The sequence below is a fragment of the Perca fluviatilis genome, chromosome 9, assembly GCF_010015445.1.
Source record: "Perca fluviatilis chromosome 9, GENO_Pfluv_1.0, whole genome shotgun sequence".
NCBI lineage: Eukaryota > Metazoa > Chordata > Actinopteri > Perciformes > Percidae > Perca > Perca fluviatilis.
This window is the reverse complement of record NC_053120.1, coordinates 21,977,961-22,099,856: the sequence shown is the minus strand read 5'-3', so window position 1 is coordinate 22,099,856 and position 121,896 is coordinate 21,977,961. Positions and strand designations below refer to the sequence as shown.

General features: G+C 39.9%; 9 protein-coding genes and 2 long non-coding RNA genes across 22 annotated transcripts in view; 5 read left to right on the top strand and 6 right to left on the bottom strand.

Annotated features, from left to right (window-relative positions):
• Positions 1 to 9,006: 9,006 nt before the first annotated feature.
• Positions 9,007 to 20,665, bottom strand: matk (megakaryocyte-associated tyrosine kinase). Of its 3 annotated transcripts, none has more exons than XM_039810176.1 (13): positions 20,452 to 20,665; positions 20,134 to 20,200; positions 18,531 to 18,644; positions 18,316 to 18,431; positions 17,753 to 17,972; positions 15,370 to 15,463; positions 15,198 to 15,263; positions 14,930 to 15,029; positions 14,618 to 14,702; positions 13,620 to 13,693; positions 13,164 to 13,359; positions 12,657 to 12,743; positions 9,007 to 9,289 (listed from the first exon to the last, which is right to left on the bottom strand). In XM_039810176.1, exons 2-13 carry the CDS (start codon positions 20,140 to 20,142, stop codon positions 9,062 to 9,064), a joined length of 1,389 nt encoding a protein of 462 aa, XP_039666110.1. In that variant the 5' UTR covers positions 20,143 to 20,200; positions 20,452 to 20,665; the 3' UTR covers positions 9,007 to 9,061. The 3 variants fall into 3 exon arrangements, with proteins under 3 accessions (XP_039666110.1, XP_039666109.1, XP_039666111.1); XM_039810175.1 differs by having other exon boundaries at positions 20,134 to 20,181; XM_039810177.1 differs by having other exon boundaries at positions 18,316 to 18,428; positions 20,134 to 20,181.
• Positions 20,666 to 20,837: 172 nt separating this feature from the next.
• zfr2 (zinc finger RNA binding protein 2) lies at positions 20,838 to 46,500 on the bottom strand. 5 transcript variants are annotated; one of them, XM_039810681.1, is made up of 19 exons: positions 46,367 to 46,500; positions 41,666 to 41,921; positions 41,390 to 41,507; positions 40,441 to 40,662; positions 39,279 to 39,607; positions 37,278 to 37,466; positions 36,782 to 37,022; positions 36,186 to 36,367; positions 35,500 to 35,619; positions 34,500 to 34,663; positions 32,446 to 32,572; positions 32,134 to 32,339; positions 31,752 to 31,920; positions 30,319 to 30,493; positions 27,468 to 27,556; positions 27,041 to 27,136; positions 24,176 to 24,287; positions 23,812 to 23,909; positions 20,838 to 22,485 (listed from the first exon to the last, which is right to left on the bottom strand). In XM_039810681.1, exons 1-19 carry the CDS (start codon positions 46,417 to 46,419, stop codon positions 22,312 to 22,314), a joined length of 3,120 nt encoding a protein of 1,039 aa, XP_039666615.1. In that variant the 5' UTR covers positions 46,420 to 46,500; the 3' UTR covers positions 20,838 to 22,311. The 5 variants fall into 5 exon arrangements, with proteins under 5 accessions (XP_039666615.1, XP_039666618.1, XP_039666616.1 ...); XM_039810684.1 differs by having other exon boundaries at positions 34,518 to 34,663; XM_039810682.1 differs by having other exon boundaries at positions 41,390 to 41,504.
• A 1,067-nt stretch (positions 46,501 to 47,567) lies between these two features.
• On the top strand, positions 47,568 to 61,727 carry atcaya (ATCAY kinesin light chain interacting caytaxin a). 5 transcript variants are annotated; one of them, XM_039810687.1, is made up of 14 exons: positions 47,570 to 47,734; positions 47,886 to 48,242; positions 49,978 to 50,073; positions 52,590 to 52,648; positions 52,763 to 53,026; positions 53,882 to 54,055; positions 54,194 to 54,296; positions 54,543 to 54,674; positions 55,029 to 55,115; positions 55,512 to 55,610; positions 55,823 to 55,858; positions 57,321 to 57,389; positions 57,536 to 57,591; positions 59,383 to 61,727. In XM_039810687.1, coding segments are annotated over exons 2-13 (1,155 nt in total). In that variant the 5' UTR covers positions 47,570 to 47,734; positions 47,886 to 48,240; the 3' UTR covers positions 57,570 to 57,591; positions 59,383 to 61,727. The 5 variants fall into 5 exon arrangements, with proteins under 5 accessions (XP_039666623.1, XP_039666621.1, XP_039666620.1 ...); XM_039810686.1 differs by having other exon boundaries at positions 47,570 to 48,242; XM_039810688.1 differs by lacking the exons at positions 47,570 to 47,734; positions 47,886 to 48,242 and adding an exon at positions 49,836 to 49,893.
• Positions 61,728 to 64,225: 2,498 nt separating this feature from the next.
• On the top strand, positions 64,226 to 69,043 carry LOC120565817 (muscle-specific beta 1 integrin binding protein). The gene is given in 9 exon segments (XM_039811857.1): positions 64,226 to 64,413; positions 65,147 to 65,237; positions 65,672 to 65,720; positions 65,890 to 66,064; positions 66,974 to 67,045; positions 67,208 to 67,236; positions 67,239 to 67,310; positions 68,487 to 68,572; positions 68,695 to 69,043. Coding segments are annotated over 8 exon segments (600 nt in total). The 5' UTR covers positions 64,226 to 64,387; the 3' UTR covers positions 68,695 to 69,043.
• A 10,717-nt stretch (positions 69,044 to 79,760) lies between these two features.
• LOC120565816 lies at positions 79,761 to 80,332 on the top strand. Its single transcript, XR_005640291.1, has 3 exons — positions 79,761 to 79,970; positions 80,058 to 80,129; positions 80,275 to 80,332. It is a non-coding gene; the product is annotated as an uncharacterized LOC120565816 (long non-coding RNA).
• A 12,171-nt stretch (positions 80,333 to 92,503) lies between these two features.
• On the bottom strand, positions 92,504 to 94,082 carry LOC120565815. Its single transcript, XR_005640290.1, has 3 exons — positions 93,583 to 94,082; positions 92,899 to 92,992; positions 92,504 to 92,818 (listed from the first exon to the last, which is right to left on the bottom strand). It is a non-coding gene; the product is annotated as an uncharacterized LOC120565815 (long non-coding RNA).
• A 3,115-nt stretch (positions 94,083 to 97,197) lies between these two features.
• Positions 97,198 to 99,660, bottom strand: LOC120565766. Of its 2 annotated transcripts, XM_039811780.1 has the most exons (4): positions 99,304 to 99,660; positions 99,124 to 99,159; positions 98,983 to 99,027; positions 97,198 to 98,945 (listed from the first exon to the last, which is right to left on the bottom strand). In XM_039811780.1, exons 1-4 carry the CDS (start codon positions 99,443 to 99,445, stop codon positions 98,545 to 98,547), a joined length of 624 nt encoding a protein of 207 aa, XP_039667714.1. In that variant the 5' UTR covers positions 99,446 to 99,660; the 3' UTR covers positions 97,198 to 98,544. The 2 variants fall into 2 exon arrangements, with proteins under 2 accessions (XP_039667714.1, XP_039667713.1); XM_039811779.1 differs by lacking the exon at positions 98,983 to 99,027.
• A 99-nt stretch (positions 99,661 to 99,759) lies between these two features.
• Positions 99,760 to 101,938, bottom strand: LOC120565765. The gene is made up of 4 exons (XM_039811778.1): positions 101,875 to 101,938; positions 100,241 to 100,967; positions 100,085 to 100,156; positions 99,760 to 100,006 (listed from the first exon to the last, which is right to left on the bottom strand). The coding sequence occupies exons 2-4, from the start codon at positions 100,959 to 100,961 to the stop codon at positions 99,939 to 99,941; spliced, it is 861 nt and encodes a 286-aa protein (XP_039667712.1). The 5' UTR covers positions 100,962 to 100,967; positions 101,875 to 101,938; the 3' UTR covers positions 99,760 to 99,938.
• A 2,473-nt stretch (positions 101,939 to 104,411) lies between these two features.
• loxl5a (lysyl oxidase-like 5a) lies at positions 104,412 to 109,781 on the top strand. The gene is made up of 7 exons (XM_039810302.1): positions 104,412 to 105,483; positions 106,192 to 106,300; positions 106,980 to 107,117; positions 108,461 to 108,617; positions 108,773 to 108,868; positions 108,999 to 109,114; positions 109,199 to 109,781. Exons 1-7 carry the CDS (start codon positions 104,481 to 104,483, stop codon positions 109,203 to 109,205), a joined length of 1,626 nt encoding a protein of 541 aa, XP_039666236.1. The 5' UTR covers positions 104,412 to 104,480; the 3' UTR covers positions 109,206 to 109,781.
• A 7,244-nt stretch (positions 109,782 to 117,025) lies between these two features.
• mydgf (myeloid-derived growth factor) overlaps positions 117,026 to 121,896 on the top strand; it is a 7,039-nt gene continuing 2,168 nt past the window's right edge. Inside the window, exons 1-5 of the mRNA XM_039811632.1 lie at positions 117,026 to 117,279; positions 118,635 to 118,685; positions 118,781 to 118,842; positions 119,102 to 119,183; positions 120,831 to 120,903. Coding sequence (XP_039667566.1) covers positions 117,127 to 117,279; positions 118,635 to 118,685; positions 118,781 to 118,842; positions 119,102 to 119,183; positions 120,831 to 120,903 — 421 coding nt within the window. The 5' untranslated portion in view covers positions 117,026 to 117,126. The remainder of the gene's footprint in view (positions 117,280 to 118,634; positions 118,686 to 118,780; positions 118,843 to 119,101; positions 119,184 to 120,830; positions 120,904 to 121,896) is intronic.
• LOC120565695 overlaps positions 120,299 to 121,896 on the bottom strand; it is a 12,367-nt gene continuing 10,769 nt past the window's right edge. The window contains exon 4 of the mRNA XM_039811631.1: positions 120,299 to 120,549. The gene's annotated coding sequence lies outside the window, so the exon portion shown is untranslated. The remainder of the gene's footprint in view (positions 120,550 to 121,896) is intronic.

Below are 121,896 nucleotides of genomic sequence, written 5' to 3'. Positions count from 1 at the left end.
ATGCTTTTGTGTATTTTCTGTCACATCTACAATGTTATAATTGTGGATGTTCATGTTCAAATAATGAGGTAAACGTATCTTAGAGAAATCCCCGTGAGCTAAAACATTCAGATTTTTTTTTTTTCTACTCTTATCTAGGTGTCACGTAACACTTAGCTGGCCTTTTATGTGACATGGGATTGGTCATCTGCTCCAGGCAGGAACTACTGGAGTGTTTTTTTTTGTTAAGCTACTGACTGCTGTGTTAACATTGTCGCATGTTGCTACATGCTAACAGCAGTAAAAGATGTCATCTTGGCTGCCAATGTTGTTAAATTCTCCCCAATTCCAGGTCAGATTACTCCTGAAACATTTCCGGTTATGTGGTATTTGGTTTAAAAGTAGGCCTATTTATCTCAAATTTTTTTGACGTAAGCCTACTGCTAAATATTAAGAAGGTGCATGCCAATGCCAAATAGCTGTAATCTTGGCGGCCGTTGTTGGTAATTTCTCCCCAATTTCGGGTCATATTACTGCTAGGCAGGGCTGGACTGGCCATCGGGCATACCGGGCATTTTCCGGGTGGGCCGCCGCACATTTGGGCCGAATCGCCAATATAAATAGGCCTTTTTTTTTGCCGGGCGGGGCCGGCCCATAAAGAACTCGCAGCGGCCCATTGGTTAATTTTCTTTATTGGCACTATGGCCACGCCTCCCGCCCCTGAGACACGAAGCTATAATAGTTATGCTGGAAGTTTAGCATTCACGTTAAAATGGACAAACGACCACCAAAGTGCAAGGGAAGTCCAGAGAAATTACAGGAGAAAAAGATTAAGAATCTACAGGCGGATTCCTCAAAATGTGCCAACATTTCTGACATGTTTGGGGCTGTAGTAGCTGCTTCAACATCAGCATTACCTGAAGCCGAGGAGGAGGAGAGGTGGCTGAAGCAGAAACAACATCATGACAGGGAAGAAGCCGAGTGACCATGACAGGGCCATGGGAGCGAGTGAGGAAAAGATGGAAGGAGAGAGTAGTTGACCTGAATAGTATATTTTTTTTTTTTTTTTTTTTTTTTTTTTTTTTTTTTTTTTTTTTTTTTTTTTAATTAATTATATTGTTAGGGGGGGGTGGGGGGGGGGGTTTTTTTTTTTTTTTTTTTTTTTTTTTTTTTTTTTTTTTTTTTTTTTATTTTCGGTAACCTATCTGTTTAAGCTTACATTGAAAATGCTAGCGGTTAGCCTGTTGGGTAGCTGAAAAGTCTGTGTGATCTATAAAATCAGTGATGATACAAGCGTCAGTGTTCCTTTAATTGCTTAATTAGCTTCTCTTGTATTGGTGCTCTTTTCCAGGGCATATACTACTCTCAGCTTTATTGTAGCTTTTGGGAAGGGTTATAGTTATGGTTATAGTATTTAGCAGACACTTGTGTCCAAAGCGACAAAATATGAATCTTACAATAGTTAAAATTAACAGTAAACAGTTTTTAAAGTTGCTAAGCCAATATTAAGCATACTAGTAATAATAACAATAATAGCAATACAATATCAAATATCAATAATAAAAAATAATAAATATACCATAAATATACAAATCATAACTCTAAGAATGAATGAATTATTTAAGTGTAAGAGCAACAGATAAGTCTTGAGAACCCTCTTGAAGGATCCAAAAAGATCACATGAACGCTGAACACTAGGCAACTCATATCATAGAATTCACGCATATTTTAAGAGGACTGTCTGCAGGGAATGTGTCTGACCAATCACGGTGGGTTTGGGCCGCCTGGGCCAAAATTGCCAGGGACAATTTTTTGTCCCAGTCCAGCCCTGCTGCTAGGACATGTCCATTTGTGTAGTCTTTTGGTTGCGGTAGCTCCAGCTGCAACTAGTAAAACAACAGCTGAGCAAAGTGGAGATTCTAGGAAACAGGCTGGCCAATCAGAGCAGACTGGGCTTTTTGTCCTGTCAAATAAAGGCCTAAAATGCCAAAAAATATGATCTTAAAAAGCATGTAAACATGTCCCAGAACAAACACAAAATACAAGTAAGAACCTGAAAATGCTATATAATAGTTCCCCTTTAAGACTTATTCCATTGAGAGCATTTTTAGGAAGTGACATAAACAAAAACTTTCACTCGTCTTTTTTTTGTTTCACACTGTTAGGCAACAGAAAGTTATGAAGATAGTTGGCCCAAAAAATATATATATATATTTGATATAATTATAAAAGTTATTTTTATGTGTAAGTTAGCTAAATCTGGATCACTTACAGAGCTAAGGCTAACTTAGCTCAAAATGTTGAAAACCAGTCCATCCATAAGGATTATTATTTGAGTGCCTGAGATTTGTCAATATGTTTTACTGACAGTTAAATATGTCACTATTCTTATATGATGCAAAAAAACATTAAAAAATCCATTCTTTTTTTCTCTCCAAAAGTTGAAACTAAAAAGTTGTTGTGATCGTGTGATAAAACCAAACAATCAAATGAGCATCAAAAGAGATAAAGAGACAGCAAACATTAAGAACAGGTATGCCAAGAACAGTAGAATATAAAATCAGAACAACACAAGGGAAATCATTGGAGCAACAAAACATGCAGATCATGATAATAAAGCAACAAGTGACAATTAGTGAAAAGCAGTGCTGAATGAATATGTTTTCAATTGTTGTTTAAAATTTCCACGAAGCTTGCATATAGAGTAAAAATCCAGTACCATCAAAATGTGTGAAAATAAAAATATTGTTCCTGTTCTTAAATTTGTGTGCATTATTTTTGTCCCATTTTGATAAATCGGTCAGACATTCACCTTGTCACACAAGCACCTCTAATGTCAGACTTTGACCCTGAAACATATGGCTGCTCTTAAGCTTATTACGTAATTGACTTACAGCTGCCCCCTACCAGAGTGACAACATGTTTAGATGTAGGCTACATGACCCTGATGAGTTAACTGAGACAATGACTGTCAGCAGTCATGGTATTTGATATCATTGGTTCATGGTATATGATGAAAGATCACTTCATATGTGGATTATTCGTGCCCTAGCACAGTTTGATCTTCAAAGTTTTGACATAAGATTGCATTAAACAAGCCAACGGAGGGGATGTTATTCCACACAGGGGGCTGACCTACCTACTGTAAAGTACGGTACAGGCCAAAATTTTGGACACACCTTCTCATTCAATGCGTTTCCTTTATTTTCATGACTATTTACATTGTAGATTCTCACTGAAGGCATCAAAACTATGAATGAACAATCAAGAGAGACCTCATTTTGAGTAGGGCTGGGATGATTCGTCGACATAGTCGACGTCATTGATTACGTAAATGCGTCGACACAAATAATTTGCTTCGACGCGTCACTAAATAAAATAAATAAATAAAACTTGCGTGCAAATTAATTTATGTAATGCGGAATAATAAATAATAGAGCAATGGGAAAATAAACACTAATTGAAAGTTAAAATAATCGCTAAATGAAAAATGAATCGTTAGGTTAATCGAAAAATTAATCGTTAGATTAGTCGACTAATCGAAAACATAATCGCTAGATTAATCGTTTGGGACAACCCTAATTTTGAGTGAACAATTTTTCATTGACGTGTGCACACTAAAATGAAAAATTATAGTCTTTGGTGATTAGAACCTAACGTGTCATCATCGACTTATCATTGTGACGTCATCATATTTAAAGGGAGTCGAGAAGCTGTGAGTATGGATGGAGTCTAGGCACTGGTGGTGATGGCAATGACTGAAGAGGATGCTGAGATCTGGATGAATGAGAAGAGGACCTGGGAGCTGGAAATGATGAAAGAGATTGTGGCTTAACCTGGTTGGTTTAACTAAGGAAACGCCCCCTAATAGACGAATTTACAGCGATCTAAGCTTCATTAATCTGGCCTGGAGTCTACAGGTCCGTTTTCTACTGATCTGTGTGAAGTAGATTTATCCCAGAACATACAGTACAGGCCAAAAGTTTGGACACACCTTCTCATTCAATGCGTTTCCTTTATTTTCATGACTATTCACATTGTAGATTCTCACTGAAGGCATCAAAACTATGAATGAACACATATGGAATTATGTACTTAACAAAAAAGTGTGAAATAACTGAAAACATGTCTTATATTTTAGATTCCTCAAAGTAGCCACCCTTTGCTCTGATTACTGCTTTGCACACTCTTGGCATTCTCTTGATGAGCTTCAAGAGGTAGTCACCTGAAATGGTTTTCCAACAGTCATGAAGGAGTTCCCTGAGATGCTTAGCACTTGTTGGCCCTATTGCCTTCACTCTGCGGTCTAGCTCACCCCAAACCATCTCGATTGGGTTCAGGTCCGGTGACGGTGGAGGCCAGGTCATCTGGCTCAGCACTCCATCACTCTCCTTCTTGGTCAACTAGCCCTTACATAGCCTGGAGGTGTGTTTGGGGTCATTGTCCTGGTGAAAAATGATGGTTCAACTAAACGCAAACCGGATGGGATGGCATGTCGCTGCAGGATGCTGTGGTAGCCATGCTGGTTCAGTATGCCTTCAATTTTGAATAAATCCCCAACAGTGTCACCAGCAAAGCACCCCCACACCATCACACCTCCTCCTCCATGCTTCACGGTGGGAACCAGGCATGTAGAATCCAACCGTTCACCTTTTCTGCGTCGTACAAAGAAACAGCGGTTGGAACCAAAGATCCCAAATTTGGACTCATCAGACCAAAGCACAGATTTCCACTGGTCTAATGTCCATTCCTTGTGTTTCTTGGCCCCAACAAATGTCTTCTGCTTGTTGCCTCTCCTTAGCAGTGGTTTCCTAGCAGCTACTTGACCATGAAGGCCTGATTCGCGCAGTCTCCTCTTAACAGTTGTTCTAGAGATGTTGTTCTAGATGGTCTCTAATCTGAGCTGCTGTTAACTTGCAATTTCTGAGGCTGGTGACTCGGATGAACTTATCCTCAGCAGCAGAGGTGACTCTTGGTCTTCCTTTCCTGGGGCGGTCCTCATGTGAGCCAGTTTCATTGTAGCGCTTGATGGTTTTTGCGACTGCACTTGGGGACACATTCAAAGTTCTCGCAATTTTCCGGACTGACTGACCTTCATTTGTTAAAGTAATGATGGCCACTCGTTTCTCTTTTCTTAGCTGATTGGTTCTAATATGAATTCTAACAGTTGTCCAATAGGGCTGTCGGCTGTGTATCAACCTGACTTCTGCACAACACAACTGATGGTCCCAACCCCATTAATAAGGGAAAACATTCCACTAATTAACCCTGACAAGGCACACCTGTGAAGTGAAAACCATTTCAGGTGACTACCTCATGAAGCTCATTGAGAGAACACCAAGGGTTTGCAGCGCTATCAAAAAAGCAAAGGGTGGCTACTTTGAAGAAACTAGAATATAAGACATGTTTTCAGTTATTTCACACTTTTTTGTTAAGTACATAATTCCATATGTGTTCATTCATAGTTTTGATGCCTTCAGTGAGAATCTACAATGTGAATAGTCATGAAAATAAAGGAAACGCATTGAATGAGAAGGTGTGTCCAAACTTTTGGCCTGTACTGTATGTTCTGGGATAAATCTACTTCACACAGATCAGTAGAAAACGGACCTGTAGACTCCAGGCCAGATTAATGAAGCTTAGATCGCTGTAAATTCGCCTATTAGGGGGCGTTTCCTTAGTTAAACCAACCAGGTTAAGCCACAATCTCTTTCATCATTTCCAGCTCCCAGGTCCTCTTCTCATTCATCCAGATCTCAGCATCCTCTTCAGTCATTGCCATCACCACCAGTGCCTAGACTCCATCCATACTCACAGCTTCTCGACTCCCTTTAAATATGATGACGTCACAATGATAAGTCGATGATGACACGTTGGGGTCTAATCACCAAAGACTATCATTTTTCATTTTAGTGTGCACACGTCAATGAAAAATTGTTCACTCAAAATTAGGGTTGTCCCAAACGATTAATCTAGCGATTATGTTTTCGATTAGTCGACTAATCTAACGATTAATTTTTCGATTAACCTAACGATTAATTTTTCATTTAGCGATTATTTTCAATTTCAATTAGTGTTTATTTTCCCATTGCTCAATTATTTATTATTCCGCATTACATAAATTAATTTGCACGCAAGTTTTATTTATTTATTTTATTTAGTGACGCGTCGAAGCAAATTATTTGTGTCGACGCATTTACGTAATCAATGACGTTGACTATGTCGACGAATCGTCCCAGCCCTACTCAAAATGAGGTCTCTCTTGATTGAATTGTTCCAAATTACATTATGTTTACAATGATCAACTACTGAACTCAGTTAAACTGTAGAAAACTGTGTGTGCTGACTTACTGCGCTTCTTATGTGTGTTAAAATGTGGTCTATTCGAGAGGTGTATTCTGTGCCATGAAGGTAAGAAAACAAAATTTATTGTAATCTCATTTATTTTTTTCCAATCAAAACAGTCAATGTGAATAACTTTGGGAAAAAATACGAGACATGCATTATGGGTAATCTGAAGCCTTTACAAATAAAAGTCCTGCAGTCGTGCTATGTTGTCTCTTAGTGGCGGGGAATGAGACAGACAGACCGTGGTGCGCTATATTGCTAACTTATCATTAGATTAATTGAATGAAAAAAATGCTGTGTAACTGTTATGGAGTATAATTTCCTGACATTGTATGATTTACAATTATGTTGTTTTTGCTCTGTATTCCACAAAATAAAATAGAAAGAAAACACCATGAGGACTTTAAGGGGATCTTAATATGTCAAATTACAGTTGGTCAACAAAAAATTTGGGGACTAAAGTCCATATAAAAAGTGTTACACTACATGTTAACACCCTAAAATTAAATCTGAAAGTCAGCATGTTGACATCATAGAAAGCTAAGACCTTCTGAAAAAACATCTTGAGAACTCACTCATCAACATATGTTGGACCAGGATAATAGCTTTGTCCTGATATCCCTGCATTAGTGCTGTACAAATACACACTGACAAACCACTGGTATTCAGGAAAAAAATAAATAATCCTTCACTCAATGATATATAACTCGTCCGCCATCAAATCTTTTGTTATCTATTTTTTTTTTTTTTTACATTGGGTTAGTCCAGAAAATTGCTGCTCATCATATTAGAGAGCTTCAGGAAAACACAGAGCAGATTGAGCAAATCGTGGAGGACCCTTGCTTGCACTGCACGATAAAGAGAGACGGAGGATCAAGCCTCAATTTGGGGTCTGTCTCCTGGGACAGAGACAAATACCAGGCTTGTGTAGACTTAAGTCAAATGACATTTTAATTTGCTCTTGTGACGTGACAACAATCCAAAAAGGAGACTTCATTTTGTGCTGAGTTTTGAAAGATGAACACTTCATTGCATTTCTATTAAAAAGCCGCTGACAATTACATAGAGTGTGATGGATTAATACATAGAATACGTAACTGTATCTGTAAAATAATCAGGTGCAGCCCAAAGATTAGGAAAGCTGAAAATATTCTGCACATGCAAAAATCCCAAGAGAACGGTGTCGATGGATAACACAAAATCACTCTTATAATCTCAAAAGCCTCGTAAACAGGGAGAAGAAAGTAGAAATAGATGCCGTATTTCCCATAGATTTAGATTTTCCAAAACAAATTATATTCGAATGAACTGATTCAAAGTCTGCTCCGAGGATGCTGACTGGTGAGTGCACAGCCAGAGTGTCAAAATAGTAGTTTGGTTTCTAAAACACAAATCTGAAAATGTAAAATGTCAAAGTTCATCTTTGAAGTCATAAGGCTACTGAATTATAACCAAAGACTCATAAAGTATCTGCTGCAAATGAACCTCCCCTTCTTTTTAAGTATAAATTAAATGAATTAAATAAAAGTATTCTTATGCTATAAACCAGCAATAATATTTTTATATAAGTCCTTAAACATTTTTTCCTTTCTCCATCTCTCACCTTCCCATACATATGTTTAATCTTTTCCCCTAAGAATCAGAATCAGAATATGGATTTATTATATAAGTAAGTATCACTTACAAGAAATTTGCCTTGGTGGTTGGTGCATACATAAACATATTAAACATTAATATGAAATAAACAATAAATACAGAAATATATACTACTGGTCAAAAGTTTGGGGTCACCTAGAAATGTCCATTCCACTCCATTATAGACAGAATAACAGCTGAGATCAGTTGCATTGTTTTTTTTAACCAGGGCAGCAGTTTTCAGATTACATTATGTACTTACATAATTGTAAAAGGGTTCTCCAATGTTTTCTCAGTTAGCCTTTTAAAATTATATCAGATTAGTAAACAGAATGTGCCTTTGGAACATTGGATGAACTGTGTCTGATAATGGGCAATGTAGATATTGCATTAAAGATCAGCCACTTCTTTCTACAACAGTCGAGAACCCTTTTGCAATTATGTAAGCACATAATGTAATCTGAAAACTGCTGCTCTGATTAAAAAAACAATGCAACTGATCTCAGCTGGTATTCTGTCTGTAATGGAGTGGAATGGAAATCTCTAAGTGACCACAAACTTTTGAGCAGTAGTGTGTGTGTGTGTGAGTATATATATATGTATATATATATATATATATATATATATATATATATATATATATATATATATATATATATAACATATATATATATATATATATATATATATATATATATATATATATATACATATATATATATATATACATATATATACATATATATATATATATATATATAATATATATATATATACATATATATATATATATATATATATTCTAAGTGTATGAACATTGTGATTAACAGTGGAATTGGCTGCAATGCAAGGGGTAACAGCTGATATCTTGCCCAAGGCACCAAATTGGTTAGGGCTGGCTGTCAGCATTACATGATCACCAGAGTTAAATAATGATTGTCTTGTCCTATCTGCTAGGTGAAAGGAATCTAATTGGGACTCCAGCTGGCCATCTTGTGTGATGCACACCAATACAGGAGTGGGTAACAATGTGTGTATTATCTGTCCATCAGCCGCCACTCTATTCCCACAGTTGTGAGTTCAAGATTCACAACCAAGATCAGCATCTAGATCCAGACCTGCTGCCATCCCGACACTCCGACCCAGGGCCTGGGCTGCGTTTACCCATCTCTCGCTCAAGTTTCTCTCTTAGTTTGTGAAAAGTAGGTCTTCTGCGTGGCTCCTGCTCCCAGCAAATCCTCATCAGTGAGTAAACACTGGGGGGACAGTCCTCTGGAGCCTCCATGCGATAGCCCTCCTCCACCATCTCCTTCACCTCCTTCAGCGACTACATGAACAGGAGGAGGAGGAGTGTGGATGAAGTACAAACTGATATATTGTGTATAGTGATAAGTGAATTAAACATTTCAAACAAATTTCACCAGGAGAAAAATATTACAAATTATTAACACAACATTGCAAAAGCAATCCTGATTACAACCTCAAACAAAGATTTCAGGCACTAATCAGTAGCCTACTGTGTGGGTGAAATGAAGCATGTGTATAATTGCCTATAGATGTTAAAATCACACACTTTTTCTCCTATAATATTTATAATAATATTAACTTAACTAATTAGGAGTGTTTCTTGAACCTTTTCCAAACGATTCTTGCAGCAGGACAAGCAGCATTATCTTGTTAAAGATATCCATCCAGTATCGCCTTGGATACAGACCACCAACACTTTATTAGTTTGTTTTTCAGTGTTAGTGTAAGAGCCTTGCATGCGTTTTTGCCATTACATATTTTCTTTATTCTATAAAAAAAGAATAAGGGATATGATTATAGCAGCATAACGTGAATGGTGTAGGTGGAGTGGGCTAGCAGAGCCAGTTAGCTCAAAGAGTCGACAGACAACTGAACGAAGATTCTACACTGATACTTTATTCTACAACATCGACCATACAATGCCAGATGTCCACAGCGCTATATTTACTTATCATACATGAGCAGTAGTACATACTATAGCATAACCTGCACCAACTCGTTAGTGAAGTATTTTTTGATGTCCTCTCTGCATGTTGACAGAGCAGGGACACACACATGCAGAGGTGCGGACGATGTGAAACTACGCCGCCTCTGCAATTTATTTAAGTCACAGTGAGTCATGGCAATGCCGGTAAAGGGACGGAAGAGGGAGGTGTTGTATTTTGTGTGGTTTTTAAAATGTTCTAAATAAATAACAACATGTTCCAAGTAAATAGGATAGGAATTATTTTTACAACTGAAAATAATTTTTGTTATTACTGCGGAAAAGTACCGAAAAAGGTAGCGTTGGGTACTGGAACTGAATTTTGGATACCGAAAAAAAAAAGTAAACAGTACCCAACCCTAGTAGTGAGTGTTCGAGAGAAATCCTATCAATTGTCCATACAAACAAAAGCCCAGTGCAAAGCTAAATGTGGTTGCTTTCATGTTTGTCCTTTCAGCTCTCTTTGTCCTGATCAGTTACCCTATTTGAATATTCCATCATTCTCTGTCACATTTAGTTAGGTTTAGTCTGAAAACTCTCAGCCGGCAAAGCTAACATACCCTTTGACAGTAGTAAATTTCAGAATGGTTACATTTGGACTGGCTAGGTGTGTCTTTGTGGAACATGCAAAGTCCACACAGAAATGCCCTGCCCGGACCGGGGATCAGCAGTGCCTATTTACTGTGAGGGAACATTGCTTATGCATCCCGTTTAGGAATGACCCATCTCCCAGAGAACAAATAATCTTGGGCAGAATGGAACCTGGGTCCCTGCAATTTGACATGGGTTATCATAAATCCGGGTACAAAATTCCTGGACCTTATCACAGGACCATAGGACATTTGGTGTGTCTTTTAAACCAAATCTAAACAATCTGGAGGGTGTCCAACAAAAGCAATGCATAATCTTGAACTTAAAGAGGCGCACCCTCACATGGCGTGACATAGTTTTAATATTCCTACAGATTCTGTCACACTTCTCATCATAAAACTGTAGATCTCTGATCACACAGGTACCATTTTTACATATATAAATAATCAGAGACTAAATATCAGTTGCTCTTACATGACTGACTGTACTGACATTCAAACATCAACACATGTCATTCAGGAGATTTGAAGTCAACGTTTCCAACATTATGACACTGTAGTGCCACTCACTATAGGCTCTGGCTACACAAACAACTACGGTAGGTTGGAATAATGCATTGTTGGTTTTTGTCATTTCATGGTATCTTGCATGGCAGCAGTGCTAAACACTGAGCCAGCGTTGGTGGTTGCACAGTCTTGATCTCTCCGCAACAGATAACAAATTACCAGGCGCAGAGTTTTATTGAAGAGAACACAAACTTGACACACATAAATCAACCTGCATATGTAGTAGTTACAAACAGGCTGCAATTAGGACCTAATCAACTGAATTTAGGACACCACCTGTTGTAAGGTGCAAAAGAGACATGCTAACTTTCCCTTCGATTAAAGGTGCCTGATCCTGCTGTCCTTAGCCAGCCAGGCAGTCAGGGAGCATGGATTACCAGAGGATAACTAGAGTGACTAACAGAGCTGTGTTTAAGTAGCTTCGTTTCTTCCTTTCCAGAGTCTCTAATTTACAGCCTTAACATAATCTGGTCCTCATGTGACGTCAACATCTGTTTTGACCTATTTCTACCTGCTTTGACGTCTATGTGTACGACACAGGTCAAGAGGAGCTTTCTCCTTCTCCGAACCCTAACAGTTCATAAAGTAGATTAGTTTAGCTTAGAACAATACGATTATTTCTACATGTTGTAGCATCACAATGTACAGTAAACCTCTACCCTTCTGTCACACTGCCATGATCTGAATGACCTAAAATGGGGTTCCTGCTAAGCACAGTAAGTTGATCCAGAACATGTCTAGTCACCGTCTGCTTTTTTGGCGACTACATGTCAGAGACACAAATCCTGACATGGCAACAGAGTACCGTAACAAGCTTGATTCTCTTTCCTGTCGGTTGCGGGAAAGTCAGGAAAGAGGAAAGATTCATCTGAAGTCTTATTTTTGCAGATTCTTTATAGGGTGTCCTTTCTCAAAATCAGCTTTTTTATTCATGGAGAGAGTGTACAGAGAGAGATACAGATATGATAGAGGTCTGCAAATTCTTAGACAAATAGTGGTTGTGTTCAGTTTGATATTGCCAAAGTGTCAAACAATGATAAAAAAAAAGTCATATTAAGACACACTAATCAAATCTGAAGTACAATATATTGTAAGAACTGTATTAGGCACAAATCTTCTACAGATGTCAGACAGAAGATTGATTTTGTTTGATTGACTTAAAGGAATAGTTCAACTTTTTTTTCTTCGCTTTCTTGATGAGAGTTAGATGAGAAGATGAAGTCAACTGGTCCTGGCCAAGAAATACGGACTATATCCCCTCATACAACCATAACTTGTCATTGTAACACTAGGCAGATTTTGTTGCTTTTGGATGGAACCAAGCCAGCTGTTTCCCCTTTCCAGTATTAAGGCTAATTTACTACCCGTTGCCTGGCTGTAGCTTCATATTTAACATAGAGTTTTTCCCAAAATGTCAAACTATTGGTGGGCTGGAACTGACATGTCTGTAACACACCCATGTGCCTAGTGATTCACCCATACAGTAACATAACAGTATAATAGTGACATGTTCAGGTGCTACATACCATCTTAGGGTAAGGTTGACGACCGTAAGAGAAGATCTCCCACAGAAGAACACCGTAGCTCCAAACATCTGACTTTGTGGAGAATTTCTGCATAATAAATAGAAGCAAATATATAAATAAAAATGTAGAACCCCTTTTCTAATAGGGAATACTTATAATAATATTTTATAAGTTGTTATAAACCCAGTAAGTACTCACATCCGGGTGGATTAAATAACTAAATATAAATTATGCTGGAGAAAGATATGCATCATGTCCTTACACCATCCTGCTCCTTATTGATGGATTATTACTGATTATAAGGTATTAATAAATTTGGTAACCATTAAAAGAGATATATTTTAAACCTATGAATGCTTTATACAATTTATATTATTGTAAGTACCAAAAAGAGGTCTTGGAGAGACAGAGATAACACTTAAGTATTACAGAGGGGCAGAAACCGATATAGAAACAAAAACAAACCCCAGGTAGAAGAAAAGTGACACAATAGCTCTCAAAACCGACCTCTTTCTTCAGAGCTTCGGGGGCGGTCCATTTGACCGGCAGTTTGGCATTATCTGACACCTTTGAGTCCACCTTGGTCAGGCCGAAGTCGCTGACCTTGGCCATGCTGTCGTCAGAGACCAGCACGTTACGAGCCGCCAAATCTCTGTGAACAAACTTCTTGGACTCCAGGTACTCCATCCCCTCACACACATCACTGACCACAGACATGTAAACACACACAATTGTCATTTTGTACAGTTACCCGTTGAACACACACACACACACACACACACACACACACACACACACACACACACACACACACACACACACACACACACACACACACACACACACACACACACACACACACACACACACACACACACACACACACAGATCCCAGCCCCACCCTTCTCTGTGTAATTTATTTCTGCTGTACAGAACAATACATTCAAACAAGTTTGAACTCACAGAGCAAAGCAGAGAAGCTGAACTGAGTTCACAACTGAACGTCCTCTTGTCCTCAGAAAGTTAACAAGGTTTCCCTGCAACACAAACACGTGTACACAATACTTGAATAAGGTTCTATTAGAAGATTTCTTAGTTTTATATTTATGAGATATACTACACATAGACAGAAATACCTTTTTGGTTTGCTAATGCATTAAGCCAGAGCTAAACAAGTTATTTAGTACCACAAGCAACCACAATGAGATTCTGGATTTTGGCCTAATGTCATTAACCAGGAGAGGAACTCTGACTCCTACTCCTTAAAGCTATATTGCCATCATTGGCATACCATTGCATCAGTAGTGGCTCCAAATGGCAGCAGGGCAGTCTGTAATTGTTTTTGGAACACATGCAAACAATGGCCTGAGATATAACAAGCAAATAGTCACAAAGACATTTACTCTGGTAAAAACTACAAAGATTTGAGGGCATACATCTCAAAGCAGTCATACCTTAATACATAAATTACAAGCAAACGCACAATCAGTGAAAACTTGTAGTTATCTGAGTGCCTCCCTTCCCCTCTGTCTATCCTCCAGGAGTTGTCCAGATAACTTGATTACCCAGAAAGTAAAACAACCCTCGTAAACTAATAAACCCAGAATAACTATTTTTTCTCACTGGCTGCTGGTGGGGAATTTGCAGAAAAAAACTGACGATGTATTCATAGCTGGTGAGTCCAGCTTTCTGTTTAGAGGGCTCCCTCGCTGCTGTTTAGGAGATGCTTCCCACCAATGACTCATCTTGACTGAAATTTTTTTGGGTAAATAGTACAAACCAATGTGGTTTCACTTACTATATGTGATTTTATTTTCTGCTTCATTGCGTGATGTAACAAGGTGTCTTCCATTTATTCACTATGTTACCTTTTTTCTTCTTCTTTTTATTAGTTTTTAGTATAATCACGTTTTGTTTACCAAATGAGAACCACTGTTGAATTATGTGTTCACTCACTGTACCTTAGCCATGAGCTCTGTGACAATATGAAGGCCTTTGTGAAGAATGACTCCCAACAATCGCACCAGGTTTTTATGCTGGAGCTTCCTGGAAGGAGTGAATCCACATTAAAAACACTGACAGCTAAAATAAAAAAAACTAACAAGTTACATTTGATTCAAAATGATATGCTCAGTCGCAAAATAAGCCAAAATTAGTTCATTTTCATTGAGAAAACTCATTAAGGGCTGGTTTTATTAGTAATTAATTCGCAGTTCATCAGGTGTTTTGACAAAATGTGAAAACATTCAAATTTAGGGAATCTTCAGACTCACGTCATGACTGTGGTCTCCTGCAGGAAGGCCTGAGCTGTGACGTCACATTTAATGGTCTTTACTGCCACCCTCTGGCCCATATAGTCTCCTTCATAAACAGCTGGAGGTGAGAATCACACATAGTAATTGCCCATCAGAATACATCTGTACTAAGTAACTAAGACAGAATTATTATTTTCTGAAAAGGTTTGATGACACTTTTTCATTATAAATGTTGTGAGGGTACAAAGATAATAAGGAGAGAAGATCAAATCAAATAAAAGCTCACCACCAAACTCCCCCTCTCCAATATTATCTCCCAGTTTGAGCTTCGTAATGTCCAGCAGCCATCCAGCTTGAGAGGAGAGGGATATGAACTGTAAACCTGACACGTAACACTAAATGCTTGCATCATCATTATTATTATATTTGATCTATTGTTAAAGTTTTCTTGACATTACATTTAGACAGCTCCAACTCAGCTGACTTGGTTCCTTGTTTTTGTTTGGGCTTCAGAAGAGTTGTAGCAATGGAGCCTTTGTTCTTTGAGTAGAACTGCAAAGATGGAATCACACAACAGCTAGGGCTGGGCAATATATCCATATAATATCAATATCGTGATATGAGACTAGATATTGTCTTAGATTTTGGATATTGCAATATCGTAATATGACATAAGTGTTGTCTTTTTCTGGTTTTAAAGGATGCATTACAGTAAAGTGATGTAGTATTCTGGACTTACCAGTTCTAGCTGTTATTTGCCTTTACCATCTTAGTTATTACGTCCACATTACTGATAATTATTCATCACAAATCTCATTGTGTAAATATTTTGTGAAAGCACCAATTGTCAACCCTACAATATCGATATTAAGGTATTTGGTCAAAAATATTGTGATGTTTGATTTTCTTCATATTGCCCAGCAACAACAGCAGATATTTACTTACTTATAGTAGATGTTTTTTTTATATCTGTAATATCTGTAATTTCATTTGGTATGTCCATTCTCTACACTCTTTGTGTAAAGGTTGCCACATAGACAAGGATAATGAATTATTATTCTCTCTAGCTCTAAAGAGAATAATAAGTTCATTGAAATTATGACACAGAGAAAATGAACACCTCTGCAGTACTCAGGAAGCCTTTTTAACACGGGTGAGGACTGTGGTTTGACATAAACAACAATGAGTATAACGCTGCCCCTTGATGCTTTCTGTTTTGTCGACAAGAAACAGAGACATTAAACTGACACTGAAGAGTATCTATACATACATTATGTGGTGCAGTTTTTCTCATGAAATAGCTAAATATAGGTTATATTGGCAGATGAATTAAATTACACAAGTAAAATATGATACAGTGACACATCAGAGCCTGGTTTTATATTGCCAGCAGTCTGCCAGCACTGAGACAAAAGAGCATCTATAACATGATCTCTCCCAAATATACATTTGGATGTCCTCCCTCTGTTTCCTCACAGGAGTATAATGGCCGGTCTGACTCAGGCCTGAAGCCATCTGTGGCTCGCTGATAAGACGGTGCTGAAGGGGAGCTGGCCATCACTGTGGAGCCTATCTTTAAACCTCACTGCAGCAAAGCATAACGCACTCTCACAGGCCAAATAAAGATAAACCATAAAAAGCGCTGTGCTTCATGTGTTTTCCTGTCTTTCCTTAACTTTGACACATGAATTATGTATTTTTACACTGTTGTCAGTTATGCTGATAGTTACCAGGCTGACAAACATTTTGGCTATAAATACAGCAGGTGTTAGAGTACCTTGGTTGCCAACCCCCTTAAGATGAGGAATTTTCTATTTGTGACACCTCGTCACAAGTTAAGGCATAAGTGTGAACATTAGGGTGACTTTTAGCCATGCTAGTCTTTGGTCAATTGGTCCACCAATTACCTTTAAAGTTTGTACAGACATTCATGATCCCCAGATGATGGGTCCTACTAACTTTGGTGATCCCCTGACTTTTTCTGACCAGCGCCACCATGAGGGTGACATTTGTGATTTTTAGTGAAATGTCTTGAAAACTAATGGATGGTACTCCATGTAAGGATACCTTTCTTTCAATCTAGTGCCATCATAAAGTCAAAATTTTCTTTTTATGGCCAAATTCTTGCAAAACTAATGACATGTCCATCAGCCTCAGCTGTAGCAAATGCTAACATAACAAACTAAGATGGTGAACATGGTTGGAAAAAAAGTACCTGCTAAACATCAGCATACTGATATAAGCATTTGGCTCAACGTATCCAAGTACAGCCTCACAGAGACACTAGCATGGCTGTAGAGACTTTTGTTCTTTCTCAGAAAATTTAATTTGAAGAATTGTGTTAAAATATTTGGTTTCATATAGAAAATAGTCAGAAAAAGAATTATTTTGTGAAACAGAAATGCTTTTTTTCATCTTGTGACCCTTCAGATTGATCATTTCCCAGTCCCCTCGTTAGGAGTTTGAATGGAAGAAATAGCTGAACTAAACTGATGATTATTTACACTGCAACATCTGGCTGAATTATGAGTGATGAGGTCAAAACTCCAACAAAATATGTAGTATAAAGAACAACTTTATTAAAGGCCTGGAGAATAAGGAGAAAATCAGATTACACAATATTATTGACCAAATACCTTAAAAGGACAATTCTGGCGCAAAATGAACCTAGGGGTTAATAACATATGTACATTTAGTCTTGGAGCAATATGTGTAGGTTTCCTTTCACCTTCACATGAAAGATCTTCAGGGATTTTGTGCATGTTGTAGCTATATTTTTTCCTGGCTTCATAGAATTATGCAACTTGGATTGAATCTAACCAAGACCCAAGAGCCTCTTACCTCTATCATGTCAATGAGGTTGTAGAAATACTGTGTGTTGTCAATGGTCAGCTTGTTGTCCTGATAAATGACCCGGTAATGGACGACATCTCCGGAGACACTGACACAGAGGACGTAGTCGCCGGGATGGCGAATGGACTCTCGAACCAGGAACAGGCCGTCCTCGGCTGGCTGCAGCTTACCCACCGCGTCAGGACCCGAGATCTTCCCATGAAACCAACTAGGGAAAGACGGTACAGGGTGAGACACATAAAAAACATCCATCCGAAATATCTTACAGATACTAATTTTCTAACAGACATGAGGTGAAAACATGTCAGGAGTGTACACACCAAAAAAGGAAGTTGGAGTGATTAATACTGACAATGTTTGTTTGCACGTCGAATCCACACCGTGTAGTCACAAGATGCGTTTTTTAAGATTGACCAAGGCAGCAGCTAAAGTCAGAAACTAGTGTGCTCCCATGTGACAATCACACTGCTTGTGTTTACTGTATGCAAACATAGTTGCATTCTACTGATGCAAAAAAAAGAGTGCAAAACTGAGAAGAAGAAGAGACCTACGGCATGAGGCTGAGGCTGGGGTCAACACGCAGAGCCTCTCTTTCACGCACATTGGAGGCGTTTATGAGTCCTTCCTCTCCGGTGGTGTTGTGTCTGGCCTTGTAATATCCCTTCTTCTAGTAAAGAGCAAAGTCTTGGCTCAAATGGTAAAAAAAACAAACACACAAGGACTTTTAACAAACACTATCTATAGCCGCTTTTAAACATGACAGTACCGTGGTTGTGTCTACAATAGTGAGGATGTCTCCTTTGTAGAAAGTCAGTTCTCCAGGTTTTGGTTTCCTGTGGTCCCCCTTGGCTACACACTGTGTACTGGCAGCCCAGCTCATCTGCAGGAGCAGAATATAATAATATTAATAATATTAATAATAATAATAATAATAATAATAATAATAAGAGAGGCACCGGCCCTAAAACACCTCAGTGTCTGTCTGAAATAATGGAGCCAGACTATTAACTTAAAATACTGGCTTGTTGCATATAAGCAACATATTAAACATGACGAATATTGTTTATTTTAAGAAACTGTTATTACCTATTAGGTCAAGGCTTTGTTGAATTCTCAATTCTGATTGGTCAATTACAGCTATGGATGCAGTTAGCTATAACGTTACCCAACTGTATCCTTTAATCAGTAATGGTGTTTATACAGCACTAACATGTAGCACTCAAAAGACTATGCTCCATGGTTGACCAGTGAGAACTGTAAATGGAATAATTTGCAAAACACCTTAAACTGTTTAAAAACCCTCTCACAGCTGGTTACATTTTATTCTAACAATATTCAGCTGTCTTAATCATATGGGTCATTTCTGTTATGCAGCAACATTTCGGTCTCATAACTTTTGTACGTATATATACACTACCGGTCAAACGTTGGGGTCACCTAGAAATTTCCATTCCACTCCATTATAGACAGAATAACAGCTGAGATCAGTTGCATTGTTTTTTTTAACCAGGGCAGCAGTTTTCAGATTACATTATGTACTTACATAATTGTAAAAGGGTTCTCCAATGTTTTCTCAGTTAGCCTTTTAAAATGATATCAGATTAGTAAACAGAATGTGCCTTTGGAACATTGGATGAACTGTGTCTGATAATGGGCAATGAAGATATTGCATTAAAGATCAGCCACTTCTTTCTACAACAGTCGAGAACCCTTTTGCAATTATGTAAGAACATAATGTAATCTGAAAACTGCTGCTCTGATTAAAAAAACAATGCAACTGATCTCAGCTGGCAGTCTGTAATGCAGTGGAATGGAAATTTCTAAGTTACCACAAACTTTTGACCAGTAGAGAGTGTGTGTGTGTGTGTATATATACATACATACATACATACATACATACATACATACATACATACATACATACATACATACATACATACATACATACATACATACATACATACATACATACATACACACACACACACACATATATATGTTAGAAACATTGTTTTCAACCACATGGCCTATTAAATAATTAAAGAATGTTTTGAGTATTTTATGGCTTAGTAAAGTAAAAAAAACTTTTTAATGTGCATTATTTTGTTTTTATGTGACAAAAGAACTGAATCTATGATTTAAAACATTTGTTATAAATATCTGACACATCTCAAAGAAAATATAAATAATTTATGAGAACAACGTTGCTGCATTGACCCTTTTTTCTATCCTTGAATATCAATTCTCAACAGTCCCATGTTTTATCAAAAACAACACACCAGAGATTAAAGTGAATTTACTTAAGCTCCTTATATTGTTATAATATAAAGCAAACTACTTAATGTGGTGCTCTGAATCATAGTATATACCTTTGCCATTAGCAGGGCTGGAGGGTTGGAGAATTCTGTGTTGAACACCTGTCCAGGAGAGAAATGTCTCAGAACAATAACATACAATTAAATAAAAACACATTAAAATTCTGTTAATAAATGCCTAAATAGAGACATAAATAGTAGCTGTTGTCGAGGCAACATGGATCCAAAAATACAATAAAGCAAAATAAATTGTTAGCAGTTAGCAGGTTGTGACAGCTTTGTTCCTGGCTGTTCCTGTCGCATACATTAAAAGTAAATCGCCCTGGACAGCTTGTTCAGTTTGGTTTCTTGTCGACATGAATTTTTCAGTACCTGCAGCTCTCTGGACAGATGTTAACAGTTTCCTCTTCAGGACAGCTGGGTTCGTTAACTGGAGGAAGAAGACTTCGAAATCATCTTTGTCTCATACAGTCGGTGACATTTTCTCTCCAATTTCTTCCTTAAAACCACTAAGCAGGAACAGATACTGTCGATATTCACTTCCCAGACATTTACTGCAGCTGTGGAGTGAGCGCTGTCATTGTCAGCCCACTTCCTCAATATTTTGGAAAATGCGGTTCATATTTCATGAAGCGACGCAAGAAGTGACGCTGTAGGTGACATGTGTTCGGTTAAAAATAGTGCTTCTTAAAATTGTAGAAAGCGTTTAATTGTTGAGAATTTGCAGTGATGGAGAAACAACAACCCAGGACACAAAATGGCTTAAACGTGTTTTAATATATTTCCCCTAATTTTAGGCAACACTACAAAGACATTCACATATAAGGACAGCAACGTTCACACTTTCCATTTAAAGAATACAAAATAGATTGCAACATCCTTCAGAAATAAAATAAGCAATATATGATGCTCTTGATAAATGAAAATCAAACTAAAAACGGCACAATAATGCTCTCATCACATCAACTTTTAAGCCAAAGAGTTGTGCAACTGTCCCTTCCCTGTCCTACATCTTTGTGAAACAATTTCATTACAATATTAACCTGAAAAAAAACAATGTAACCCTTACTCTGTAATACACAACATGATGCAGGCACAAGGAAGAAAGTCAAAGGACTACATGATCATAACAATAGAGATTCAGTCGGACTAAAGCTTCTCTCTTCTGCTAACCATACTCTGGAAGAAAAAAAAGGTTACCAGGGATATTATTCAAATGATAAAATTATGGCTGCATACAGTAACATTGTCATTTCTTAAGTGCTTCATTCCCTCAGCATGCTTCAGACTGTGCAACATAAGACTTCTCTCTCCTCTATAGACAGATTTACTTTCCAGTGACCTCCACAGAAAAACCTCACAAAACAGAGAATCTCTCTTTGTACATTTCTCACAAAACCTTACTGACGTGTTTTCAAGGGGAATTCATTTTAAGTATTTAAGGTGTGATGCAGGACCTTTGAATTTCACAACTCAAATGTATAACAATTTCAAAATGCATGAGGAGGAAATGTTGAAACAGGAGACTTTAGAGGGAGTGTTTAGTTCAGGAAGGACCTTCACACTAGTTTAGGTCTAATGTTCCTCACCTTAGGCACAATGAACATCACAGTGCATTATGTTTGTAGATCTTAAACCGTAATCTGTCATCTTTTTCAGTTTCAAAGCTTCTAAACCAGAACCCATATCTTTTTGTTTGTTGAACACAGACTGAAAAACATTTTAGCGTACAAATGTCATGCACCAACGTTAGTTCAGCGAGTCCTGACTCAAGCAGTCCTACTTGGAAAAAAAAAAAAACTTTCTTAGGTGCTGATGATTTAACTGGAGGCTTTTCAACATCTTATAAAACAATACTGTAGTTGATGGTGGTTTAACTATTGGGAATAAACAAGAAGAGGGGAGTGGTCAGTAGTAGTGTGCAATTATACTGAAATGGAATGATGCAATCATTCATTTTCATGATGAAGCCAATTTTCTCTGCAAACTTTAAAAGACACTTAATCAGCGGGAAATTACTATACGAGAAGGATTTGCAGTACAGATTCTTATGCTTCTGTTTTCTCCCCCGAACACATTACTCCTCTTAATTCAAGGGTAGACATGTAACATGTACAGTCAGTTATATTCATATGTGTATAGCTGCGTGTTAAGATTGTTTTCAAGATAAGAAAAGTTGTGACATTCTACCAGTCTACCAACAAGCAAAGGCCTACACTCTGGAGGCAGAGGTCAAGCACTCTCTACTTCTTCCTTCTTGTCTTTTTTGCCCTCCCCCTCCCCTTCGCCCGTTTCGCTGCCGTCCCGTCGACGCTTGCGGTTGCGAGCGCTGGCCTTGGATGCTGGCAGAGACTCCATGCCCAGAACCTTGTGGATCTGGCGAAAAGCAAGCAGCCGCAGAGCATGCTGGAACCAGAGAAAACAGGAATGAGAAATGTTGCTTTGTAGCGTTATACAGGGACACAGGAAACGAGGTGAGAGAAGGAAGTATGACATGCAACAAAAGTAGGGCTGGGCGATCTGGAGAAAATCAGATATCACGATATTCTTGACCAAATAGTCCAGTATAGAATTCAATTTAAAATCCTGGTCATTACTTTCAGAGCCTTGCACGGTCAGGTTCCTTCATACATCTCTGATTTGATACAGCTACATACCCCCACCCGTAGTCTGAGATCATTAGGTCAGATGCTATTAATGGTTCCCCGCACTAATTTTAAAACTAGAGGTGATCGGTCATTCCAAGCAGTGGCTCCTAGGCTGTGGAATGACTTGCCTCTCTCGCTACGTTGTGTGGATTCTGTCGAATCTTTTAAGGGGCAGCTGAAGACTCTGCTGTTCAAGCAGGCTTTTGCTTAGTCGATGGGTTTTCTATGGTTGTTTGTTATATTTTCTGTTTGTATTTCAATGTGCTCGTATTGTGACTTCTTGTGTTGAATTGCATTTCGTTGTGAAGCACTTTGTGATTTTTATCTGTGAAATGTGCTATACAAATAAATTTTACTTACTTACTTACTTACAAATACCGCGATATTGCGGCGATATTCTAGGGTTGACAATTGGGGCTTTAACAAAATATCTTCACACTTAGATTTTAGATAAATAATCATCAGTAATGTGGACATAATGTCTAAGTGGGAAAAAGGCAAATAATAGAACAGCTAGAACAATCTGGTAAGTTCAGAAAAGTACATCACTTTACTGTAATGCAGCTTTTAAAACCAGGAAAAGACAACGCTTATGTCATCTCATGATATTACGTATCCAAAATCTAAGACGATATCTAGTCTCATATTACTATATCGATATAATATTGATATATTGCCCAGCCCTAAACAAAAGGCTGTGGTCCTCTCCTTTTCCCCACAGCTGTCCCTCAGAAGCAGACTACCAGCTTCACTGTGGATAGCGTTATTTTAAAAGTCCTCTCTTTCCTCCTCTGACCGTTAGTGGATTCACCAAAAATCAAACACGCTTGAAATTAAATTTGAATGGTTCTGGTGGTGTTTTCACAAATAACCCTCACCAAGCTCATTAGCTAAACCTCACACTGTTGCTGTCTTTACCCACAGTTTAGTACTGGGTCATTAACTCATAGCTGAAAAGCAAACACCTAAAACAAACAAGTGTGTCCCGTTATGCTGTCCAGTTACTAAAAGTGAATCCACACTTTCCACCCCATCAGAATCTAGACTTTTCAGTGGCCATGGCATACATGCTGTGTCTGGGTACCTGTGCACTGGCAGTAATGTCCTCTCTGGCTTGAAGCATCATGCTTCCCAAAGCATCTGTTGTCTCTTTCTCACAGGGGTCCATCAACCCTGGTCCATCTGAGTAAGGGGAGGGGAAACAAGTTAACATGTAAGTGTGATAATGTATGTATTGTAATAAATATAATGAGTAATAATACAGGCAGTAAAGAGTGAATCCTCTCAAAAGGTTCAAGTTTGACACAAGCTGATTTTGTAGCACCACAGGGAGGCACGGTAGATAAGAAAATGACATGAAACAAGTATTTTTTTCTCGAAAGTCCTAAAAATTCTGTATCCTGTGAAATAATCTATGTATTTAAATCTCATTAACATGTTTGCCTGACCTGGAAGCAGGATGCCTGTGGAGATGCACTCTAGGACTCTGCGCATGGCCTCTCCTGGGCTGAGCGGGCCTGGAGCACTGCTGATCACTTTCTCCACCAGCAGCTCCATCGCCTGGAGGGAGAAGACACTTCAGACAGTGGATTGAAGGACCCTTATAGGTAGTCCTCTATCAGTCCTGACTCTTCATAAGAAAAAAAACCATGTCAAGATATTTGGTGTGTATAAAAGTCGCCTCACACAAGATACAGATACAGCATTGACTCAGCACTGATAGAGCTATGAATGTATGTGAATATCCTGTTTATGTTATTGTTCTCAAATAGACGGCACCTGAGGCCTGTACTACGAAGCAGAATTTGGCGTTAACGAGCTAACTTAAGCTTCAACCCAGGATTTTCTGTACCACGACGGTGGATTAGTTGTTACTGGGTTCAATCGCCGTGGTAACTTATGCTGAACGCCTAACCTGGTCGGGAGCAGGTTAAGTTGGAGATCAGAGATCAACCGGTGTAAAAGCACCGCCTTCTGACCAATCAATACTCGATTGATAACGGCGTCACCATTCTTAGAAGATCAGGTGGAGCTCTGTGCGCGGAGGGAGGGAGAGGGGGAGAGAGAGAGAGAGAGAGAGAGAGAGAGAGAGAGGAAGGGAGAAAAGAGAGAGAGAGAGAGAGAGAGAGAAAGAAAAAGAGAGAGAGAGAGAGAGAGAGAGAGAGAGAGAGAGAGATGTGCTCATAAAAGTTAAAACATTTAGAGACCGACAACCCCGTTAACATTCCCTGATGGGTATTTTTATGAAATATATATATTTTAATGGGAGGGAATTGCATATCGGCTTTTTGTCGGCTTCTTGAGCCGTGTGTCGCCAATGCGCACAGCGGTTTGAATTATATTTTTATTTGCTCTCACGATCGCTTCCACTGCCAGGGTTGCAACTGAAATAATAGGCTAAAGCAACGACAGATAATGGAAAGCACAAGTGTAATTATGGTCAGATCTTGGTCCTGACTGATGAGGAAGTGATATTGATAAGAGTTGTGATTTACGCAGCTACAGCGTCAGCTATTTCTTGCCAGCTTTCCTTCCGGATTTAGGAAGCAGCGACTGTATTGCGGCTCTGGTAGAGGTTTGCGATTGGTCGTGCTGTGCAAACACCGCCTCTTTTATGTGAACGCGCGCGCTTGGGTTGATTGAACTAGTTGTTAACCACAGTCGTGACACAGCTTATGCGGGACCGCGGTTGTTAGGTTTGGTAAAGCCGGGTAACTGAAATAAATCCAGGCCATGCTGATCTTGCTTCGTAGTACAGGCCTCTGGGGTCCGTTACAGAAAGCAGGTTTAGTGAAAACTCTGAGTTTGTTCACCCTGAGATTAAGGAAACTCTGGGTTTTCCGTTTCAGAAAGAGCGGTAACTTAACCTCAGTCAGTTACTATGGTAACTGAGCCTGTGAACCTAACCCGGTTGGAAGCAGGTTTTCTAGAAGAAACCTCAGTGTTTCTCTCAGTCTCCTCCCTCTGACACAGCGCGCTTTCATTTCCTCATTCATTCAGTCTGTATCAGGCGCATTTTAGTGCAGTTTATTGGCATGAATAATAAAAAAAAAAAAAAAGTGTTTGTTTTTTAACCATGTTAGGCTAGACTATAAAACTTTTTTTCTCAAAACATAGCATTTCCTTTTGTCGACGATCCCGTTGATGAAGACGCTGTATTACTTCGCAGGGAGTTAAACATACGTCGGGAGATGATATTGATGCCCCAACGCATTTTAATTTCCAGGTAACTTCCTATTTGAGCGGAATCGTTTTTCTTCCCAGTCAATCAGTTATGGAGCCTACATAACCTTATCCGTCCTCCTATCACTAACGTCACCCATCGTGGACATGCTCTCACATCCCTGCAGATTATTTGTGTCACACTACGTTTTTTGCAAATGGCAGTTTTCTTTACAACATTGGTGATGCGGAGCATATTAGTAAAGCCGCTGTATAGCAAAGCGTCGTCAGTGTGACTCGCTCTGAAACGTGTTTTAAATGTTTTTGTAGTGTTCCCTGGACACAAACCACTAAGAGCCATTAAAAAGGAGTTCCACAGTATTGCAGGTGAATGATGTAAACCCTTTGAAATAAGATTATGAATTATAATTCTGTTAATGATGGTGCTGCAGCCTCAGAATGAGATTAGCAGGCCTAGGACTTTTTCGCCCGCAGGATTGCACCTAAATTAAATAGATTATAGATTCAATACCATTTCACCACTAATATTAGGCTATACTTAGGATTACATATGATATACACTATATTGGAATATACGCATTTACTCTAGCATCAATTTTCTCTCTCTTTTGCGGCAGCCGCTGTGTTGCTTTTTTAACAAAATACATGGTCAAAATCGCTGTATGTGCGCATGAGTATTATATAGTGCGCATATAGTATATACCAACCAGTTTGTTTGTGGTTGTTGCCATGGTGAATTGTATCATGGCTCCATTCATGCTGCCTTTTTATTGTGGTGGTGCATGCGCGTGAACCTACTCTGAGTTGACTGAACCAACTCAAATCAGCTGTTCTGAAACCAAAAACTCAGAGTTCCCCATCTCAGGGTAAATCAACTCCGACATCAGGGTTAGACTCAGAGTTTGTTAAACCTCCTTCCTGAAACGGGCCTCAGGAGAGACAGACATACAAAAAGAGGACAGAAATTTAGGGAAACAGTTCAAATCAAAAGTACAACAATGTACTTGTGCTTGGAGAGATGACAAAATATTAAATAAAACCTTACTAGGAGAGGGTCGAATGCCCCCGCCCCTTCCAAAAAAAAAGAAAAGAAAATGAAAAAGTCAAAACAGAGAGTTGAAGCCTCTTACCCAGCCGGGCATCTTCCCCCAGGTGGGAACGCGCTGACATAAATCTCTCAGCAACCGAATGATGATCACACAAGACTGCAGCCCGTTGGCACGAGCCTTCAGAAAGGAAGAGAAAAAAATATTTGTATTATTATTTTTTAATTAATTTAGATAGACTGGACTTCTGACAATGTCACTATACAATTTAACTGGTGAGTTTAAATGTGTGCATTTGAAAAAAGGCAAAGTAAAAACATTTGTGATTCTACTCAAAACTATAAACCTGTTTTGTGAGTAGAACTCTTAATGACTGAAGAGATGATGACCGCACAGGCTTGCTGAATTTAGAAATCTTTACCAAAGAACTTGAACCAGTCCTACCAGGATTTTTGTGGTCATTATTTTACATTGTTTTTATGACATTTTCACATGCATGTGGTGCTTTTACCTGAAACCATTTGGCGTGACGGAGAGCAGCCAGGTATTCCAGACATTTTCTCTTATTCAGAAGATCAGTGGGGTCCTTCTCAGCCACACCTGGAGGAGATAGCATGCACAAGCTCGTGACCCATAGTCAAACTAATGCAAAACCCAAATGATGACTGCAACACATAGTAAGTGTTGTTACTGTTGATGTAACCAGACATTTCCTTGAGACTCTTTGGCTTGTTTCAGTTTGTTTTGTGAGAAAAATAATGAGGGGAAGATATGAGAGAAAAGGAAAACATTTGACCATTGAATATGGAAGTTTACGTGTTTTACCGATGTATTCTTTGAGTGGGAGGTCACAAAAACTCATGCAAAAAAAAATAAAAAAATAAAAAGGAAATCCAAGGCATTCAGAGAGAAGAGTGGTGGAATTTATATTTAATTATTAGTTTACGATGACTAAACCACATAAGACCTATTGATTTTATAGTGTCTTTAAATGTGGACACCATTATCATCTGCCTGAGTGCATCTTTCTCATAAGAGACATTTTGACTTGTTAAACTTAAGTTTGACTAATAACATGAATAATGTCCATTTGTGTCAGTGCGCTGCTACTAAGCATGCTGGTTCACTTGTGTGGACACTTAAAATGAAACCGAGCAATCGTTCATAGTTTTTCTGCTATAACAAGTCAAAATGTGTGCTCTGAGAAAGGCGCAGTAAAGACCGTTTTATGTATTAAGTCAAACCCTCGTTTCCTTCTTCCTATAATGCTGTCTTATCTCTCTTGACATCTCTAAAGCATTTTGTAACATTTCTCCAGTTCAGGAACTGATCACTGAGCCCCATCTTTTGACATTTCTTCCCCACAATTAACACAAAAAAAATCTAAACCATGTCAGATTTGTCTTCCTTCACCCCACTAAACCATTTTATGCAGGGAATTTGTAATTATTCAATAATTAAACATTTTAAGCTGCTTACATTAAGATTTGTAGCATTTTCTATAATAAACTCAGTGTTTCGTTTTTGCATCTGACTTTGCATAAGAGCCTGACTGAAACAGTTTGAGCAGCTGAGCTTCAGATCCAAAAATTTATTTTCTACAACTTTTGATCATGAAACATGGACTTTATTCCTTTTGTTGCTCTCATTCTACATCATTTGATTGACCCTACTTTGCATAGATAGCGATGGTTCCCGTTCTCCTCTGCAATAATGTTTGAAAGGAAACGTCTTAAGCAGATAAAGGCACAAGAGCAAGGATACTTCTTTACCGTCATGCCTTCATATTTAGAGACAATATCAACATCAAAAAGCAAACCAATGAAAGTCAGATCTACTTGACAAAGCCCAAAATTAACCTAATTAGTAGTACTAAAAATGATGAATTACAAAGTTATGTTTGTTTAAAGAATAATGCTTGTGTCTGTGTTGGATTTAGATGTCAATTAAGTGGTTTGTGGGCTGTTTCAGGACAAATTCAAGAGACCTTCACAAGACTGTAAAGTCACCTACAAATTACAAATGACCGGTTTGTCCAAAACATTCAATGTGGTTACTGATGACTATGATGTTGAATATTTCTCAAGATCAGCCTTGGGACTTTCCACACTTCGTTGTTCACTAGAACTGTAGCGACAGCAGAGGACATTAGCTTTCTTACAGGGGAAATGCATAACAAAAACAAAGCCACTTTTTTGAAGTCTACACTACCATACCACTTAGAATCAAAGACCCATATTTATCATGCCTCAGAGAGAGGGTTATGGATTTAGCAGCAGCTGAACCCCTGAAAATGAACAAGAGGGGGTTTCCTCCTCTAAAAAGCTTAATAAACATGGGCAACCTGGTTCCTTTAAGGTTTCTATTCTTAGTGGTATGTAAATAAGTGTGGTCTTCAGATCAGCCATTGGCTTGCCTAGGTCTGCTGATACAGAAGTAGGGGAACTGATCAACAAACCCAAACAAAAGTTACAAAATAAAAGACAACGGCCACAGAAAACATTTCTACCATGTTTTCTAAATGGGAAAAACACATTAAAATACTGACAGTTATTAGAGCAGGTGGAGGAGTGTTTGCAACACAATGACCTTGAAAATTACCTATATTGTTAAATGGGGGAGGGGGGGAGGAATGATAATGGATTTACTATTGTCATCTTATTATTTCAAATACTGATCATTGCGAGGCAATAAAATGACACTCCAACACCTCTTCATTGATAATGCCACAGTATGATGCAGGGATGAGAGACGAGGGAATGGAAGTCTCTGGACCTCAAAATCCCCCTCATACTGTAGGTATCGTGACCATAATGTAACAAGAAGCTAAACTCTTGTCAAGTCTAGAAATAAGGATTTAAAAAAAAATTACAAAAAATAGTCTCACCATTTGAAGCATTTTCATCCCTGGGCATTATCTAAACACCAATCATCACCTTCAGTCTATTAGTATAGTATCCCAAAGGTTTTATCTGAGCATGTGTTCACAAGATAAACACACACCCTAGTGGCACAGAAAGGTCGGAGAGCCCGGCTTTTGATTCCCATGTTGTGGAAAAGAAATGAAGAAATCGGGGACTACTGTAACTGCAAAAAATGGGGGAAATGAATAAAGTGGGACAAATGAAATGTGAGAAAAATCTTATTTTAGGGGTTAAAGAAAAAAAACCTACTATGAATGTGGTCTTGGTTACAAGTCCCACTTCTCATTTTGTGTAATTTTAAGAGCTTTTCAGCCTAAAAATGTAGGCTTTTTGTGGTTGGAAGGATGGAGTATATATATATATATATTTTTTTTTAAGTGTATTACACACATCGCTTACATTTGGTCATCTGGTACTGAAAGCTTTGGCTTCTCTAACCTTTCTCAGCCGCTTTTCCTCCTGCCTGCTTCTCCTTCTCAGTAGCAGGGTCCTCCCTCATCAGCGGCGAAGTGAGAGAAATGGTCACCTGCATTTTGGGCTCCTTGCTTGAAAATATCACGATGTTCGCCTCCTCAGGGTGAGCCTGCACCTCATACTGATCTTCAGAAAATGTCTGCCGGTTAAAAGGACACTTGGGATTACTCACTACAGAGGAGGAGGGGTGTAGGGGCAAATAACAGCCTTGTTTGGCGAGGTTACAGGGCAATACTGTTATGTGTTTAACTCTGGGTTGTGCAATTTCTTTTTATCTCAAAGTAGTTTATGTTCAGTCACAGGATCTGTGACATTACCAAAATATATTTCCCAATAATTCATTAAATCTTTGTAATTGTAATATTTAGGAAAGCAATGGGGCAGTATAAGATAAAAGCCCCATCTCACTCTGTAGGATTCAGGTGTCATAACCAGGCAGTGAATCTAAAGATCAGTCAAAAGCAGCTAATTACAGCTAAAGCAGGAGGGAGGAAGAGTGAGCAATTGAAACATCACAACCTTGCACCTGGTGGCAATCATCTGTCTTGAGGAGAAAATGCCAGCAAATTAATAAAAAAAAAAAAAAAAAAAAGAAGAAGAAAATTCACATTTCACATGAGTTTCTCTCTTTAGGCTAGGGGCAGTTCAGTCATTTGTGAACAACTAGAAACCACACAGTATTTCTAAGATGTAGCAGAAAACAGTCCTCTGATAAACAGACTTAATTGATTTACACAATTAACTTTACAGAGTGGCAGTTCTGAAACACCGGAACAGTGGTAGTGTATATATCCACAGCAAGCTAAAATGACAAAGTCAACTCTACTGATTTTACTTCCACTGTTAATAATTCTAATCATTAATACATACAAATACAAACTGCTGTGTTGTTTCTGACTGTGAAAGACAGCTGTGCATGTTCACTCATGATAAATGAGATGCTCTAGCATAAGAGAGAAACCCATCTAGGATGAAGTGATTTGACAGAAGAATATTTTTCTGGGTTGCTATTTTACACAAGAGTGCAATTACTACATCACAAGGTTTCATTCCCGTTATATTTAACCTTTCAGTCCCTCGGTATCCAGCTCTTATGACACAAGTCATAAGGCAGTGGATGACAATTTCCTCTTTTTTTTTTTTTTTTTTTTTTTTTTTTTTTTTAAATCTACTCATCTGACATTCTGACTACATATTAAAACTAATAGTGATAAAACTGGCTTTCTGCCATTTTTGTCAGAATTTACAATGTATCCATTTGTGATACCGCACCCAGGTATGTCATGAAATCCTAAAATATTTAAAAACTTAAAACGTTGTAAATTCCAAGTTTACCACAATTCTTCCCTCACTCAACTTCAACCAATGTCCTAAATTAACTGCCGACGTTTCCTTACCTCCAGTTCTTTGGGCAAATGCTTGGCGATGTTCTTCAGTAAAGAGATGGTGGGTTTCTTAGCAGTCAGCAGGATGAGCTCAACATTTCTGTCCCCATGAAGCAGCAGGCCTTTGGCCAGGATGCCCACCCTCATCACACCTTTTAACAGCCGTCCTGAGTTCTCCGTACTGTCAAGAGAAACAAACCGTTCAGCTGAACTGGGGTTGCTAGCTAGCTATCTAGCTATCTATCTATCTATCTATCTATCTATCTAGCTATCTAGCTATCTATCTATCTATCTATCTATCTATGTTACCCTTGGCTTTAACTACCTTAATCCTTGTTATTACCAACCTGCCCAAAGAAAAAAAGTGTATTATCTGCCAGAAGTCACTCTTTACCCTTTTTCATCTCCTCCTTCAGTAGCAGCCGTATCAACAGCTGGTGTCTCCTTCTCCAGCAGGGAGTCGGACACCAGTTTTAGGGCTCTCTCAGAGTGGGAGACAATCCTCTGAACAGCCTGCAGCTCTTCCTCTACTGGGTAAATGGTTGAGTGTTTAGCCATGATGTGACGGTCGTCAGGAGAGTCTGGCCGACGCACACACGTCTTTAGGGGGGAGGAGGGAATAAAGTTATTGATCACACTTGGAATTCAAGTTTTCTTCCCCCATACAACACAAAACACAGAAAAGAACTGCAGTTGTGGCACTCACCAGTAGAGGGGGTACTGGCATACCAGGGCGGCTCATCAACGGTGGAGGAGCCATCCTGCGTCTCTGATCCCCCCAATACATCTGCTCCTCCTCCATCCTCCTCCAGTACAAGTCCTCCTCATATCGCCTGCAGGAGAAGTTTTTAATGGCATTCATTAAAAGTCATTTACTCCCACAGGGGAACGTTATGGCTGCCATTAACGAGACACAGTAGACCATAAAAACAAGCACTTTACCGAAACATTTACTCCAATCTACCGTTGACGATATAAGGTAATTATTATAAGGAGGTTTGGTGTCAAAAGCATTGTTAGTGGTTAGTTGATCCATGGTTATAAAAATGGCATTTCCCCTTGTAAAACAACAATTAAAGGTCCAATATGTAATATTTGTACTGTAATAAATCCAAAAATGACACCAATGCCTCATCAGATATTAAGGAAACATGTTAAACTGAAATACTATCTTTTCTGATAACAATGCTAATTTCAGTATTTTTTGTTTTTGAAATTTACATTCCGTGACGGAATTTATGTTTATGTTTTGATCTGTGTGTTGTTATCAACGGCCCAGTTTGACAGCCAGGCCGGGTTGCCAGATATACCTGTAAAAACATAAACCCAGCGCGCTACAGCTGTAACGTTAGTACAGCCATGAAAGCAGCAAACAAACAAACAGGATCAACAGAGATAGATTCTACCCGACCTAAAAAAAAGAAAACAGCATGTTTCTAACAGTTGCGTGACCAGAGACATAACAACCCCCTGGTAAATAATGGAGATGTATTTGAAAGATGGAGACAGCTTAGAGCCCAAAAGGACGCAGAGTTGGCTTATTTTCTCCTGAACAGGTAAGCATTAGCTTCAGGCTAATTTATCACAGCTACTAGGGACGGGCATTTTTTGTCATTTCAACATTTGTGTTCTCACATTGAATTATATAGCTAGAGTACCCGAGTTGGTTACTCGCAAAAACAATTGAGACACAGCCAGTAAAGTGATCCCGACTGGTCCTGGCTAACGCCGCCATGCTAACCCTGCTACCTGTTAACGTTACCGGAGAACCAGGCAAGCAGCCCACGGCTGTTTACAGCGTGTAGCCTCGTCAGCGGCTGGAGCCGACAACGGTGAGTTATTTTAAGCCACGGAGGGGGCTGTAAATCAGAAAGAGAGAACTGTGAGTTTGCAGTGTGTTTAGCGATTTTGCCATAATTCTAAGCCAATAAAGTGTGTTCCGTCCGGGTAAGTTAGTGGTATTTTTAGCGGTTCGTATTGTAATTCCCGAGGAAGTGTGCCTGACTGGCGTGTGGAGAGGACGGTGAGGTTGTTGTGTTTTTAGCGGTTCATACTGTAATTTTAAGCCGAAAAAGTGTGTCTGTCAGTTGGTTACAGAGCTCCGCGTGAGCACGGGCTTTTATGACTGTCAATATAGCCAGCATCTACCGTTAGCTACTCCGCTGTGCTGTGGAGTAATGTCTGGCTATGTGAGAAAAGTGTCTAGCAACGTTGTTGTGAATGCTGCGGTCTCAGCCTGGCAACCCCCGTGAACTTCGAGTCTGGGCAGGAGGGGGCGGGGGAAACGACTCTCCAGTATTTTGAATTGGTAGTGCAGTAACTATTTTAACCGCTAGCTGCCAGTATTACACACAATATTACATATTGCACCTTTAAAGCACAGGACTGGTATGTCAAACATTTCATTGTGCATTAGGGAAATTCACTGATTTAGACCTTAATCTGGTTGTACAGTTTTCATGATAAAATCCTCACAACTAACTTATTTATATAACTTCCTCTGACTGTTGAAACTGTATTTATACTATAAATGCAAGAAAGCTAATGTGAATGACAAGAAAACAGGAAAAAGAGTCTATTAAATGAGGCAAGAAATTCCCTTTTTTTTTTTCATGTGTACATGCGTCAGACTAACACTCAGCTGCTCAGCTTTAGGACTTCCCCTTTACTGATATTACCTTCTTTTTTTTTTAAGTCTATTCTGTGCCAACCAAGTAAAAATGTTTAATGTCAAAGTGGGAAGATGTTTAAGTTACTAACTTTGGCCATGAGTCTGACCTCATCTCCATGTGCCAGCACTGCTCATCGTCTCTCTGTCTCTTCAGCACCGCCTTCTGTTTCTGCTTCTTCAGCTTGCTCTCCTGCAGCTTCCTAGCCCGGTTACTGGGCTTGATCTCCACAGGAAGCTCTGGGTTCACTTTCTTCTACAGAGAGGAGGACCGAATAAATGTAAAGGGAATGTAAGAAGAATGTAATGTCAGTCCACACAGGATCCTGCACATTCTCAGGCCATTCTCACACTAGTCCAGATACAATTTAAAATGATCATTTTTTTCTTTTTAGTCTTCCATCCACTCCAAGCTGGAATTGTTAGCCCTAATAACGGAGCCTTTTCTTAAAAAGCAACCTTCAGAGATAAGATCAAGTCTTCCTCTAGTCAAACCTCTCCTTAAAGCCAAATTTCACTGGAATTGTACCTCGTACAATTTCATGCGACAAAATTAGTTGATTGAAAGGTGCCCCACTGAGTTTCTTGTAGACAAGTTATTTTCACAGTCAGGGTTACTCACTAAAATGCATCTTGTGTATTCTAGAGGTCTAACAACATGTTTATTGCATTTCCTTCGTCATGAAACATTTGCAAAACATATAAAGTATTTTAAATCGAGCATTGTTTACATCCATCTATACATGTTTACTAGTTTGCAGTCTTCTCTGCGTATCTTGGCATGTTACTGCCACCTGTTGATCAGTGCAATCACGTGACACCATTGGTAGGATTGTGTATTACATCCAACACGTGTATGCAACAAAATGGGGACCCACTCATAGAAAAACTCCACACGACACCTTTAAGAAGCCAACTTTTTGACGTAGTTAACCTCACTCCTTGTCAGTTAATGGCTGAAATACCCCATTGTGTAGCTTTTCAATGAAGCGAAGAAAGGAAGAAAGAGTATGCATCTCAACGCTGTTCATTATGTCTCTCTGGATAACCAGTCAGACAGGACTCAGCTCAGTGATGCTCCGACTAACTTACCTTGTATTGGAGTCTGTGCCTTCTTCCTTTCAGGTGCATGTCTTTAGCGTTGGGGTCGTTGAAGCTGCACTCACACAGTTTACAGTGGAATCTAATTACTTTGCCGTCAACGTTTCGGACCTGAAACAAACAGAAAGTTTAGGTAAATACACACCATGAATGACCACGAACGCAATATAAATGAGCTTTCTGGCTCGGATGTGAATATTTTTTTACTTTATAAAAGGAACTAGAACAGTTTTTTTTATTTGCATATTAACCAACATATATCAGTCCTACAATATACAGATTGGCTGTAGGGCTGGGCGGTATGGAGAAAATCAAATAGCACAATATCTTTGACCAAATACCTTGATATCGATACCGCAACGATATTGTAATGTTGACTATAGGTGCTTTCACAAAATATGAGATTTTTTATAAATAATTATCAGTAATGTGGATATAATGTCCAAGTGGGTCAAGGCAAATAATAGAACATTTACAACAGTCTGGTAAGTTCAGAAAATGACATCACTTTACTGTAATGCAGCCTTTAAAACCAGGAAAAGACAACACTTATGCCATACTATGATATCCAAAATCTAAGAAGTTATCTAGTCTTATATCACGATATCGATATAATATCGATATGTTGCCCAGCTCTAATTGGCTGTCGGCCATTGTCCTTCTCATTTTCTGCTTACCTCCTCTACGTAGTCGTGTCCCACTGGCTGGATGTCTCCCTGGCCTCCGGCTCTGTCACCGTCCTCATCGTCACTCTGAGGGTCCCTCCTCTGAACTGACTGTTGCATGGGCTCCTCCACCTTGGCAGCCACCACCACTGCGGCTGTCACTGCAGCTGCTGGAGCGCTGACAAGCTTATTGGCTATGCGGCAGGCAAGATATTACAAATAGAGAGTTTATTGAAGGCCTCTTTTTAAAAAACAAAAATATCCTCTTCTAGTCTCTAATTTGTATCTCTAGTTCAAAGGTTGGTAATTAACCATTGGTAAACTAGTAAACAACGGTTATTTGATTTGTTAAAATGTTGTCACATTTTTTCATTTTGTTAAATTGTATCTTGCATTGACACTTATAGGACAGATACTATAACCGAAGTGCAAAGGTGAAGCTTAACCATTCAAAATAAACATGTATTTAATGAAACAGCAAGGAAAGGCACACAGAAGAAAACCATTGTAGTTAAAAAACTTGTTTAGCTATAAAAGAAAAAGTTATAAAACTCCAAACTTTCCATTTGTTGGGAGCATAAATCATCGTAACAACTCAACAAACTTACAAATGTTATATATTTTGGGAGGAGCTGGTTTCTTGACTGGTGCCGTTATTTTGACCGGGGTGTTTACAGCCCCATGTTTGGATGTCACAGTGGGAGTTGAAGTGGTTGAGACAGAGGCAGGAGTGGATGTGGTGACTGGAGGTTTCCCAGCGGTCGAGGTTGTGATAACTGGAGCTGAATTCACCAACACTGGCTCAGTGGAAGGTATAGGTTTGCCGAGCTTGGTGTGAAGTTTCACCACCTTTCCAAGGTTGACAAAGAAGAGACAGAGGGGGATACAACCATTTAAGGCTGCTGAAACTTAATCCCATCCCAAATCCCTGAGGCGGGTTTTGTTCCAAGACTTGGCCGCTCAGATGGAACATAACACGAGTACACCACAGTCATGTCCAACAATGTTACGCCAATTTCTCCTACAGCTGCCTATATTTTCTTAAATAACAACAAATATTGAAACACTTGAAGATAAAGACAAAAGCGTCACAGCTGTGCTAACCTTCTGATGTTTGGCCCCACGGATATGGGCGGCATAGGCGTCCACTCCGGTGCAGGTGACATCACATAGCTCACAGCGTAACTGAGTCTGGACACCTCTGGGCCCATTGCTGGCCCCCGTTTGCCCCCCAGATTTAAGGGCTGCCTCCTTTTTCTTATGCTTCTGGCCCTCAAGGTGCTCCCGGTACGTCTGATGCAGTAAATCAAACCAGTAAGCAAGTTGAAGTTTCCAAAAAAAGTGTGAAATAACTGAAAACACGTCTTATATTTTAGATTCCTCAAAGTAGCCACCCTTTGCTTTTTTGATAACGCTGCAGACCTTTGTGTTCTCTCAATGAGCTTCATGAGGTAGTCACCTGAAATGGTTTTCACTTCACAGGTGTGCCTTGTCAGGGTTAATTAGTGGAATTTTTTCCCTTATTAATGGGGTTGGGACCATCAGTTGTGTTGTGCAGAAGTCAGGTTGATACACAGCCGACAACCCTATTGGACAACAGTTAGAATTCATATTATGGCAAGAACCAATCAGCTAAGTAAAGAGAAACGAGTGGCCATCATTACTTTAACAAATGAAGGTCAGTCAGTCCTGAAAATTGCGAAAACTTTGAATGTGTCCCCAAGTGCAGTCGCAAAAACCATCAAGTGCTACAACGAAACTGGCTCACATGAGGACCGCCCCAGGAAAGGAAGACCAAGAGTCACTTCTGCTGCTGAGGATAAGTTTATCTGAGTCACCAGCCTCAGAAACAGCAGCTCAGATTAGAGACCAGATGAATGCCACACAGAGTTCTAGCAGCAGACACATCTCTAGAACAACTGTTAAGAGGAGACTGCGCAAATCAGGCCTTCATGGTCAAATAGCTGCTAGGGAACCACTGCTAAGGAGAGGCAACAAGCAGAAGAGATTTGTTTGGGCCCAGAAACACAAGGAATGGACATTAGACCAGTGGAAATCTGTGCTTTGGTCTGATGAGTCCAAATTTGAGATCTTTGGTTCCAACCGCCGTGTTTTTGTGCGACAAAGAACGGATGGATTCTACATGCCTGGTTCCCACCGTGAAGCATGGAGGAGGAGGTGTGATGGTGTGTGGGTGCTTTGCTGGTGACACTGTTGGGGATTTATTCAAAATTGAAGGCATACTGAACCATAGCATCCTGCAGCGACATGCCATCCCATCCGGTTTGCGTTTAGTTGGACCATCATTTATTTTTCAACAGGACAATGACCCCAAACACACCTCCAGGCTGTGTAAAGCTGCTTACGCACATAGCCGACGGCCGACCGTTGACAGAAAAGCCAGTCGAAATGATCAGTCTCCCCGTGTTGGTCCAAAAAGTGCCACAGAACACACCAACAAGACAAGACGAGACATAATACATTTCTATAACAGCAGGCGGCGTTAATCTGTATTGTTGCCCAGGAAATGAAAAGCGGCAGCTGATTGGACGAACGCGTCACATGGGTTTGTTTTCTCCGGAAATTCAAAGCCATACTGTCATGGCGGCCGTTCAGAATACAATCTCATATTGTACTAAAATAGTTCACTGAAACATGTTTCTGAGAACTTTTTAAGCGAGAAATAGGCCATGCAGTTGCTGAATCTGTCTTCAGGGGTCAACAAGTGCTAAGCATCTCTGGGAACTCCTTCATGACTGTTGGAAAACCATTTCAGGTGACTACCTCTTGAAGCTCATCAAGAGAATGCCAAGAGTGTGCAAAGCAGTAATCCGAGCAAAGGGTGGCTACTTTCAGGAATCTAAAATATAAGACATGTTTTCAGTTATTTCACACTTTTTTGTTTAGTACATAATTCCATGTGTTCATGTGTTCATGTGTGCACTGGTGTTCGGTCTTAAATATATTATATGCATTTGTTCTGCTGTGTTGTTTTTTGTATTAGTTTGTGTAATTCAAAGCTCTGTAATGCAAAATACAATAAAGCTTTTAAGTTAAAAGCTTTCATATAATACAATCTTGTCCCTTGTCATTATTAACTCCTACCTGAGGGCCTGCACAGCTGATCTTGCAAATGTCACAGTAATGGAGCTGGGGCTGCTTGGGAGGCCCTTTGGGCTTCTGCAGCTTGCTCTGGTGAAACGTGGGCTTTTTGTAGGTGTTTACAGTCGGAGCTGTCACCATGTTGCTGCCTGAGTTGCTCCAGGAAGAGCTTGTCAGCTGCTTAGGTGGTGGCTGGATGGGGGGCTGGGGCTGTTGCTGGGGCTGCTGAGGTGGAGGCTGTGGCTGGGTGAGAGTCTGCTGGGCCGGCTGGTAATAGGAGGGGGTGGATGTAGAGGTGTAGCCAGTTGAGTCATAATTGGAGTAGCTAATGCCTGAGGGTAAGAGAGCAGGAGGAATAGGGTGAGGACAGAGTTATTAGAGAGAAGAAAAGCATACAATATATGGGTCACTAATGAACGCTTAGCAGGCATGCAAGCAATAAGTTGCACTGCAATTTCACCAGCATCCAGAGCAAGAAGGACAAAGTCAATCCCAAAATTGTCTTTGACAAGTGTCGAATTAGCAAAGTAAGTTTAACGTTTTTATACACCTGTCCCTGCCACTCAATATCCGTTCAAACCTTTGTTCTCCACCACAGACACTCTTGGACTCTCTTGGGTTTCCTTTTAAACATTTATCATCCAACTAAACATCTGTGACACAAGCCGAACACCTGAATCTTAAGAATCAACCATAACTTATTACTTAAGCCCAATATACAGTCATTTAATAAGGGCAGAGTTAACGGTTAGCTCACCAGCTAAAGTAGTTCACCAACTAGCACTGTGTGTAGTCACTACGTCACAAAGTGTCTAGAAATTAATATTTTACAAAGACGCACTGATGAATTTCACTGTGACACTTTCTGTAATGACCAGACTAGAGCAGAATAATACAAATAATATATCAGCTATTGTGTGCAAGTAAATATGTTGTAATAAATGAACTTCTCACATACACAAGTCGGTTTTATACCGTACTCATCTCCCTTCATTTGTTTTCTTCTTTTATTTGGTTTTGCTCTGCGTGCGTGCGTGCGTGCGTGCGTGTGTGTGTATGTATATATATATACTGTATATCTATTTTAATATGCACATTGAGCATGTTGGGCACAAATGTTTCCTTTGGGATAATTTTTCTCATCTTATTTCTTATCTTATGTTACCTGAGTAGGTGGTGGCTGAAACAGTGGATCCGAAGGAGGAGCCAAGGGTGTAGGATGAAATGGGTGTGGGGGGCTGCTGGACACTGGTGGACACTGGGTAAATGTTGTAGCTGGTTGACACAGTGGGGGCCAGAGGCTTCAGGGCTGTTACCTGCCTCTGGGGAGGAGGAGGCTGGCTGTACACAGTGGAGGGGGCTGGACTGTAAGCACTCTTTACACCTACTGATATAGGAAAGGTTAGGGGGCAAAGAGGAGAGGGGGGAGTAGAGGTGGAGAGGAAGGGCATTAGAGTGAGGAGAGCGGACAGCAGAAGAGAGCGGACAGCAGAAGAGAGCGGACAGCAGAAGAGATCTGACGCATCCTCTTGGTCTGGTCCGAGAGATTTTGGCAGAAAGGAGCCTCATTTCATGAGCAAATGAGCAGCCGGCACATTCCGCATATATCACGCCATCTTAATAAGTGAATGAGAGTAAATAATACCAGGACTGATGACCCACAAATCCTGGCGCGTACATTACCCACAATACAACTAGACCATTGACTGTTTGATCAGAGATTTGGGCGTGTTATGCTAATAGCAGCTAATGTAGCCTTGAGCCGCTTGCCTTAAACTGAGATGAGGAGCGAGCTACAGAGGTCCGGTAAGCTCACTTCTTTCTAACTCTACACCTCTAGATTGTTTTCATTTTCAAACTTTACGTCTTTAGCCCCAACCAATCCTCACACAAGTGACATCACTGGAGACAATTTAGCAGATTTCCTGCAGTTCCCTCTGGAGTTACAAAGGGGTTTATACAATTTTTTTTCACATTTGCAGTAGTACTCCTCAACAGCTATAAACGGACGGAAATGTCTAAAATTGGTTTCCCTTTAATATTGAATAATCACTCAGCCATTACAATGATTGAAACTTTGGACGCAACATGATAGTAAAAATAAACTGACTTACCCGTCTGGTAGTAATTCTCTGTGGGTGTCCTCTGAGCTGAAGCTATACTCGTCTGGTAGTACTGTTTGTTGTCATAGGTCGTGACAGCTGCAGGGCGCCCGTAGCTGTAGTTGTCCTGCTTGGGTTTACAAGAGAGCATTTAATCCCATGTCTTGTGGGCTAAAAGTCAGATTATATGACTCAAAACAAAAGCTTTTACATAACATCCAATATGACCACATCATGCTACAAGAAACTGAGAAGCAGGTATCATAAAGGAAGCAGAAAGTGACTGACCGTGTCCGAGTATACCTGGTACGTCTGTGGGGTGGTGGTTGGCTGTGGGGGTGCCGGGGGGTCTGGCTGCCTGTAGGCGTAGTCAGGGGGAGCCTGGTGACTCTGATAGGCAGGGTAAGGGGCAGTGACCACTGGCCGGGCTGCCTGGACTGGAGCTGGAGAGTAGGATGCAGTCACTGCATGAGCCACAGCTGGAGCCTGCTGGACACTGTAAGTGGCTGTGGAGGGATGGGAGTAGGCCGGGGGAGGCTGGGTACTGAAGGAGAGGAGAAGGGCATTAAGTAAAGCAAGCAGGTCAACTTCAAAACTGCTTTCAGAGGGCATCTTTATAAACAACTAGAGCCAGACCGATATATCGGCAGGGCTGATATTATCAGCAGATATTAGGCATTTTCCAAACTATCAGTATCGGCAGACGAAACACCCTTCAATCATGTTATGAGTGTTAACATGGTTGTTTTTTGTTTTTTTTCCAGTCTTAGTTAAGTTATATTTCTGAAGCTTACCAAGTATATTAATACTGGTTATTGTGTTTTTGTTCAAAGGACTTTAAGTTTCATTTCTTAAGTTTGTATTTTTATACATTTTATTTATCAGAAGTTTAATATAGTTTGATGTTCCTCTGTTCTGTTGTGACAATAAAACAAACAAGTTTATTTTTAAACTGCATCATCTTATTATTTTAGTGAAGACTCAAATAACTACAAATAACTAATGTTAGGGAAATCGGTTTATGTTTTGTTACGCGTTTCTGGATTTATTTTTTTAAATATATATTGGCCGATATATCGGATTTTTAAATCACCAAATATTTGTATCGATATCGGCCTTAAAAATCCTTTATCGGTCGGGCTCTATAAACATTATATTTTAACACAATTAAGAGTCTTCTACTTAGGAATAGTGGTTCTTTGAGCTAAATGCTAATGTGGGATCACCAAAGTGATGATTGCCATTCATTCTCAGGGGGGCATGAATGTCAGTGCTCCGTACTAAATTTCATGTCAATCCATCCAATAGTTGAGATATTTCACTCTTAAATCCACAAATGTGAACCTTATGATGAAGCTAGAGGAAAAGTCAGGGAATCACCAAAGTTAGCAGGATTCATCGTCTGGGCACCATGTACACAATTTCATGTAAATCCATCCGATAGTGGTCGAGACATTTCAGTCTGGACTAAAGTGGTGGACCGACCAACTGACGACTAACGAACCAGCAGACCACCATGAGTCATGCCACTAGCATTGCTAACGACAGGCAAAAAAATACATGAATGCAACATGTCAACACCTAATCAAGATGAATTTATCATGGAGGACAATATTGTAATCACTAATATTAAATGATTGACTGAGCAGCCCTGCATTGACCTCTGATTAATTTGTATAAGCATACAGAGACAACTCCACAGCGCTTGTTAGCATGGTTTGGGATGGGGACAGCAATAACTGACAACATCAATAACTGATGATGTTAGAGATGGTCCGGTATCGGCTCCGATACTGCCTAAAACGCTGGTATCGGGAAGTACTGGAGTTTATGCACCAATCCGATACCACATAATAAAGCCCTAAAGACAATCTACGTTAAAGTAGTTTATTTATGTTCTTTTTCCGTTATAACTGACTGTCAAACTGCATAATAAAAGAAAGTTCTATGGCATTCATTGTTTGTGTTTGTTCATGTTTCACAAAGAGTTTAACCTGAGCCAGACAGACAACAAAGATAGAAATAATATCACATCCATACAGGGATAGTAGCCTAGTATACAGTTGTTAAAACATAATAAAATAAATGACACACTGGTATTGGATCGGTACACGGTATCGGCTGATACGCAAGTTCAGGTATTGGAATCGGTATCGGGAAGCAAAAAAACGTATCGGGCCATCCCTGGATGATATCAGCATCTTTATTAAGCTTTCAGTGTCTGGATGAACAAGAACATGAGGGTTAAAATTAAGACGCTGTAACGTCAAAAAAGAACATAGACTCACAATGCTTTCACAACAACATATTATCTCTTACAAAAATATACAGGATCCAGTGTAAATAAAAAGCAGTTGCACATTAAAATGTATACAGGAAAATGTGTTTGACTAATACAAACGAGTACCAAGATGGGGTTTGAAAACTGGTTGACTATTCTGTGCATTGTCCATTGAGTATTCTAATATTTCCTCTATAATAATTGCCTGTAATTTCATTACTCAAACTATAGGCAAGAATTTCCACAATCTAATAATTAGATTATAAGTGCAACATGCCATGTGGAGACAGAAACTTCACCAAAAAATAAACAGAACAAAAAGCAATAAGTTTGGTGGGCTGTTGACCTACTTGTCTGCTTTTACACTTCCCTGCTACCAAAACTATGAAATGTTGTTAAATATTTGAAGTTTTGGACAAAAGATGTCAGTTTTTGATATTGTGGTAAAAAATTACTAAAATGTGTGCAAAATTGATAATAGTGCTGTTAAAACATCTGTTGAATAACTCAAAAGCGGCATTGCAACCTTTGACACGAGAGAAGGTTCAAATCTTAATTCCTTGAGACACGCTTGATAGAAAGAAAAGATAGCTAATAGGAGCCATAAACGCCCCCCTTTATGATCTATTTCCCGTTGTAGATTTGCTACAACTAGGCTGGTGGGGACAAACTAATCTTTAATCGACGATGTTGCATTTATGGGATTGTCTGCCGAATGTCCCTCATTTTCGGTCAGATGTCGCTCACCTTCCGCTTTCTTTGTGATGGCATTCTAAACTCCGGTCGATTCGGGAACCATCCTTCGAGCTAGAACCGACAGTCAAATTACATAATTCTCATCTCAAACTCACCAGCAATTTTAATTCCAGAGCTCGCCTCCCTACATGCACATGTTCCACCCACCAAAACAAGTTCCTTCCCGAGGCTATTTTGCAGCGGCACTGTACCTACGTGCATCCGGCGACTAGCACCGCCCAAGAGGATTGCGATTAGGGATGCAAGATATATCGACTCAATATCGTTATCGCTATATCACGTTACGCAATATTATATCTAGGGGTGCAAGATATATCGACTCAATATCGTTATCACAATATCACGCAATATTATATCGAAAGTGTCGTAATAAGTATGCAATATTTTGTGGAATAGCGTTTTCACTGTCACATGATAAACTCACAGGTGCTGCTAATGCTGCTAATGGGTATCGTAGCTTCCCGGCCCCAGCAAGTTTGAAGAAGGAAACATGGAGGACCACACGTATTCAAAATCCAAATTTAAGGAACAGGAGTCTTCTTCTTCGCCCAGAAAAAGAAAAAGGATGTTGAAAAGAGCAAGAGACCGGCTTTTTGAAGCGTGAAGGCTACCGTAGCTGTAATACATACTTTGAACGGCGTGGTGCAAGGGAGTTGATTGCGATATATGATCTCAACACTAGATGGGAGAAATTCCTACACATTAGACCTTTTGGGAAAAGTTCAAAAGTATTAGCTTTAAAAAATATAGCCTACTTAAAATACCAAAAGTTTAAGTACTCATTATGCAGAATGGCCCTTTTCAAGTTGTCAAATAAAAGTAAAGTGGACTAAAAAGTATATTTGCCTATGAGATGTAGTGGAGTAGAAGTATGAAGAAGCAGAAAATGGAAATACTAAGTACAAGTACCTCAAAATTGTACTTAAGCACAGTGCTTGAGTAAATGTAACATTACTTAGTTACTTTCCACCACTGTTCTTCCATGACAACGGAGACTGACTAAACAATGTCTTTATTTATCAGTTATAACTGTTCCTTGTTTATGCTGTTGTAGCTATACCTTTAATATCTCTGGGTGTGTGAGGTCGTCATGGTAATTTTGCAGCCAATGGGCAGAAGCCAATAATCTATTTGTTTTTAAGATTTTTGAATTAAAGTCGACAAGTTCATTTATTTCACAAGTATTCAGTCTGCTGGAGTAATTTGTATCTATCCAGTAAGAAAGAAAGAAAAAAAAAGAGAAAGAAAGATAGAGAGAGAGAGTTAGCATTACAATTTAAGACTGGTCACCAATTAACTCAAATCAGGAGAAGTGTAGACTTTAGTGCATAAAGTCAAACATGTACTGAGGTTTGTTGACTTGAGTGCTAGTCAAGAAAAAACAAAACTGGAAACCTTCACTAAGCGCATTGAAAAATGTATGTATTATCGGTCACACTGCCTTATACTATTTACATAATAATCTATTGAAATGTTCTTGTAGTAGCAGCATGTCGTTTTTACACATAAACTATAACAAGTGCATTGTTTGTGAGGCACGGGACCTTCAGTACAGCTAGACCAGGGTTAGCCCTCCTTAATCCTAAACGCCGGCCAAAATATCACCCGTCACAGCTGCAGCCAGCTCGATTAACTAAACCAGTTGCGTGATATTTGCTATAACTGACTTCTTGTTTGACGTTTAGCTCAGTATTTCAAGTGGTAAAATGTTGATCCATCAATAACCGCACCTAATGTCAAGCAGCGTGTCGGGAAGAGCTGGCCTGCGAACTTGGCTTTAAAACGCTAGCTAACGTTAGCTAACCGAAGTAGCGGGACAAGCTAGCTAGCTGTGTAGCTTGTCTCAGCAGCACCACAACGCAGTGAAATCCCAACACCGACCATTATACACCAGTGGCTAATAAACGTGACTCAATAGACATGCTGACACCAATCAGCATTACTTGAATTACCTGTATTGCGGACCGGCACCATGTGTGAAGCCGAAATAATTGCTTGCAGCCATCTTGGCATCTCCAGCACAGTACAGTCAAAGAGGTCATAGTACCTAGTACTGGCAGACAGCAGTGAAACCCTGAAACTGAACGTCAAGATAGTCCACCCCCTCTACTGCAGCCAATGACACATCGCTGCTACACCGGAACTGCGTAATACAAAAACATATCTTACACACAACTGTGAGTAAGCTATTAACGCAAACACAGGGAGACATGTCGTGTAAATGTATAATTTCAGTTAATTTACCGTAACATGTTTAGCATCAATTGCTTTTTCAATATGTTCTTTGCATTCCCCCATATATATATATGGCATTCCCCATCAATGCGTCACGCATGCGCACCAAAATTAGAACACTTATGTTTAAGAAGGAAGCTTTAGAGGCTATATATATTTGTTGCTCTTTTGCTTGTGAGACATAGTGAGATATAATATGATTAAAATGAACACTAGAAAATTATTAGTATAGATACAGAAAAAAGAAAGCGGATGATAACTCTTTGTTTTCTGATCAGTCCTGATAGGAAGAAAATTAATTCATGAAACTAAATCGACAACCAAAAAAGAAATCTAGTCAATTCGTTGAGCCTGGTTTAAGAAATTAAAACTGCAATGCTAAAATGCTTCCATTATCCTCTTATGTTGTCTAAAAAACGGGGTTCATGCGAAGATGGAAGTAGGTTGAAGTGAATCCTCTCGCTTTGCATGTGTAATCGCCTGCTGTGTCTGCTGAATGCTATGGCTGAATGTCGCGTGTGCCTGTCAGTCATGCTTGCATCATGCCTTGCAGCGATGGTAAGATAGGTACAGATCTGTCTTATGTAGCCCAACTACCAGGCACTGCGTATGGAGACAAAAGAAATCAACCAAATATAAGATTTAGATTCTCATTAAACTGCCTGGAAATCATAATCTTCCAGCTTGGGTCAGGAGCGCCACAAAATTGAGGACAACTATGCCACTAGGCCTAAATCTGAGCAGGGGAAAAACATATATGCCAGTTATAGAAAGAAGCCTGTTATAGGAATGTGCAGCCATCAGCATACATTGCAGGGAAACTGGGCAGGGGTGATATGATTGGTTGGGTGCAAGTGAAGTAAGGGACTGAATAATTTATATATGTGGAGAGTTGGGGTATAGGCTAGTGGGTATGAACAGAGTGGGGCGATGAGACAGAGAAGGAGGGGGAAGCTATGTATGGAGAGAGAGATGCTGTTGCTAGGGAACAGCAGCCACATAGAGGACTACTGAAAACAATTGCAGGATTAACTAATGGAGTAAAGGGACACAGAGTCCGGGGCTCAATTTCACCCCACAGAAAGGTTTGACTTGTTATTTGGGAGTGGACAGAGATACGCTAGAGGTATTTGGAGTTACGAGCAGAGAAAAGAGGGGGATAGAGAGAGAGATCATGATGCCAGAGCAGATGCATTCTGACTAAAGACATTTTCTGTCTTGGTGGTGTGGATGTAGGAGCTGAGAGGCAAGCTGTTGACTCGTTCTTCACGGCCAGTCTTTCCTCATCAACGGTGGCCAGAGGCGGAGGAGAAGAGGGGGAGTCCAGCACAGAGGTGCCCCCTGTCTTCAGACACCTGCTGCTGGCTAGTGGCTGACATCGAGGACACTGTGTGTCTGTGCATGAGTGTGTGTGCGCATGTGAATGAGTGAAAGACAGGGAGCGTGAGAGGAGAAATTTCAGCCTGACCCCCCTCTTCTCTGTTGATGTGGAGGAGCAGGACTTTCTCTCCTTGAATCTATGCGTCTGTGACTGAGGAGGAGGGAAGACACACAGACCAGAGAGAGGTTTTGAGGGGATCTTACACCGCTCATGTGAGTATTGTCACTGACTTAACGTCCTTGCATCTCTATTCTGCCTGCTGCACAAGGCAGACACCTTACGCTGACTGCTTGCACATCACTGTAGATTGCCCACATATAACACATGAAATCCATGTTGTGTTTTTTTTCCTATTGGCTGTTAAATTTGAGATAACCCAGAAAGGCTGTGGGGCCATTTGACTCTGCAATGGCAATGTGCTGCACATTTGGTGGCAATTCCTTTTGCATAAATCTTTTTTTGCAACCTTGCTGTTTTCAAGCAGAATTAGTGAACATGGGCAGCACAATACATGTACAGGAGTCTTTTAATGAAATACATCTTACGCTAAAGGTCAATTTCTCCATACAGCGTTTATAAACACTGTAATTTTAAATTACATGTCTAACGATTTATTTTGTTTTATGCTCTCCACTCTTGTTAAACTGACAGTGTACATGGCACACTAACACATTACTGCTTTCTTGTTGGGGTGTTGTTACATTGGATTATGTGACTTTGACCTGCTGCAAACAAGTGTGTAATTTTGCTTCATGTACAATCTCTTATCTTTGCTTTGCTCCTTGTGTGTAATGTAAGGCCTGCAGAAATGAATTATTTCCTCTATGTGAGACTCGGCTGTCTTCCAGTTTAACCACAAGTGTTGATGCCAAAACCACCAAAACCACACCACTCCTTCTAGTAATTATATCACAGGAACCCATGTTGCATTATTTTTCATTAGGATTTAAACACTGCACTGCTGACAGGAATGTCAGGATCACACAGGGTTTGTTGTATTTTATTTTCCTATAACAGTATTTTCATTGCGCTCTAGTCACTGAACACGCTCTGACCTGCATTACAGTTTTGCCACCTATAGACAAGCACATATAATGTGCCTTTCCTCAGAGTGTCTGTTTCTAAATATAACCTCCAAACACAAACCTGGGAATCCTCTATCATTGTGGTTTTTATTTCATACTTGAGTGGAGAACTACAAAGAGAACAGGACTTAAGGTCAAATTAAATATCCACAGTGCTCCTCTCATGCGGTTCACCAGCCAAAACAGACCTGTGCTTCTGTTGTTAATGTGTTGCTATTGTGTTGTGATAATGCATCTGGATTTCAGCATTCAATCCTGTAATTTAGAAGAGTGGAGTGCATCCTAATGCCACCATTGGTTATGGAGCCAGTGTGTAATCATTGTATTGTAGGCATTCATCAGTATGTGAATTCTCTTTAAAACGCTTGAGCACAAACAAATTAATATTAGATCTGAAGAGAGGTTTTTCTAATGGTGACATAGAAGCCTGAGTGTGAGTCAAGATCAAACAGGCAGCATCACATCAGTGCGGCAGGATTAGCGAGCAGTGAGGGAGGATTAGGTGTGCATGTCGTCCTCCTCATTGGCCTCTTAAATTCCACCCAGAAAGAAATTTGTATGTGATATTTGACTTTGAGGAGAGCTGAGCTCAGAAAGTGGGCTCTGTCCGAGTCAGTCACATGCCTCTCACATGTGCTCCTCTGGGCAGGGGGATAAAAACCGTGTGACTAAAGAGCGGTTACAGCCCCCAAATTGTAATGTAACATTGCTGACTTTTCCCTTTGTCATCTATGTCAAACACGTGTTCCAGCAGTGCAGCCATGAAGCTGACTGTCTAGTTAGTACACTGATTTAATGTGACACTTTTCCCTTGTTATTGTAAATGGGGTTCATTGATAAACATTTTTCTTCACACCTACAGGCCCCCGCTCTCCTCTCTGATGGGCACCACAGAGGCAACTCTACGAATGGAGAACTTGGAAGTGAAAGACGAGTGGCAGGACGAAGACTTCCCCAGGTGGGATCCTTTTACTTTCTACTGCTCATCATCTATGAAAGTGTTCTGTTGATGTCAGATACAGCCAATTGGTTGATGTTGAAACTATGAGACAGCTGAGCGAAAAAATCTGTTGTTCTAACATCTCTTCGGCCGGCTACACACTGGCTGCGTGGCGTGACCGTGGCGTTTCTGTTGCGTGTCAGCTGCGTGGCGGCTGCGTGGATTTATCTGTCTTTACACACCAGAAACGTGTCTGACGTGGCGCTGCTGCTAGCCTTGTCTGTACACATGTATGTTTCCCATTGATTTACTGCACTCAAGCAGTAGTATATTTCATGTGAAAAAATAAAAATATATGTACTGATTTGATAACAGCAAAGACAACGTCAGCAGTATTGACGGCAAAATAGGCTACAGAAAATTTCGTTTTGTATTGACAGGTGCAAGATTTGAAAATCTTTTTTTTTTTATTACATTTATATCTGTATTTAGTGCCAGTGTGTAGCCGGCCTTAGAGCTGTGTGTGCTGTGTGTGTGTGTGTTTCTGTGTGGCATATGGCATATAGTGTGTGTGTTGATGAATATACAGCACATTTTAATTTATGACTGCGAATTATTTGTGATTAGTTGTGCAGTTAATTATAGATTAATTGCCAAACAGGGTTTTTTTTACGGGCCAGCTGCACCATATTACTTCCATTGCAGTTTAGTCTGGGTGGATTTAGAAGCATTTCTGTTTATGTTAATGGTTTTTATTTTACAAAAGCTTACTCAAAGTAATGAAAGCCCTATCGTGTTTCTGTTCCACTGCATTAGCAACAATGGAGCTATTAATGTAGCTACTATTTGACCTGAAGATTTTAATGATCATTGTGTTGATGTGAAATGTACAGCAAGGGTTGAGCCCAGTGTGACATTTAATTTCATGTTCACAATAAGAAAGAGAAACAGAGAGAAAGATGAATGAAGGGAAAGTTATTATTAAAGCAACATAAAGATTGCTACAGGAGAAGTGTGACTGAATTTGAAGATCAGAGGTTGAGATCAGTGCTGGGCTCCTCCCTCCTCCCTCCTCCCTCCTCTCTCCTCCCTTTCCTCCTTCCTCCTTCCTCCATCAGATTGAGCGGCATGAAGCTAGGCAGCAGGTGCAGCTCTGTCTGTAAATGGTCTCAGGCTACGTCATATGACGCAACAGCAGTCACCGATCAACAACACAGCATCGTCACAAAAATGGTGGCAGGTTTTGTTTAAAGACAGACAGAGACGGAGTAACAGCCAGCAGCAAATGGATTATTAAGGCAGCCTCTGAGAGATGCTCTGCTCTACGCTGTCTGTTATATGCTGAAAAGACAGGGAATGAGTAAGCAAACCAAATCTAAAGCTGTGTGAGGTTTAAAAGTTATTTGGAATTAGCTTTGACAACAGCAGCCCCGTGCTATTTCCAGAAGGTAAGCATCATCAATTCATCCTGATATTGTGACCGGAACAAAAGAGATTACCTTGCTTTTATTAAAAGATGAAATCACCATAAATCTGTTTATAAAATTGACTTCATTTCTGACAAAGGAAGCACTGGACTAATAATCCCTGCAGGGGTCCCCTGGGAAAAGGGTCGGACCATTCTTCAGCGCATGTTTCTCTGGGCTAAAGCCAGTGTTGTTGGCTCAGGAGGAGCACACACTGTCGCACACTGTCCTCTAGATGGGAGGCTAAAGCAGTTGGCTTTCACAGGAATGCAGCTAAGACCCTCTTTGCTGAGCTACGCTGCATTGTAGCTCTCTGCATCTCTTGCATTTGAACCATTTAATTGTACAATTCTCTATCTGTTTTTCAGTTCCCTGGTTGCACTATTGTTGCTAATATGCAAAAAGACACTTCTAATCTGTCCTAATGTTCATAGTTTTGCTTACTCTCAAATAAACACACAGATGGGCACATGCTACACAAACATATGCAAAGCAGGATTTTGACCTCCTGGCGCTGTAAGCAGTAAATAACAAGCAGCGTAAAGGGAAAGAGAGCCGCACCGCTTTGTTAGAGACAAACTTCTTCCCTCTTTTCTCTCTTCCACTAATTTTCTGTCTTTTTATTCCTCCCTCTTTCTCCACTATCCCCCCCTTCCTCCTCCTCCCTTTACGCACTGTGTGCCAGCCTTGTAATGGTCATCTCTCCCTTGAGAGAAGTTAATTACCATCTCTATCCTTTTCTGCTTGCTCCTCTTTTTAGTGCTTAGCCAGATCAGTGACAACACCCACGCCTTGACTGGTCCATTGAACACCATCCTTATCACAATGTTACATTTTATTGTGAGGCTGTAGTTAGAGACTGCTTCATGCTGGAGAATAGAGATCAGAAAAAAACATGTAATAAATCTCATCAGCCAAAAGTTAATGCTGCTTTTATTCAAGATCCAGTAAGAGTAATGATTATTCTGCTAAACCTCGGTTGTCTTCAGTATCATGACTGGCTTTATATTTTATATTATGCTCAACAAGCACAGTATTGGTTGCTTACCTGTGTATGTTTTTCTCCAGACCACTACCAGAGTACGGAGACATGGATCCCTCTTGTGGTCTCACAGACAACAGAGCCTGTGAGTAACCCTTGGGAGTGGGAGCTCACTGATTAGTAAATAATGGGAAGTCAATAATACCCTTGCTTTATGACATCACTTGTATTTCTTGATATATCTCTCCTCTTGCTGCAGCTCCTCCTAACTCCCTGAATGTCAGCCCACCCGGGGGAGGAGGAGGAGGCAGCAGCGGTGGCCTGTCCTCGTCCCACCGTAAACGCCGTACCCTGGTTGCCCCGGAGATGAACCTTTCACTGGACCAAAGTGAGGGCTCTTTGTTGTCAGATGACTTCCTGGATACACCGGATGACCTGGACATCAACGTCGATGACATTGATACACCTGACGAGACCGACTCGCTGGAGTTTATCACTAATGGCAACGAGCTGGAGTGGGAAGGTAAGTGGGTAAAAATGAACATGCATGACTGTCTACTGTTTTAACCCCCTTTATTATCACTACGTTTAACACTGACCTTTCAAAACTAGCTTTAAGATTATGTTTTCAGTTTAATCTGAATCTTAAAATCAACTTCGAATGCACTCATTTTATTGATTGATACTTTAAGTAAAACTTTCTGATACTGTAATACTTCTTTTACTTAAGATAGATAGATCTTTATTGTCATTGCATATATTAATACAAATAAACTATGTTGGAGCAATGCAATTTGCAGCATTAAAATAAGAAATACACAGAAACAAAAGTTTTTACATAGAGTCATTAGTTTGTTATTGCATTAACCCCGGGGGTAACAGTTCTATCTGCGTGTGTGTGTGTGTGTGTGTGTGTGTGTGTGTGTGTGTGTGTGTGTGTGTGTGTCTGTGTGTGTGTGTGCGTGGGCGTGCACGTCCAAGTAATGGATCTGAGTACTTGTTCCACCACTGTCCACAACTGAAGAGTGAAGATGTCTTCAACCTAATCCTAAATTAATCTTAATCTTTAGACAGCAAGACAAAAAGAAACTAGTTTTGTTGAAACTGAAGGTAATCCTAATTTAAATGTTCAATTTAAACCTCACTTTGAAAGGAGTTTACACACACAGATAATATATTTTACTCTTCTTTGGAACCAACACTATGCTGCTTGGCACATATTTCTTTCTTTCTTTATTTTTGTTTTGAACAAAAAATAAGAATAAAATAAAATATAACAATTTAACAACACACCAAAAGGAAAAAGCATTATCTATAAAGTGTTACAGTGTTACTTCAGGCAGAATTAAGAACAAAATCTGGCTCTGTGTCTGTCCAGATGACACACCGGTGGCCTCGGCCAAAGCAGGTCCTGCTGACGGTTCAGGAGATGTGGACGAGGAGGGGAATGCCCACAACGGACGCCTCTGGAGGACGGTGATCATCGGAGAACAGGAGCATCGTATTGACATGCAGGTCATCAGACCCTACCTCCGGGTCATCACACACGGAGGTCAGTGATAGGACAGAAATCAAATCAATCTCTTCAAAAACTTTGGAACATGGTTTCCAGTAATATACAAAAAATGCAGCCTGTAACCCATATGCAGAGATGTGTTATTCACTATTAACTGAAACTCTCTCCCTTCAGGTTATTATGGCGAGGGCCTTAACGCCATCATTGTTTTCTCTGCCTGTTACCTGCCTGACAGCAGCTGTCCAGACTATCACTACATCATGGAGAACCTATTCCTGTGAGTGACTTTCAGACTTTCAAGTACAGGCTTTGATAATGTGCATAGATGGATTACTGAATGGCTCCATCAAAAGTAAGCACGTCCTAATCATGTCCTTTTGGTTCCAGTTCTTTTCATGCATCTTTGCGCTTGTTGTCTAATAATCCGTCCATGATGTTGTCCCCTTTGATACAACTGTTTTGAGGTCATCCATTATTTACTATAGCAAAGCAACAACACATAACATCCATCCTTCTCCTCCAGGTTTGTGGTGAGCAGTCTGGAGATGCTAGTGGCTGAAGATTACTTGATCATCTACATGAACGGAGCCACTCCTCGGAGTAAAATGCCTGGAATCAGCTGGCTCAAGAAATGTTACCAAATGATTGACAGAAGGTGGGAAACTATGGAGAAACTACTCTAACATATTAACTATAATTTTGATTGATTTAAAAGAATTACTATTCTGAAGTTAAATATGAGTTAAGCCCATCTATGTCTGCTATATTTAGCTGCTGAGCACTGTTCACCATCAACATACAGAAATGCATAACATTGATACTGACAGACTCAAAGGCAAGTTTAATGTTGTCACTTGCTGCCAGTCAGTAGAAGACTAACTAACTAACTCACAGGCTACATTTACAGCATTTACTCTGTTTAATGCTCATTTCTATGTGGTTAATATTTTTTGTAAACACTAACAACTGTGTTAACTGAATGTACTTGCTATTTGCGTTGTGATGGCAGATTGAGGAAGAACCTGAAGTCTTTGGTCATTGCTCATCCCACGTGGTTCATACGCACCGTCCTGGCAATATCCAGGCCCTTTATCAGGTAACTAACACACACACACACACACACACACACACACACACACACACACACACACACACACACACACACACACACACACCAACCATGCTTCTAATTCATGGTCAGACTCCCCAGTATATTTCAGAACTCCTCAGCTGCTGCTCTTAGAGGTTTTTAGCATTTTAATAACATGTTGTACTGTATTTTCTTGCTTTTATTGCTATTTTATTTTTATTTGTGTTATTTTATGACTCCTTTTGCTTTGATTTTACTTGTTGTGCCATGCACTTCAATTTCTACAGCACTTTGGTCAACTCTGGTTGTTTTAAACGTGCTATATAAATAAACTTGACTTGACTTGACTTGACATCAGTGATAACGGTGGTCGTGTTGTTGTCGTCCTGTTGCCCTCTGCAGTGTGAAGTTCATGAATAAGATCCAGTATGTCCACAGCCTGGATGAACTGGCAGAGATTGTCCCCATGGAGCACGTCCATGTTCCTGAGTGTGTGGTGCAGTAAGTATATCTGACCACTAGATGGCGAAAAGAACCCCAATCTGGAGGCAGCAGCTGGTCATGTTGTCCTTTGTTAAAATGGTCATTCATGTAAATTATATCTGGTGAACAAATCTAGTGTGTTTGAATGAAAGTAAAAAAACGATTAGTACTGTGGTTCTTTAAAATGACTTGGATTTACTTGAGTATATATCAGTGTTATTCATTTTCAGATTTGATGAGGAGAGGATTAAAGCACGGAGGGAAAGGTAAAATAATTTTTAAAAGATTACTTAATTACAGTTTGTTTTTTTTACAACTGCTTACACACATTTTCAAAACTGTGTCTGCTTTTATCAAAACTCTACACGCAATTCCCAAAACAGCACACTCAAAATACAAAATGCCTCACATCTGCAAAATTAAATGCTGCATTCAAAATGCAGTAAACACATCTCAAAATGAAGCATTTTGCAACACTTTTTTCATAACAGTAAATGTTTGGATATAGCATGTAAAGACTGTTCTAAATCTAAAGCTATTTTGTCTTTCATAGGCTTATATCTACATTTCCAAACAATGTTTTACAGTGAAAGTAATTTGCTGAGAGGGGTTGAGAAACACCAATGTAATGTTGAAAAAGAAAATATTTATTTGGCAAAACATTACTGTTGTAACAATAGCACAGTGTTGTATACAGTAGCATACAAGAAAACAAAACTACCAACAAATGTAAACCAAAGGTATCATTTTTAGAATAAAGAACACATTTGTGTGTGTGTGTAAATAGACTGTATTTATATAGCGCTTTTCTAGTCTTACTGTAATGACTTCTCAAAGCGCTTTTACATATTACAGGCACCGTTCACACACATTGGATTTATACACTGTCGGCGAGGCTGCCATCCAAGTTGCCTCCTGCTCATCAGATAAACATACTCACATATTCAAACACATGGGAGTGTGTGTGTGTGTGTGTGTGTGTGTGTGTGTACGTTCGTATGGGGTGGGTGGGGGGGGGGATCAGTAAAGTGTTGTCTCATCAGCGATGGCTCTCTTTCTTTGTCTTATTTACCCTTGTCCTCGTCTTCCTCCTCCAACTCGCCCTCTTTGAACTTTTCCTCGTTGTCGTCCCCTGCCTCTCCCACCTACTCCCCTTGCTCTATTGTTTGCATCCATTGTTCCAAACAGGTAATCTGACCTTTGACCTATTTATAGGCCTATACAAAAGCTGTGATTGGTTAATGATCAGTTAAGCAACTAGTGTTTGCACATGTGAGGAGTGTGTGTGGGACCTGGTGAATAAGAGTAGCATTTTGATTGGTTGTGTTTGGAAAAGGAAAGCAAGTCACTTCCTGTTAGATTTTTGTGTCTTAGGTAGAGAAGCGTGTGTAGTGTTATGAAAAAAATGTTTTATTGAAAACTGAGTGAAAGGCTGAGAAATAGCATATGGTTTTGGAGATTTGGTGTGTAGTTTTGCTCTTTGAGTGAGAGGTTTCAAACATCAGGTGACATATAAAGATTTGGTGTGGAAGCAGTTGTAAAAATACTGTAATATTGCTCATTCAGAATTGCACTCAAAAATGATTTGAGGTTTAAGCACTTAACCTGGATTAATTAGCTACACAAGACTGGGTTCAGATTCCCCACCAAATGAACATCTCTCTCTTTGCTTGTGTGTGTGTGTGTGTGTGTGTGTGTGTGTGTGTGTGTGTGTGTGTGTGTGTGTAGGATGGAGCAGGAGCAAAAACAACAGGAGCAGCATTCAGTCCCACAGGAGCCGTTTAAAAAGTCTGAGAGGTACTGATCCACCCTCACCTGGATTTTAAAATCATACTTTCACATCGGAAATTTAACTAGTTGGGACAATCATTAGTTTTTAGTATGCTTTCATCCCTCCAACTTTCTAAAACTTCTCAGTGCATTTTTTTTTGGTGCATTTTCAGGCCAAAGTCGATGATTGTTAATCAAGGATTATGAGGACACAGCTTCGCAGGTGAAGGTAATATAAACCACTGTTTCTTGTAGAAGCCCCGGTGTGGCTGTGTGCTTTGAAATAAATTCACCACATATGCCATTATATCTCCACACAGATATCTTAATAGTATCCAATAATTTTCCAGTGTACTGTTTTATATATATTTAAGTAGAAATATCCGATTTAGATAGGTGTCAAATATTTCAGTACATGTGCTTACTGTTTACACTTTCTGTGACAAACAAAATCACTTCTTTATTATTCTTTATTATATTGCATTCATTACATGCATTTTAAGCAGTCAGGTATTTATCCATTTTGAATGAGCGTGAATTATTTCTTAAACCTAAATAATCAAGTGTACTTTAGATTAAACCTGAGGCCATGGGCATGTAGATAAAATAATAAATAACAAAGATACAATGTGCACCAATGAAAAGTAAACATAATTATGTTGTACTGTATAAAAATTGATCGCAAAGAGATTCATCGCATGTGCATGAGCACAGCTGCCTGTAGTTTATAATGTTTTGCAGACTTTTAAGGCCCTGACACATCAACCCAATAATCAGCTGTCGGACAGTCTGGCGAGGTCAGTGACTCGAATCTGTTCAGTGTGTTCCGTGCCGTTGTCCGTCGGAGGGGCTGTCGGCGTTCATTTTAGCCGACCTGACTTGCTGGGTCGGACGGCGGGCAGTCGGACTCAATGACCTATCTGATTGGTGGAGTGCTAACGCCTCTCAAAATCTGACGAAAATCTTTTAAACTGACCTTTGTCGGTCTGAAATTAAGACAGATTCAGTAACTGCATGGCCTATTTCTCGCTTAAAATCTTTTCAGAAACACGTTTCAATGAACTGTTTTCGTAAAATACAAGATCGTATTTCGAATCAGCCGCCATTATCGGTCAGCTGGAGAAACCAGATCCACGTGACGCGTTCGTCATTTCCGTTTTTTTTGTTTTTTTTATTACGTCTCGCACACGTGCAGAAGATACGCTCAAGTCGGTGTCGCTTCGGTGTGTTCCAAGGCACTTTTTGGACCTTGGAGAGCCGACTGATCAGTCCGTGCCTTTCCTGCCGACAGTCAGCCGGGTTGGTGTGTCAGGGCCTTTACACTGACACTTGGTTGTTAGACAGACTTGTTTTTCGGGTCCTGTTCATTTTGGTGTAGGCTTTATCTTTGGACTGATTTTAGCTGAAGGATATTTGCAGTAGTATACTGTAACTGTCTTGTCTCTCTGATAAAGGTCATGGAGACTGAAAAAAAAAACAGTGATGAAATATATAGAATTAAATTAAAACCATGAGCAGGATAAAATAGCAAAAAGTTACTTGTTAGAAGAGGAGTAATAGTGCCCTCACATAACTTTGGGGTTAAACTGACAATGGAGCCGTGACTTTAAAATGAAAACATGTCAGGATCAACAGATTGTTTCATTATCTGCTCCAATTAGGTAAACAAATTTGCTTAATAAGCACATATTGCGTGGAGTTCAGAGGTTGATTGCAGCAATTTGCACTGCAGTTGATTTAAAAAAAGAGATTCTTCAAATCTCCGGCACACAAAACTTCTTTTAGAAGTGTTGATTAACTAGGAGATGCCGTTTTCTTTTTTAATTTACACACTAACACATTTTTAAACACAATAAAATTGGTACTGAAGGCAGTTGGGTTCCAGTTTGTTTTATCCCCTAAAAGGATCAGACTGAGACAAAGTGCATGCACATTTCTTTGAATTATATGAGAGCAGCAAAACGTTTTATTGTCTTGTCATGCTTTCATCATCCACAAACATTTCTTTCTTTTAATGCAGTGTGTGACAGACAGACTTATGGAGCATGAACTTTTCCGAATGATTCCCGTATGAAGCAACGAGCCCAAATGCAATACAAATGCTTCCTTGTATTTTATCAACATCCAGCTGACAATTTGTGCAGTCAAGATGGTGAACGCTCTGTCTCATTAGCCCTCCTCTGTGTGGAACCCCTTCTTCCTCTCTGCTGGAGGGTTCCATGTTGCAACTTGAAAATATATGAAGGAAGTCACCACTCTGTTACAGGAAGTGTTTCCCCAAAACTATAGTTTGGTTTATCTATTCATAAACACATCATCTGCTGTGTGGTTGGACCTGTTGTATAGCTTACATTGTAATATTACACCATTGTAAGGCTCTTGAAAACCAGGACATTGGCAGAAATGCACGCTCTAGGCTATAATGCAACACAATATTGTAACTCCAATTATGGATACTCATGTTGTAACTTCATTAAAGGATTACAACTTTAAAATTTTACTTTTTTTAATAATTAAATAAATATACTAAAGTAAATGGAAAATGCTGACTTTTGCAAAAGAATCAACAATTGGATAGCCTATAAGCATTTTGCCTGACACTAGTGATGTGTACATATGTAATGTCTACAGCTACATTAGTGATGTAACAGATGCTGATCTTGGGAAATATAATGTGTGTTAGATGTAAATAACAATGCATCAGATGCCTTCTTTAATCTTTATTAGTTTTGCCTCATAACTGCTGTATCATAACTCCTTTGCTGTACTGACATTTTGAAAATGTCAAATGTACTAACATCTGTACTGTACCTTGTGCCTCAGTCGTATTGTGCTTAGAATATACACAAACATGATCAATATTTAACATTTTGTGGTCTGAAAAACCCATATGAGAAAATCTGTAAGAATTATATTATAGAAAATGTTGTAAAATACAATGCTTGTTTATTTTGTGTAACATGGTTATGGCCACATGAATAGATGTCATACATCATTAAACAAATATGCTTTATATTAATATTTAGACTGTATCCCACATATTACTGCTACATTCTAGTATATGTCATGTGCAGTACCAGTCAAAAGTTTGGACACGCTTTCCCATTCAAGTGAATGAGAAAACGTGTCCAAACATTTGACTGGTTTGTAAAAAGATAATAGTAATACTAACCCACCATATACAAAACATCTGCAAAAAATGTTGTTTGACATTTGTATCGAAGTGGCCATAATCAAGACAATAATACACAAACATTGTACACAATGATTGCATATAATTTTTTATAAATTGTGCTCATTCTGTTTCATATGGGAACATTTGCTGTCAGCTCAGATTCCGAAAACATGTTCTGATCACCAACTTGATGAAGTATAAAGTGGTTCTTATTTCAGATTTATAAAGCTTATAAAGCTTATGTGGAGATTTAGAAAAGTTAAGTTCATTTCAGCAGAGCGACATTCACTTATGTTTTTAGTGTGGTTGTTTCTGATGAACATTTGGGACAATGTGAGCACATTCTTATACTTAACAGAAGTTTAAACATTTATCAAACATCCTAATGCATTATGGATTGCATGTTTTCTAGGGTTACATTGATTTTCTCTCATGTCTTCCATCTGTTCAACTTATTGTAGCAGGAGGGCAGAGGATTGCACTGTTGGATTCGGTTATGTTTAAGAGGAGAAAAGTTCTTCTAAAGTTTATATTGTGTTGTTAAATATCATAACTGATGCCATGCAGTTGTGTAGCTGTTAGTAAAGCATGAACATGTTTATTATTTTTTTTACAGAAAATAGGACTTCATGAAATGTCTGTTTCTAAAGTGCCATCTCAATTCTGGCCTTTCTGATACAAGAATGTTAAAGAAAGGGTTTAACTTTTCAATTATTTTCAGTCCTTTTAGGCTGTTTTCACACGAGTAAACCAAACCTGAGCAGTTTCATCAAATATTTATTATCCATGATGGAACTGCTCAGTTACAGCTCGTCATTCTTTGTGTTTGAAGTTTGTTTGCTGTACTGAGTGCCTATTTTTTAACCAAATGAGTAAAAGAAATCCAGAAAAAGTGAAGGAATGTAAAGTGTAGCCTTTTCCCTTTTAAAGTTATTGTAGTTTATAGGTTTAGTCACACCCATTATTATAAGCAAGGTTTGCATAAAAATAGTTGCTATGACCTTTCCAAAAATCTATCATTTTGACTATAAAAGCACAATATTTATTTATCTTTGCCTGCATTTGTGTGCTGTAAAATGCTCAGATTTAAATGGGAAAGATGATCCATCATACATGGTTCAAGTTCTTAAGATTGCCATGATCGGTTCTGCCTTGTAAATATAACTGAATAAACTGTTCCTCCCAAAATATGTTTTGTTTTATGTTATTATACCTTCTGTGTACTCATACAGGGGAGTTACATATTCGATTTTTACCTGGATGTGTAAACAGGCAGCCATTTGCTACAAGTTTGTCATATTTACTCATTGCAGGGCATTGCAGAAAGTGGCTGGGAACCACTAGTGTACAGTTGTAAAGTCAAATATCTAAACAAGAAACAGCTATATCCTGAACTACATGGGTTAATCAAAATTGAATCTTTTTGAGTAACAGAAATATGTTTATGGTTTCATAGTGTACTGTATATGCTGCATTTTCATTTTCATTTTTCCAACATATCTCTTGCACAGAACATATTAAGTATTATTTGTTGCTTTTGATGTCAGGCAGAAAATGCCAAACTTTCTGCTTGATGAAGACGTGGAGGTGCATGAGGACATCCCAAAAACACACCTTACTTTTGGTGCTGCCTTTTTAGTGAAATGTCACAGCTTCAGGTTGATGCCCTGAATGTCTGGACTGTGATCAGGTTTGACTTTAGACTCCCGAGGAAATGTCTGTCTTTTTTTGGATCAAGGGAGTCCTGTGATGTCACCTTAACCATAAGATAATCACATGAGTCACCCTTCACAGCCTTCTCCCTTACACACTACTGACAGAGAGAGACACTGGCTGTTGACCCCTGACCACATGGACGCATGCACACAAATAGACATGAATGTCACACACACTGTCAGGGAAAGAGAGCAAGACACAGAAGGTGTCTCACCATGAGCGTGTAACTCACGTTATAAAACCCTTTGTTACAGGAATGCTGTATTGCGCTGGGTTACGTGTATGAAACCTTTAACTTAGGGGCCTGCTGGCTGGCTCACATTGCCCTTACACTCCCAATGCATTTTACTTAACACATGAAAGTTGATCTGAGATGTGGTTATATTCACATTAAGTGTTCTTGTTAGTATAAAGTTTTAAAGAATTGACCTACATTTTTTAGGAATGAAAATGTTTGGGTTTCTTTTTGCATCTCTAACATGATCCTGTATAGTAGCTTGATTTTGAAGTGGTAAAACTAAGTACTCAAGTAGTCAAATTGATTCTATCATATTCTCTCCTATTTTAAGTACTATACTTAAGTACAATTTTGAGATGTTTCTACATTACTTTTATGGTACTTACATACTTTTGCTTCACTACATTTCAGAAGGAAACATTTTGTTAGACTAAACAGTTACAGTTATTTTGTAAATGAAAATATGATGCATAGAACATTATACTGTAAGTAATAATCAACATTAGCTCCATGGCTACCAATTTAAATAACATTGTAAATTGAATATATGTAGATATTCAATATGATATGTATATAGTATAGGCCTAACTCTCTGAAATAGTCAATTGTGTATAACTGCTTTTACTTTTTATATGTAAAGTATATTTTGCTCATAATGTAATTTTTTATTTAGTATTTTTAGTATTTTGAATGCAGGACCTACTTATAACAGAATACATTTACATGTACATGTATTGTATAATGTAATGCCGTCAAGGGGAACACAGTGTGCTCCTGTCCTCCAGCCAATTTTGTTTCTTTATACTTCTACTCCACTACATTTCAAAGGCAAATATACTTTTTACCCCACTATCTGTTTACAGTAGTTACTAGGTACTTTTCAGATCAAGATTTTGCAAACAAAACATGATCAGTATATAAAATATGATGCTGTGTTATAAATGTTACTACCCTCAAGTATGTGAAGCATTTTAAATTAGCTCCACCTCAACCAGCTATAACCTTAAAGTAGCCTACTGTTATGTGGTAATGCATAAATAATAATGGTCCAGTAATATAATGCTATAACACAACCAAGGCCCTATTGACAATACTTTTCATGCTTTTAGTACATTTGGCTCATAATACTTTTGTACTTTTAAGGATATTTTAAATATGGTCCTTTTACTTGTAATTACGTATTTCTTCTATTTCTTCTATCACTGATAAAATCCCACCATGCTTTACTTTGCCTACTGTTAAAGTATTGCATTACCTTAAAAACTATTTATTTATTTATTTAAATCCGGCAATTACAATTACATTCATATTTTCCGCACTGATTTTTTTTAATATTATGATTATGTTTTAAAACTCCCTCACTGATTTTTATAGCAGTGTATCCATCAGTTTACTGGTAAACAGCAGAACACCACCAATGGTAGTTTTCCACAGTAGCCTACGTTGGGTCATCATCAGGTGGATTAGCTGCTGAACGAAATAGTTCGAACTGCTGATCATCGCTGTGATGGAAAATAGCAGGTGCTGTGAAATATGTAAATATGTGAAAGTTTGCGGGCCATTATTGGCTAGCGGCAGGAGCTCTGCGGGCACTGATTGGCTACCGCGAAGAGGCACGTAGAACAAGTTAAAGTGTTACCAAAGAACTTCTAATATATCACGAGCACGTCCGACCGCGAGAACGCCCCTTGCCTGCGTGTGTGGTGACGCAATGGATTGTATATAAGCGCTGTGCTTCAATGGAGCAGTAGTAGAGAAGCCAGATCTAGCCGCAACGACCGGAGTATATGGTTTAGCTTTCCATTTGTTGGATTTTTATCCTCGACTTTAGTACAAAGTACTGTCGACTGTTTTTTCAGCTGACGTTTAGCAGCACTGACAAGAAGAGACGAAAAGATGAAATACATTATAGGAATTGGCGGGTAAGTTTTTTTATTTGTATCAAACAACTTATTTGCCATCATTGTTTACATAACGTTAGTTAGCTAGCTACATATATTTCTGTCTAAAATATTGTAATGTTAAAGCAAAATTGACTGGTAGTTTAGTGTGTTAACGTTAAGCAGTTTAAATCAGACTGTTAATACTGAAATAACCGTTGGCGTTATGTTCTTGTTCTTGGAGGTAACGTTATCGTAAGTTAAGCTAGCTAACGTTAGTTGTTCAGATAAAGTAATTTATTTTACAAATGGTGACTAACATTAGTTAGTTGATAGAGATGATCTTTTGGCCACGTTTTATCTGCTGCCGCCAGAAAATTGTTCTGTTAACGTAGCCGGTTTAAAGGCATGTTCGGTGTGGCTGGTTTGTTGTCATAAATCGAGCGGGACATTTGAAAATCACCGCGAGACTCCGTTCAAAAGTGGAGGGAGATTTATCATTAGTATTGTCCTAAAGCAACATCCGTTTAATGTTTAGCTAACTAGTTATATATATATACACACGTTTAAAATAAGAAATGACACTAGTTTAATGCATGTTACTTCAGCTATTTTATTAAAACAGAGTAACGTTATGTGCTTGTTATTCAGCACCGTTTGTTTAACGTTACTAAAGCAGTTTACCAAATAAAAATAATTTGGTTTAAAACCATAACTATCGCTGGCAACACATTATTAATGTGCGTTTGATCACTTTTTGCCTTTTTGTTTACAGAGTCACTAATGGTGGCAAAACCACCCTGACAAATAAGTTGATCAAGACATTGCCCAACTGCTGTGTTGTGCACCAGGACGACTTTTTCAAGGTGAGTTTTAGCGAATGGATAATACATGTGTTATTGTAATCCTACTTTTACCGTTATGAACTCTGCATAAGCATTGCATGATCCCCAGAGTAGATATGAAAATGGCTATGGAGCCTAATATCTTTACCTGGTTGTCTCTTCTTACTGCTTCAGTCATGATTTTCCTCCCTTGTGTTCTTTACATTTCTTTAGATCCCTGCAATAGCCATCTGACACCCATAGCTAAATAAATCAACTTTGCATGCTTATATAATGTTTAGCATTTCCCCTTTTTTCCAATTTCATTAAAGCTGTCATTTTGTAAATTACTTGCTTTATTTTTAATTTTTTTCTTCTGTGTGTGCATGTGCTAAGCCTTAGTACTCTGGCATGTGTGTGGGATCTTTCAGAGCTGTGAGGTTGCAGCAATGTTTTATTGGTGACTGTTATTTCAGAAACCTGATCAGATAGAAGTCGGGGAGGACGGCTTTAGACAATGGGATGGTAAGACTAGAGACTGTCAATGACTCATTGTTTTCCCTTTTTTAATGTCATATACCCTCACCCTCCAACACTACATACATTATAGCCATATAACACACACGATAATATTAAGCTTTTATCTGCTCCAGTAACTTGAAACTTGAAACTTTCTATCATTCTGGCTCTACAGTGATCACAGCTTTGGATATGGAGGCCATGACCAACACAGTAAAAGGCTGGATTGAGAACCCAGTGAAGTTTGCCCGTTCCCACGGCATTACTCTGTCTTCTGCATCCAACGATGCCAACCCAGACGAGCAGACCCACATTCTGATCGTGGAGGGCTTCCTGCTCTACAACTACCCGTATGTTGATTTTAATTCACTCTGTTTAACTCACTATATGTGCTATCTATGAGGAAGATCTTGCATGGAAGTTTCTATCTTGGTTGTACCGTCTGAACAACTGATCTCTATTGTTGATTGACATATAAATAGATTCTGAATAGGGTCAAGTGCCAACAAAACAATTGAAATAATAAAAATATATAGCCCGACCAATAATCACTAATATAACTACAATCTGGCATATCTAAACAAAATCAACCATAACCAGTCATACCCCTTAAAACCTTAGCTAATGTTAGAAATTAATTGCGGTTAAACAAAGGAAAAACATGATTATGTAATAATAAAAAAAAGACCATTATCTAATAATTGTTACAGGCCTAATCTGAATGTGTAAAGCGTCGACTAAACACAGTTACACTGCTGGTTTCGTGACATTGCAATAAAAAAGATGTAGCAACATATACATGATAGTCTTTTTTATCGTTTTGACGATTTATTGTTATACCACCCAGCTGTAGTAGTTAGCACTTGTGTCTATTTTCTTATTGTACAATTTATTCTGTGGAAAATCGTGTTGTGTATTTTAAATTCACGTGAAATTCATGACAACAGAGATTGGAAGCTTGGCTTTGGTGTCACGTGGTACTTTTGCATGCTTACATTGGTACATGTACACAGACCCCATCAAGCAGGTCCTGCAGTTAAAGATAAGGGTTTCAGCAGAAAGAGACTCCCTGAGTTGTTCTTAAAGCTGACTGCTGGGTAGTCTCGGTACTCGGTGTACTAGGGGTGAATGTCAAGCATGCTGCAGATACAGTATATAGATAAGAGACGGTATAAGCAGTTTCATAACTATGCTCCTTTTTCACTAGTTTGGTTGAAAACGTGTATCATCATTAATGGCCTTGTTCATCTCCTCTTTAGACCCCTGCTGGATGTTTTTGACAAGAGCTATTACATCACAGTTTCCTATGAGGAATGCAAGAGAAGGAGAAGGTGAGTGGACACAAAAATGTTATTGTTAATGTTCACCCTTTATTTTTTTAATAAATACATTCTCACATTTACCCTTTTTGTAGTCATTGCCTCCAGCTGATTTTCCCCCATATTCCTATTATGGCAAGTGCACATTTTCTAACAGTGTGTTATTATCTTCAGTACAAGACAGTACACTGTTCCCGACCCTCCGGCCTGTTTGATGGCCATGTGTGGCGATGTACCTGAAGCACAGGAGAGATGGAGAACAGCGGCTTGAATATTGGTATGTGTGTGTGTGTGTGTGTGTGTGATATGTATGTATGTATGTATATATTAGGGCTAGGCAAGTTAACATTAATTAACGCAGACAATTAGGCCATTTTCTTTTTAAAGTTCTTCCAGACGGCGCAGTCGACAAAAGCAAAGTTATTTGTAACCACTGCAAAGTTGAATTTTCTTATCACCGGAGTACTTCCAGTCTGAAATATCACCTAAATGCAATACACACAGTTGATACCAGCAAATCATTCAACGAAACAAACCGTGGCGCGTCGGCAGACTATGTTAGATGCAGCTTGTGGGAGAAGTATAGATAAACAGAGGCAAGAGAAGCTAACAAATGCCATAGCGAAGTGGATAGCTACAGACTGCAGGCCCATTAGTGTTGTGGAGGACGTCGGTCTGAGAAACATTCTGAGAATCGCAACAAATGACGGCAGGTATGAGACTTTACAAGACGCACCATCACAAGGAGAATACACAAGTTGTATGAAAAGGAGAGGACCGCAAAAGCGACCCCTTTACGTGTTACTCTCACTGGGGACTACTGGACATCACTGGGTAACCATAATTACCTGGGAGTTACGGTGCATTATATATAACAGTGGGGAGGAGAGACATTATGCTGAAACGTTTGTGCTTCACCTCACTCTAACAGGGACATTTGGTACTGAACATAGACTGCTTATGCTACTCCCTGATAAAAGGAAAAAAAAAATGTTCTGCTGTTATCTCAGAAAGTTTTAATGTTATTATTGTGGCTCAGGATATTGTGGGCAGTTTTATTTTATATATAACAAACAGGATAACATGAATGCCCTGGCAGTGGCAATAAGCTTTAATTTTGTATTTGCTTTGATAACACAGTTTAAGTTGATGTTGATGTTAAGTGTTCGCAGAACAAATATTATGGCACTTTCGTTCATATGGCAGAACATTTAAAATAAAATTGCGCTATACACTACTTTTGAATTCATTATTGGATTTAGCGTATAACAATGCAATTAATCGCGATTAATCAGGGAAATCATGTGATTAATTCATAATTAAAACTTGTAATCGATGCCTGGCCCTAATAAATGTATGTGTGTGCATGCTTCTAATTTAATTATTCCAACAGTTTTTTTTTAGGAAAGATTTTAAACACCTTATTAATTGATAAACTTTTTATGTGTTGCAGAGTGCCTGGATGGGTTGAAGTCCAAAGAGGAGATCTACAACCAGGTGTATGAGGACATTCAGAACAATCTGCTTAACCGTTTATAGGTAAGAAGACCGTTTCCAATTTGACAGAATTTACATTTAGGGGTGTCCTAGTTTAAAAAAACAAAAACAAATATATATATTAAAAACTTGTCTAACAATTATGTTTTCTGTTTTTCTTGCAGCAGGAAGACTACTCTCCATCTCTGTACATAACTTGTAAATAGGCCCACGGATTTTTTTTATGAAGTTTTTTTGTAATTTGATTTTTTGTTTTTAAGGAAAACAAAGCAATGTTAAATTATTGTATTTTTTATAGTCTTCAGATGATCAATATTTTTGTTTTTCCTTTTTTAAAGTGATTGCTGAACCAGAGCATTACTGCATTACTGTTATGTTAAACCACTGACTTGTACTGGACCATTTGTCACATTCTCCTACAAATAAATGCATTAGTTGCTGTTAATATCCAGTAAATAGATGCATACATTCAAAGTAATTTTCATTACAAAATAAAATTTTGATATAATTCTATCTTTCTGTTTTTTTTTTTTTTTGTGGAACTTATAAAGAGCTAACAGATTTCTTTATCTCACCTAAATGCCACATATTGCCTTTAATTGGAAATACTGGTAACCAGGACTGATATTGGTATGCAGCTGTGTGAACACTGACCTTATTGAACCAGCCAAGGCTTTTTTTTGCCAATTACCTTGGTCTGACTTTATAACTGTCATACCTGCAAGTTGATAGTTTCATCTTGTTGCAGGTATTGATGATACTAGTGTGAATTCAGATAATTTTACACCCTGACTCAACCATTCTCCAATTTAGAGAAGATCGTCTAGGGGTAATTTCAGCATGTACGGACGTGCATTTGCTACTCTGGCAAACTTTTATTTTGCCTCTTTTCTATGGCTGGGTGGGGTGTAAAAAGCAGTAAATAATAATATAGAGAAGTTATTAAAAGATGATTAAAAGAATAAATAGCTTTGAGACTTTTCCCATCAACTCTCCCCTTAAATGAAAAACACAATACTCTACCTAACTATTAATTAGTACTTGGGTATGGGTATTTGATTCTCACCAGGGATCAAGAGTAGCGGTCCCCTACGGAGCTGGGGGGGCGGCCCCCCAAGAGGTTGACTAATGATTAAGAAGGTGGGCCAGTAGATTTCATGTAGCTCAGTTTCAACTGGTCATGGTAAACAAGATCCAACTGGCAAGACATTTAATTGCTTTTAAAGGGGTGATAGAATGATTATATAGGGTATTTTACACTGTTCCTTAAGGTCTCCTAATAGGGTATGTAACATTGGTTGGGCTGAAAATTGCCTGAATGCTATTTTATTGGGCCCTTAACTACCCTGTGAATATGGCTTTATTTGGAACAAGAGCTTTTCTTCCAAATATGGTATACTCATGAATATTCCGAATGAGCTACGCGCTGATTGGTTTGAGCAAACTACATAGACACACATGGGAGACTCGACAGCAGGTCTCATATTTCAGAGACTTTTTTTTTAGCGAGAAATCAACTATATAAAGCCCAAATATGGGCCGTTTTACGAAAATTGATGGCCAACTGCAAATTTGGTAAGACTGTGTGGGGAGTTCAGCGGCCAGTGCTGCCTGTGTTGATGCCTCGCCGCCGGCCTGCCTTCCTTCACAGACCCTGGCCTGCTATGAGGTAACTGGAGCTCCGTCCCGGCAGCCCACAGCACTCCATATCCGCGCAAAGTCACTGTTTTTGCGTTAATGGACAACCAAACGCCGGTGCCCTGACAGAGCTCCAGGGCCTGCAACTCCCCTCTTCCTGCTAGCTAAATGGCCCATGTATGTGAGTGAGAGTGGGTCAGTGAACTTGTTATGCCAGCAATCTCTTACCACAGTTCCAGTTAATCTTTTAATGTGTGTAATTATAATGTGTTGAGTTATTTAAACAAACGATTGGGGAAATAAACGCTGCTTGTCCGCGAGTCTCATTGATAGAGCCTGCGGCTGGATGTAACCCGTGATTTGTAGCTACATCGGCGTAATTCGAGTATATTTACAGTTTGAATTTCGATCGCACGCGTATACAACATCTAGCTAAATGTCTTATAAAGCTAACAATGGTGTCCGATTTCAAATTAATGAATATTTGTGAAGATTAGGGCTTCCGTTAGCTGCAACTGTCCCTTCAATCCTAGCTATGTGTAGCTACAAATCACGGATAGTTAGCTTCATTTTCGGCGTAATTCGGTATATTTATAGTTTGAATTTCGTCACGCACGCGTAACAACATCTAGCTAAATGTCTTATAAAGCTAACACGGTATTCGATTTCAAGTTAATGAATATTTGTGAATTTCAGAGGAATTCTAAGAGGAGGCTAGCTAGCTCTCATTGATAGAGCTACATCCAGCCGCAGGCTCTATCAATGAGACTCGCGGACAAGCAGCGTTTATTTCCCCAATCGTTTGTTTAAATAACTCAACACATTATAATTACAGACATTAAAAGATTAACTGAAACCTGTGGTAAGAGATTGCTGGCGTAACAAGCTTGCTGACCGCGCTCTCACTCACATACACCGGGCATTTAGCTAGCAGGAAGAGGGGAGTTGCAGGCCCTGGAGCTCTGTCAGGGCAGGGGCATTTGGTTGTCCATTAGCCCAAGAGACGGTGACTTTGCCCGGGTATAGAGTGCTGTGGCCTGCCAGTCGTGACGGAGCTCCAAGTACCTCATAGCAGGCCGGGGTCTGTGAAGGAAGGCAGGCCGGGCGGTGAGGCAGCAACCCAGGCAGCACCGGCGCTGAACTCTGACACACATTCGGACAAAATTTGCAATTAGCCATCCATTTTCGTAAAGCGGCCCATATTTGAGCTTTACATAGTTGATTTCTCGCATAAAAAAGTTTCAGAAGTGAATTTTGTAATGGAATAGCAGAGATCTGCGTGACCTAGCTAGATTCAGAAGACTACCTGATCTCAGGCCAGTTGTGTAGCCTATGTAAATGTTGGGTTGTGACTGTTCTCTTAATACACCGCCAGGCGTGACAAAGGTACAGGTCTTGGGAGGTTGACGTCAACTTCCAGTTTTGTTGAGATTCGCCCGTTATCAGCGGCAGTTTCAAAATATGACATTTTCATAGTAAAGGGGTGTCAATGGGATTTTGAGCTTCTATGTATGTCCTATTTACCCACCGAACTGTCGTTATTCAACTATGACAGGGTAAAATAAAAAGGTTTTGCATTCTATCTATCATTCTATCACCCCTTTAATAAACTACAGTATATAAACAATCCATATGACACTACATCCAGGCTGAGCCAATTTTGCTTGCAGCTGTTTTAGAAACAGGAAAGGCTCTGTTACATATCTATTTCTGTCTTTGTTTTTTCAACACTGTAAAAGTAGATGCCTGAGTAGGTCATAAACTAACCATGAGATTTAGGCTGTTAGCACTAGATTTACAGCGCATGAGGCCCGAGGTGCGTGCCGATATGTTTCTACATATAAATAGGCTATAATAAGTTCTCATTTCCCCTGAGGAAGCTACTGTCATTTCATTATGCTGGTCTGTTCTGTACACACAACTCTATTGTATGTATGTCAGTCCTCGTAAAGGGAGGCTAATTTATGATATTGGGCAAAAAAATTGACTTGATTGACCTGACTGAGGGAATACCTTATCCTGTCACAGAGTTAGTGCGAACAGCTCATCATACCACAGCTAACTAAAGAACAGGTCAGGTGCATGTATTCTGCAGCTCATCATTCCCAAAGTACATTGACAACAATGTTACCTTTCATTAGAGGAACAAAGGGTCATTTGGACTTTAAAATCAGTCAGAAAAGAGAGGTGATTTGGGTCATTTTGAGTCCCAGTTGTTTAAACTCTATTATGAAGCAGCAGTGAGCAACAGTTAACATGAAGCTCCTGTCAATTTGGAAAAGCAGTGCATTTATAACTAGCACATGTTCCCCTTCCTATTATTGACACCTACTGTATTACGGTAACACACATTCTTTTAGCTCCCAATGACATCAGCTGTGGGTACATATAATCTGTCATGTGTGTGTCTCGTGGAAATGGAGGGACATGGTGGTTGTTGTGACGCTGTAGCAGGAGGACGTGGAGTAAACCACACTGACCTGGGCTCCTGGTGCTAAAAATTACAGCAGTATGTGTGATGGCTGTTAAAGCACACAGGGGCGTAGCACACAATTCTGGGCCCTGTAGAAAGACATTCTCTATGGGCCCCTCCCCACATCCACAGCTATTCATTCTAGAATCTTTGTCACAAACTTCTTCTCAATCTGCGTCATAGGACACTGAGGTTTATTATCTACATGGAAAAACTCACTCAGTGTGATAGCATATAAACATGTAGAAACAATATAGTTTGCTGGTGAGCATGTTTTATCATGCTCGCGAGATATGACATATATAATCCCAAAGTCATACTGGTGGCGGAGGCAGTGGCTGCCATACAAGGTACCACCTACTCATCAGATAAACATTCCCGCACATTGACACATCGAGCGTGCAGCATCGGGAGCAGTTTGGGGTTCAGTGTCTTGCCCAAGGATACTTCGACATGTGACAGCAGGGGGTCGGATCGAACCACCGACCTTCCAATCGACGACCGCTACCACCACAGCCGCCCCCTGTCAGGTCATGTAGGCTACTGTATGTTATTACTTTACTGTATTTTTTTTTTTAAAGATTATTTTTTGGGGCTTTTCCCTTTATTATAGTGACAGTGGATAGACATGAAAGGGGGAGAGAGATGGGGGATGACATGCAGCAGAGGGCCGCAGGTCGGATTCGAACCCAGGCCGCTGCAAAGGACTCAGCCTACATGGGGTGAGCGCTCTTACTGGGGGAGCTAGAGGCCACCCCACTTTACTGTATTTATCTTAATTTTAGATCTTATGTACAAAACCAGTTATGTATACTTGTAATACCTGTGTGTTTTTACTGAAGTACGAGTTTGAATGCAGGATTTTAAGTTGCATATTTGAGTTAAGTCGAATATTTTAACATTGTTGCATTGCTAATTTTACTGAAGCAAATTATCTGAGTACAAATACTCAATTACAAGTAAAGAAAAACAAAAAGTACTTTCCGTGTCAAAAGTACTGATTGGGGTGGCGAAATGACTATCACTGTTATATCATTAAATAACAAGTGATGAAATAACAGAACCATGCAAAACGTTTCTATATACTGTTGGGTGATTTAATCTATAACGCTGAATCAAATTCATTATCACATAGGGCAGGTTTTCCATTATTTGCAAGTTTGGTATTTGGACCCCCGGCTTGTCAAAGTGTCCTTGAGCATGACACTGAAGCTCAACACAGGGGCAGTCCATTTACCATTCAACATTAATTTTGCAGCAAAATATAAGTAAAATATTTCCTTCTGAAACTATACAATTCTAAGTACAGTGACTTTTTCTTCACTCTACCCACTAAATGTCCAGGTTATATCTGGGAAACAAACAGGCCTCTACCTGTATCTTTAAACTAAGCAACTTTGATGGAAACTAAAGCCAGTGTTCATTTATGGTGTCCATCACGTTGGATGTTTTAACTTTGTGTGGCCAAAGAGTTCGGGACAGAGGAGTGTCACTGGCTGAAAGATCTTTAGTGCTTACGCTGTGAGAGACCACCCACATGCCACTTACACCCACTACAGGCCTAATCTGAGTGTGTGTAAAGCGTCGACCAAACACAGTTACACTGCTGGTTTTGTGACATTGCAATAAAAAAGATGTAGCAACATATATATGATAGTCTTTTTTATCGTTTGTCGATATATCGTTATACCACCAAGCTGTAGTAGTTAGCACTTGTGTCTATTTGCTTATTGTACAATTTATTCTGTGGAAAATCATATTGTGTATTTTTAAATTCACGTGAAATTCATGACAACGGAGATTGGAAGCTTGGCTTTGGTGTCACGTGGTACTTTTGCATGCTTACATTGGTACATGTACACAAACCCCATCAAGCAGGTCCTGCAGTTAAAGATAAGGGTTTCAGCAGAAAGAGACTCCCTGAGTTGTTCTTAAAGCTGACTGCTGGGTAGTCTCGGTACTCGGTATACTAGGGGTGAATGTCAATCATGCTGCAGATACAGTATATAGATAAGAGACGGTATAAGCAGTTGCATAACTATACTCCTTTTACTAATTTTTTTTTTTTTTCTTGAACTTTTTCTCTCTCCCTGCTGGATGTTTTCGAGAAGAGCTATTACATCACGGTTTCCTATGAGGAGTACAAGAGAAGGAGAAGGTGAGTGGACACAAAAATGTTATTGCTAATGTTTACCCTTTATTTTTTAATAAATTCTCACATTTAACCTTTTTGTAGTCATTGACTCCAGCTGATTTTCCCCCATATTCCTATTATGGCAAGTGCACATTTTCTGTGTTATTATCTTCAGTACAAGACAGTACACTGTTTGATGGCCATGTGTGGCCGATGTACCTGAAGTCAAACTAGCCACCCCTATATTTCGCGGCGCGCGTATACACTTGCTATTACGGTAACACCGTCAAAACTAAAAACAGGGAATTTTCTGACGAAGGCAATTTTCCATTAATTTATTCTGTCTGCCGGCCTGTCTGTCAGAAAGAAAGAAAGAAACAAACAAACAAAGAAACAAAGAAAGATTTTAGCACACCTCACAACCTGTCACTGCATGATATGCTGAATTCCAAAATAAGAGCCCCCCCAAAACTCATATATTAGCTGTTTTGTCTACACATTCAGAAAATCATAAAAATAAAAGTCCTAGCTTCCACAGACCACTTTCACATCAGATGGATAGGACACCTTCTCAAGGTGTGATCTACAATGTTTCAGGACATTCTGATGTTGTTTTCCAAAATAAGAGCCCCCCAAAACTCATATAAACGCTGTTTTGTCTACACATTCAGAAAATCATAAAAATAAAAGTCCTAGCTTCCACAGACCAATTTCACCTCAGATGGAGAGGACACCTTCTCAAGGTGTTATCTACAATGTTTCAGAACATTCTGATTTACAGTTTCAAAATAAAAGCCTGTCAAAGTCTCAAATATGAGACAAATTAGATAAGATTTTGGATTCACTTCAAAAGGAAACGCCCTGTTATCACAGACTAATTCCACTTGAGGGTTATCATACACAACCCCATAGTGTGACCCAGTAAGTATCAAGACATTCTGATGTGTAGTTTCAAAATAAAAGCCTGTCAAAGTCTCAAATATGAGGCATAGAACATATGATTTTGGATTCACTTCAAAAGGAAACGCCCTATTATCACAGACTATTTCCACTTGATGGTTATAGTACACGACCCCATAGTGTGACCCAGTAAGTATCAAGACATTCTGATGTATAGTTTCAAAATAAAAGCCTGTCAAAGTCTCAAATATGAGGCATAGAACATATGATTTTGGATTCAATTTAAAAGGAAGTGCCCTGTTATCACAGACTATTTCCACTTGAGGGTTATAGTACACAACCCCTTGGTGTGACCCATTAAGTATCAAGACATTCTGATGTGTAGTTTCAAAATAAAAGCCTGTCAAAATGTCAAATATGAGACTAATTACATATGGTGTTGGATTCACTTTAAAAAGGAAACGCCCTGTTATCAAAGAATAATTCCACTTGAGGGTTATAGTACACGACCCCATAGTGTGACCCAGTAATTATCAAGACATTCTGGAAAGCTGGAAAGCATGAAGACATGCTGGAAAGCTTCTTCTGTTGGGGGTAGATTTGCTGCTGACGAATCTGTGGTAGATGCTAATCTGTACCTCAGCACATCCAGGCTGGAAAAAGGATGTCCATCCACCTTTTTCTTTTGGCCATACAGAAGGAGGGCATACCTTCTTGCCACAGGCAAAGCCTCTTCCAGGCTACCAGAGAGTCCACATTTAGTAATTGCCTGTAACTTACAAAGATGGGTCTTCAGTCTTGTGAGGGCAGTGGCCTTCCCAATTCTGTACAAACTGCTTGTGGTGTTACAACCTGTGAGCATGGCATGCAGGTAAACACTCACAAAGCACTGCTCCAAGCTTCTGAGCGATCAGATAGGGACGAATCTTTTCTTAAGGCCATGTCTTATCTTTCGATTTCAATCTTTGTTTCCATATGGAATGTATAGTACAAGGTGCCATATGATACCACTGATAATGGGCTTTGGACTTGAGACTAAATTATGTCAGTGTTCCATTTTCTTTCATTTTGGACACATCATACATTGAGTGAAAGAACCCACTGATTTGTCATGCTATATTTACACAATTGGTATTGCTGGATTAAGCACAACTCCACTTTTCCAACAAGAAATCATATGTGTTTCTATTATAATCCCTGGCAAAGTAACCACAAAGTAAATGAAAACATTCTGCATAGATATTAATTTTTTGCATGTTCGCCTATTTTAGGTATGTGTTTATAGGTCTCTATTTATTCCATACATCATGATATTCACATCCAGTCTTTTCTAGTAGGCTCTCAGAGCTTGTGTGATTGATCTGCATTAGTTAAGATGCCTTAACTCCCATACGGACAGGCTATATTTTAGTCCTTCTTTGGTTTTGGGTTGTGTAACAATATCTGTTAATTTAACAATCTTAGCAGTAAAATATCTTTAGCCAAGAATAAATTTCATATATGGGAGACCCTAGGGATGAGAAAACATTGTTGGGTTTAGTTCTACCTCCAGTAGGGGTATCTCAAAAACTAAAGCCCTTTTTGACCATTTGTCCCTAGCCTAAATATGCCTCATATTTGAGACTTTGACAGACTTTTATTTTGAAACTATACATCAGAATGTCTTGATACTTACTGGGTCACACTATGGGGTCGTGTACTATAACCCTGAAGTGGAATTAGTATATGATAACAGGGCGTTTCCTTTTAAATTGAATCCAAAATCATATCTAATTTGTCTCATATTTCAGACTTTGACAGGCTTTTATTTTGAAACTGTACATCAGAATGTCTTGATACTTAATGAGTCACACCATGGGGTCGTGTAATATAACCCTGAAGTGGATTTATTGTTTGATAACAGGTCATTTCCTTTTAAATTGAATCCAAAATCATATCTAATTTGTCTCATATTCGAGACTTTGACAGGCTTTTATTTTGGAAAACAACATCAGAATGTCCTGAAACATTGTAGATCACACCTTGAGAAGGTGTCCTATCCATCTGATGTGAAATTGGTCTGTGGAAGCTAGGACGTTTATTTTTATGATTTTCTGAATGTATAGACAAAACAGCGTATAGATGAGTTTTGGGGGGCTCTTATTTTGGAAAACAACATCAGAATGTCCTGAAACATTGTAGTTGACACCTTGAGAAGGTGTCCTATCCATCTGAGGTGAAATTGGTCTGTGGAAGCTAGGACTTTTAATTTTTATGATTTTCTGAATGTGTAGACAAAACAGCTAATATATGAGTTTTGGGGGGGCTCTTATTTTGGAATTCAGCATATGATGCAGTGACAGGTTGTGAGGTGTGCTAAAATCTTTCTTTGTTTCTTTGTTTCTTTGTTTCTTTCTTTCTTTCTTTCTTTCTTTCTGACAGACAGACAGGCAGGCAGACAGAATAAATGAATGGGAAATTGCCTTCGTCAGAAAATTCCCTGTTTTTAGTTTTGACGGTGTCACCGTAATAGCAAGTGTATACGCGCACCGCGAAATATAGGGGTGGCTAGTTTGACCGCTCATTTCGAAGTGGAGGCTGGCTTGACCGCAGTAAAACTAAGTCACGTTAGCCTACATTTACTTAAGTAGCCTACTGTAATGTAACGTCACTGCTTCTCATACTCTTAATGTCACATCTCAGAGGGATATGTAGCCTACTTTTTAATTGCTCTACATGTTTTTCTTTTTTGACAGCTTTATTTACAAGTTACTTTGCAGGTTATTATTAATCAACACATACATTATTATGTTATAAATTAAACTACCCAACTGTAGATACAGTAGTTAAAATCAGCTCCAACTTTACCAGCTGCAACATTACAGTGATATGCATTTATTACATCACTAATTACAATCTAGTAATATAGATGTATTTCTGAAATGAGCCATACTGCATAATGAATATTTTCAATTTTGGTACTTTTAGTATATTTTGAATGCAGGACTTTTACTTGTAGCAAAGTATTTCTACACTGTTCAGAGAACACCAGAATATGGTAATGCTGTTAACAACATACTACATATTATGTATGCTTTATTTTTTTTATAGGCTACATCATATACATTTATATTCTATCTATAATGTACTATTTTTCTGGGTGTTTTTGAACACTTTGATGTTACTTGAGTCAACAATTGAGTTCTCATGAAGGTTAAGGTGTGACTACTCACTAAAAGCTGAGCTCCCTTCCCCTTTGAGTTCTTTCCTGTTGGTGGGTCAAAGGGTTTCACCCACAGGGGGTCTATCTTTGAAGGGTTAACAGTCTCACTTAACAAACACAGAGCTCATTGTCAAGACATACAGAAAGGCAGGCACTTAATCAAGTTCAAAAACATCAACAATATCAAATATAAAATAAGAAATAAAGCTATTTGGTATTTTTAAAAATCTTCGAACCCTAGACAAAAACAGTATGAATATGCAAAGGCTGAGATGTAAACCTATTTTTTTCACTTCATTGAGACCCTACCTATTAGCATTTGTTATGAAAACAGTCAATGTCTATGTTATAATAATATACTAATTACGTGACTTTTCTTCATGACAGGTACAATGCGCAAACAAATGTTTTTTCCCGGGAGAATTGCAGTTACATTTTGCAAGGGACCTCTGGGGTATCTTCGTCAGGATCCTACTAATTCTGCAAAAGTCATTAAAGACAACCCATCTCTCCAGGACAAGTCTGCACCTGTAAGGGAGGAGCTGGTCAGGCAAAATGCACTCGGTGTCGTCCGTCAGAGAGGTGGGGATGCCTCAGATAAATCTGAGGTGGCTGGAGAATACATCCTGCAGTTTGGGAAATACAAGAGGAAGTCCTTGTCGGGCTCGCCAAAAATGATATAGGGTGTAGGGTATACCATTTTACCTAATCAGGAACAAGATGAAGGAGGAGGCTGCAGGAGTGTTTATAGCAGAGGGGCACAGCAGGACAGCCTACTGTCATTTGTGAACTATGCCCTCAGCTTTCAAGAAATCCAGTCTCTTCTTGACTATGAGGCACGGCCACAAGTTGTGACAGTAGGAGCACCCGAAGATGACCAGCTGGTTGGGTTTGGCTCTCGTGCCAACAACACCTGGCGAGAGATTTGGGACAGCAGGGATGATGGCTATGCAGCCTTTATACTGAAAAAAATGCTGTGCTTCAGGGACAAGGATGCACAAGCTACAGCAATACCTGCAGAAGAAGCTGCCCTCACCACCCTCTGGCTCTTCTCTGATGACACATACGTCAAATGCTCCTGCTGAAGCCATGGGTGGGTCTTGTTTTTCCTTTGTTTTGTCAAAAAGATGTACATGCTGTCATTGTAGCTAATAGTAATGTTTGTCTGTTTGCATCACAGTGATGGATGAAGATGAAGAGCTGGAGAGAGTGATGCTGAGCATTTCTCCTACCAAGCAACATGAGCAAAGCTGTGAGTTAACATTTGTTGTCTTTTATTTGTTTGTTTTTACTGCCTGAAGATTCTTAATGATTTAAAGTTCAGCCTGTTTGATATTAATCATGTGTTCTATATAGTATATGTTATATACTGTATATCATTTTGTTCTGTTTTACAGCTGTTTCTGCACCAGCATCATCAACTGCCAGACCACCACATGCTTCTGGAACAGATAGGAGGTTCTTAACCAAAACTCTGGGACCATGAATTCTCATCCCAATATGAAGCATGACTTAAAAGCTTTCGTCTCATGTTGACCATGTTCTGGTCATGTTTGTGTTTTGGTGTTCTACCTATTGTCCTAGTGACTATGAATTGAAACCAGTCATGATGAGGGTAAGTATTAGTCTTTTGCTTATGTGGATGAAAATATATACTGCATTAAAACTGCTGTGGTTACTAACACTTGAGTGCACGGTACATATGTGTGTTATGTTGCTTCCCCCGCTTAGGCTAAATTCTAATGAGTGACTACTAAATATTAATCCTTTAAAAAAATGAATGTGTATGAATGAACATATTCTTTATATATTATTATAAGAAACAGTCTGTTTCACTATATAAGACTGAGATAAGCAGGTGAAGTAAAAGATGGATGCCTTAACTTACTAACACAATTTTTTGTATTTTGCCAAAAATATAAATGACTGAAAAGACTTTTTCTGTTGTAGCACCACCAGCTAGCTACGGTCTAGAACAACTAAATTGAAGAGCCGCAACACGCAATGGTAGGGCAATGCACTTGTATTTTGCTTCATCCATTTAAAGCTTTCTGTCCTATGCTTTTGTCTGTTATAAACTAATTATTGATTTTGTTGTTGTCCTTCCCTCCTTGCAACCTAAGCCCTGCCAACTGTAAGGAGACCTGTGCCCCTTCCTCAGGAGCTGAGGTTTCTGATGCCAAAAACAGCAGGTCCTCAGCCAACAGAGACAACTGTAACAGTTCCAGGTGTGTATTATTTTAACTGTATTTGCATCTTTAAAAATATCCATATGTTGTTCCATATGTTGTGTCCATCATAACTGTACAAATCCTTTAAAATATGTTTAATCGTTGTATATCCGATACTGTTCCACAGTTTTAAGACAAGCCAGCATTTAAGTGTACAGCCTGCTAAGTTTCAGGGACTAAAATGTAGATGTAAAGTGTAGTGTCATATTACTTTTTACTTTTACTACCTGTAAATAATAATGAAATGTTTAATATTCTATATAGTGTCAGAGACACTTGTGATTACTCCGATACGTCTGCAGAGCCCAGTCCACCGGCTGCAGATAACGATGGACACAAAGCTCAAAGTACATTTTTTAATGTTTTTTATTTGAATTGTGTGCGTTTCATGAAGATAGAATCAAGTCAAACACAAAATCTTAATAATTTGCCTTTTTATTATTCTTGTCTTACTAGGTCAGCCAGTAACCAGGCCATCAAGGGTCCCCAGCATTCCTCCTCCACAGCTTCCTGGCTATGACCACGATGGAACTGTTCTCACCAGCAGAGGATCTGGATGAAGACAGAGCTGGAATCGATGGGTCTCTGGCCGGGCTCCATTCCTGTGCGCAACCCCATGAAAATTGTGTCATTGTGGCGTTTCCCTCCCCAGCCAGAATTCATTGACAGCATTTCTGATCTTCCGTCCCCAGAGTACTTTCAGCTCCATCCCTTTTTATATGGAAGCCAGAGAATGACTTAATGGCAGGCTGAGGAACAACGACACTCTGCCATGCATTGAAGGTTGGCTCCCCCGGGGTGCCTCTGCAGGTGTTGACGTAAACCTTGTGTGATTGTTGGCATCACTGGACAGTACTACCTTTTTCATCCAGGCTGTGCTGTAAAGTTTGCCAGAAAAGGTGGTATGCTGACAATCCACTGTGGCTGGAAAAACTACCAAAGAGGTTCGCAAACCTGTTGCCGGCAATGCTGACCTACAAGAAGGCCATCTGTAAATCCGTAATGGACGAGCTCAGGCGCACAGGCAACTCACCCACCGACATGGCAAAGCAGATCATGGAGATGATGCACCTGAAATATGAACGTGCTCACCTGGCCTTCCTCCTTACCTGCCAGAACATCATGGATGGGGAGGCAGGAAAGTATGACCTAAGAACCATCACTCAGTTCATAAGACAGGAAACCAAGCCAGCTCCGTTTAGAGTATGGGGATTCAGATGGCTGGAACGGGATCTCTGTGTCTGCACACTACCTAACTGACTGCCTACGTGCATGAACACCAACACCAGGAGGGTGCTATCACAAAGCTGCCTTCCAGGGCACCTCCCACCTTTTTCGCTCAGACCACACACGGAGAGTTGCTAGGAAGGTCACCTTTTCATCTGGGACCATGTCATCATATGCAGTCATGAATGAGAACTGGATGATCCTTTCATGGGTGATGGTGCAGTCTGAGACAGAAAAGTCACTGAAGCCCATGTATGAAGGTACAGCACATTTTATTTTATTTTTATGACTGAATACACTGAAGTGTAAATAGGGATTGATATCACTGCTTTAACATTATGGCTATACTGTGGCTATACTGTTTCTTCTTTCAGGGATTGCTGCGCAGCATTTAAGGTTTCAGAATCTTACACAGGAGAGCATATGAACTGGGATGCTTGGACAACTACTAATGGCATTGTTGCTGATGCCAATACTGGTGACCTGCTTAACACCTGTGCATCAAGATCCCACTACAATGAAAACATAATTATCAAGCTGGACTTGTTCCACTGTTTGAGACGGTTCCTCCGTGAGTGTGTGTCGGAGCATCATCCCCTATACGGTTCCTTTGCTCAGTTCCTGTCGGCAGCCTTTTCAGTGGTGGATCAGGAAGACCTGCAGAGGCTTAAAGAGTGGCATTCAGCCTGCCAACCCAACAAAGGCACACATTCGTGAGCACTGCAGGACCAGAATTCCACAGCCTGAGGAGCTCGTCAAGAGAGTCGAGGGAGTTTTCCAGCACTTTTACCTCGCGCAACTGATCCAAACGTGCGGTCCTCTCTTCAAGCCCTCTATGCTGAAGACATCCTATGCTGGGTGCCTGAGTGATGGTTGAAGGTGGAATCTTGTACAGGCACGGAGGAACACTGCAGCTAAACCACGTGCAGGGGGAAGGTGCTAAAGTTCCTGTGTGGATCCCCATCAGAGGCACTTCACAGCAAGAGGGATACCATTTCCATCAGGCTCAGCGGGTCACTGGAACACGCGTCTCCACAGAGCCGTTCCGACCCCAGGGGATGACAGGGGTGGCACGGTGGAATTATCAGTGCCTGGTGGACTTGAAACAGCCAGATGTTCACCTCCCAACTGTCTTTGATCCAGCTTTAATGGCAGAACTAAATGCAGTCTCTGAAAGAGTATGCAGCTTTTCATTTCACTGGCAGAGACACTGGAGAGAAGGCTTGGGTTGGAATATGTTGAGCCTGGTTGCCTCAGTTCCTCTAGACTGGGATAAGCACAGGAGCAAGACAGACTTAACACCTGCCCCGAATCCCCCTCCTCAAAGCAGCCCACCCACTGCCCAGGCTGAGCTTCCTCAGTCATCTTCCAGCTCACCAGCCAAGCTGTTTCAGTTTGCTGCATGCCCTCCTGCTGTTAAACCAGATGTGACTCCAAGTTCAACTCCTGAGCCTCAGACAGAGCCAGGTAAACATTTGACACTTGACAAAGTGGTGGACAAAACTTCTGTATCAGTAGCAGTGCCTAGGTTTCAGTCATATTAATAGCCTTTCTAAATGAGTTACATCTTTCTTTTCTTAGAGAGGAGACAATATGAGAACTTTTGTCATGTGTTATTGAATAGACTTTTACATAAACATAATCATCCATCAGCCATTTTCTAAACAAACTTACCAACTGGAAAGTGAGTTTTAACCCATACAAGTGTATGAATTGTTTTGTGGTTTTGTTTGTTTTTGGGGCCAAAATGACTTATTGTACTCTGTCTTTTGTTGTTATAGAAACCAGAAGTCCGGCTGTCTCTCCCCTTGCTTTCCTCACCATCTGGTGCTCCGACTGGACCTGTGAAGACAGGTGGAAGGGTGTTTGTGTTGGACCACAAGCGCTGGCCAACCCCTATGAAAAAGGCTATTGACGACCTGCTTGATAAACACCGTGGCCAGAAGGACATGCTCAAGCTTGTAGACCAGGACTATGCTGGTCTAGTTCACAACTGTATAGACCCAAACAGCATGCTCCACCCAACAACCAAACTAGCCTACATATTGCACAGTATTTAAAGCAGCTCAGCAAACTGTTAAACAACAGCTCCTCTTTAAACACCAGCCCGGAAAAAACTGCAAGAGAGGCAGGAACTCTGGCACTCTCTGACCAAGGGGAATACGACTACCAGTGTGCCAGTTGTTACCATGCCTGCTGCAGTTGTTGATCCACCACCACCATTGCAGACCCTGGCCACACCTCTAACTCAAGACTCTATTGAGATTATAGTTAAAAACATAATGGACAAGCAGCAGCAACAACAGCCGGAACAAAAAAAGGCACAGCCAAAGTCGAGGTATGAGAATGATGGTTCTTCCATCCACTTCTTTTACCAGCAAGGCCCTGTCAGGTATTTCTACTGCTCCACTAAGGTTTTTAAAGCCTATGGTGCTGAAGGTCTGACAAACCCAAAAATGCCATTTAATGACTTTGCACAGACAGAGTTCTTTCAGCAAGAACTAGATGCCACAAAGAAAAGGGTGGAGGACAGAGGACAGCAAAAGAGGAAAAGGACCACCACAGAGGAGTCCCAGCCCACAGGTCGCAAGTGTCGGTTTTGCAGAATGGAACTGAAGCAGGGCCCAAACAGTCCTCATATTCACACCGGATCCCCTGGAGTAGCAGGGAAGTACATTTACTGCCCTGCTAAAGTCTTTTCTATTTACAAAGACCAGGGAATGGAGAAGGAGATGACCTGGAAAGAGTTCCAGGAGTCTGCCTTTTATAAGTCAGAAAAACTGAGGTGGGAGGTCGAAAAGGGAAAATGACGGACATTGAGGGAGGGCCGGGGGGGGGATGTTTAGTGTGTATATAGTGTATATCTTGCCCATTTCATATTTATTTTACATATTTTGTTTTGTGTATGTGTGACCTTGCACTATGGGGCTTGGTGTGTTTAAACTCATTGTTGTATTTAATAAACAAGACATTACATTAACCAATATTTACATGTCTCATTAATAAGTGCATAACATTAAGAGAACAGTAAAATGTGTATAATTTAATGCAAAGGTTTTAAGAAATTGTAATGTTACACATACTAAGAAAACTGTAATATAAGGGAAGTCAAGTATTTGATGTATTATATATTTTTAGCATATATAGTATTTTAGTATTTAGTAATATATATATTTTGTTTAAGGTATTTACTTGACTAAAGATTAAAAACATACTAATAAATACCTATTTATCTTTAATAATGCATCACAGACATTGCCCCAACTGGGATTCGAACTTGCGTCCAGATAATAATTACTAAATATGCAGGAAAAAAAATGCAGCTTGTTCAGCACCTTGGACAGCGTTTATAATGCTGCAACTTCATAAGCTGTCACTGGCTTCCACATAGGCGTCGGGTCATATAGAGACAAGTCTCCCAACAGACACCAGATAATTAAAGGAATATTTCACCGCTGGAAAGCTGAATATATCTTTAAATTGGGTCACTTATGTAGTAGAAATGTGAAATTTTTTTTTAAATTGGTGCCTTCTAGGCCGAGAAAAGCCAGAAAATGTGTTTTGGTCTTATATGGATGAAAAACACCAAATCCCAGAATGCACCTGCTTCGTTGCTTTGAGTCCACTCCCAAGCCACGTCTACCGCTTCACAGACAGACCGAGGCATTCAACTCAACTCAAGCGTGTTTTATTTCAACCATATACATGAAACAACGTTTCATCGTGACTCAACGACATTATATAAAAACGACATACGAAACAGGCTACATTTAGTACACACACTTTATAGGCTCCGTAAAGTGCAGCTAACACATACTAGCATTAGCGCTTGGTGGGCTGTAAACACCGAGCATAAACACAGCCGTGAATTAGCGTGCAATGTAGAATGGTCGGCATTTAACAGTCACAAACTCCACCAGCAGTTAGCAGTTAAATGGATACAAATCACCACATTTCTGCGCCACTTGGTGTTAACACAGCCCACCTCTTTTACCTGGCGACAGAGCATCTCTAGCTCGGAGGGCTAGCAGGCCTGGTAGCTGGACAGTCCAGTACACTATTCAGGCATGTTTCCACAACAACAAAAACACAGCAGTCTCTCAACTCACGTTGGGAGTTTCTTTGAAGTTGGATGTAGTCCAGTTTGTGGTCTAAATGAGCGGACACTCCACCAGCAGTTAGCAGTAGCTAGTTGGATTTTATTTCTACACCAGTCCGTTTAACACAGCCCACCTCCACGGGCCGGCGAGAGCAGCCTGGTAGCTGGATAGTCCCGGTTCCGGTACACTGTTGTTCAGGCATGTTTCCACAACAACAAAAACACAGCAGTCACTGAAATCACGTTGGGAGTTTTGTTGAAGGAGGATGTAGTCCAGCTTGTTGTTTAATGAGCAGACACTTGCAAGCAGGATGGATGGGACAGGTGGACAGCTAGCGTTAGCTTTCCACCTAGCCGATGAGGATGTCCCCCAGCCGGCTAGCGGCATTGAGCGACACCGCTGGTCTCCGTGCAGGCGAAGCTCGCGTAGTGTGCCGAGTATTGCGTCTGTAATAACGTTTCCTGCATATTCTCCGATCTGTACCGATGTATCCCGGTGGTACACACGTCCGGTAGTTTGAATGCAGATAATTGTTGTAAATGTTTTCTGCTGAAAACCGAGAGCCTGTTTAGCGAAGATTCAAGATGGCTGACAGTCGTTTTCACTCGGAATACCTCGGCCAGACTCGGCAGTCCAACCCCCTGTGGGCGTGTTGAAAACATACGGAAGTAGATCCTACTACTGGCTGTAGTCCTTTGCCTCTGGCCCAAAAATCTTCCGATGACGCAAAAATCGTCATTTTACGTCATCGGAAGATTTTTTCCAGGCCCCAAATGCAGAGATCTCTCGTCTCAGGGGGACATGAGGGAGGGAGGCACGGTCATTCAGAAATACTATCGGGTTTCTACTGATACAAAGCTGAATGCTAAATCGGTGAAGTATCCCTTTAAACTAGGTCGCCTATTATCTGCATTATGCCAAATGTCAAGTATTATGTAAAAGCTTTAAAAAAATCTATGAAGCATTGAGCAATTTAAAAACACAAGCAGCTTGGCAGATTTGAGACTCAGCTTCCAGACGTGCTACATAATGCAGCAACTATGGCTGGGGATCGGGGAGATAGAGAGAGGTAGTATCAGATACTACACTCTATCAACGCCCACCTCAGAAGCTACATCTTCCAGCTTCACAGTCTCGCAGCCACACCGCTGCCTACAGATATTAAAATGGAATTGCGCTGTATTTAAAGGCCTCCAATGTCTCACTTGTTTCAATGTATAGACGGATTCAGCAAACGCTCGGAGTTGTCATGGTGATGCGTCTGGCCCAAAGTTAACTTCCGGTCCAGCTGCGTTTGTTTACTATTTAGCTAGGTTTTGCCGGTGAATATGGCACCGACTACAAACGCAGTGAAAGCAAGACTGATGAGCAGACTGAAGTTGGGTCCGGGTTGTTGCGCTGTTGGGTGCAACCTGACCTCAGGAACAAACGCAATCTCCAAAATAAAAATGTTTCGGTTTCCTAAAGAAGAGGGGAGATGGCGAGCATGGATCACCGCTGTGCGAAGAGAGGCTTGGCAGCCAGGCAAGAGTTCAAGGACTTCGTTTCAGCTAACAAACTCGTGTTAAGTGATAGCTAGCTACCAGTAAAAAAAAAAACCTGCAATAGTTCTAAATTACTTCACTAAATTGATTGTAGCTACCTAGCTAAACTGTTGTAACGTTAGATGACAGCTTTAGCTACATTTTGACTAGTATTGTGACACCCGTTTCCAATTACTTGACAGCGTTACATTACCCGAGTATTTTCTGTTGTGGTAACCTAAGAAAGATTACCCAAAACATAAGAGCAACATTGTTTTTCCATCAATATACGCTATACAAATAAATAACCTAAAGTTACAGCAATTTAATTGCTCCAGTATGCTGCCCTCTAGACCCAGTTTGTGTCTCATGAGAAAGAGTGCACTTTTTACACAGGAATGAACATGTACACAGGTGTACAGTACATGTAACCATATATGGATTATGCCAGGAATGTATGATGCTCAGCAATGTACAGTATTGTCAACACTAACTGTTTCTGTCACTTGTTTTATTTTAGGTGCACCATCAGTGGACCTATGTCACCCAGATTATGTTCCGTCAATATTTGCACACAAAGAAGACATCCATGGTTCCCAGAAGTTGGAGAGGTACCAGAGAAGCCAGGGTAGATGATCTCTAGTTGTGTCCATCGATTCACCTTCCATAGAGGTCAGCCATGTTGACCATGAAGAGGAATGCACTGCTGTGGTGGGTACAGATCTGTCAATGGCAGACATTGACCAGCTACAAAATGAAAACAGTGAATTGAAGAGAAAACTGGCTTAACTGGAGAAGAAACTGGAATCTCAAGAAAAACACCTACAAGATTGTCTGGTAGCAAATCCGATTTTATTTAAAATGATGACAAGCACGCTCATTTTTACACCGGTCTACCATCTGCCTCTGTGTTTTTCACCCTTCTCACTTACCTGACAACAAAATGGAATGCATCATCAACCATACTTACCCATCCTGAGCAGTTTCTTGTGGTCCTGATGAAGCTTCGTCTAGGCTTAACTCATCAAGACCTAGCTTTTCGCTTCAGAGTGAGTTGTGGAAATGTCTCATACATCTTCCATGAATGGCTCGAGGTAATGGCTAAAGAGTTCCAATGCCTTGTCCGGTGGCCATCCAGAAAAGATATCAGAAGGAATCTACCCACCCTTTTCAAGACTACAGCTTTCCAACATGTCAGATGTATAATAGACTGTAGTGAAGTGTTCATTGAGAGGCCAACTAGTTTGCAAACACGAGCAATCACCTACAAGTCACATAATACTGTGAAGTTCCTAATTGGCATTAGTGCAACAGGGGCTATTACATTTTTATCAAGAGTCTGGGGGGGTCGTGCTAGTGACAAGGTTATAACAAAGAATTCTGGGTTGATTGACCTTCTTGAACAAGGAGACCACGTAATGGCTGATCGAGGCTTCAATTTTCCTGAATACTTTGCCACCAAATGTGTCCGTCTCCACTTACCAGCATCTACAAAGGGAAGAAAACAACTGACAGGATTAGAGGTGACACACTCTAGAAAAATGTCACGAGTGAGAATCCACGTGGAAAGGGCCATAGGAAGACTGAAGTGTTACAGAATTTTGCGGAACACCCTGCCAGTCAGCATGATCAAACGGAGAAACGATAACAGTCTTTGCACAATAGACAAACTGTTGACTGTTTGAGCAGCGCTTTCAAATCTGGGGAAACCACTGGTACCTAAATAAAGCAGGACTGATTATTACATTCGTTACTACATTCATCGCTACTATATGACCTCCCGGTAATGCTAAGTCAGTAATACAGTATAGATTCAGTAATGAACACCAACAACTAGCAATAAATAATTTATTGATTGATGAATTTCAGAAAAAAAACAGGCCATGGCCCTTCTGCCCTGCCATGTTGGACTGATTCTAGAGTTAGTTAGTTTAACAAACACAAACTTATTTAGAAAACGTCTTCCAGTCGCATATACAAATCATTCAGAGAAATACATGAATACAAATATATACACACACACACACACACACACACACACACACACACACACACACACACACACACACACACACACACACACACACACACACACACACATTATATACAAACAAATCCTCATCTACAGATCATCTCGATAAAGAGCTTTTTTCCTCTTCTCCCAGGCTTTCTGAATGGAACTAATTTTCTATATCATTCAAACAACACATGAGATCTATATATCATAAACATTTGCACATCCTGCACTAATTTATACAGCCTCTTTTTTCTCAGTGTTAAACAGTTATCAAATTGTTGTACTTAAAATACATCTATCAGTTATATTGTACATATTTGTTTCTGTATTTACTGTTTATTTCATATCAATGTTAAATGTTTATGTTTTGACCAACTACCAAGGAAAAATAAATTATAAGTGTGACTTGGCAATAAATAATGTTCTGATTCTGCACTAATGAGCTGCTTTTGAGAACATTTCCATGTAGTTGTTGTAGACACACATAATGTTAATTTCTCCCCAATTTCAGATCACATTCCTGCTGGAACTTGTCTGGTTGTTTAGTTTTTGGATTAAAAGCTTCAGATGCCAATGATGCAGAGACCTGGAAACACTGACCAATGAGAGCAGACTGGGCATAAAGTGTCTTTTGAATATCAAAGTATATAAACATGTCCTAGAAGAAACACAAAATACAAGTATGAACCTGAAAATAGCCTTTATAACTCACCTTTAAACTGACTACTACAATGTTTTTAATCAATGTCTCCCCCCAGTGTTGAACTTGTCACCAGTCCGGTAAACTGGATTTCAGACTCTGTGGTGCAACGGTAACGCGTCTGACTCCAGATCAGAAGGTTGCGTGTTCAAATCATGTCAGGTTCAATGTTTCTGTTTCTCCAGCTACAATGGTCAGACAGGATAGGGTGGTCTCTTGATCACATGCTGGAGATTTTATCACATCAAAAACTGGAAAATGGGCTCTGAATTACTGGGCAATGAAATGACTGAACTAGCAATTAAATTCACAATCCTTACTAGCACGTTAAAAACAACAACAAATGGTTAGTGATCAGTTAAGCAAGTAGTGTTTACTCGTGTGAGGAGAGTGTGTGACCTGGTGAAAAAGTGTAGCATGGGGGTCAAGCGCTGCTCTTTCACTTTTCCCTCCCAGATTTTTATACTGTCGGTCTGGGGATTGGACCGCTGACCTCCCGGTCACAAGCTCGCTTCTGTAAGCTTTAGGCTACCACTGCCCCAATGAACAAAAACAAGCCAAACTGAAATATTTTTAAAATGCAAGGAGTAGAAAGTACAGATAATTGCATGAAAATGTAAGTAGTAGAAGTAAAAAGTCTCCTGTAAAATAATTACTCCAGTAAAGTATAGATACCCAAAATGTCTACTTAAGTAATGTACTTAGTTACTTGACACCTCTGCGTGCATGATGCATGCATCCTGAAGAACAGCCCCAGCTACACTAGGGGGACTTACCCTCCACCTTTGTATTTCCACCTGGCCCTTATCACACCAAACGAGGTGTCTGCACTGCATGGGACACCTCTGGACCGTAACTATTTTTCCCAGGTGAATTATTATTTTATTACATAAAAGAACGTTTTTGTTTCTATGACTATTAAGACAAATAACATACTTCAAAGTTACTAGCTAGCAATTATCCTTAAACTACTGTAACGCTGTAACCAACATATGAAAAGTCATTTAACAACACCATTGGTAAACACCCATACACAGTCAAGAAGGTAAATTAAATTAACTTAATGTACTTTATTATGGTCAGTTCCATAATAAAGTACATTACTAGTACATTAAGTACATTTTATTTACCTTCTTGATACAAGATTAAATATACTGCAACTGTTTTAGATACATTAGATACAATTATCATCTTACAGGACAGATTGGATTACCACTGGTCCAACCTAAACTTTCTTCTTCTGTCTGCAGTCTTGAAGCAGCAGCAGCCCCGGCAGCTGTAGCTGATGGCCGCTTGTTGTTGTTCTGTTGTTGGTCTTGTTGAATATAGTGGTAAATGTTTAAGTTGTTGTATGTAGTTGTAAATGTTTACGTTGTTGTATATAGTTGTAAATGTTTAAGTTGTTGAATATAGTTGTAAATGTTTAAGTTGTTGAATATAGTTGTAAATGTTTAAGTTGTTGTATATGGTTGTAGATATGAGAATGTTGTTTGAATTAATGTTTTGCTTCATGTATACAGTTGTCAATATATAAATGTTTAAATAAATATTTTTTTGTAACCAAGATGAAATAATGTTTTTGTAGAGCTTGGAATACCTAACCACAAAACGTAAATAAGGGTGAAGATATTGTTCAGTACATTATTCTAGGCTTCACATGCTAGTTATTTGTTACTTACCAAGTTTTCTCTACTGCAGTCTAAAGAACAATAAGTTTTTTTTTTAAATGGACATAGACAGTTTATATTGAATAATTAAAAAATATACATTTAATTTACTTTATTTTTTTATTTTTCCGCCAACCTCTCCAACAGTAAAAAAGAAAACGTTTTGACCTCGGCCTCTGCTTCCCTCCTCTCATCTGCCTCTCCCTGATATTTTATGTCGTCCTTGATGAGTTGAAGGAATGGATCCACTCTCTCCCTTGTCCTCCTCCTCCTCCTCCTCCTCCTCCTCCTCATCAATCCCTTCCTCTACCTCTTGTGCGGCGCTTGGCCCTGGTTTGTCCCCTTGGATCGAGGCAATAAGGCAGGGACTCCTGCAATATCTCAATATCTCCCACTTCGTTTTTAGGTTGTCCCACTTCTTCTTGGCCTGGGTGTGGGAGACCCTCCCTCCGATCCCCATCATCTCCAAAATAAGCCTATGTGAATGAGGGGGGGAATAAAAAGCAGATTACACAGCTATTACTTGTGAACATTAAACAAGAGTGTAGCTTCTCACCGATATCCGTTCGCAGTGGTGTCCCTCCCCCTGGTAAACAGCTGCTTGCTGCCTACACGTAGACGTATGAACGTCTCCGTTTGTTCCTTAGTCCCTGTCAGAAAAGACGAGAAAGCTATCAGTATAATGCTGTGGATGGTATAATGTTAACGTTACATTAGTTTGATGTAGCATCCTCGAAATTCTGGCTTCGAAGAATTCTTCCTTGACATTATGAAACACCTAGTGTCTTATGAATCCTGAAAAGTCTAAAGAGTTTAAAATTAGGGCAGCCTAACTCGCCTAAGTAATTACTTTGCAGAAGATGAAAACAAAAGGCTTCATAATAGGTTGCAGTTTTTTACAACTACTTACACACAAAACCTTTACATGTCAAACCTGTTGAAACCTCTCATTTAAAGAGCAAAACTACACACCAAATCTCCAAGACCATGAGCTATTTATCAGCCTTTCACTCTGTTTTCAATTGCATAAAACACACTACACACTCTTCTCTCCCTAAAACACAAAAATCTGACAGGAAGTGACTTGCTGTCCTTTTCCAAACACAACCAATGAAAATGCTACACTTTTTCACCAGGTCACACACTCTCCTCACACGCGTAAACACTACTTGCTTAACTGATCACTAACCAATCACTGCTTTTTAGTATAGGCCTATAAATAGGTCAAAGGTCAGATTACCTGCTTCGAACAGTGGATGCCGACAATAGACAGAGAGCAAGGGGAGTAGGAGGGAGAGGCAGGGGACGACAACCAGAGCTGCATCTCATGTTGCTTAAATTGCCTCCTCGAGTCCTCCACTTGCCTCCCTTCCTCGCGTCTTAGTCCCTCCCACCGAGGAGTCACGGGAGAGATCTGCACAACTTCAGGGAAGGCTGATACCGGCTATGTCTCCGAGGTGTTCCCTCCTCGAAGCTCGCTCCTCGGCCCTCAGGACAGAAATAAGAGCTTTGAGACGGCCTTCACTGAGGAGGGACAGAACAACTTCCGGTTCAGCCGAGGACAGAGTCGAGGAGCTATCAAATAAGGGACATGGGATGTACCTCAGGACAAGTTCATGGAGAAAGAGTTGGAAGAGGAGGAGGAGGAAGAAGAGGACAAGGGCAGAGAAAAGATCAGATGTTTAGATCAGGGCCACCCTTACTGATCACTGGTTATTCACCCCCACCCACCTCATAAGAACGTACACAACGCACGCACGCACGCACACACACACACACACACACACACACACACACACACACACACACACACACACACACACACACACACACACACACACACACACCTATGTGCGAATGGTTCCTGTAATATGTAAACGTTCTTTTAGTAGGCTACTTGTTAAAACTAGAAAAGCACTTAATAAATACAGATGTAAAAAACTGTAAACGATGAGGCTCCAGCAGTAGTGTCAGATCTGTGAGTCATTGGGAAAGAGCGCCACCTGCCCATTGACACCTCGTTGTGGCCGAACATGGTAATGCAGCCTATTTCTCCCGGCCTCATGGCGCTTTAGATGAGGGTTCGATTCTAAGCGAGTAGAGGCCACATTAAAAAATAACAAAACGACAACACAATCTAATGGGCTCGTATTTTCAGCAGACAAAATAACGGAGAAAGTACTACAGTGGCAGCCGTGGCTAGAGGAAATGTGATTTAGCTTAGAGCCCAACTCACCATGACCATATATACCTGATTAAAGTTCCCATTTTATGGATGAGTCATGAGAATTCGCATAGGCTACATTAATTTTTACATGGCACGTGTTAAGAAAACTCTGAAAGACGTGTCACTTAGATTTCTGAGGGCGAAGGAGAGGCTGGGGTCGAATTGAAAGATTAAGCAAAAGGTTTAATGAAACAACACGATGAAAAACGACAGTCAAAGCATAATCAAACATAAAACATTGCCAGCAGCAGACTGCAGACATGCTTCCCCTTGTGGGGACTGTTAGGTTGTAAAAAGTTAAACCATTGGTGATGTCTGATAAAAATGTACTTTTAGTTGAATGAATAGCTACTGTAGCTGGAGGAAGCACTGAATCAACCGATTGCATCACACCACACTAATCAGCATTTGACTGCCTCACCCAAAACCTAGCTTCTAAAGAATTAATCAGGTCATGTCTGACATTTAGCATATGAAGAAGACTCATTGTCCCCACAGGAAAGGTGTTTCTGCTTTTGGGGAGCCACTCCCATGTTGAGCTAGACGTGATTAGAACAAAGGAATGTGAATTCATATAGTTGGATTGATTGGGAACGTACACCTTTCTTTTGAGAGACATCTGACCAATAGGGGAAGATTTCATTTGAGGAACCACCCAGGTGTAGGGGAGTATATGTGTAGTCCGGAGAATGTCTCATGACTGTTTTTATGTGACTCCACAAGGAGAATCATAGATTCAGTCCGCTGTCAGCTGCAGTGTAACATTTGTTTTGTCATGTCGCATGGCTGCAATCTGTGTCCCCACAAGGGGAAGCATGTTTTGCAGTCTGCTACTGGCAGTGTTTTATGTTTTATGTTTGATTGTGTTTTGACTGTTGTTTTCATCGTCTTGTTCATTAAACCTTTTGCTTAACTTTCAATTCGACCCCAGCCTCTCCTTCGTCCTCAGAAATCTAAGTGACACGTCTTTCAGAGTTTTCTTAACAGGACACAGATTGCAGCCAAAAAAATAGCGGACTTCAACTTGCTTCCCTTGCGGGGTCACAGATTGAAGTCCTGAGACATTCCCCGGATCACACATTTATTCCCTCAACCTGGGTGGTTCCTCAAATGAAATCTTCCCCTATTGGTCAGATGTCTCTCAAAAGAAAGGTGTACGTTCCCAATCAATCCAACTATATGAATACACATTCCTTTGTTCTAATCACGTCTAGCTCAACAGGGGAGTGGCTCCCCAAAAGCAGAAACAATAGTTACCTTTCCTGTGGGGACAATGAGTCTTCTTCATATGCTAAATGTCAGACATGACCTGATTAATTCTTTAGAAGCTAGGTTTTGGGTGAGGCAGTCAAATGCTGATTAGTGTGGTGTGATGCAATGGGTATTGATTCAGTGTTCATTTAACTAAAAGTATATTTTTATCAGACATCACCAATGGTTTAACTTTTTATAACCCAACACACGTATCAGGCGTTACCCACAATTCCAATGGGCATCGTCAGCCAAATCAACGGCAATAATTTCAAAACTACAGCAATTTAAAATCTGAACTCAGTGTCTGCAGTGACTATGAGATAGAGAGAGTGTGTCCGACATGGGAATGAACAGAAAAAAACAAATATGCACCCTCAGTGAAACAAGTGAGACATTGGAGGCCTTTAAATACAGCTCGATTCCGTTTTAATACCTGTAGGCACCGGTGCGGCCGCAACGCTGTGAAGCTACTACCTCTCTCTATCTCCCCTTGGCCAGTCGCGTATATTATTCTACAGCATGTCTGTATTACACAAAACAATTGTATATACATTTTTTAACCGTTTAATGTTAAATTTAATTCAATATTTCTTTTTTAAATGATGTGGAAACAATATGATAAGACCTCATAATTTGAAGGTTATGACAATAATACTTTTACATGCTGCTACTGGTAAAAGTTGAATTTAACTTAATAATAGTATATTATTATATAATGATACAAAATTCCAAAGCACTATATATATTTATATGTTTAATTATTTTATTTCATTTTTTCATTTTTACTTCCTCAATCAAATAAAGACACAGTGATGCTTTCAAGATATTTTATTAACAAACTACCTAATTCTAAAACACACAATAAAAATTAACACACTTTGTAAAATAAATATAGAAAAATGTAAAAAATAAATAGAAATACATAAAAATATATGACAAACTTTCTGAATTGTTATTTATGATTAAAATATTACATATTACAGTTTTTGGCCATTGCTTACACAACTAAAAAACAAATGCTTAGACCAAAGCCTCAAAACCTAAACTTCTTGTAGCATACCTTAAACACAGTGTAACCGTAGCTTAAACACAGTGTAACCGTAGCTTAAACACAGTGTAACCATACCTTAAACACAGTGTAACCATACCTTAAACACAGTGTAACCGTAGCTTAAACACAGTGTAACCGTAGCTTAAACACAGTGTAACCATACCTTAAACACAGTGTAACCATACCTTAAACACAGTGTAACCATACCTTAAACACAGTGTAACCATACCTTAAACACAGTGTAACCATACCTTAAACACAGTGTAACCATAGCTTAAACACAGTGTAACCATACCTTAAACACAGTGTAACCATACCTTAAACACAGTGTAACCATACCTTAAACACATTGTCAACTTTGCACTTTGTTTGCAATTTTTTAACACACTGATTGCAAAACACTACACACGTTTTCTTACATTAGACAATTTCTTCAAAAATGAAATCTCCTGTTGTCATTGGTAAAAACACTCAAAAATGTTCAAAATGCAAAACTCATCTGGCAATTGTAGGAACTTACATACAGACCTGAAAACACTTACACAGAAAAGAGAACACCAATCAGTCTGAGCCTTAGCACTACAAACAGGCCTCAGGTAAACCATTTAGAGAACTCTGCAAGCATGGAGGCAACGAGAGTCAGAGTAAGAGGAGGACAAAGAGAGAGAGAGGAGTCGGACGTGGAAGAGACATTTCCTGTGATGTTGACGAGGTCTTGTGGCCAGATCAGAACAGAACACGAGATTCAAATATCACAATGAAACAGTCCTGACTAAGTACAGTAGTGTGTGTGTGTGTGTGTGTGTGTGTGTGTGTGTGTGTGTGTGTGTGTGTGTGTGTGTGTGTGTGTGTTTGTGTGTGTGGAGAGGGTATATTTGACGTTGAAGTGTTCATTTCTTTTTCTCTGCGACCCATCGTCCCTTTCAGTCTCATAGAAGTCCGACAGTTTGAACTCCCCCCAGGTCATCTCCTTCCCCATTCCCTGTGCCTTGTAGAGGGAGAACACTCTGGAGGGGCAGTAGATGTATTTCCCTGGTACCCCGGGAAAGCTGTCATGTATGTGAGGGCTGTCAGGGCCCTGCTTTAGGGGTTGATGACAGAACCTGCACAGACGACCTGTTGGAAGCTGCACTGCTGAATTCCTCTTTGCCCTCTCCTCTGCCACCCTCCGCCACTCAGCCCCCCCTCGTACAGAGGATAGAGGGACCGATCGCACTCTGACTGCAGCATCACCCAGCTCAAGATCATCCAGTTCTCGTTCATTATGGCATAGGAAGACATTGTGCCAGACGACAGCCCCACCTTCCTAGCCACTTTCCGAGTATGATCTGACCTGAGAACTTGTCCAAAGGTCCCCTGTAGCAACAGAGTGAGGAGCTGCTCCTGCCGTTGAAACTCACGGACCAGGCAGTCGACCAGGTAGTGAGAAGAAATAGACACTCCACACCAGCCGTCAGCATCGGAGTATCCACCGAATGGAGCCGGAGTGTCTGCCTGTCTGAGAAGCCCAGTGATGGTTCTCTGGCCGTAAACTCCTGCCTCAGCATCCCTGACATTCTGTACACTGAGCAGGTAGGCCAGGTGGGCTCTCTCATATTTAAGGTGGAGTGCCTCCGTCAGCTGCTTAGCCATGTCCTCCGGTGATCTGCCGCTGCACCTCATCTCATCCATTACCGATTTGGCCTTCCAATGCCGGAAGAAGCTACCTGAGGGTTGGGACATTCATGAAGGCAGGGCAAGATGTAATTGTTCCTTACCCTCTCCATGATTGTGTGCTCCGGCTTCCAAATGAAAAAAGGATGAAGCTGACAGTATTTAGGTGACGGCAGCTCAGAGATTGAGTCTATGAGCTCAGGCTGAGGTGGATTACGCCACAAGGACAGCATGTTCATAGGATGACGAACAGGACGTGACCCCGGCCACAGCCCCAACGCCTCCAGCTCAGTCTTCATCCAAATTTTCTGCTGGTGGGAGCAGTTCCATTGCGCTACATCCTGAGCATAGCCAGGGACCGAGGCTGCAGGCTGGTGTGGGACATCTAAAGGGACAGAAGGTGCTGGACTTGGCAGAGCTGTAAAAGGTTATAACAGTGTTACTGAAATGTATACCTTCATCAGGGACAGTGTCTCTCTGTGCTTCCACTGATGGTAACTCTAGGATGGTGAGATAAAAACAGGAAAGGCAAGTGAGACATACTCATTAAAATAAGATATTATTTCTCACAGCATTCAAGAAAATAAAGCATTTACCTTCAGGAAGAAATGGAGCTGATGTTATCCCAGGCTCTGACAAAGTAGAGTGGGAGATGACATATATATATATATATATATATATATATATATATATATATAAAAGACAGTGAAATATTAATTTGATTTTCAGAATGAAACTGATGTGAGGTACACTGGTAGTATAGGAGGACAACATACTTTGTCTCAACACATTAGGTGCCTGTTCTTCTACCCCAAGCTGTGGGGCGAGGGCGAGCAGCTGAGGAGGGACCGGCAGCGGGGCCTTCATCGTGGCTGTGGGAACAATTTGGTCACAAAACATGATACCGTCACACAACATTCAGTACAGTTTGAAGGGCTGCCACAAGAATCCACCTTATTGTTGGGTTGGGTCATTTTCCTCACACAGTCAAGTTAGTTTATGCTTCACAATGTGTCTTTACCTGTTGTCTCTCTAACAAACTGTGAGTACAGACTGAAAACTAAAAAAAGCTTTAATTCTGAATTGCTATTTATTTGTAATGACAATTACAATGCTTTTAAGAAAACAGGTAAAGCACAGAAACAATATTAATATATAGTAAGCACACTGCCTGTGTTTCAAAGATGTGGCATGGCAAAAAAAAAGCCAAATCCTTGAATGACAGCCTGAGAAAAAGCATGCAAAAAAAAAGAAAACACTTACCATTATCGCTGACATGTTAATTCCTTAGGTTAGTGGGAGAGTAAGAGAACACAAGCATCAGAACAGGCCTGAACACGGCCAAAATAACAAACTAGTTGAAGGAGAACAGTAATAGCAGGAGGACTCTGCTGAGAACAGAATCCTCCCTCTACACTGATGGAGAAAAACCTGTTGGTGGAGACACAGCCGGGGCTCTGGAGACTGCTGCTGCTGGCCCTGAAAGCACAGGTGACTACTAGATACTACAGTACTATCATAAACAGTAAGAGTTTAAAAAATACTATATCCACCTACTTAGTTCAGTGGCAAATTTACAGGGAGACAGATTCAGCATCCCACTCTCCAACTCCTCGTCTTCCTCCATCGCTGGAAGATTAAACAATAACATTTATTGTGTGTCAGGTTCATAAAATACTAAAACTCTGTATTTGCATATTTTTGTGAACTGACCTAGAGTGCTAGATGTAGGCGGTGTAGGGGCAGCTGATGTAGTGGAGACTCCTGCAGGTGGTGGGCAGGACTCCCCAGACTCAGCCCTCTGCTGCTTGAGGATGTACTGCTGCAGGTTGTACATCTTGCTGTTTTTGATGCACTTTACTCCTACGATGAAGGCAGCATATCCATCTGCCCTGCTCTCCCAGATCTGTCTCCAGGTGTCGTTTGCCCTGGCTCCAAAGCCGACAGTATTGTCACCCTCTGATGCCACTGGTGGTGCAGGCAGCCTGGAAGCTAGATACTCCCTGAGGTCCCTAATTTCCTGGAAGCTCCTGGCATAGTCCAGAAATGACAGCAGGCTGTCCTTGTTGTGTCCCTGAGGGTTGAAGGTACCATCTCTCTCCTCCTCCTCTACCTTTTTCATCAGGTAGACGGTGTAGCCAACATCGTTTTCCAGGAGCCACCTAAACAATTTACCCTTGTACTTGCCAAACTGCAGCACATACTTCCCCATCACCTCCAGTCGGTCAGACACATCCCCTCCCCGCTCAAAGACCACAGTGAGAGCATTGGTCTTCACAAGGTCATGTCTCTGAGGGGGAGACTTGTCCTGAAGAGAAGGGTTCTTTTTGATCCGCATGGCCTCGTCAGAGGGATCCTGCCGCAGATGGCCTGATGGACCCTTCCTGAAAGACACCTTAGTCTTTCCGGGAAAGAAGTTGGATGTCTTCTTCATTATCTCCTGTGCACAGCAAAACACAATGTATATTATATAGTAATAATCAAAATATAGTCATACTGTTACATAAACAGTTATTTATTTTAACATCAATCAGAATTTGTAATGACTAAGAAACAGCACACAGATAGATAGATAGATAGATAGATAGATAGATAGATAGATAGATAGATAGATCAAAATGTATTATTCACATATAAATCTATTAACAATAATTCTATATGCTGTTTGCCATAGCAAATAAACCCCATCTTAGACATAAACTGTATTATTTTATTGAAAATATACACAATAATTGCCTGAAACACGACTGTAGCTAAATATTATCCATATTATATAGTAATAATTAAAAAGACAGTCATACTATAAACAGTTATTCATGTTAACATTAATCAGCCTTTTTAATGACTAGGTAACAGCTAGACAGACAGAGAGATAACTAGATAGATAGATAGATAGATAGATAGATAGATAGATAGATAGATAGATAGAACAAAGTGTCTGTGTTTAACCTATTATCAATTTAACCCCATTTTAGACATACTGTAGTATTTAGCCATTGAAAATATTCTGAAACACGTATGTAGCGGCAACATATTTACAGTGCCTCTGTGTTTAATGGTTTGTAAATAAATAAACACTATGAAAGAGTCAAAGAAAGCACAATAGCAATGTCTGTAAGAGAGATGTGCAACGTAACATCATTACAAGTAAACGTTACTGTAAACGCTGACATGTACGTTACATGAAAAACATGAATGAACTAACGTTATTGTTAGCCAACGTTAACGTTACCTTATCTAAGTAAACAACAGTTTGAACCTGTCAATCAATCCTAAAACTACTAACAGTGTATAACAACAGTTTGCCCATATATACAACGGAGACACGTTCATTTAATAGGACTTACGTTTGATAAGTTGACAGCTTGTAAGACGACAGAAAAGTTGAAAAAACACCGTATATCGACAAAAACTCCGTGCACTTTATCTCTGTCTACGCGTCCCCAGCCATAGTTGCTGCATGTAGCGCGTCCGGAAGCTGAATCTCAAATCCGCCAAGCCATGTTGTATAAAGTACTAGAAAGCAATAGGCCTACTTGAGTAAAAGTACAAGTATCGTACTAGAAAAAGACTTCGGTAGAAGTAATAATAAGGTACTTTATTTGTCACATACACGTACATGTAGCGAAATTCATTCTCTGCATTTAACCCATCCCTCAAGGGAGCAGTGGGCAGCCAATGACAGCGCCCGGGGACCAACTCCAGATCTGAGCCAGTGCCTTGATCAAGGGCACTGACTGGATAACCTAGTACATGTTTTTGATGGTGGGGGAAACCGGAGCACCCGGAGGAAACCCACGCAAACATGGGGAGAACATGCAAACTCCACACAGAAAGGCCCCGGAACGACCTGGATTCGAACACAGAACCTTCTTGCTGTGAGGCCACAGTGCTAACCACTGTGCCACCATGCTGCTAAGTGAAAGTTACCTTTTAGAATATTACGTAAAAGTCTTAAAGTATCTGATATACACTGTACTTAAGTATCAAAAGTAATTTTCTGATATTTAATGTACTTAAGTATCAAAAGTAAAAGTAAAAGTTGTTTTTTTTAAAAGCAAGCGGTTAGAACTTTTATTGTGTCTTTCTTATAGTAAAGCATAAAGCATATTCAGGGACTTTTCAGGCACAATTCTCTTAAGTTCAAAGAACAAACAGCATATGTTTAGAGCTGACATCAATGTACAGAAACATTTCTTGCAACACGGGTGTATGACGTTATCTTCACCACTACCCTGTTCACCGAGTTCACCACTATTGTTGGGGTGGTCATCAGGGCTCAACATAAAAAAAATCCCCATTGGCCCCAGGGGCCAGTAGATCAGAGTTTTGCTGGCCCCTTCTACATTTCTACTGGCCCTGAAAGAAATATCATAGGTGATATTGGAAAAGGACAAAAAAAGCAGGAAAAAAGCTAGCCACTGCCACTGGATGTTGTGCCATTAGCAGCAAAGCTAGACCAGGGGTCATCAACTACATTCAAATAAAGAAAAGAAAATTATACCTAATACGCATCATCTTGTCATCTTGATATTTTCACTTTCTTACTAAATTAATGCTATATCTTTTACATTAGTAAGCAAACCCCTAAAAACATGGAAAATCCATAATGATAAATAGGCTACTTAACTAGAAAATGATCTCAGATTAGTCCTGTATGCCTAATTTGAAATAAGACGATTCTGTTGCTAAATAATACAACTGGCAACATCGTCAACAATGAAGAACGCGTCATTCACGTGCATATTAAGTAGCCACGTGTATTTGTTTTGGTCTTAAAATACATCCATAGGTTTACCGCTCCAGCGAGAGGATGGCTCGTTTAGAAATCAGCTACGTTTACAAGAGTTTGTCCAAAGTTCAAGATTGGTTGCAAATTAAGACAAACTGTTAGACTACAAACTGACATCTTTCATTTTAGCTCGTTTGTAAAGTCGCTGTTTGCAGAGTAGAGCTGTGTTTGCACAGCGCGGTGGACGAGAGTGGGCAGCGCAGACTGAGATATGGGTTTCTACGTGTTTCTGCCTGTAGAACAGGTAGGTGGATTATTGATAAGTATTGACACTTTAATCATGGAGGTTTTATTGTAGGCTACCTACTTACAGTAACGAGTGTAGCGTTAGTTCATCTGCGCCATCGGTAGGCTACATGTGCTGCGTGTAACGCACACACCAGTGACTGTGGCTGCAACCAGCCCGACATACGTTTTTACTGGCCCCGGGCCATCGGGCCATTGCTTATGTTGAGCCTGGTGGTCTACGATAACGGGAGGTCCTCCAGTAGGTGCTCATGCTTCCATGGCGGTTTGCAACAAACAAGCGCTGAAATAGAGCGCGCGGCGTGCGGAGCGTGCGTAATGCAATCTAGGAGCAGTGATTCGCCAAACCTCCCTTATTGCAGTCGCACACATTTCTTCTAATTTTATTTTTTAGTAACGAAGATGCTTAGTGGAAATATAACGGAGTAAAAGTATACATTTTATCTAGGAAATGTAGTGGAGTAAAAGTGAAAGTTGACATAAATTTAAATAGCGAAGTAAAGTACAGATACGTGAAATTTCTACTTAAGTACAGTAACGAAGTATTCTTCTTCTTCTTCTTCTTCTTCTTTTTCTTCTTCTTCTTCTTCTTCTTCACCATTGCCTAATGTTTTGATAACTGTCTTCGTGCACATGCCGAACCAAATGAAGCCCACCGGTGGTGAAATGGTTAAACTGAGTGAAGCTCCTTGCTGATTTTTGGATAAAAGCATTTTTCTGAGTAATTCACACTAAAAACATTTGAAGACGTCTCAGCCCAATCTCTCTCTCTCTCTCTCTCTCTCTCTCTCTCTCTCTCTCTCTCTCTCTCTCTCTCTCTCTCTACCACCACCCCATCACCCAGGTCAAACTCAAAAGTTCGTCGTCAGTGTCTCAGTGTTTGAGCTCTTCACAGAGACGCAAACACATTGAGCCATGGAGAAGTTTGTGCTTGTATTAGTCTGCCTCCTAGATGTTTTGGTGTGTTTTGGAACCGGTCAGCACCGTTTACGCGCACGTGTCGGACCGTGGAGACACCGGATTCAGTGGGAGAATAACGGCCAGGTGTACAGTTTAATGAGCACAGGGACTCAATATCGCTCCCCTGCGCAGACCAGAAAACGTCCTCAGCTCATATTGACAACTAAAAACAGTTTGAACCGACTTCACCCTCCTGTTGCGCTCAGTAGATCCACCAGAACCAGACATGGAGACCTCGAGGAGGCAGCCGCGGGTCACTCTCAACAAAACGACCTCAGTCAAATGGATGGGTCGGTTCTTGGTGTTGATGCGGGTCAGTATTTACTCGCTTCGGGAATACCCGAGACGCACAGTCAGTCCCCTCCGCGCTTCGCCAGCCCCAGAGAGGCTGTGGCTGTGGGATACCTTTCACAACAGGCAGCGTCAAACGGCAGCGCCGCGGCTTTCACCACCATCCAGGAGTTCTCCGGCAGTGGAGTCCCGCGAGGAGGCCGGAGTGCACCTGGAGCTGGCGCACAACAGGCCACTGTGTCACCGGTGGGATCACCGGACTTTACGCACAGCCAAGGCGGAAGGATAAGCTCGGAATCAGCTGTCCGGTCACCTGCCATGGCTGGATGGGACACCATGGGAGAGGATAGTGGGAACACACGTCGCATCCCGCAGCAAACCAGGTTAGGAGACGTTCGCAGTGCGCAAAGAGCGCACTCACTGACCAGAAACACTGCGGAATCAAATGTTTCTCCCACAGCGCTGTCAAGTAACGCCGTAGAAATACACTTTCCTCGCACAAGGTCGGATGCAACAAGTGCTACGGACGTGGATGACCCACGGGATCCGCACAGTATTCATCACAGGAACTCCGTTTTCTATAATGTTTACCCACCAGACCGTAGAAACAGGATCACTGTGCACCCTCCACCAGGACCGGGCTATGGCACCAGGTTCTTCCACAATGGTGAGTCGGACAGGAGACATTGTAACCAAAGTGTATAAAAAGTGGAAAGCCACTTCAATTAGTTTGAACGTAATTAACCAAAAAAATAAATCTTAATTGATAACACACTGAATCAAAGGTCTGAATTACCAAGAAGTCCTGTGGAGCACTGAGTGGAGCAATGCTGAGCCACAGACTCCCCATGCTCATTTAAACAAAAATCAAATCCCCCCTTTTATAATGCATCTTTAATAAAAGTCAGAGTTAATGACAAAACTAATGGCTCCAGTATGAAAGCCTCTGAGCAGAATTTAAATTAAATGTCTGATTGATAGACTGGGAGAAAGTCATTAGTGCAGTAGTTGGCAAAAGTGCTCAGATATAACAAGTAATTACTTGTTTACGTAACATTAAGATATGTTCAATTGCCTATATTTCGAATCAGTAGATATAAATATATTTTCTACTAGATACAGATGAGATACTCGAGGTAATGTTATGATGATGTATGGTTGTGCTTATACCGCATGATTAATTCATGTTTTCTGCCCTAATTTCCTTGGAGAATATAATTGAAAAGCTTCCACATCTTTTCCAGAAGAGAGACTAAGTTTGAAGCTCCTATTTTCAAAAGTCTTAACCAAAGGAAATGCGTGTCTGGTTGAGTCAGTGTATGTTTACATTCATACATTACATTCATTTAAAGTTGAGGATGATTTTTTTTTGCAGGTCTCCCAGACTTGGTTCCTGACCCTTACTACATCCAAGCTGCCTCTTACATCCAGAAGGTGCAGATGTATGCACTTCGCTGTGCTGCTGAAGAGAACTGTCTTTCCAGGTGCACTTATTTATATGACATCACACCGCATTACTGTAATATGTCACTCAAGTCGAGACCAATTCAATCAGTAATTAGTTACTTAGTGAAGGTACGAGTATTGTATTACCACTTGTCTTTTTTCTAACATTTTGTCATGCACATGCTCACTGTATGATAAAATGTTATTCCTTTAAACACAAAAATCAATGGGGTATACACTTATAAATAAATTAATAATGATAATCATTGAGGGTTCTTTTGAGGTTGCCACATTAGGATGTGCGTTGGCCTCAGACCCATTTGGAAGCTACAGTAGCTGTGACAGAGCGGCTGGACATAAACCTGGCAACCGCCCGAGATTCTCTCCTCTGATCTCAGGAGCCACTTTGCCAAGTAAAAGAAGCTCTGAAGTGAAAGGCAAAGGATTCCTGAGGTGAATGCAAAAACTGCTGAAGCAAGACCAGAAACCACCCCTGTCGCTTGCACAGTAATGCACCATTATGTAAAGTGGAGGAGAAGGAGTTCAATGTGCAGTGAGGTGTGTGTAGAGGATGAAGTGATGTAAAGATACCACAAACAAAAAGGTGATCAAAGTCAAGCCCAGCTGTGCTCTCAGTTATTTAGTGGCATTTCTGCTCTTATTGAAGATACTCAAGGTAAACTTGGCTCATTCTCTTTCTGTTTCATTTTGCTTTAGGTCTGCTAATCACCCGAATGTGAGGGACCTCGACTACAGAGTCCTGCTGCGGTTCCCACAGCGAGTGAAGAACCAAGGAACAGCGGACTTCCTCCCAGTGAAGCCCAGACATGAGTGGGAATGGCACAGCTGTCACCAGTGAGTTCAGTGTCCTTATTCCCAGTCCATGTAAAGTGGTGTGTGGACTCTTTGGCCTACCAGATTTGTCTAAATCATACGTTTGAGATGGTGTGAGTTAAGGTAATTATAGGTAAGTATTGGTAAATATACTAAATGTGTTTATATTTCACAGTTTCTTACACTTGTTGTCTACATTATTTTATAAGTTATACTTATAATATATATATATATATATATACTTATATTTTTATAAGTAGTTATAAGTTAGCTTCCACAGGTCTTCACAGAGTAATAAAATATGCAAATTTAAATGTGCATAAAATGACTAAATTAATAGTGCTGTATTACTGTAATAACAAAATATGTAAAGAAATCAAGCATGTAACAAAAACACTGAGAAATATTACAATGCAGTATCTGATTAAGACTGCAGGTTCATTGATAATCACATTTTCCATCATCAATTAACCATTTAAAACCATCATGCAAACTTGAGTTTAAATCATTACAGTAATACTCAAGAAGTGGTGCGGCACTCGTCAGCAGCTGTGGCTCAGAAGGTAGAGCGGGTTGTCCTCGAATAACTGTGTGTGTGTGTGTGTGTGTGTGTCTGTGTGTGTGTAAACAGTAAATTGTCCTCAGTACCAGTAGCGAAATAAATACAACTGATAAACAAAGTATAGAACATTTCTAAAGGCCAGTTTGTTTAGATATGTTGTTTAATTGGTATCGATGATGCGTTGCTGTGTAGAGAGGACACTGTTTCTTGATTATAAAGGTTTATTTACAACAAGGAATTCAGCATCAATTTACAAGCTCTGAAGAGCCCGGAGAGCGACCAGTTTCCCAGATTCTCAGATTCTCAAAAGTCACTCTAAAGTTCTTTGTGTGTGTGCCACATGTGTATATTCCATGAATTGGGGTGGAATCGATAACTGACCAATGGCTTCATGCCAACTGTCTCTGTCCTGGAGGGCCCCATTGATAATGCTTTTTCCAGATGTGTTTTCTGAAAGTAGCCCAAAGTTCATCTGGGTTTCTTTGTTACCCAAAGCTTAAATACAAATCATATGGAATATGCAGATACAATAAGATGGCCATATACCTCAAAAAAAAGAAAGAACCAAAGCTGTATTTTGTGCCAGTTACAGTTTGTTCAGTTCCTTTCTTGGTGCTGATGAGTGTATGATATAGGAACAGAAAGTGATATGCATGAAAGCCAATATCTTTCCATAAGAATAACTTTTTCCTATTTTGGCCTCATCAATATGAGCTGACCAAGACAAAAACAACACATTTGCAGTAAAGCTCTCAATTGGATCTGTGTGTCTGTCTCACTCTCTCTGTCTGTGTGTCTGCAGGCATTACCACAGTATGGAGGCCTTTAGTAACTATGACTTGCTGGATGTCTTTACTGGACAGAAGGTCGCCGAGGGACACAAGGCCAGTTTCTGTCTGGAGGACACATCCTGTGACCCGGGTGTACGACGCCGCTTTGCCTGCACTGCTCACACACAGGTTGGTCTTCCTGGTCCATGATTGATCGCTTTTTTTTCCATTCATCTAGCCATCCATCCATTATTTTGATCATTCATCAATTGAATGTGATTAGATGATGATGTTGTTATTGTAATCCTTAAGCCAAGAGTAATGTAAGTTTGGATTTTTCTCAGGGACTCGGCCCCGGTTGCTACGATACGTATCACGCCAATATCGACTGCCAGTGGATCGACATCACTGATGTACCGCCTGGAAACTACATCCTCAAGGTGGGAGTGTAGAACTAATTTATAAAATAAGACAAGATACATAATGAATGATGAATTATGACCTTCATTACAGCATGTTTTCATATAACTGGAACAAAATGACATATATTTTCATTCTGCTGTTTCTCAGGTGACAGTGAACCCCTCGCAGGTGGTTCAGGAGTCCGATTTTTCAAACAATGAGGTGCGCTGCGACATCAGGTACACAGGAAGCTACGTCCAGGCGAGAAACTGCAGGATCACTGTGTAAGTCAGTCTTATGTTCTCACTCCTCAGATCAGAAGTAAAAAAAGAAGAGCTCATCACTGATTTCTATTCTTTGTTCCACAGAAGCTGACTTGACTGAAGACAAACATTTTCCCACAGAAACCTATACTTAATGCCTTCTTGTTGCTCTTAATGTGCAGCTGATACTCTGTTGCGCAGCTGTTTTACTTTAAAATGTTTTCTAATCTGTTCGTATTTATGTCATATGATATATATTGTAGCTACAACCAGGCTGGAAGAAAAAGCATATCAGCGTGATTCACATAATGAAGTTATTCTTAAGAAAGCTATGTGAATTCATTCAGTCATACTGTACAACTGAATTTATTAACATTTTGTGTAGAGAAAAAGTTCCTCTGTCTATTATTGAGCATTAATATGGATTGCAGTAAAAGACAATCGCTGTTAAAATATATAATATATACCAAAAAAAACATGCATGCATTTATGCATTTCGAGCAGTATAGCGTGTATGATTTTGTGCAGTTTTGAGTATATTACGTACATACATGAGTGAGTATATTATTACTTGCACACATGTATGTTCTGTAATAATAATCTAGTGAAAGGGTATTTGATTGTTTTAAAGATGTTCTAAATTTTTATTCTACTTTATAATAAAGTTTATTTGTATTTTGTGTGGAAACAAAGGTACCATTGAAGACTGTTGCCTTACTTAAAAAAAATATATATATAAATTGTCACTACTGATGGAATGATGTGAACAAATATTTAACAACATGAAGTCATTCCATTTACCATTTAGAGCAGTTAACACAAGCTGAGGTTCCATTAGAGTTAGGGGTGGTACGTTTCTTAAATGCTTTTGGAATAACACACCTCAGAGAAATACCTAAAATGATTCCACTTAGCACATTTACGTCTCTCGGAAAGGGCAACCTAGCTTCACACCGCAAGCCTGTTGTTGCGTGTTTGTCATGGTGTGTTACAGTAGATGAGTGATTGAGAAAACATTTATTCAGCTGGTAATAACTCCATGTGAGGTGTCTGGAAACACTCTGTTTACACTTTGTCACCAGATTTATAAGGGACACTGTCTGACTATGACGTGGAAATGAATAAATACTCACCACAGTTATTTTTAACACAATTCATTCTTTTTAAAACCGTGCTCCTTGCTGTCCAGCACAAATACGTTCCTTCATAGTCTTATAATCTTAAATATAGAGCATGCAGGTGAAAGGTTGTGAAGCTTTTGAATGCATGAACTCTCATTTGTGACTATTATCACCACTGTTCATCACACCCCCAACCGGCCCGTCAGACACCGCCTACCAAGAGTCTGGGTCTGCTGAGGTTTCTTCCTAAAAGGGAGTTTTTCCTTGCCACTGTCGCAATAGCCACTGCTAATGCTTGCTCTTGAGGGAATTACTGTAATTGTTGGGGTTTTGGAATTTATAGAGTGTGGTCTAGACCTACTCTATCTGTAAAGTGTCTCGAGATAACTCTTGTTATGATTTGATACTATAAATAAAATTGAATTGAATTGAATTGTTTTAGTGCCACAAATCTCTGACAACACTGTATGGTGGAAACATAAGGACTGGAGCGATTTGTGCCTCATCTGAAACCTTTTTGTTGTCCTTGTACAGTGGAAGAACTCAGCAGCCTTTCTGCAAAGCCTTGATAGAAGAAGGAACCAGTTTCAGGATGTTTATGAGATAAATATGCAGGCAGGTGGGAGCTGAAGTCATGGAGTGTATTTTCTCTACTGCTCTGCAGCATCTGTTACTGTATGAGAGCCATTCACCTCCCTCACTGACTCATTTACGCAGTCTGTCTTATGGCAACATCAGGGCCACAGCAGGTCACCAACTTCTCTACTCCTTCTCATGGTAATAGGAAAAGTGTGCTGTGGGTCTCAGCTGCTGTGTACGTTAGTCCTCGTTTGCTGGGTTGATGATCTCTGATGATCTGTTATTTCTCACTTTGCAAGTTATGACGACACCAAGATAAACCAGAGGAACGTTTTAGAGAGAATTCTAATGGGATGTTCACGCAGCATTTACAGTGGTGAAGGATGTATTTAGATCCTAGTACTAAAGTAAAGTACTAATACAACAATGTAAAAATACTCCATTAGAAGTAAAAGTCCTGCATCCAAAATCTTACTTAATTGTACTTCAAGTATAAAAGTACCTGTTCTGCAGAATAACGCCTCCTGTGACTGATATATTATCATACATAACATTATAAAAGTATTAATACTGTGTCAGTAGATTTAATTCAATTCAATTTTATTTATAGTATCAAATCATAACAAAGAGTTATCTCAGGACACTTTACAGATAGAGTAGGTCTAAACCACACTCTATAATTTACAAAGACCAAACAATTCCAGTAATAATTTAGTGGTTTAGTCCGGTGGTTCCCAACCACTGGTTTAATTTAGTATTTTATCAGTTTATCATGTTTTTTATTGGTGAAATATTAATCCGACAATTAGCTATATCTGTTGTTGTTGTTGTTGTTGTTGTCTGTTGCTGTAAAATGTAGCAGAATAAAAAGTACAATATTTAATTTGTTTAATGTAGTTAAGTAGAAGCATAAAATGAGTGCTTCAAATTGTACTTAAGTACATTACTAGAGAAAACATACTTGGTGACTTTCTATCACTGTAACAATAAAGGTACAAGGATGCTAAAGATGAAAAGAAAGAAGAAAGTATCAGAGATGAGGAAAGTCTCTGTGTATGTACCGCAGATATCCACATCACACCGGACATGAACCTATTTTATAACCCCAGATTCCACTCATCCTCTCACCCAAACGTGGCCTCTCTGTGGAACTCACACCATCTTTGGTCAGAGAGCCGTCAATGTGACCCACTGATGTGTGTTTGAGTGTGACAGAGGGTCAGGGCAGCTCCAGGTACTGTTTGCTCAGGGCAGGCCGACGTGCTAAGCCTGCAGGGCGTGCAGGATGGGCAGAGCTGCCGGTCGCCCCTGCCTGCCCGCGCTGGAGATGGCGAGGAGGAGAGAAATTCCACAGGTCCGCAGACGGTCAGGAAAACCTGACTGCAACCTGCTGACATCAGCAGCACCACCACGGCTAAATCATTCTTATCACGGACTGAAGGTCTGTGAGGCTGTGCCGAGAGGCCGAGTGTCTGAGACTCCCGGTCAACAAGTGTCAGAGCCAATAGGCGAGACTGCAGTTTGTTGCATGTACAGACACAAACTGTCAATACTGGTCCCATCAACCTTTATGCATCTGACTTTTATTTTTTATTTTGTTGCAGCTTAAAGTTAAACTTCCAAATCTCTGAGGTTTATTTTATAGCTGTACCATTATACCAACTGAATATGTCTGAATGTCTTTTGAGTCATACGTTTCTTTAAATCTTGTGACTGGAATTCAATATAAATGTTTGTGTGTTTGAACAAAGCTTGTTCACATAGTTCATTAGATAATAGAGTTCATCACTGACATACCTTTTTTTTGTGCGTGATTAATTGCGTTAACTATAACATTTAAATATGATTTGTATTTTCAAATGTTGTGTAATGTGAAGTAATGTCTTTGTGCTGAATATATAATATAAGTTGATGTCGTCAATTGTATTGTCACATGATAGATTGTAGGACCCCAGGAAGAATAGCTTTTAGCTTATGCTGAAGCTAATGGGGATCCAAATAAAACAAAAACCTGCTGAAGAGTCTGATCAACACCATGCCAGTGTTCATATAAATCAACATCTTTCAGAATTAATTTAACATGTTTAGACAATTATGAACTCACACATCAGCTCCATCAGAGGACAAATAATAATACACACAACATTTAGCAACTATGATTAATCATCCAATAATTTGACGTCATGGTGGAGCGGATTCAGCTCTGTAACAGCTCTGTAAATTAACTCAGATTGATACAGATCTACACATAGCCTACTCTCTCTACTATGTGTTTAAAGTCTGCAATATGAGCTTGAATCACTAGTGAAAGAACTTGACGCCAACTCCATACTAATGTTGTGTTTCTCTGTCTGGATATGTGGTCTGTATATTTACCTTTGCAGAGAATTGTTTGTTTATAGCTAAGAGTAGAAGCTGTTTGTGTGAGCACAGTGGAAATGACTGAATATTTTGTCTGACACCCTGTCAAAAGGAGACAATGTTTACCTGGGCAGGACAAGGACTCCCTGAGTTTGACCATTTACACATCATTACAGATTGAACAGCTTTCCCTGTTTGAAATAGAAGAATGTGCCTAATATCCCCGGTGCTTTTTCCTCCTGGAGCTGCTGTGTAAATATCCAAACACTCAACAGGCTGTCTGAGTGAATACATGCTGTTATTAATCATGTTATTGTATTTTTTTTGGTCTGGGAAGTGGGATTGGGGCAGGGAGGCGGCCCGGATGCGAACAGGGGAGGAGGAGGGGGAGGTGGTGGAGGGGAGGGGAGAGTGAAGCGGGAAGACTGGTTATTCAGCTGAAACCCTAGTTATTTTGGGGCTGAAATTGCCTCTAAATGCTCATATTGTTTTATGGGTTTTACACATAAGTGTCAGACAATGTTAAGGTGTCTCCTCTCGTACCAAAACATCTGTTCATCTATCACGAGGAGGACGCTTTCTATGGCTCCAGAGACACACGTAGGCTACACATACATGCAGACATGCAGGAGCAGACATGAGACTGGTTTTGTCTCCTGTAATACGAAATGTGGTTCTACTGTGAAAAAGAGAGGAATGCACACAAGTACAGTAGGCCTATTTGTTATTGAGAGAATTCTGTAGACATTTTGTTAGAGGACACTCGTTCATAAAAACGTTACTATATTTTGACAGTTAACAGTTAACATAGTCATTATGCAGAAAAGCATTGTACATTGATGTGTAAATCACGGAAATGTTGCAGCTGGTCAAGTTGGGGCTAATTTTAATTACTTTATATAGCCTACTGCTGGGTAACTTTCCCCTATCACTGTAAACCCAGATATAGTTGTAATTAAACTTTTTAGTGGTCACTACTCATTCTTTCATGTTCTGTAAAAAAACATATGCATTACTTAATCACATTTGTTGTTTGTAATAATCATCTTAAGTATGCAGTTCACAGATCATATTATGCAGAGATAACGAAGGATGTTAAGTTTCTGTATGGGAGGGACGGGGTCATTTGAACTGTTCTGCACTGAAGCAAAGGCTCATGGGAAAAAAACATATGTTCTGAACGGTTTCTGTCCTAGTTAAAGTGTGTTTTAATAATGTTCTGTTACTGTTTTGGGTGTGCATTCATGTTACGTGGATTTTAGTTTTGTATGGTTGATTACATTAAAGAATAAAAATCCTGGATGACCTTCAATTTTTTTATGTTAAACTCAAAACAAAACCGAAGTGATTTTGCTGGGCCCCAAACACCTCGGAACTTCATTATCTAAAGACATAGCTACCCTGGATGGCATTGACCTGACCTCCAGCACCACTGTTAGAAATCTAGGAGTTATTTTTGATCAGGATATATCCTTTAACACCCACCTATAACAAACCTCAAGAACTGCCTTTTTTAATCTTCGTAATATTGCCAAAATTAGGAACATCTTGTTGCAAAACGATGCTGAAAAACTTGTCCATGCATTTGTTACTTCCAGGCTGGACTACTGTAATTCCTTACTATCAGGTTGCCCAAATAAGTCCCCCAAGACTCTCCAGCTGATCCAGAACGCTGCAGCGCGTGTTTTGACAAGAACTAAGAAAAGAGATCATATTTCTCCTGTATTAGCTTCTCTCTATTGGCTTCCTGTAAAATCCAGGACAGAATTTAAAATCCTTCTCCTGACCTACACAGCTCTAAATGGTCAAGCACCATCATATCTAGAAGAGCTCTTAGTACCTTATTGTCCCACTAGAGCACTGCGCTCCCAAAATTCAGAGCTACTTGTGGTTCCTAGAGTCTCTAAAAGTAGAATGGGAGCCAGGGCCTTCAGCTATCAGGCTCCTCTCCTATGGAACCAGATCCCAATTTGGGTTCGGGGGGGCAGACACCGTCACCACATTTAAGAATACACTGAAAACTCTCCTCTTTGATAAAGCTTATAGTTAGGGAGTGAGGAGTTGCAGTGCATGCCTAGACCGGCAGGGCAGACACAGCACCCCTGCTTATCTCTGCTTCTCTTCATAGTCATCAGATTTATCTATTATATAATCAATAATATAGTGAGAGTAGAGGGAGGCAGGCCAGTACAGCCCGATCCGGTTGGGGAGAGTTCTATCCCGACCAGGCACCTCTCCTTGTTACTAACCTAGCTCTGGGGAGTTTACTCCCTGGAGTCCATTTGTTTGTTTTTCGCCCAGAATATTTCCTTGGATTAAAGTGGCAACAAGATCTGGGTCCTGGTGCAGCTGTCGCTGTGGTCCTGCTACACCCTGCTACACTCTGCGATGCCCTGCAGTGTCCGGCTGCGTCCTGCTGCGCCCTGCCGCATCCATTGGGTCCACCCAGTCATCTTTATTATGACTATTATTACCACTGTTCATCATATCCCCAACTGGCACCGTCAGATACCGCCTACCAAGAGTCTGGGTCTGCCAAGGTTTCTTCCTAAAAGGGAGTTTTTCCTCGCCACTGTCGCAACAGCCACTGCTAATGCTTGCTCTTGGGGGAATTATTGGGTCTTTGTAAATTATAGAGTGTGGTCTAGACCTACTCTATCTGTATAGTGTCTCGACAAAACTCTTGTTATGAATTTATACTATAAATAAAATTGAATTGAATTGAATTGATTTAGTGTTCATGTTTGTCTACATTTATTGTTGCACCATGACCGAGACCCGCGTGGGGACTAATGGCGTCTGGGCAGTGTGGTAGAAAAATGGCACATAGATTCATGGCGAGCACTTTGGAAATTACAATCTATGCTTTGTCATCCTTTCTGTTCAATCAAATTATTGTTGAGTTTATACTGTTATAAAGGAATAAACATACCGACAATAACTACTTTTTCCTGTAGTTTTGATTAAAGAGCATAATGTTTCATATGTATTTCAACAGAGGTTATGTTTACTAACAAGTTATAGTATAACAACTACTAAGGTAAACTTGATTTGTCTACTGCATCAACTTACCAGTCTGTGGTAATGCAACTTGACCGTTTAAGTTTTTACAAAAGGTGAAACTAAATAGGTCTAATGCCTTAAACTGTTTAAGGCAACGGGTTTCCACGCAAATTTCTAGTAAAGTCAACTAATTCGGGATAACAGTTGAAGGGATCAATAAAGTCGTATCTTATCTTATATCTATAATAATACTTTTGAAATATTAACATTGATTATATTTCGTAGGCTATTATTAAGGAGGAATGATTGATTGCGATTGCGATAACACGAGAAGAAACATCAGTGACATGAAAATGCATCTCATAAATTTGGATGGAGTTTGTTCAGTTGTCATGGATATGGATCGGTCGATGTGAACTGAGTTGGGATTGATTTGTCAAACTGCTGTTTTATGCTACTTTACGCTTACTGAGACATACATTAATTACATGATGTCATACAAATACAAATGTAAATATATTAATAGTTTTTTTCTACTTTGTCTGCAGTAGAAAATAAATGTACCAAATTGGTCAAATAAGGGCGACATCACGTGGCCCTGAATGGTAGCGTTAGTGTAGGCCTAGCCAGAGTGATAGAGAAAGACATTATATCTCTATGGCTCTGGGCCTAGCTAATCGTACTTTTATTCGTCAATATCATCTCTAAGATACATCAGCAAAGCATGTATTTATTATTACCATATCGAGATATCCGTCTGTTTTATGTTGCTTATTTCTGCTTTAGTGCTTTGCTGTTTTATTCTTTTATATATGTCAATGGTTTTATTATATTTGTTTCCTTGGTTTGGTATGTGACGACATTTACAGTCGACGGGATACCGGTTACCCGGGGTGCCACTCACAGCGACACACACCACCACCACTATCGCCACTATCACACATCTATAATAGCTACAAGGAGAAGGAGATGGCCACCCAAAATAACGTTTGTGCTGTTAATTTGGCGTTTTTGCTTGTATTCGTGTTGATTGTCCCGGTTGATGCCTCTTCTGATCGGACGAAGACGGTGGAGTTTAACGTTAAACCGGGAGGAGTGGTGCACACTTTCACTGAGGCGATTGTGAGTGAAATTATAAAATATTGTCTTTATTTTACACAATTAGCTAACGTGTTTAAACACCACCCGGACACAGAGCTACAGTTAGGCTTAGCTAACTCTAAACGTGCAAGTTTGAAGGTATGTTAATTCACCGTTAAGGTTAATTATATCTATAGTTATATTGATTGTTAAGTAGTGGACAGGATAAGTACAGACTGAAACATAACACTGATTGTATTGTGTGTGTAAGGTTTTGAGGTGTGTTTCTTCCATTAGTTTGTTACATTCAATGTATTTGGTATTTATAATAACATGTGAAAAACTACATTCCTCTGGTCAGCTGTAGTCGCAGCGTGATGACGAAACAGCCTGTGAGAGGCTGACACGTCGTTTCCACATTGCCACAATAGCTTCATTCATTGGTGGACATTTCAATGACTGTGAACAGCTTTTTTATATTTAATTTGAAAGCAGTCTCAATAGCCTGTCTTTACATAAAGACTGTAACTACTTAGTTTTTTTTAATTGTCAATTATTCTTTTTATTTATTAATGAATGGCGTAATCATTTGTCCATAAAATGGGCTCTAACAAATGCCCATTACAATAGAGCTTTTTCACTGCAGACATTTTGACATGACAGCACGAAAAAAACAGGTGTTACTAATAACATGGTGGCTCTAGGTAGGGCTGGCAATATGGTTGAAACCATTATCTTATTTTCCTGAAATAAGGATCTATTCCAATATTGATACATATTTTAATGAGGCAAATGTTTGCAAAATCATATATAAAACAATCAAACTGATTTTGAAAGCAATGTCTATAACGTTATGCATTACACAAGACTAAATTGTTTATATGTGTAGCTAATAACTAATTAAGTTTCTAATTACAGTTTTGTAAATGTCATTACTTTGGACAATAGAAATGATTTCATCATGTGATTTTGCTGAAAGACGAGAAGCGATAATATTGATTTATTGCTCTGCCCTAGCTTAGTAGTGATTCTTCATGCACAATATCAGGTGTAACATTTACACCTGTGCTTTCTTCTAGAACATGTCAAAACATGTCTGCTGTGAGAAACGTCCTTATGGTCTTTACCAGCAGACAAAACATTGTTATTAGACCAGCAGCCACAACAGACCTTTGCATTTATAATAATATGAAACATAGAAAAGCAAGCTAATCTTTGCCTTTGCAAAGCTGCAGAAATTGCACTATAAAAATGTAAACTATCAAATCAACACTGACGCGCACACGTATGAAACCGAGCAGCAATCTGATAATAGCATGTCAAAGTAATTGTTAGATAAAAAATGAAAATAATATGAAGATTTAACAAGGCACTGATGTTACACTCTCTTATTTCAGAGGGAGTATGAATGCTCATTCACTTATGCTTCACAAGGGGGAACCAATGAGGTGAGTCTCTCTTTCTCTCAGTCTCCAGCATCATATTATAGCTTTTTAATTACAGCAGGTTTTATGCATAAATATTCTTATTTTTTGCCAAACAGCAATGGTTGATGAGTGTGGGTTTGAGTGACGACGACAGACTGTTTTCCTGCTCTGTGTGGAGGTGACGCACGCACGCACACACACCCTGACCCTGATATTCAGTGTGTCTTCAGTGAGAATTTGTCCCATGTGTCCGCTGAGTCACTCTAATGATTGTAGTTAATCTTGACAGCCCCAGTAGAGAGAAGAAAAAATACAACAGAGTTTCTAACCTCATAGTTTAAATGTATTCATGTCCAGGACTGCCTTAATAAGCAAATTAATGTATGCAAATTACTTAATGTTGGTAACAAACTTTTTTTTTTTTTCATTCCTGCCAGGCCCCAGGGGAAGTCTTACCTGTTTTTCACTCAATTCAAAGCTGAACTTAAGGGAACCAAAATTGAATATGCAAATGCATATGTAAGTATAAAAGAAACACAAATTCCCTCAACTGTCCACTCAAATGTTGCCTGTCCTGTTCCTGTGAATCTGGGCCTGTATATCAGTCAGTAACATCTTGATAATTTGTTGTGTCATTGCTAGTTTGAGAAGAGGCACTGTTGTTGTTTAGATATTGTGTAGAAAACACAGTTGATGAACATTTTTGCATAGCCTACAAATAATAAACCATCCACCTATGTACCAGCAATAAATTTGTCAAGCTCATGGCTAACATTAAGGCAGGATTTTTCGGTATTGCAGGTTTGTTTTTACTTAGCTTTTTTTGACTGCAAAGCTGGTGACTGTCAACACTTTGATCTTGTCTTCTGTGAAAAAGTCATCACATGTAATGACACAATTTTGTTTATTTGGCCTCTTTCCAGCATATGCATGCATATGTGAAATGCATGTAACATTTTTATATAAATGGGGTTAGGAGAAGTCTTCATCTTTAATGATTCATCAACAGGATTAGATGTCATCAAAGTTTGAATTAATTGTTTATAAAATAGCCAAAATGTCCATTAGTTTCCCAGAGCCCAAAACGTGAGGTCAGACCAACAGTCTAAAATCCCAAAGATATTCAATTTGTAATGATATAAAGCAGCAAATCCTCAAATTTTTTGAAGCTGGAACCAGAGAACATTTAGCATCTTCTGTCAATTGCTTACCTGTTTCAGCTTTAAATTTAACCACAACTGTCAGTTTGAAAAAGCTTCAACAGTTTTCCGTTTTAATACTTTGAACCGACTGCTATGGACAAGTTTCCCCCCCCCAAATTATTTAAATGAGGTTTCCTCCAGACCTCGGTAAGATTAGAAGGTCCGGCTGCGCAAGATTAAATGTCACCTAACATCATCTGAGAGCCAGAGCATCGCCGAATGTTCCTGGCTACACAGTCCTGAGTAGAATTGTATAAAATCAGCTGCTACTTGCACTTTACTACACATCCCTTCCAATAATACTTATGTATCCATGGAAACCCATCATGCGCATCATGTCCCTGCATTTTTAAATCTATTTTACTCTAATGGTGGTTCGAGCTACATGCCACCTAGTACCAACTTTGAAAAACAAGGCAGGCAGAGACAGGCAAAGTAACAGAAAAGCTTTATTTCTCCTGGAAGTCAAACCCGCCGTGTCTTTGCACATAATGTTTCATGGAAGGTTAATGTCTCTGGACTCTTCCTGAGCTCAGTCACTTAGCGGAGGTCTGCCGTGTCTGATGTGGCCGTCGCTGAAGTGAAGCACACCTTGACACGCCTCCTTCCCCCAGCAAGGGCAGTCCTGACACTCTGTCATTAGTGAGAGCACGTGTTTCCTCCTCCTGCTCTGGCTCCGTGCCCTGCAAGCAGAAGACAAACGCACAGAAAATAACTTCACTAAATGATGCGACAAAAATAACCTCACATACACAAACAAACACACCTGCCACCCCCGCACAGCATCTCCTTGACCTTGTCACCACATCCTCCTACTCTCCCGGCCCGTCTGTTGCAAAAAATTGTCTCCTGTGCAGCCTCCCATCCCGTTTTTGTTTATTTTTTGATTTTTCTCCTTCTTTCCTTTCCTCCCTTTCCTCCCTTTCCTCCTCCTCTTCATCACTGCTGCTGTATTTGTCTCCAGTCTCAGACGGCAGCAGCAGGACAGAGTGACATGCCTTTGAAGCCGGAGGAATTTACCATAGGAGACTCAACAGGTGAGAAATGATTGTATTTCCAAGTGTTCAATCAACTCCCTCTGCTTGTCACGTCAATCTCTCGCTCCCTCCCTCCCATCCCCTTCATCACGTTGCAAGTTCTCTGTTGATTTCCCTCTAAAGCATATTCTCCAGCTGTGAGTGGGTTGCCTTTTGTCCCTGTAGCATTATTATTTGTTGTTATTTAGTTTTTGCACAAATCCCCACTGTGGCTCAAGTTCCGGACTGTGATTAGCAGGATTTGACAAGTCACACAGCAATTTTCTGTAACAGCAGATTAGACACGACAGTACAGAGGCTTATCGAGTCAATTTCCTGCAACTATCACAGACTTTAGGATAATCCCATCTCTATGAGACCTCTGGGAAACACTTCCAGTCATGATTTCGAGGGATAAACGTCTTAGCAATACACAGTAGGTAAATTGCTTTTTTTAATGCAAAATATATCAATAAACTGGCTTTTAACTCACTCACAAGCTTATATGTTCACATTTAGCAGGCTGCAGATAAGGGGGGAGCTGTTCAGTCACTAACTGTTCAGGCATGTGTAGAGCAGTTCTACACATGCCATCCTGCCCCGCACCACCTCCAGGAAAGAAAAGTCACCGTAGTTTAGACCTGCAGATGCCTGTAGATGTTGCCACCTACAGGCAAAACAAGTGTTAGTTTTTGCAGTGTTAGCAACTGCGGATTGTTATAGATGCTGATAGCTTTCTGTTTGAGGTTTTACTGCATGTGTATTAAGGACTTACTCCAAGGTGGCAGCCATTCATTTGTATAAAAATTGCTCCGCAGCGCAAAAACCAAGTTATAAATAATTGATACAAATGTATGACATTACTGTACCACCCTCACCTCCAGTAGATAATGTAGATATTTAACACAGTTCAACTTGGGGCTGTAAAATGCAAAATATTTGGACGATTTTGCAAACAAATTTACTGTTTATCTCCCTTTTAATTCATTCATTAACTAAACTTCACATTTTCAG

What these genes read in the sequence shown, in the direction of transcription:
- matk (XM_039810176.1), bottom strand. An exon ending in TGGAGAGGGGGAGTTTGGTG is followed by an intron (nt 15,030 to 15,197) that starts GTGAGCTTTTAT and finishes TCTCACCTCCAG; the next exon opens with CTGTTTATGAAGGAGACTAT. An exon ending in TCACAGAGCTCATGGCTAAG is followed by an intron (nt 13,694 to 14,617) that starts GTACAGTGAGTG and finishes TTTGTGTTGCAG; the next exon opens with GGAAACCTTGTTAACTTTCT.
- zfr2 (XM_039810681.1), bottom strand. Translation starts at nt 46,419, where the DNA reads ATGGCTGCAAGCAATTATTTCGGCTTCACACATGGTGCCGGTCCGCAA. An exon ending in GGTGCCGGTCCGCAATACAG is followed by an intron (nt 41,922 to 46,366) that starts GTAATTCAAGTA and finishes CCTCTCCTTCAG; the next exon opens with TACCCAGCCTCCCCCGGCCT. An exon ending in GTCACGCCAAATGGTTTCAG is followed by an intron (nt 27,137 to 27,467) that starts GTAAAAGCACCA and finishes TCCTTTCTGAAG; the next exon opens with GCTCGTGCCAACGGGCTGCA.
- atcaya (XM_039810687.1), top strand. An exon ending in CAACGAGCTGGAGTGGGAAG is followed by an intron (nt 53,027 to 53,881) that starts GTAAGTGGGTAA and finishes GTGTCTGTCCAG; the next exon opens with ATGACACACCGGTGGCCTCG. An exon ending in TACCAAATGATTGACAGAAG is followed by an intron (nt 54,675 to 55,028) that starts GTGGGAAACTAT and finishes TTGTGATGGCAG; the next exon opens with ATTGAGGAAGAACCTGAAGT.
- LOC120565766 (XM_039811779.1), bottom strand. Translation starts at nt 98,596, where the DNA reads ATGTCCCAACCCTCAGGTAGCTTCTTCCGGCATTGGAAGGCCAAATCG.
- LOC120565765 (XM_039811778.1), bottom strand. Translation starts at nt 100,961, where the DNA reads ATGAAGAAGACATCCAACTTCTTTCCCGGAAAGACTAAGGTGTCTTTC. An exon ending in GCCTACATCTAGCACTCTAG is followed by an intron (nt 100,157 to 100,240) that starts GTCAGTTCACAA and finishes TTAATCTTCCAG; the next exon opens with CGATGGAGGAAGACGAGGAG. An exon ending in TAAATTTGCCACTGAACTAA is followed by an intron (nt 100,007 to 100,084) that starts GTAGGTGGATAT and finishes CTGTGCTTTCAG; the next exon opens with GGCCAGCAGCAGCAGTCTCC.
- loxl5a (XM_039810302.1), top strand. Translation starts at nt 104,481, where the DNA reads ATGGAGAAGTTTGTGCTTGTATTAGTCTGCCTCCTAGATGTTTTGGTG. An exon ending in CACCAGGTTCTTCCACAATG is followed by an intron (nt 105,484 to 106,191) that starts GTGAGTCGGACA and finishes TTTTTTTTGCAG; the next exon opens with GTCTCCCAGACTTGGTTCCT. An exon ending in CTGGAAACTACATCCTCAAG is followed by an intron (nt 108,869 to 108,998) that starts GTGGGAGTGTAG and finishes GCTGTTTCTCAG; the next exon opens with GTGACAGTGAACCCCTCGCA.